Genomic DNA, 144179 nt, shown 5'->3' on the forward strand with positions numbered 1-144179 from the left:
TAGGGTTAATTAGATAAAGTACTATGACTCTGACTTCCTCAGCAAGGAAAGTTCCAGTTAGGACATGACTTCACATTCTTTATGCATTGGAGCCCTGCAGGGACCCAGGGCTTTAATTTGACAGTATATCGTCTCTAGATTGAAGTTGTTGCACTTGGAATTGTGCATCAGAAGAAATGTATGGAAGTGTTTTTCTGCTGTCAGGTCAAGCAGCAGACAAAAGCTCTCAAAATTAATAGGGTTGTATTCTTCTCCCTGCAGAATAAATGAGAAAGGGGCTGCTGATAGAGAAGAAACCCTGAAGCTTTCTCATATATTTTTGTTCTAAAGTTTAACTGTTCTATCATCTGTGGCCAAAGGCATTTATCTGAGTCATAAATCACAACAACCTAGAATTAGATTAGACTTTTTTACTGTATTTATTGATAGTAAAATAAATGATAGACGTTATAGCACTCCATGCCAGTCTGCTGGATTGAAAGCAAATAAGATATTTTCTCGTATTAGAACTGGCATGGCCTTCTATAGAGTCAATACTGCTTTATCTCTTTAAAAAAACACTGTTAGCACCAAATCCTAAATATACTGTTTAATGTTTGAGCAGCAGTTTTTAAAAAGACAGACTGTCCAAATTAGCGATGAGCAAGCTTTCTGAAAAGTTTGGTTCGGCTGGTTAACCAAACTTTTGTAAAAAGTTTGATTTGGTTTAAATGAAACTGGGAGTTCACAAAACCCCTAAAAGTGGTCTATGACACTGTCTAACGCCTCCGTCGCACAAGCGTTTTTGTACAGCATTTAGCGCTGCCTTTTTAGTGCTGTGTTAAACGGTGTACAATGCTCCTATTCATTTCAATGGGGCTTTGACAGCAATGCATGTTCTATCGTTGGACGTTTTCAGTCCTACATCGCCTATTGAAATGAATGGGCAGTGGTTTTAGTGCTGCTGAAAATGTGGCACAACCCGGTACCCCATTTTTGGCAGCGCTAGCTGCTCGACTTTAAAAAAAAAAGGAATACTCACCTGGCTTGCACCTTCGGGGTCCCTGCCGCTGTTCTCCGAAGCTCCACTTGTCAAGCCGACAAAGCATCTATTGCTAGTGACAGGGATTGAAATCCCCGCCTCCCAGCGGAAGATTGCTCTAATTGGTTCAGGAGTGCTAACTCCGCCAATCAAAGCCAGTGCTCAATGCACCAATCACAACCATTCAATGAATGGCTGTGATTGGTGCATCCAGCGCTGGCTGTCATTGGCTGAGCCTGCTGACACTCAGTGAGCTCAGCCAATCAGAGCAATCTCATGCTGGAGGTGGGGTCTTCAAACCCTGTCACTAGCAAAAGATCCTCTGTCAGGGATGACAAGTGCCGGGAGCTCCAGAGAACAGCAACAGGGACCCGGACAGCACCAGCTAGGTGAGTACAGATTTTTTTTCAGCATCCTTGGCTGTATGTTCAGCTGTGTTGAAAACGCAGCCAAAACATTGAAAACACAGCCAAAACCGCAGTAAATGCAGCGTTGAAAAACACTGTTTCTGCAAATGCCTGTGTGAGGGAGGCCTAAGGGTCATGAAACCCTGTGCAACACTCTGAGAATATATTACAAGGCTTTTATGGCTCTTGGACAGTGATATACAGAGGTATTCAGGACTAGTGTTGAGTGAACCGAACTAGTAGAACGTTGTCTTGGGTAGAACTTTGCTAAAAGCTCAGTTTGAGTTTGTGCTGCACCAAACTTTTAACAAAGATCAACTCGAAACAAGGTTCTACTGATTCATTTTATTTAACATTAATTGTTAAGGACTAGTGTTGAGAGAACCAAACTAGTAGAACCCCATTTCAGGTAGAACTTTCCCAAAAGCTTGCGTCGGGTTCATGCCAAACCAAACTTTTAGCAAAGTTCAACCCAAACAGGGCACTACTGGTTCAGTTCGATTAACACTAGTTAGGGCAAGTTAGAATTTGCTCCTACAGGAATGGATAATGGCAGAGAGTGTGGATAAGCTTAAGAAACTGGTTAACCTGTCGCTTGGGAAACACAATGTATTGGGTTACTGATATATGGTATGCAGCAAGCCTGTCTGTGCTTACATAGAATTAGCCTGCATTTAACTGAGTAGTTTGACAAGATCTGCTTTTGTCTTAGAATCAGTGCCACCCTTGTCGATAGGCTATGTCTAGAGTTACATTCCTAAAAGACCCTCCATTTTAATGTAATTTTAGAAAAATATTATTAAAGGGATTGTCCACTTTGGGCAGCCTCTCTTTATATGCTGTATAAGGGTAAATGGAGCTAATAGGAGAGCAGTTTCCTCAAAATATCCTCTATCTATTGCTAAGAGTGGTTTTGTGTTACTGTCACAGCTAAGGATCCCCTAATCCCCCTCCTCCTCATGTGAGTTTCTGCACGTTCAGATTCCCCTAGTATGGCAGATGCCACATTATCCTCCCTGCTGTCAGTGCCACCTACATGGTGTGAGTGTGTGACTGGCCCACCTCCTAAAGGGCTGGCGTCCTCACCCAACTTTCCCATCCCCAGCCAATCCAGATGTTTTTCTGACTATTTAAGGCACTCTCCCCCACTAGAGGATGCCTGAACAATAGGTTCTGGTTGTTTCTGAAAAGAGGTTTCTGACTTCTGTCTGCTTTCTCATTCACCTAGCTTTCCCATCTTCTCCAGTCCTGACCTCGGCTTGTACTTTGACCACGATATATCCTTTGATGGCTATTCCAACATTCTGCTTATCTCACCATTATGCAAGAACTTCACCTGCCCTGATTATGCCCTGAATGTTGACTACATCTCTGCCTATCCCTCTGGTACCACTCTGCAGTGCTTCTGAGCTGTCCGTGTCAGCTGCCACTGAACCGAGACTGCTCTTGGGGTAACATCCTAGAGGTTGCTATATCTGAAGACCTGATCCTGATGTGTCTAAATGGGGCTTTAAGCAGGTCATTTGGGGAAATAAATGCATAGTCATTATCTAGTGCAGCTTTTCAAAGGGTTGTTCACTTTGTAAGAAAGTCCCCCCAAACATGAGCTGATGAAATATTGTCTCCCAGTACATAGCTATAAAATGTTCAATTTCCTTACAGCACCACCACAGGTGAAACTAATCATTACCTAGGGTCCTCCAGGGCAAGAGACCCTCTTTGCAGCCTTTGTTTTGGTTAATGGGTGAGAGTGCTAAATAGAGAACCCTTCTATCAATGCAGAATTCTCTAATTCTTTAAAATGTATTTGCCAAGCCAGACATCCCCATTTAAGTACCCCCAGAAGGTCATGTCATCCATCTATCCCACATAGGGAACATTTATGGCAGTTTTTTCTGCAGTGACACTACCATAATAAAATCTCTATGAGGTAGCAGATGTAATGTCACAACATCTGTAGAGCCAGAAGGTGGAGACCACTGATTCAAGTCTGTCATTAGTATTATCAGGGCCCCATACAGAAAAATAATTAAAGCCCTTGTGTTTTCTCCTCCAGTCCTCTGTCTTGTACTACGCTCTTCACTTTTTGGTGGAGATATAGGTGTTATGTCTGTGCAGTGCTTAACAAGCATGGCCTACACAGATGTAAATATAATGTTCTAACAGGACGGATATACACACAATATACTAACGCAGAGAACAAAAAAATATTTATAAAAGGAAACCCAAAAAGGATATGAGAATCTGACCCTAAACCTCTGACATGAAGGATCCCTGCCTAAAAGCAGAGCAATCGCTTTGACAAGGGCGACCCTAAGTCAGAAGCCTGGGGCAGCCCTGACTTTTGACAAGGAATTCTGGCAAAGGATAGATGACACTATAATATGTGAATGACCACTAAACCTCAGGGCAGCATAGTGTTAATCAGCTTTACAGGCATTAAAGTGAATGTGCAGCAAACTTAGCTTGGCTGGAGATTCAAATCAGGTAAGGAAACACAGACTGGACAAGAGCACTTCCAGACATACGTCTACGAACCAGACCAGAAATACCTTCAGATGTGTGTCTTCACAGTATAACTGGGGTTTCTGAGATGAGGATCCAGAATAAATGTACACAGACGAATGTTCATTGCCTGGCTTAGTTGTTTCGCCAGCCAGCCCACCAATTAGTCTACACTCCAGCAGAGATGTGCTCCTATTGGTACCAAGTGCCAAAGTCACAGTAAGCATACACCAGAAAGAAGGTTACATGGACTGAGACTGACTCTGTGATGTCACCCCCATCCTATTCCACCACCGGTATCAGCCCATGACAGCGTGAGCTTTATATAACTCCCCTCTAGAGTAAAAGCTACATTGTAGTTTCCATACACATTTGGAGGATCCATGCCACATATTTGGTGGGTTCTTTGTGCAATGTCACTTACATGACATGAAAGGGTCCCGTTTTTTCACATACATTACTGGGTCGTTGTACAGGTCCCATGGGATGACTATGGTACTAGGCAGCAACTGAGAGTTGAGGGTGGACCTCTTATTCGACCACATGTACCGCCCTTATGGCAGCTCTGCTATGGCCTATAGTAGCCAATGTTCTTCCACAGAGTTCTGCTGATCTACTAAGTGTGCACCGTTCCATTGTTACCTGTAGTAGACACGGTAAAGTAAGTAACAATAGACCTTTACTGCGGTGTCAGTTTGTAGTGTATTTAGTTCTTAAACAAGTATTTCTCGTATCACTAATTCCTGCTTTTATATGTGGGAATCATGCGGTAAATCCCACTTGTTCATCTCACACGGTTAGCATTGCAATTTGCAAAGTGTTCTTTACACTCCAGCGGGTAACTCAATCCCTCATCCGTTGAGTCATATTTGTCCTGACAATTGAGGTTTGCAATGTTCTTTTCTTCCAGCTACTTTACAGTTTATTTCCGTGTATTACACGACCATGGGAGTTTACAATTTGGAAAACAAAGAACGAAGCATTCCAACCTTTCAGATTCCATTACTGGAATTGCACAACATAAAATGTTTTGAAAGGCCGAAGAGTTACGTTGTGCAATCGGAGGTAAGTATTGAGGAGCGCTATATGAATACTGTTACCATGGAAAACGGAAAGAATGCTGCGCTTTGGTTGCAGTGTTCAAGAGAAGTTGAGTGCCGCCGGATTGGGTTTGTAGAGCTCAAGGCGATTTCAAATGATATTTTTTAAGCAAAGCGAAATGGTGATTTTTTTTTTAATTTTTTTTTTCCATTTTGAAAGTTATAATTTTGTATTTTCCCCTAGATGTATCAATATGGGCGTTTGTGGTTCTTTTTTTTTTTTTGTGGGGCGGAAAATAACAGCAATTCTACTTTACTTTCATGTCGTTCAACGAAAGGTGTAACTGACGATGACTTTATTCTTTGATTCGTTTCAATTATGGTGATGCAAAACTCATATAGTCCTATTTTATGTTTTTTTGACTTTTGCATTATACAAACGCTTATTTTAGAAAAACATTTACGAAAAATTGCCAAAAATGAAAAACGCTTGCCGAGGGATGCTGGTGCTCAGCCAACTCAGAGAGGACTCTGTGCTTAAAGTCTGTTGACTGTAGTCATTGGCCAAAGGAAGTTGGGAACTCAGTGCTCCAGGGCTGAACTGTGGAAAAGGGCACTGGTTAGAGGTCAGGCGCTGTTTGTAGAATGGTGCATGTCATTGTGCCTCCCTACACTGGAAAGGTGCCAGCAGCATAGCACGTTGGTACCTGAACTACTCTGCTCTGTGACTATCTGCTACTCACACATCTTTTGAGGAATGGGGACCAGTCTATGGTGGCAGCTGGAAGAGAAACATGTGGTAGTATGCCTTGTGTGCAGCATGTGCTATCTCTTGATTGGAGCTTGGAACACCCCTGTAGGTGCTACCGGTGCCAATGTGAAGCCACAGCCACTAAATGTCACTATCCTGTTTTTGAACCTGTTACCATGGAAAACAGAAAGAATGTTTAGTTTTGGATGCAGTGTTCAATATAAGTTGAGTGCCACCGGATTGAAAATGGATGTTTTGGGTGGCCATGGGCCTTTACAGACGTCAGGTTCCAGGTAGCCACTGAAACTGCTTATATTATAATCAACTATCATATGTAAACCTATGTGTCTCCATGGTTCTGCAGTCACATACCCTTCCATCCATCTTCTACTTCTAGCATGCATGCATTCAGTAAACTAGCAAGATGTAGGAAAAGAATGGAAGAAAGCATGGCTATAGAGAATTTATTTGTAGCCTGTAACTATGAAGATGCATAGGGCTGCATAGGAGCTGCATACACAAAACAGTAGGATATTTTTAATCAAGACTATTTGTAAAGTTGCTTCATTTTTAGATGCAATTTAATAATAAAGACGAGTTTCAAAAGAGAGGCTTGAAGATCTACAGCAATGACATTATAGACATCATTGACGTTAACTCTGTGTTAAGGGTGCTTAAGGTATCACTGTCAGGGCTTATCGGGAAGAATCCCAACCTATGGAGAAAAATAGAAGCCACACCTTCGAAAATGGAATAAGCTGGAATAAGGGTGAATTTGGGGACCCATGGAAGTAGAAAGCTCCACAGCTTCCATTATCACCATGCTGCCACTACACCATCTCTCTCTTTAACTGTCAATACATTGAATCTGCCATGGATTGATATTATTTTCTTAACAGTCGAGCTCTAATGTGGACCCATTGCTGTTTTTATCATTAAAGTTTTAGAAAACTAATAAACAAGTCTTCTAAGAGAAGGACATGTTCCACATTTGTAAGATGATTATTTGACCACAATAAGTTCTTAAAGCCAAGAGTTATGCAATGAAAAATAAATATTTGTACCTCCTGATTTCAATAGAATGTGGAAATTTATTTCAAGTTTTTAATATAATTACCAGCTTCTCTTAGGGAAGCAAAGTAGTACAACCTCCCATGTCTTCCCCCTCTCTCCTATTGTCATAGAATCATAGAATGGTAGAGTCGGAAGTGACTTCCAGGGTGCATATTTGGTATTTCAGCCGCACTTCAGTAGCGGTGAGCGATTCCAGCAACCTGATTGGTTGTTGGGTACACACCCCCCCTTTGGAGATGTGCACGAGTGGCCGGCCCGTTAAATAAGCAGCAGCAGGGCTGTAGGAGGGTCGGCAACTAAGCCCAACCCTAAACCCTAACCCTAAACCCAAACCCTAACCCTAAATCCTAACCCTAAACCCAAACCCTAAACCCTAACCCTAAACCTAACCCTAAACCCAACCCTAAACTTAACTCTAAACCTAACCCTAAACCCTAAGCCTAACCCTAAGCCTAACCCTAAACCTAACCCTAAACCCTAACCCCCCGCTGGTCTCGTGAAGTGGCACTCGTGCACATCTCCAAAGGGGGGGGGGGGGGGTGTACCCAACAACCAATCAGGTCGCTGGAATCGCTCACCACTACTGAAGTGCGGCTGAAATACTAAATATGCCTCCAGGGTCATCTGATCCAACCCCCTACTCAGTGCAGGATTCACTAAATCATCCCAGACAAGATATTTGTCCAGCTTTTGAAGACTTGCATTGAAGGAGAACTCACCACCTTCCGTGGCATTGTATCCTTCCATTGTATCTTGTAACTGCTTTTTTCTTGTATTTACCATTTTACCTTTCTCCACCAATATCATGCTCCACAAACCCATAATCTTGGCTGCCACTGAACCACAGAACAGTCCCTGTCTGTCAATGGCTTTGAATTTTCTCCACCATGAAGCCACTCATTATTTCTTAGGCCCACCAACTCAGATTCGCTGCTCCTGCAACACCTCTAGTAGAGATGAGCGAACGTACTCGGTAAGGGCGATTTCGCAATCGAGCACTGCGATTTTCGAGTACTTCACTACTCGGGTGAAAAGTACTGGGGTGCGCCGGGGGGCAGGGGGGGCGTGGGGGGTAGCAGCGGGGAACAGGGGGGAGCCCTCTCTCTCTCCCTCTCCCCCCCCCCCCCACTCCCCTCTGCAACCCCCTGCTCACCCCCGGCGCACCCAGGTACTTTTCACCCGAGTAGTGAAGTACTCGAAAATCGCGGTGCTCGATTGTGAAATCGCCCTTACCGAGTACGTTCGCTCATCTCTAACCTCTACCAACTGCAATTAGGTCTTTTTCACTGTGGTCAAGGGTTAGTTGACACAACCTTGAATAATGAAACAATAAAGCATTATAGTCGGGGCCCTGTTACAGATTTTGCATTGGGGTTCCGGAAGTTTCAAGTTACGCCTCTTCCCTCGAGGAATCCCCACGAAGCAACACCTCTATACCTTACATTGTCTCCATTGGCCCCTCTATCACATAAGAACACACCAGTATTCTAAATGACACATAGTATGTGAGGGTCCCTATTACAGATTTACAGAGGGGACCACAAACTACAAGTCATTCCTCTGCTGCCCTTCATGGTAAGGATATTCCAGGATTGTACGATGACGTTGCATGAAAGTACCGATAAGCCTCCTTTACACCTATTTCCTCTGCCGTTCCTTGCATTTAGTTTGTAGGTCACAACATCTGAGGCAGAAAGCTGTAAAGAGCTCTAACTGGCACCTTGTCATCTGTTCTCAGGCTATTGTCTCCTTGCGTGAATATACAGTATGAACTAATACAAAGAAAGACTTGCTCTTCTGTAACATTGATCTTCAACTAGTTATGGCATTTCTTTCCCTCAAGTAGTATGTATGTATCTAAAGGCTTCTTACAAAAACATTCTTATCTGCAAACAGCACAGCGTGTTCTTAAGAATTAGTTGACCTCAGTCACAACGCTGTGGGCATAGACACAGCTGAATGAACTAGAGTAGCCGTCCTTTAACCACTTAGTGATCAGTCAATTTTTGTTTTTTCCTCCTCGCTTTCAAAAAAATCTGAGCTTTTTATTTTTCGTCGCCCGAGCCATATGAGGACTTGCTTCTTGTAGGATGTGTTGTATTTTTCATTGGTAGCGTTTAATGTACCATAAAAGGCATTGCAAAGCTTTTTAAAATTTCGAAGTGTGGGGAATTGTCAAATTGAAGAAAAAAACACAATTGTACAATTTTTGGAGCTTGTTTTATGGTGTACATGGTGCAGTAAAGAAATTTGAGTCTGGAAGGAAGGGACTCCGCAGGTGGCTAATTAGTAGGAAGCCCCGCATAACACGGGGGGGAGGGGGTCAGATACCCGGGGTGATGTTAGTGAAGGGGTTAAGAGTGAAGGGGGAGGTTAATAAATTAAGAGAATTTGGGTGAAGGATAGATGGGATTGTTGGAGATCAGAGAGGGTGGCTAAGGTGGGGGATAGAGCAGGAGCGCCATCTCGTAGAGAGTCAAGAAGAGGAGTCCCGCCCTCCCGCATAATGGGGAGTATGTTGGGGGGAGCGATTTATTGTCATGGCAGCTTTGACAGGTGGAGGGTCCTTGGAGTGGGTTTCAATTGGTTAGTTCGGTGGGCACAGTCTCACCTGTTAAGACTCCCTTCTTTATGTAATTTGGTTGGTGTCTGGTGCTGTGTGATTTGGCTAATGGGGGAACAGTAAACCCCTTCCGGCTTGAGTTACAGTCAGTAGGCACCCAAGGATGGCTTGGTTGGAGGCAAAAAAGTTATGTTTGTAATAAGTATTGTTGGCATCAGATTTTTGTGGCTCTGAGGACTCCCCCTCGTATGTTAGGTGTGTTTTGGTACGTTGATAATTTTATGCTAAATATGTTTTTAAAAAATGGCTGCTGTGGCCAAAGATAATTGTATATGTCGTTATTGGTGGTGGTGGTGGTGGGGGTGGGGGGGGGGGTTAGCTGCAGCAAAGGGTACTCTGGCCTCCCCGGGTCATGAAATTTGAACTTTATTTAGTGCACCAGTACAATTACAGCAATATCAAATTTATATCGTTTTTCTTTGCATTACTTTACATTTTTTTTAAATTGCCTTCTGTTGTCATCCTTGGATCCTCATAACTTTTTTTAGTTTTTGTTGATGAAGCTGTATAAAGGCTCGTTTCTTGCTGGGCGATCTGTAGTTTCTATTAGTACCATTTTGGTTTGCAAAACAGCTTTTTGATAACTTTTTATTACGGTTTTTTCTTGGAGCCGGGGTGACCAAACGCAACTTCAGAACTGTGTTTTTCATTTCTGACAGCATTCACCAAGGATAATTTATGTTATTTTAAAGGGATTCTGTCATTAGGTTCGTGCTTCTCCCCACCCGCAGCATGGAGACTGACAGCTTTCTCCCTATACACAAGCTGGGAGAGAGCTGTCAATCAAGACACTGCAGGCGGGGAGAAGCGGCCTCTCCCCCTGACTCAGAGCTCAGCTCCAAGTCAAACTTTAAAGTGTGTTTATTCTGAAACATGGTACCAAACCAATTTTTAATTTTTTTTTAAACACTGTGGCGTTTCAGAATAAAACACCCACGAGGCAACAGGCTTTCCTGTCCTGGGTTCTTGTGGTTTTGGGCAGCAAAAACCTAATGACAGAATCCCTGTAATAGATCAACTTTTATGGACATGATGATACCAGATATATTTATTTTTTTGTTTTGATTTCTCACGTTAAAAATGAACATTTGAATTTTTTTATTTTTTGCATTAATTAAAAAAATCTTAATTAAATTTCTTTTTTCTTTTTTTTTTTTAGTCCCTATAGAGTATATTGAACAGCTTGATCACTTGTACAATATACTGTGATACTTCAGTATTGCAGTATATTGTACTTTTACTGGCATTTAGAGATGAGCGAACGTACTCGTCCGAGCTTGATACTCGTTCGAGTATTAGCGTGTTCGAGATGCTCGTTACTCGTGACGAGTACCACGCGATGTTCGAGTTTCTTTCACTTTCATCTCTGAGACGTTAGCGCGCTTTTCTGGCCAATAGAAAGACAGGGAAGGCATTACAACTTCCCCCTGCGATGTTCAAGCCCTATACCACCCCCCTGCAGTGAGTGGCTGGGGAGATCAGATGTCACCCGAGTATAAAAATCGGCCCCTCCCGCGGCTCGCCACAGATGCATTCTGACATAGTTCAGGGACAGTGCTGCTGGTGCCGGAGCTGCTATAGGGAGAGCGTTAGGAGTATTTTAAGCTTCAAGAACCCCAACGGTCCTTCTTAGGGCCACATCTAACTGTGTGCAGTACTGTGGAAGCTGCTTTTTGCAGTGTTGCACATTTTTTTTTTTGTATATCGGCCGTGCAGAGCATTGCGCCCTGCAGTAATTATGCATACTCCAGGGCCAGTAGTGGTGGTGAGGCAGGGACAGAAGACATATATTGTGAGGCAGGGACAGAAGACATATATTTATTGAATATAGGCAGTGGGCCTTTGCAAAAACATTTGGGGAAAAAAATCTATTTGAGCTGCCTGTGACTGTCCTCAGTGTTCTGGGTCTGTGCTGGGTGTAGTTGTCCTCCTAATTCATACGCAGCCAGCTAAGTGTTACAGCAGGCTTGCGCAAAATTATTTCCTGGCGTTTCGTAAGCGAAGTCAGCCTCCAATCACAGGCCAATAAGCGGCACATTTAATTACAGCGTTCTGTTTCTGCACTACTGGTAATACACCATGCTGAGGGGTAGGGGTAGGCCTATAGGACGTGGACGCGGGCGAGGACGCGGAGGCCCAAGTCAGGGTGTGGGCACAGGCCGAGCCAGTGCGGTGGCCCGGGGTAGAGGCAGGGCCAGACCGAATAATCCACCAACTGTTTCCCAAAGCGCCCCCTTGCGCCATGCCACCCTGCCGAGGTCAAGGTGCTCTACGGTGTGGCAGTTTTTCACAGAGACGCCTGACGACCGACGAACAGTGGTGTGCAACCATTGTCGCGCCAAGATCAGCTGGGGAGCCACCACCACCAGCATGCGCAGGCATATGATGGCCAAGCACCCCACAAGGTGGGACGAAGGCCGTTCACCGCCTCCGGTTTGCACCACTGCCTCTCCCCCTGTGCCCCAACCTGCCACTGAGATCCAACCCCCTCTGAGGACACAGGCACTACCGTCTCCTGGCGTGCACCCACACCCTCACCTCCGCTGTCCTCGGCCCCATCCAGCAATGTCTCTCAGCGCAGCGTCCAGACGTCGCTAGCGCCACAGTTTGAGCGCAAGCGCAAGTACGCCGCCACGCACCCGCATGCTCAAGCGTTAAACATGCACATTGCCAAATTGATCAGCCTGGAGATGCTGCCGTATAGGCTTGTGGAAACGGAGGCTTTCAAAAGCATGATGGCGGAGGCGGCCCCGCGCTACTCGGTTCCCAGTTGCCACTACTTTTCCCAATGTGCCGTCCCAGCCCTGCACGACCACGTCTCCCGCAACATTGTACGCGCCCTCACCAACGCGGTTACTGCCAAGGTCCACTTAACAACAGACACGTGGACAAGCACAGGCGGGCAGGGCCACTATATCTCCCTGACGGCACATTGGGTGAATTTAGTGGAGGCTGGGACAGAGTCAGAGCCTGGGACCGCTCACGTCCTACCCACCCCCAGAATTGCGGGCCACAGCTCGGTGGTGGTATCTGCGGCGGTGTAGGCTTCCTCCACTAAACCACCCTCCTCCTCCTCCTCCTACGCAACCTCTGTCTCGCAATCACGATGTGTCAGCAGCAGCACGTCGCCAGCAGTCGGTGTCGCGCGGCACAGCAGCACAGCGGTGGGTAAGCGTCAGCAGGCCGTGCTGAAACTACTCAGCTTAGGAGAGAAGAGGCACACGGCCCACGAACTGCTGCAGGGTCTGACAGAGCAGACCGACCGCTGGCTTGCGCCGCTGAGCCTCCAACCGGGCATGGTCGTGTGTGACAACGGCCGTAACCTGGTGGAGGCTCTGCAGCTCGGCAGCCTCATGCACGTGCCATGCCTGGCCCATGTCTTTAATTTGGTGGTTCAGCGCATTCTGAAAAGCTACCCACACTTGTCATACCTGCTCGGAAAGGTGCACCGGGTCAGCGCACATTTCCGCAACTCCAAGATGGACACTGCCACCCTGCGGACCCTGCAACATCGGTTTAATCTGCCAGTGCACCGATTGCTGTGCGACGTGCCCACACGGTGGAACTCTACGCTCCACATGTTGGCCAGGCTCTATGAGCAGCATAGAGCTATTGTGGAATACCAACTCCAACATGGGCGGCGTAGTGTGAGTCAGCCTCCTCAATTCTTTACAGAAGAGTGGGCCTGGTTGGCAGACATCTGCCAGGTCCTTGGAGACTTTGAGGAGTCTACCCAGATGGTGAGCGGGGATGCTGCAATCATTAGCGTCACCATTCCTCTGCTATGCCTCTTGAGACGTTCCCTGCAAAGCATAAAAGCAGACGCTTTGCACTCGGAAACGGAGGTGTGGGAAGACAGTATGTCGCTGGATAGTCAGAGCACCCTCATGTCTATATCTCAGTGCGTTGAGGAGGAGGAGGAGGGGGAGGAGCATGAGGAGGAGGGGGAAGAGACAGCTTGGCCCACTGCTGAGGGTACACATGCTGCTTGCCTGTCATCCTTTCAGCGTGTATGGCCAGAGGAGGAGGAGGATCCTGAAAGTGATCTTCCTAGTGAGGACAGCCATGTGTTGCGTACAGGTACCCTGGCACACATGGCTGACTTCATGTTAGGATGCCTTTCTCGTGACCCTCGCGTTACACGCATTCTGGCCACTACGGATTACTGGGTGTACACACTGCTCGACCCACGGTATAAGGAGAACCTTTCCATTCTCATTCCCGAAGAGGAAAGGGGTTCCATAATGATGCTATACCACAGGGCGCTGGTGGACAAACTGATGGTAAACTTCCCATCCGACAGCGCTAGTGGCAAAAGGCGCAGTTCCGAGGGCCAGGTAGCAGGGGAGGCGCAGAGATCAGGCAGCATGTACAGCGCAGGCAGGGGACCATTATCCAAGGCCTTTGCCAGCTTTCTGGCTCCCCAGCAAGACTGTGTCACCGCTCCCCAGTGAAGGCTGAGTTGGCGGGAGCACTGTAAAAGGATGGTGAGGGAGTACGTAGCCGATCGCACGACCGTCCTCCATGACGCCTCTGCCCCCTACAACTACTGGGTGTCGAAGCTGGACATGTGGCCTGAACTCGCGCTGTATGCCCTGGAGGTGCTTGCTTGTCCTGCGGCTAGCGTCTTGTCAGAGAGGGTGTTTAGTGCGGCTGGGGGAATCATCACGGATAAGCGTACCCGCCTGTCAACCGACAGTGCCGACAGGCTTACACTCATCAAGATGAACAAAGCCTGGATTTCCCCAGACTTCTCTTCTCCACCAGCGGACAGCAGCGATACCTAAGCAATACGGAGGCTGCACCCGCGGATGGAAGCATCGTTCTCTATCACCATCAAAAACGGGGACATTTTTGCTTCATCAATCTGTGTATAATATTCATCCTCCTCCTCCTGCTCCTCCTCCTGAAACCTCACATAATCACGCCGAACGGGCAATTTTTCTTAGGCCCACAAGGCTCAGTCATATAATTTTTGTAAACAATTTTTATACGTTTCAATGCTCATTAAAGCATTGAAACTTTCACCTGGACCAATTTTTATTTTAACTGGGCTGCCTCCAGGCCTAGTTACCAATTAAGCCACATTAACCAAAGCGATTAATGGGTTTCACCTGCCCTATTGGTTGGGCATGGGCAATTTTTCTGAGGTACATTAGTACTGTTGGTACACCAATTTTTGGGGGCCCTCGCCTACAGTGTAATCCAATTAATTTTTAGCCCACCTGCATTACAGCTGACGTTACATCAGCTGTGTTGGGCACTGCAATGGGATATATTTATGTACCGCCGGTGGGTTCCAGGGAGCCACCCATGCCGTGGGTCCACACGGAGTTGTAACTGCATGTGTCCACTTCTAAAGAACCCCAGTCTGACTGGGGCATGCAGTGTGGCCCAAAGCCCACTTGCATTAAACATGACATTACCTCAGCTGTGATGGGCACTGCAATGGGATACATTAATGTACAGCCGGTGGGTTCCAGGGAGCCACCCATGCTGTGGGTGCACACGGAATTCCCATTGCGGAGTTGTACCTGCCTGTGACTATTTAGAAAAAACCGCAGTCTGACTGGGGCATGCAGACACCTTGACAGAATGAATAGTGTGTGGCACATAGGTTCCCCATTGCTATGCCCATGTGTGCAGCTCCTGATGGCGGTGGCACAGGATTATATTTGTCATTGCTTCTGTACAGCATTGTGGGCTATCGCCCCGCCCCTTTTAAAGAGGGTCGCTGCCTAGCCGTGCCAACCCTCTGCAGTGTGTGCCTGCGGTTCCTCCTCATGGCAGACACACTTATAAATAGACATGAGTGTGGCGTGGCATGAGTGCAGCTGAAGGCTGGGCAGGGACACTTTGGTGTGAGCTGTGGACACTGGGTCGTGGCGGGGGTGGAATTGGCAGCATGTAACCCAGGAGAAGTGGCAGCGGAGTGTCATGCAGGCAGTGATTGTGGTTTGTTGGAGGTAGTGTGGTGCTTAGCTAAGGTATGCATTGCTAATGAGGGCTTTTCAGAAGTAAAAGTTGTTGGGGGGGGCCCACTCTTGCCGCTATTGTGGCTTAATAGTGGGACCTGGGAACTTGAGATGCAGCCCAACATGTAGCCCCTCGCCTGCCCTATCCGTTGCTGTGTTGTTCCCATCACTTTCTTGAATTGCCCCGATTTTCACAAATGGAAACCTTAGCAAGCATCGGCGATATACAAAAATGCTCGGGTCGCCCATTGACTTCAATGGGGTTCGTTACTCGAAACGAACCCTCGAGCATCGCGAAAATTTCGTCCCGAGTAACGAGCACCCGAGCATTTTGGTGCTCGCTCATCTCTACTGGCATTACATAGCAACTGAATGATGCTCAATGACCTTGGTATGGAGGGGCTATTTAAGGAATAGAGGGAGCCCTTTCCCGCTGTCAAACCGTTTAAATGCTGTGATCAGAGCTGACCCCGATATCTAAGGAGTTAATGTTCAGGATTGCCATTATCTGTGATCCCCATCCCTGTGGCCACATATCAGCTATGATTTACAGTCAACACCTGCCATATATAGAGCAGCTTGACTTTTGAACCCACTCCATATAAATCTTGTGCACCTCTGCTGTACTCTTACATTGAATGCCACCAATGGGTCAAAAAAAACGCGTGATCATATTTTTCTGCTGTGAGACCCAATTTTCGTAAAGTCTGTTTTGGGTGATGTACCAACTAACCAATGAAGTGGATCTAATTCAGTATGCTTAAGGAAATCAATACACAGTACTTCCAGATTGAATGATATACCGTGCCTACCATAGAACCAGTCCATGCAGATATAGTGCCCACCAAAAAAGGGGGCTAAAATGAGGCTAGTTTCATCCCTCTTTTCTATTAACTATGTCATCCCCACATCAATATTAACCCTTTCCAATCCACTGTCTGACATCTTCCAACATTCTGATTGAAGCCTGTGCAGCTCCAATGTCGGAAGACGTCCGGCAGGGTATTCTTACTATATATTACTGGCTGCTCTGTTGTCAGAGACCTCTCCGGGATGTCACATACTGCAGTAATGGCTCTAGCCAGCAGATGGTGCCATTGTAAAATGGCAGAAAGAGAAAGCCCCCTAGGAAACCCTGAATCCAAAATGGGATTGCAAAGGGTTAAGTAGATGGACATGAACATCCAAGTTCACGGCATTCTTTTCTTCTACAAGAGGTGGGGAGGGTTTGAACTGTACAGGCACAGGACTCTATCACTTTTTATTTTTAGATGCTTCTACATCTGCTGACACGGTCGTAAAAAATATTTGCAATGGACCCCAGTTAAAAATAACAATGATTTATGAGCAAGTTTACTATGTTTTTTAGCCAGTTTTTATGGTTTGCTTTCTATAGATTATAATTTTCTTAGCCATTTATATTCATTTTCTTCAATAGTACATTTAGCTCTTTGGCCAACCAATCATTCGCAGACATGAATAATGCAGACATATAATGACAGGTATACAATGTTCTGTTTCATTGCTTATTTTGCTTTAATAAAGTATTACAATGCAATTTTGTGCTACTTCTGTGTGCTTTTACTTCAAGCTACAGCATAACATACCTTATATCAATACCACAGTGAAAAAGAAGAGATCTAGGTCTATACAATGTAGTATCTACCACTGGAAATGACTGTACAACCACTAATTACATATTACCTAGAGAATAAATATTATCTGAAGTCTTAAGAATGGGGATTTTTATGGTACATCATGGGCAATGAAAGAGTTAATCTCATCAAGACAACCCATCCCTCTACCCCTTTAGGGCACATGGTTGACATCCATGTGGCCCCTTGCTTGGGTTCCCACTTTAGAAGTCACAGCAAAGAGTCACTAAATAAAAGAACTGCTCCAACTTGGTTAACCCTAAACTGTCCTCATGCTACATGGCCAACCATCCATTTGAGCCAATTGTTTTAATGGAGACCATGTAATACTACATTACGGGGAAAACATACGACTAGGTAAAATTTCTTCAGTTGATGATGGCTGATGTCCAGGGGGTTCGAGACCTAGACCGTCAAGATGGTTGTGTTTAAGGAAGTCTTGTTGACACAACTCCTTTGAAAGGGCTTTTATAGTTTGACATCAATAGAGAACAATTGCTCATCGTAGCTAATATGAACTTCTATGTGGAGAGGACATTGTACAAGAGGCTCTTCGGACATGATTTTCCCATTCTTCTCTATGAAGGTATCCCATTTTTCTCACCCACTTATATTAGCATTTGCGCTGTATGTGAGTACTTTATGTGCTCTGTCATTTAAACCCTCATTAATATCTGGCACTTGACTATACTTCTTTGAAAATAATTGGGATATTACTGATGCTGCAATGCCAAAATGTACCTCTTCATGATGTAGTAGATGAAAGGGGTCCTCTATTACAGTTTTTCCCCTCCAAAATAAGCCCTACCATGAAAATAAGCTCTAGCCTGATTTTTCAGGATTTTCGGGGAGGCTTGAAATATATGCCCTATTCGAAAATAAACCCTAGCTGCATAATATAAAATAAAATAGGAATATGTTACCTAGCAGGCTCAGTCTTGGTCCTTCCCGCTGCTCTCCAGAGCCCTGACACGGTTCCTGCAGTCCTCGGCTGCCCACAAAAGAGTACTTCCTGGATTCATAAATCCCGCCTCCATGAAGCAATGGCTGTGATTAGTTCCTCGAGCGCTGCATTGATTGGCTATGCAGTGTGTGAAGAACCAATCACAGCCATCGCTTCGAGGAGGCAGGATTTATGAATTGGCTGAGCATGCGTAATACCCGGTTAAAAAAAAAAAACGCCTGTGGACACGCACCCTTAGAATTAAGTTTCCCATCTGGGCATAACAGTGGATATATAAATATATGCCACCTTAAGGGTGCGTCCACACGTAGTGGATCTGGTGGATGTCGGACAAAACTAATAGCAGCTCTTACAGTCAGTTAGATCAGGTTACATGGCTCACTGGTGAGGGAGTTTCCGGAGAGCCAAGAAGAAAGTGCTCTATGATGGCCACCTACCTTTCATAAGATTTGGTAGTAGGAGTGTAAGGAGTCTAGAAACTATTCATGCGCAGGCACCTTCTGCTATTTCTGTCCTGTTTTGGACTGGAGTTTCTTGGGTCCATTAAATTTTAAGGGTCCATTTGCTATCTATACAGAACATATGCATGTCCCACCAGAGCAAACATTATCCTGAAGACCCCCCTGCAATCTATATGGAACATGTACAGGTCCACATTTAATTACATTACAAAATTCTGCTTACATTTTAAGACATATCATCAGGTCTCATAGATTTGTGACTCAACCCATAAGAGGTAGACTATAGAAACAAGTCATTGGCTCCAAAGTCAACTTCAAATGGGTTTCTCTTCTGCAATACTTTACCTTTGGGGATCATTATTTTGGCAAAGGACCGGTTGCTTTTTTTATGGAGCAGTCTGCCCTTGTACAGGTTAAAGACCACTGCTATATGCTGATAGTCCCAGAAGGCTAGAATTGGGATATGGAAGAACTTAGTAATATTCGCTTTGTCCTAATTCTGCTTCTCTGTAGAGATTGCAAGGGGGACGGCAGGACAAGCTCTATCTGCAATCAGGCACTATCTCTGAACAAAGGCAAGATCGGGGTGGTGTACATATTAGAGACTAGTTCCTCTTCTTCATTTAAAAAGGTTTGGGATACCTGCCGATTAGCACCATGAAGGAACCACAGCAGATGTGTGAGGAATAAAAGAGATGCGGAACTCACAGCAAGTTGTGAGTCCCAGACGTTGGACATCCACCAAAAAAACGTTGATGGCCCACCTAAGGTAGACCGCCATTGTTAAAGTCCTGGTGAATCCATTAATCCTCTGGGGCATTATGGCAATATAGGACCCCCAACACCTATTATTGAGTGTAAATGTACCATTATATATAAGTATGTATACAATGATTTCACCAGTTGTCTTACTGGAGATATAAATAAAATAAATAAGTATATCCTAGGTTATAAACTGTACAACAATATGAGGTTATCACACTTTCAGGTTACAGTGGGCATGGGGCTGGCTATCCAATGAACTACAGTGTTAGTTTCAATGTATTGAATCAAATTCAATAGAACAAAAGTTCATTCAATGTTCTTGTATCTTCAGGCTCAGCTCTTCCACGGGCCATTGTTGTAGATAATAATTAAAAATTAGTAGCAGCAGTCTTATAAGCCATTATACCCAAGCCTTCACATGATTATTCCATTCCCTCACACAGCTACATAGCCCACCCTCATCATACCACCTCCATCGAACCCCCTTGTACAGAGCTCTGCTGTAAGGCTGGAATAGCATGAAGAGGCGTAGACGTCGGGCAAGACCGCAGTACACAGCCATGGCTAGCACGATGAGAGGAGACATCATAACAAAACCCAGGATGATAAGGGCAGAGGAGCTGTTGTCATCTAGAAGGGTCCTGCAGTAGGAGGCATCAGAATGTAGGACCTGGGTAAAAGACAAAAAAACAAAACTGAAGTTATTCTATGTCTGTTTTCACCTTTTGTATCTGAAGATTATTATTCCTAAAAGTTACCAAAAAAAAGTATGCATTAAAGTAAGTCATTAAAGGGGTTGTCGAGTTGTAAACTATTTATGGCCTATCCTTAGGACAAGCCATCAATAATAGATTGGCAAAGGTCCACCGCCGAGGATCCCCAGCAAATAGTAGTTTGCCAGGTTCTTGTACTCATGCACTGAGCTGATTTCTGCAGGAAGCACACAGCTCCGTTTCCACTAAAGTGGCCAGGATTGGTATTACAAGCAAAGTTACCATTCACATCAATGGGAACTTGGCCTGCAATACCAAACCTGGTCACTGCAATGGGAGCTGTGTGCTTTCTGCAGAAACCAGCTCAGTTCACAAGCACGCTTGCCCAACAAACAATACATAGGTAGGAGTTCTGGGTGGCAGATGCCCACTGATCTACTATTGATGGCTTATCCTGAAGTAGTTTACATCTGGACAACTTCTTTAAAGGGATTGTCCAGGAGGAGAATAAAGGATTTGGGGTTTTTTTTTTTCTAGAAACAGGGTCACACTTGTCCATGGGCCGTATTTGGTATTGTAGCTCAACCTTATTTACTTAAAGGGGTTTTACCATGAAAACCAGTTATACCCTATCCACAGGATAAGGGACAGCTCACTGATTGGTGAGGGTCTAACAGATGGCACTATCATCCCATTCATTTTAATGTGACCACCAGAGATAGCCTAGTTCAAGCACTCGGCTATCTCCAGCAGTCTCATTGACAGCGGCGGTCAAAGTCATTGGGCCCCCACCGATCAGCAGGTTACTGTATCCTCTATAATAGATTTGTAGATAAGGTTTATACAGAACCATGAAGGTGACTTGTGTCTGTGAAGTCGACTTAAGTACAAACTTTGTCCACGTCCCAATAATTACGAGGACTTCTCCTCTTAAAATGACAGGTTAGTATTTCACTGCGCCATTTTACTACCCAAACTACATTTGTAGTGATGGTGTAATGTATTCTGCATTAAATATGGATCCCGCCATAGTCGCAGCATTGATTCAGGAGATTTTCCAAGGTCAGTAGATAAAGGCGATGAATAAAATGGACTCTGCCCGGTCTACAGAGAGGCAGTAAGGGAACACATTCTGTGATCAGCCGTGCGAAAAATTACACAACCTGCAAGGCTTTAATATCGGAGCCTCTAAGTGCTTTTAAAGGTCAATTCCTCTTTGAACTATCACAAACCAACTTCTCTCCCCCACTGCACCTAAGTGACAATTTAGTATCACATTATTTTACAGGCAATTTTTCTTGTTTCCAAACAAAGTGGAAAGAAAAAGAATAAAACATCAGAGCCGTCATGGCTGGATATGTGCAGTATATGCTTCTTGCTGTCATACACCCACATTCTCGGCCCGCTGCAGCGCAGACAGATGGGATTTTTCCAGGACGGCAGATTTTACATTCACTAGAAATCAAGAGAAAAAGTCCTGCAGAGTGATTCAAAAATAGTTTAAACTGTAATCCAAAAATTCAGTTATGGAGACCCTCTGCTCCCGTGGAACGGGGAGATCTTGGGTCTCCATATTATCTGCTAAGGGTGGATTCAGACGACCGTATTTGTGTCATACGTAGAGAATAGAAGCCATTGATTTTAATGGGTTTGTTCTCATGAATTGGACCCATCTTTCTGCGTATTGCACAACCAAGGCTCCCATAGAAGTCTAAGAGAGGTGCACACAATACCTGTACAAGTGCGCAATATGCTGCTCAAGACTGCGGGGAAAACACAGCATCACTTTAGGCTAAATAGCCTTTTAAATCAGGGTGGGGGAATTTTTACGCTTGCATGTGAACATGTGTAGTGCCCCAGAGTTAGACACTGCAAAAGTAATGGGGTCACTTTTATTGAAATATGTGTGTACTACTTTAAGAATGTTAAATATTTGTTTTCCATTCATATGCTGCTTGGTAATTCACTCTGTACCTTATTGGCTATTCTGGTAGCAAGAAAATAGCTTTTCTGTGATTGGAGGATGAGTTCTCCGCACGGGTTGGTTGAGAGAAATCAGGTAAAAGAGAGAGGAGTGGCAGTAGGGAGTGAACTAAGTCAAGAGATGTAGTTGAGTCGTTGAGGAGAGAGGAAGCAAGAAGCAAGAGCAGCAGAGAGAAAAGCCAGTATGGTGAGAAGGAAGGAGTGTGAGTACACAAAAAGTCAGTTATATCAGTTTATGCCATAATAGAAGAAAGTAATGTAAACCGTTTTGGGGAAGGGCAACAGAAGAAGAAAGGAGAGTTATATTTGAAGGAAAAGAGGAAGAGAGCAGCGGAAGGGCAAAGCGGAGTGTACAGTAGCAGTTCCTATAATTTTCATTTTGTCATAGAGCCCAAGCATATAGATGTGGTCCCTGTACTTACCAGCAGTTATCTACCTCAGAGTAAATCCATTATGCAAATAAATCATTTTTACTGTGTAAAGTTCATCCTGACTCCCCTTCTCACCACTTTACCATCTGTACTGAAGAGTACCACACCACATTGTAGGGAAAATGGTTTACTCACCTCTTGGATCACTGACCTCTCTTTCAGGAAATGGGCACCAAACGTGTAGAAACACTCCAGAGACTCGTGTTTCTTTTTATTCTGGTGCCTGATAGTTTTATTCCACAACACAGTAAACGTGTACAGGGTACACAACCCACAGGGTCTCCATCACTAACCCCGCCTGGAATGTATGGAGGGTGTCCTCCTCTATCAGGTAAAGGGCCCAAACTGGTCCGTGCCGGACCTCAGGCTCCCAGTCCTGATGGCTGCTCTTACAGCCTCTCTGGCTAGCAGCCAGCTTTCTTCCCCCTGAGTGTGGCAGGAACTGATTCTTTTATCTCACCTCCTGCCACACCCACAGGTATCTCTCTCTGCAGATATCAGAATGCCTGTCTATCACGCTCCGCAGGCCATTCTGTACACTGTACTCCTATACCAATATTACTTTAAATTTATTCATTTTTATTATTTTGTCTGGAATAGGTTTTTGACCCATATACAAATGGTGTCATGAACTTGACAACTTTATCACCGCCATACCCTGCCCGACTTACAAGTAGCATCATACAAAAGAATAAGACACCAAACTAGAGAACCATTCACACTGTTAGCAACTTACAACCACAGTTTGGGAGGTGGAAGCAGTAGAGCCACTAGTCTCTGTACTGATTGTACTTTTTTTTTTTTAGTGCAACGCAGTCCTAGCTGTATTATAATCTGCCGGTCTACCAAAAGTCCTGACTTTCATTAGCTTGAAGCTTGTAGGCTCTTATGCAAAATCTGCAACAAGACCTTCCACCTATAATGTGTTGTCTATAATCCGGTGTCTTCTTATGCGGCAGAGGGTCTTCAGTGTCCCTCAGCCACCAAGACCCATGTACATCTGGAACCTCTGCACCACCTACAGCTATGCACCTGTACTTTACTATTAAACAGCCCAGCTCTTTATATGTGAAGAACGAGTCTCTGTCATTCAATAATAAGATGCCGGGCACGTTCGTAGTATCAGAGCTCTTACATCATGAAGGCAAGAATAGGCTGTGAACTTAAATACACTCAAGCTTCCCCTGCAGCTATGAATGTGTACAGTGTCTCTAGACAGTGATATTCACTCTCATTCATCTCCACCGCGGGGAATTTCTCTCACTGAGAACATGAAATATAAAAGTTAATTACTTCTCTAATCTGAAAAATGTCATATTTCTGTCATTAATACATATTGTCATGAACGTGTCCACCCATATTGTTATATGAGCGGCAGTGAGTACTTCACGGCCAAGAAAGCAGCAGTAATTAAATTAGCACAAAATGCAAAAAAGCTTATTAATGGAGAAAGACAGAATCAGTGTAAAAATAAACCACATCCATTAAAAATAAAATCTTTTGAATTACTTGTAAGCTTTGCCGTGTAGACTGGGATAATATGGGCAGAGTCATTTCATTATCACTCATTTCAGTGGCCATAAAGTGCATACCGTCTGCTGTATTGTCAATACAGATAAAACAGGAAGGAACCGTATCCACTTTACCAACTGAAAGGTTTTAAAAATAAGGAATATATAGCTACAACATTTTAAAAAGTAAACATGATTTCTCTTCTCGTACATGTTATAAATACTGGTTTATTTTTACACGAAAATCACTGCCAGCGGCCATACTTAATGATATACTGATACAAAGACAGGTATAGACATCACATCCCTGCAGACAGGCAAATTGCTATAAGGAGGAGATTGAACTGGTGTAAAATATTGATGAGCAGCCACTCACATACCTACCACATATTGGTGTGTGTGGGGGGGGGGGGTGGATGCCTAATATTATACTTGCACATAGATAAAGCATATAAAGGGTGCCAGTCCCACTGATATATGAAGTGCACCATGCAGGCTTACAGCCTATTAATGATGGCACATAGGATTCAGCCCGGCAGGTTGCCCTGCACCTCAAAAGTGAACCACACTGGACTTACACCCCAGGCTTCTCCAGCGTTTAAACCCAGATTGCTTGTTGCAAAAATAAAGATAAATATAAGCCCGGGGTGTCAGTCCAGTGATAGCCTCTCTGGCAGGGGCGTAACTATAGAGGATGCAGGGGATGCGGTTGCACCCGGGCCCAGGAGCCTTGAGGGGGCCATAAGGCCTCTCTTCTCCATATAGGGAACCCAATACTATGAGTAAAGCATTATAGTTGGGGGCCCTATTACAAGTTTTGCATTCGGGACCGGGAGCTTCAAGTTACGCCTCTGCTCTTTGGGTATTCCAGTCCTCTCATTCCATGTATTAGTTTAGTTGCCCTTCTTTGAACCCCCTCCAGCACTGCAACATCTTTCCTGAGCACCGGTGACCAGAACTGTGCACAGTATTCCATGTGAGGCCCGACTAGTGCCTTATATAGTGGGAGGATAATGTTCTCCTCCCTCGCCCCTATACCTCTTTTAATGCACCCCAAGACTTTATTTGCTTTTGCAGCAGCTGACTGGCATTGATTGCTCCAAGTAAAGTCTACAGTCCACTAGTACCCCCAGGTCTTTTTCCATATCACTTTCCCTAGTAGTATCCCATCCGTTCCTCCTGCCCATGTGCATAACCTTACATTTATCTACGTCACTTTTATTCCTTGCTTTGCAAGTAAATACTATTTATTTTGGTTACTCCATCTACTACATTGTATCACTGCAACGCTATTCTAGCGATCAGAAAAGGAAAAGTTGGAGTTGAAGAATGAGGAATGACAATCGATAAATGTAGATCAGAATGTAAATGTATGACGGGTCTAGAGTCCCAGCTGTCACCCACATGTCCAGCCATAGTCATATATTCATACAAGTTAATAGATCAATGAGAGGAGTAATCAAACTAGTTTTATCAGAGCAGGAATGAGTTTATCATCTCCCGGGAAAACAAGAGTTTCTTTTCTTCCATTTGATTCCATCACAAAATTGCCTGTAATGGTCCTGAGCCTTACAGATGGCTGGGCTTTGTATTATCCCAGGGACACAAATACCAGCCACACTGTTAGATGATGGAATGGAGGTTTTCTGTTCTCTATTTTAGTCATTACATCTAAAAGCCCAGAAGATGAAAGTGCTAAGAGAGCCGGAGAGCAGTTTGTGCCTGGAACGTGTACAATGACTTCTGAGTCTGATCAGTATCAACAGCGGGGTCAGAGGGTCCTTATTGTGTGACGGATCGTAATAGTGACATTACCCCGTGCTTTCTGATGGCAGTGCCACAATAGCAAGTAAACATTCCTTATATCAGTCATCAATTGCACAAATACACAAGGAACATTCTGGGGAGTCTTTGTAATATTCCGTTCCTAAAACTCCTGTGTATATTGTACCTTGTCGAAGGAAAGTCTCCTATTGTTGAAGTCAGCTTTTATACAAGGCCAGAGAGGGCACATAGGGAACATGCCCTAGGGCCTCCACCACCTTGAGGATCTAATTAGTCTTTACCAACCTGCCCAGACTCTTATGATTCTCCTTTGCCAGGCATTTTGCAGTCATACTGTGGGCATTACTTGTAAGCATAGTGTATGCACTGCTCACCTCTAGGACCCTACCTCTTGGGGAATAGGGGTCTCCTGATGGTTCTTTTCGACAATCCTGATCAGATGAGAATAGATGGAGATATGGCTACGCATGCGTGTTACTCACATTCTTGATATCCAAGTGAGTCTCTAGCTCGATTGTCTCCATGACTCGTATAGAGAGGGCCATGTGCATGTGTGGCCACCTTTCATATATGTGGCTGCAATACGGAGTCAAGTTGGGTCTGTGTCGCAAAGGGGAGATGAGGGGGCACACACAATTTTAATCCAGCACTGCTTATATACATTGAGAACTTTTATGGCATACAAAGAAGGAACCTCATAGCTTTAACCACAGCCTCCATTACTGTATGGTTTTGGTTTATTCAGTACCAATTCTCCTTTATGTGCCCTACTTCCTTCCAATCCCTTGTAGGACAGATGCGACCGGACCCTTGGACTGGTTTTCATCTACATAGTTAACATTGAAGGTCCTACGGAAAAAAGGAGCCCCGCACAGGAGCTTATTTCCCCATGATTATTAGAACCCTTAACAGATGCAGATCCTGCTGGGGCCCCTAACAATTCAGAGACATTGCCCTGGTGCGTCCCTGGATATCGACAGTGGTGGGCGCACATGTACATGACGGCACTCTTCAGTTCATTGGGAACCATCAGAGATAGCCAAGTTCAAGCGTTCAGCAATCTTTGGTGGTACCATTGAAATGAAGGGCTTAGTGTCATGCAGAGATGACCAAGGATGTTAAAGTTTTGGGATACGTTATGGCAATTTCTCTAGACTGATATGGTCCCAATGGTCGGACCCTCTTCAATCAGCAAGTTATCCCCTATTCTATAGAGAGGAGATAACTTGTTGAGATGGAAATACCAGTTTAACATTGTTTAGGTATGGCAGCATAAATACAGCCATTGACTGTCACTTGGGGAATTGAGGAAGGTTTTCATAGGTGGGTCGGTTTTGAAGCTTTTGTTATGGAGTCCATAATTCCTAGCTATGCCTGTACTTCACATGATGTTTCCGTTGGATTAACCAAAGTAATAGTAGGTAGTCTCAACACTGTGGCATGACTGGTCAAGGCTACATGTGACAAGGGCCACCATGTTGCTCTAGCATAAGAACACTATATAATGTGCGTTCCTTGTAGTTTGTTACTTTTTTAGTATTTTTTGTATATACCTTCAATAAATTATTTCATCCTGCTTGTACAAACACTACGACAAGTGATAAAAACCATGAAAAGCCGACGCCTATGGGAAAGGTAAACCCTAAAACGCGTTCTGTAGTAAATGCATTGCCCGCATGTCGCTCCAACTAGCTTTTTGTATTCAACAAGTGTTCCTGTGTTTTCTATTTAGTCAGTAATTGGTTTTGCTGATGCAGATATAACTATAGAACTATCATCACTACTATTATAAAGATCTTCCCTGGGATTAGAGAAAGTCAAGGTTACAACAGCTGCTTCATGCCCCCAGGACTCCTCTTCTAGAAGCAGTCGAGAAAATGTTTATTTGCAGTGTTAATAGGTGATCAGGACCTGCTGATTGCTTGGAGACACTGGGAAGCCCGGCCTAGAAGAAGTTAGTCCTGCTTACAAAGTAATAAAATGTAGATTGTTTTGGGAACTTCCACATGGGACAGAATAGGACGCACAATGCATCGCAAGCCGCGGTAAATTCCGAGAACTGACTGTGGCATTTAAAGGGTTAAAGCTAGTTTCACACGGGCAATCGCGATTTTACCGCAAGAAAATTGCGCCAAAATTGCGTCTTTGTTCCAGCGATCTTTGGGCGTCAGCAATCCTTCTTTTTTAAAAATGATCTCACATCGCATTCCTGCCGCCCGCGATGAAAAAGCACAATTTTTTTTTAGCGCGAAAGTCAATATGAGTTTCCAATGTTAAAATCGCAAAGCAAGTTTGTTGTGTTGCGATGAAATAAAAAGGAGGCTCCATAGGGAAACATAGGAGATTAAAAAAAAATAAAAAAAATCGCACATCGCAGAAAGATAGAGTATGTCGCAATTTTTTTGTGCTCTCAACATCGCATTAGTCAAAACTTCACAGATGGGAAGGAAACCATTGTAAATCATTGGTTTCATAACATGCTTTTTTTACTGACTCTCGCATCACGTGAAAATCACGTGATTTTCTCGCCCGTGTGAAGCCACCCTGACAGCTTTTAGCGCTGATCAAGACTCTTGCTGATTGGTATCGGCCGTTAGAGACAGCTGGCTTCCGATCCAGTTCCATACAAACTCTAATCCTCCATGACGTTGTTGTACACCATGAGCATTAAGGAGTTATAAATATAGGTTTTAATGCTAATTCTGTGTCTGCAGGTGAAAAGAGCCTATAAAAATGACTATTTTCATTATCAGATGTATTCACATGCGGTACCTTCCAACAATCCAGTAAAGAGGCGGGCGTATGTACAATGGGGTGTTACTGTGCAGTTTATTTATTTTAGTAGTTTACAGAAAGCATATATATATATATATATATATATATATATATATATCCTTTTATTGTCTCCATTGGCGCTCACAGCTCTAAGTTCACCTATTAGTATGTTTTAGAGCATCGGAGGAAACCTACAAAAATACAGGCAGAACTTATAGATTTGAACCCAGGACCTCAGTGCTGAAAGATAACAGTGCTAACCACTGAGCAACTATGTTGCCCTAAGTGCTGAAAGTTGGTCAGAGTGCTGTAAACAACATTAAAAAAGCAATACTCACCTCGCTTCTATCAGTGCCTGGTCCCCCTCTACTTTCTACTTCCTGCTGCAGCGAGCCAGCAATGATGTCTACGACACCAGTGATATATAACTGCTGCAGCTAATCACCGCTGCCGCTGTGGTCACATGTCCCTGTGCCGGGATGTCATCGCTGCTGCAGTAGAAGTGGGAGAGCAGCGGGGGAACAGGTACTGGTGGAACAGGAGCCGCGGGGATTCGGGTGAGTTAAGTATGATTTCCCTTATGCTTTTACTGTATTCTGACCTGCTTTGAAAAATGATTACTTATCCGGATAACTACTTTAAATGCAGTGGCGTAACAAGAAAATATTCGCCCACACTTACCATGTTCCATTTATAAAAATGGCATTTGTTCATGTGGCAAAGGGGCCTTTGGGCCCTCTCAGGTAGATAGTTCTGTTAAGGTCTGCTATCTTTGTGCCTCTTATAGCTATACCCCTGCTTAAAAGTCCCATGATTTGGGATTCAAATGAGCAGTGGTGGACTGGGGTGCCTAGAGCCCACCGGTAAAATTCCATTTGGGGGCCCATTAACCGTCTGAGATGCTTTATGCAGCCTATCAATATGTAGCGCAGTGAGTGCACCCCTCCTGTTGTGGGTGAGAGGTTGGGGGACCACTCCTGGCTCAGAGCCCACTTGTTGGTTCACCTGTTCTCCACTGAGCCTGCAAATATATATATATATGGTGAAGGGCATATCTATAGGGGATGCAGAGAAGGTTTCCATTGCACCTGGGCCCTGGAGCCCAAATAGTCCCTTAGTCCTGTAAAGGTAGACCATAAATGAATTATGCGGAGCCCCGTAAAGATTTTGCTGTGTGGTCCAGGAGCTTCAGGTTATTCCTCTGGTTGTTGTATTTATGTTATTTGATGTATAAGACAAATGTTTGACAGTTATTTGCTGAAAAGTGACTTTGCGCCATTAATAAACCTATTACATGGCCTGGAAGTTTAATCCCTTAACACCACAGGACGCAAGTTTACATCCTGGCTGGGGGGCACTTAACACAACAGGACATAAACTTACATCCTGTGGATGGCATGGGTTCAGAAATCAGCCTGCGCCTTCCCGCAGTGGGAGCCGGCTGTGACTGATAGCCAGCCTCTGCTATAACAGCGGGGGTCGATGAGAACAACAATTCACTTTTTTTTAAAATTATTTTATTTTTATTTTTATTGAAGAAATGTTTTTTCTTTCCAAACAATAAACCAATAACGAACAAAAGAGGCACATTTCCAGAACTATGCATACAGTTCAAAATACATAGCAATTATTGAAACATGTGCCATACATGTAGTGGCCCGAAATGCATATATCTGGCACTCCATAATTGTCTTGTCATGTTTTCAGTGTGGATGCTCTGTGCAAATTGTCTTGTCACTAGTTATGTTTATTGCACACCTGCAGCATGGAAGAGGTTAATGTCTGGAAATGTAATCGTTTTCGTGTATCCAATGTTGTCACGTGAGTATGAAGGATATATGTGATTGTAAGGTGCAAGTGGGAGTTCTTCTTGTTCTTGGTCTGGCTTGTCTTCACTAGTCTGGGAGAGGTGTTTGGAGTGTGAGTACCAGCCATATGGGGGGTATCTTCAACCCTCATGTTGGTGAAGAATGGAAGCTGAAGAGAGGCACCCTGGAAGTCCAGGCCAAGGAGCTCTACCCTGAAGAGAGTGGAGAGAAGTAGAGAGAGAGTCCGTCGTGTGGTGTTCAAAGTCTTCAGTAATGAGTGTGTGTTCAGTGGAGTGTTCTTGTCCTCCTCCGGAGTGTGTGTGTGTCCAGGAGCAGAGTCATACAGATAACTTGGACTCTAGGCCCGGTTGCATCCTGTTTTCCTCCCTGACCTCCTCAATTGTTTTCCTGCACTAGTGTGTGAATTTATCTATGGACTGTAATCCCATGTCAAGGTGTCTTCTATCAGTAAAGTTCTGGTTGCTGATCTTTCCCGGCAACTGAGTGGTTTCAAGTTATTCCATGTGTGTGGACTCTATTATTTCATGTCGGATGCACCGCGGAGTAAGGAATGGTGGTGTCACCCGTGACAAAATCTGTAGTTTAGTTACTCAAGTTTATTCAGGTAACCGCTACACCAGCATTGCCTGGAGAGGCCTCTCAGGGCATTGGCAAAGGGTCACACGCGTCCTTCAGAAGAGGAGTTGGTAGTGCCATCGTAACATCCCTAACAGCTACCCCGCCATCTCCTCAGTGGTGTGCCTTGCGCCTCGGTGGCTGCATACACTACATGCAGACTCAGGCAGATTCATGACCGCCCATTTATCATTGTGTCCAGCAGGCCTGGTGCAGGCAACCACCTACTGCCAACAAGGCAACTGACCCCAAAGCATCAACTATATAGGGTTTAATGTAATATAGTCTAGCCATGTTGGGATATCTGGAAAGCATCAGTGACAGATCTATGAGAATAAATTTCTTCCAGATGGAATGTTTGGGTTATGGAGTTTATGACCTCTGAAATTGAGGGAGCCCCCTCAGATCTCCAGTGTCTAGTGATCATCATTAACCAAGATGCCAGGATAATATGTAAAGTGAGAACTGAGTAAAAAGGGGATAGCTTGTTTGTTTGTAAAAAAAACAGAGAGCCCGCTCCGGGTCCAGAGACACAAATTGACGTGTCGCATTATATATAAAGTCAAAGACCATATTCCAGAAGAACGTATAACCAGACACAACCACCACATGGGAAAGTATGTGCCCTCCAGGCCACACACCCTCCAGCACATCTCAGGAATCAATTTATTCATTCTAGCAAGCCTAGCCGGCATCAGGTACCAATGTAGAAATATCTTCTGCGAAGACTCCCGATGTTCAATACTATGAGAGCCTTTCTTAGTCCAGGAGAGCCCCGATTTCCATTCCTCCAGACTGAATTGTTGATTAAAGTCTTGTTCCCACACTGTCATATGAGAAGACTTACTTTGAGAGTCCAGGGAGAAGGAGTCCTCGTAGAATGTGGATATGCCTTTAGATTAGTGTTTCTCAACTCCAGTCCTCAGGAACCACCAAAAGGTCATGTTTTCAGGATTTTCTCAGTATTGCACAGGTGATGTAATTATTGTCAGTGCCTCAGACATTGCCACAGGTGTTCTTACCATAGGATATTCTGAAAATATCACCTGTTGGGGGTTCGTGAGCAGTGGAGTTGAGAAACACTACTTTAGATGAGCTCGTAGGGAGTGAGAAAAAGATGAAAGCTGAGTTAGGAAATATGAGCTTCTGCACATCTCGAGACTGCAGAGCATATCTTAAGCTTAAGTGAGCAAAACTTAACTTACTAGGTAGTTGCAATGCCTGATATAATATGAGAAAATCCATCACAGAATTATCCTTGTATAGGTCTCCAATTTTTTTAATGCCTTGAGTCCCCTAGGACCCGAAATCAAAATCTCCAGGGATGAAAGAAAGGAAACGCAGGAGAAGGACTGAGATTGGAACCAACAGTGATGATGTAGAGACAAATTGCTTCTAACTAGAAACCAAGATTTGGAAGCTTGGATGGGTGTGTGGCAGCAAGGAGGAGGGCTTTGTCCCGAAGAGAGAGATCAGAGAAGCACCTAATGTTGCTGCCTCCATGGAAACCCTTATTCTGTGCAATGTTTGTTTGTTTTTTTTTAAACTACATATTTAGTATCATTGTATCAATAACGACCTGTATAATAAATTGAACATACTATTTATCTTACAAAAAAGAAGGCTGAGAGGAGACTTAAAGGGGTTGTCTCGCGAAACCAAGTGGGGTTATACACTTCTGTATGGCCATATTAATGCACTTTGTAATATACATCGTGCATTAAATATGAGCCATACAGAAGTTATTCACTTACCTGCTCCGTTGCTAGCGTCCTCGTCTCCATGGTTCCGTCTAAATTCGCCGGCAGCTTGCTTTTTTAGACGCGCTTGCGCAGTCCGGTCTTCTCCTTTCAGCACGAGCCGCTTCAGTGTGCTCCCCGCTACAGCTCTTCTGCGCATTCGCAGATGAGCTGTCACTGCTCGGGAGCGCGCTGGAGCGGCCATTCTGTACCATCCTCTGTTAGAGGAAGGTGCAGAGCCGCCCAGCTGTCCGGAGAAGCCGCCCAGCTGTCCTGCCGTCCAGTTGTCCTGCCGTCCAGGTAAGTGATGGGCCGGGGGGGCTGCCGCTGCGCCAGGGGGGGGGGGGCTGTCGCCGCTGTCGCTGCGATGGGGGGGGCTGTCGTCGCTGCGATGGGGGGGCTGTCGCTGCGCCGGGGGGGGGGCTGCCGCTGCGATGGGGGGGCTGTCGCTAGGCCGGGGGGGGGGCTGTCTCTGCGATGGGGGGGCTGTCGCTAGGCCGGGGGGGCTGTCGCTAGGCCGGGGGAACTAGCGCTGGGCCAGGGGGGTAAGTGATGGGTCGGGGGTGATGTTCACTGACAGGTGAAGGCCCCGGAGCCCAGCACTGGGCTCCGGAACCTAGCGCTGGGCTCCGGGGCCTTCACCTGGGCTCCGGAACCTAGCGCTGGGCTCCGGAACCTAGCGCTGGGCTCCGGGGCCTTCACCTGGGCTGAGGGTCTAGCGCTGGGGAGCCGGGAGCGTAGCGCTGGGTAGCCGGGAGCGTAGCGCTGGGGAGCCGGGGGCTAGCGCCGGTTACCTGCTGCCTGGCGGTGGGTGACTGGTCGGCGGCTGCGGGGCGTCTGGTCGGCGGCTGCGGGGCGTCTGGTCGGCGGCTGCGGGGCATCTGGTCGGCGGCTGCGGGGCGTCCGGTTGCCATGGAGACACAGCTGGCAGCGTCTCGGGAGCGCGCACGTCGGGCTGCAGCGAGCGACGGGGAAAGAGCCGGCGGCCATCTTGGGGAAACTTTTATAAGTTGCTGAAACGCTGGAACGGTAAGTACAAACCAGCTAGGAAAGTCATTTACAGGGGTAATTAGTAATGTATGTTTAATTAGGGGGACTGGGCAAAAAAAAAAAATCACTGCTTCCTCGGGACATCTCCTTTAATAGCTGTCAGCAAATATCTGAAGGGCTGTCACAGTGCAGAGGGATCAGCCCTATTCTCATTTGTACAAGAAAAGACCAGAAGCAATGGGATGAAACTGAAAGGGAGGAGACACAGATTAGATATTAGAAAAAAACTTTCTGACAGTGAGGGTGATCAATGAGTGGAACAGGTTACCATGGCAGGTAGTGAGTTCTCCTTCAATGGAAGTGTTCAAACAAAGGCTGGACAGACATCTGTCTGGGATGATTTAGTAAATCCTGCACTGAGCAGGGGGTTGGACCCGATGACCCTGGAGGTCCCTTCCAACTCTACCATTCTATGATTCTGTCCTGTATGGTTAAATCCTTAATTGAGATGAGCGAACGTGCTCGTTTAGGACAATTACTGCCTGCTCGGCCGAAAAGATTTGGGGGGGTCAGGGGGGTAACAGGGGGGAGCTCTCTCTCTCTTCCCCCCCCACTCCTCACCGCAACCCCCACTCACCTCGGCGCCCCCCGAATCTTTTCGCCTGATTAGGCAGTTACTCGAAAAAAGCGATGGTCAATCGAGTAATCGCTCTAAACGAGCACGTTCGCTCATCTCTAATCCTTAAACAAATTAAACTAAAAACCCAAGGTAAAATGCTTATTTTGTTAATTCTGCCTCCCATAAAACTAATTAAAAGTGATCAAAAAAGCCTTATGTACCCCAACATGATACTAATAAAAGCTACAGTTTACCACTAGAGATGAGCGAGCACGCTCGGATAAGGCAGTTATCTGGCAGATCTCTCTCTCCCATACCCCCTTCCACCCCCCCCCCCCCCGAGCCTGCTTGGACAAGAATGCAGTTACTCGAGAAGAGTGATGCTCGCTCAAGTAACTGCCTTATCCGAGCGCTCGCTCATCTCTATTTACCACGCAAAAAAACAAGCCCTCATATGGCCATGTCAATGCAAAAATGTAAAAGTTATGGCTTTTTAAAAGTGGAGATAACCCCCCCACCCCCCCCCACCCCCAAAAAAATCGTTGTGTCCTCATGGCCAAAATAGACCATGTCCTTAAGGGGTTACCCATGTCACTTTTTGAAATATATAGTTGGTATAAAAATTTCTACCACGCTGTACCGGACTGACATTTTGACGGTTATTGTGTAATTATGACAGCTGTTGCTTTAACAAGTGAGCGTGTGATTCCAGTTATAGGACTGCATAGACTGATGTTTTGCTAAGTTTGTATACAAACTTGAAACTTTTACTGAAAACTAAAAAATATGTATCAAAAGGTAAACAAGGTGATGGAAGTGTATCTGAGGGAACAGACAAAAAAAGAGGAAACCTGAATGTTGAAGATGTTCCTTCCACTAGGTAACGCTGCCGCTCCCCCAATGCACCACAAAGCACCTCGGATTGCTTTGAACGCAGCCACAAAAGAGAAGCACACCTCTGATTTTGTTATGACTATGGGGGTGACATGCTGAGACACTGAGGGATTGATGTCACCATGTCTACTGAATATTTACGTGTACAGGAGTAAACTAAGAAGTTTCTTGCTGCTGTTGGAGAGAGAGATGAGATGGGAATCTGGAACATAATTATATATAATTATACAAACAGACAGATACATAGCTAGGGCATATCTACCATAGGGGTGGACCATTTGGCTGCTATGTGGCTTCTGGACAAGGGTGACCCAGCAATTTGCTCAAGGGTCATGGAATGTCATCGGCTTTGAGGTGAAATAGCCACCAATAGCAAAGAAGCAAATTTTGTTCTATGGGTCAAAATAGTATTTGCCGCCTTACATCAGACATATTTTATGACTTGAGGAGGTTTCTGAACCTTTACAATTGCAATCAAAATTATTCATCCCACATTATAAATTAGGATTATTTGCCAAATTTACAATCTTGCGGCTACTTACAAAAAAAAAACAATCAAACAAGAACAATTTAAATAGCTCTAATAACTAATAAAATAAGTGATTTCACCCAAATCAATACAAAATGCCACTTTTAATGACTACTGCAGTCTCACAATTATTATACCCTCTGCACACATTTAAAAATCAAGAGTATTCTTAATCGTACCTGATGCAACTAATCAAGAGCTTTATTAGTTGCACCAAGTGTGTTCGAGATAGAATACATCAAATACCTGCACTTGCTAGGGCTTTGCTGACTGTTGCTTTTGAATGCATGTAAAAAATAGGGCTAAGTAAAGAGAGACCTTTTTGAGAGCCCCATAAGGTAGTGCCTGTCAAACTGATTATAGTGACTTGTCTGCTGTGTGGATCTGTGCAGCAAGTTTGAAAAAAAAAACATTTTATTAGTAGCAGAACATGCATGATGGACTACTTAAAGTAGTCCTAGATATTCAGGTACTGCAGACTAGTCCCATCCACTTGGCCCTCCAGCCATTGATAGACTTCTGTCTGTCTATTACTGTTTACAGAGAGAGCTGACAATCAGTGGCTGGAGGGCGGGGTGGTGTGACTAGGCTGCAGCTCAATAATATGCAGGACTAGTCCTGTGTCTGGCAGCTAATAATAAAATGCAAGTTCCTCCAAAACTACTGCACAGATACATAGAGCACAACAATCATTGTGACAGGCTCTAGCGTACGGTGCTTTCAGTGAGGGCTGCAGAAAGATGGTGATAGATTCCCTTTAAGAGGAGATATTGTTGCCTTGCACATAGAAGGAAAAGGATGCAAAAAGATAAGAAATGCACTGAATGTTGGAGGCATAGCTCAGAAGTTTGAATATAATGGAACACTGGCTACACTACCTGGATGTGCCAGAAAGAGGAAGCTATCACCGGCTGCCACCTGATTCCTGAGGAGACATCATCAACCCCTGAGTGACTGCAATAGACCTGCAGCAAGATTTGGTGGCAGCAGGCACTGAGGTTTCTGCTTGTACAGTAAGGAGTATACTAAATACTGAGGGTCTTCATGCCTCAACTCCAAGATGTTACTTCTACTGACTCCAAAGGACAAGAAAAGTCATCTCCAATATGCTCAAAACCATATAAATAAGCAACAGAAGTTTGGGGTTTCTGTTCTGTGGAGCAATGAAACAAAACTGGAACTTTTCAGGCCTTTGGATTGGCGGTACATTTGGAGTAGGGAGATTGAAGCATACGTGGAAAAGAACCCCCTGCCTACAGTAAAGCATGGCGGTGGCTGGGGATGTTCAGGGGCTGCCTTGCTTCCTCTGGCACTGGAAACCTGCAGCGTGTAGAGGGCAAGATGGATTCAATCAAGTACCAGGAAATCATGCCTTCTGAAGCTTAGGTGTCATTGGACCTTCCATTAGGACAATGATCCCAAGCATACCTCAAAGTCCTCCAAGACTTGATTTCAGAAGAAGTCCTAATAGATTCAGAAGTGTCCATCACAGTCACCTTGGCTTGAACCCCATAGAAAATCTTTGGTGGGATTTGATGAAGACAGTTGCAGAATGCAAACCCAAAAATATTAGTGATGTTAGGGCCATTATCCAGGAGGAACGGGCTAAGAGTCCTCGTGTGCTGTAAGAATCTGGTATCTGGCTATGTATCATGTTTGCAGCAGGTCATAATGTGAGAGGGTGCTCTACTAAGTACTAAACGCATGAATAATTCTGAGACTGCAGTAGCCATTAAAAGTGACATTTTGAGTTAAATTTGGCGAAACCCCTTGTTGTATTAGTTGCGTTGAGCTATTTAAATTGTTCTTGTTTGATTGTTTCTTGCAAAAAGCTGAAAAAGCTGATTTTGGCAAATCAACCTAATTTACAATGGGGGCTGAATAATTTGGATTGCTACAAATAGCCTGCAGACAGGAGAATAGGAACTACAGAATGCTGAGAGGTAGAGTAAGATATTACTTCCCCTTGTTAGGATATGTTACAAGGTGTCATACCTTTACATGTATCACTGAGATGTGCAGAATATGACTGGAATGCTTCAGCAGAACAGTCAGCGAGTGACAGATTGTTGTAAATGATGTTAGATGACGTTTTAACAAGTGCAGAAAATATGACTGAGAGCCAAAAACACATTGGGAACACTGCAAACAATTGTGGACTCTTTATACAGCGTTCTTTGAATCTGTCATACACATCCTCTAAAGGGAACCATGACAGTCAGCACATCAGCACAACTCACTCCCAGGACCCGCCTGCAGGAGATTTGTTCATCTGAATCCTGATGAAGCATCCTGTTTGCTTTCCCTAATGCTGGCAATTGATGGCTCCTAAAATATAACAGTCTATTACTTTTTATGAGCAGCTATGATAATCGTATCCCTTTAGTTCTCATCTATGTAAAGGGCCATTAAACTTCAACATTTTTCTTATTGTTCTATGGAAGAAAGTAACAAAATGCTGAGTTTAACTTTGTGATAACTTTGTAGAGGAACTTTATTTTGTGCCCTTCATGTTACTTTAAACATAGAGCATCTTCTTGCTTCTAAGGAGTCTGGCAGAAGGTCATATTATCACTACCAAAGGGTGACCTAATGAGATGTGCCACCTATGGGTGCCTTCGCACTTGAGCTAAAATTGTCAGATTTCTGCGCAATGTGAGAGTGAGTGAAAACATAGAATTATGAAACCAATGATTTTCAATGCTTTCCTTCGCACCCCCCCCCAACAAAAAAATCGCAGTAAGTCTTATCTTTCTGCATTTTACGATTTTTTTCTAGTCTATGTTTCCCTATGGAGGCTCCTTTTTATCGCATTGCAATGCATGCACTTGTGATTTTCATGCATTGTGATGCATTGTTAACATTATAAACTTCTACTGACTTTCGTGTGATGTTATTGCGCAAGAAAACCGCGGGCAGCAGTGATGTGGTGTGTCATTTTTCACAAGAAAAGCATCGCCGATGCTGAAAAAACACATGAACGCGATTGTGATTTTGCCGCGCGATATCCTGTGAGAAGGAGCCCTAGGGGAGGGTTGTTCTGTAACATGGGTTATCCATAGATGTCCACATGGTAAACATCCTTGGGAACTAACTAGGGCAAGCTTCCTTCACAGTCTGGGTGTCAGGGCTCAAACCTGGGACCTCCTGCACTTTAGTCGTCATCTCTCTCTGCTAAGTCATCCAGCCCTTGGACAGCTCCTCTGCTAATACCTAGCAATGATCCGGTGGTTCCTGTTCTGTTTCCTTGTCCTCAGCCCGCCTCTGTTCCTGATTAGGTTTACTATAAAAGCCACTCCCTCAACGTGTGATTATTGTGCTCCACAGCCTTAGTGAAGCTCCACTATCACCCTTCTCCTCTGCAAACGGCTTGAGACCTTCCGTTATTGACCTCTGGCTTTCCTCCTGACAATGATACCTGCCTGCTCCTTTCTACTGTTACCTGAGACCGCCTGTTGCCGACTCCTGGCTCTCCTAACTACTCTCTGGACCTGGATGGCTACTACACCCGTGGCTCCAACCTAGTGCTGAAAAACACCACAATGGGCTACATAGAAAAGTAGGAGAATACAAACAGTATATCATTACTATTATGATTTTGTATGGCAGTATTTGTGCATTGTATTGCAATATTATTTGAGACTACATGCGCTATTTTTCGGTACAAAAAAACTGAAACCTGATAGAATGGAAGCATTTGCATTTGCTTTCCTTTTTTTTTTTGAAACCCCATTGAAATCTATGGGGACAAAATGGAACAAGTGTTTGGCAAAAATACCGAAATGAACCAAGGGTATCACGGATGTTTACCAATTGACTTATCTGAAGAGTCAACCTGACAGGACAAGTTGTTCCGTAATGTGATGGAAACCTCCAAGATGAAGACAACAACATTGTGGTTATACAGTTGCAGAGGCTGCAGTTTTGACTTTCTTCGAGCAAGATTCAATTTTCTGCAGCAGCCCAACACACCAGTTTTTCCAAAGTCCATAGTGCATCAGATTCTGAAGAGGAACAATCTTCAGAATCTTTCCCAGGACTACAACGGTAACAAGAGGGCATTCGCTACGTCTAGAGGAAAGCAGGTTTCATCACCAACATAGAATAGGGTTCTTTACTGTTACAGCAGTTAGACTGTGGAACTCTCTGCCTGAGGAAGTGGTGATGGCAAAATCCATGGAGTTTAAAAGGGGACTTGATGTCTTTCTGGAGAGGAAGGATATTATAGGTTATAAATCTTAGGTTAATTGTAATCCGGGTTTACAGGCAGGTAGGAACTATTAGGGGTTGATCCAGGGATTAGTCTGATTGCCATTAGGGAGTCGGGAAGGAATTTTTTCCCCCAAAAGGGTTAATTGGCTTCTGCTCTTGGGGTTTTTTGCCTTCCTCTGGATCAACATAGGAGGATAGACAGGCTGGACTAGATGGACATTGTCTTCATTCGGCCTAACGAACTATGTTACTATGCTACTATGTTATCTGTATCATAAAACCCCGCAGCAGCAACTTTATTAACAGTGATTGGCTGTTATGGAAGATGGAACAGGATCTGGATTTTACAGCCTTCATCATGTAGATTGACGAGTCCAAATTCAACTGAGATGGAGAATTCAACATGCATAGTCAACATGTTTGGGCAATGACAGTTCAGCATTACCATCTGGCTAGGCATGTTCGGCCAACAGCTAATCCGTCCGGACAACAATATCTACAGCTCATTGACACCATTATTGAAGAATTAGCCTTGTTGTGGTGCAGAGTGTTAAGACAGCAGAACTATAATCCTAAACTCTCACTCACGACCTGAAGGTTGCAAGTTCAATCCCCGCAAGGTTCAGGTAGCCCGCTCAAGGTTGACTCATCCTTCTGAGCAGGGCCGTAACTATAGAGGGTGCAGGGGATGCAGTTGCACCTGGGCTTAGGAGGCCCATAAGGCCTCTCTCTTTTCCATATAGGGAGCCCAGTACTATGAATAAAGCATTATAGTTGGGGGCCCTGTTACAGGTTTTGCATTGGGGCCCAGAAGCTTCAAGTTATGCCTCTGCTTCTGGGGGTAATAAATAAATTACCTGAAAGTGCTGTGGAATAAGTTGGCGCCTTACAAATAACAAGATTACCCCTTTTACTGTTTCGTAGGGCATACTTTCACGAGCCACAACCCATATGGCCCGCATCACGGGGATGAAACTGCATGATCTGCATGTTCATCACATGTTACTTGAGTTTTGGAGATAGTTTATGCTACACTTGTGAACAAAATCATCACCCTCCGTCAAAGAATAATTGGCGCAGTTGGACAATTGACGCTGGACAAATTAGTAGCTGCTGAGTGCCAATGCGTCCTTCGCACGCGGCTTTGCACTGCAGCAGACGGAGGACATGGCGAGAACCTGTTGACGTAAACTATTTACTCGTCCTGCATTTAAATGATACAATTACAATAAAAGCACATTTTAGGCTTAAACCGCTCTCCATACCTAAAGCTTCCTAGCATTAACCATCAGCTGTACAATGAAGCGGTCCTCATTATTCGCCCTGTCACAACAGTAACTGGGACACCCGGTACTTACGTACTAACAGCGCCCGCGGTGTGAATTAAGCTTGATGTCCTCCCTTTACAATATAGCTCTATTCAGACGCAGACCTACAGTAGATGTCTATTTGTATGCATGAAAGTTCCTTCCAGATAAAAAGTAGTTCTTTTCTCACATGTTGTCAGCCGTGCGGATGTTTGGTGTGAAGAAGCCGAGAAGACGAGTTCTTTTCACAGTTTATTATATGTGAGAGTCGTGACAAATTACAAAGATGATAATGAAGCGTCTGTAGAATATCTTTCTTAATAGCGCAATGTGGGTGATGACACTGATTTGATCCCGCCGCTTTCCACACCATCACTGAGAAATATCATAAACTTGTTCATCCTCAGTCGGCACCAGAGAAACTCGCTGCATACAGATTTAGGCGCCATTCGCACACAGTTTGACACCCATTCCGATATGGATTCTGCACCCAAATTTGTGTCTGAATGGTTTCACATGGGTGAACTTGTGCGCGCAATACGATAGGGAATAAAAGCCATTGTTTTCAATGGGTTCATTCTCATTTTCGTGCGTGCATTCCGCACATGCAAAAAAAGAATGCAGCATACTCTATTTTAGGGCGGTTTCAGACAAACGTATGTGCAAATGAATTTTATGATCTGGATCATATTTGTGCCTAAACAAGGTTAGGAGATGGCAAGAAACAGCCTGATACGTCCGTGCCAGCAGATAGTTCGGTAATTGTTGCGATCGAAATGCCAGTTTACTAGAGATGAGCATTGTCCTTAGCGAGTACCTGCCCGCTCGGAAGAAAAAATTCGGGTGCCGGCTGGGGGCGGGCAGCGGCGGGGAAGAGCTGGGAGGGGAGATCTCTCTCTCTCTCCTCCTCCCCCCCCCCCTCCCCGCTACCCCCTGCTCACTCCCGCAACTCACCGCTCACCCGTGCCGGCACCCGAATCTTTTCTTCCGAGCGGGCAGGTACTCGCCAAGGACAATAATCGCTCGAGTAATTGCCCTTAGTGAGTATGCTTGCTCATCTCTACAGTTCACACATTCACGTGTTATACCCTTCGGCTTATTCACATGAGCGTTTTCACGGATGATATACGTGACTATCTGATGCATTGGGTTCCAAGGCATCAGTTCAGATGGCCAATTTGGGGGTGCGTAAAAATGGTCGGACAGTTAGCACATACGGTGCGCATTCCCGTTGGCTGTTTTTACCCTGGCCAGAAACGATAGTTCTGGACCTATCTTTTAGCATACTAGCTCCCGCCCCGGCCTTCCCTTTGCCAACAGCCGCCAAGGGGGGGAAAAGGGGCAGGAAGGGGGAGGGAGTTTAGAAGAGCTGAACTCTCTCCCCCTATCTGATGGTATCACGGGTTTGGCATATACCTGCCACACCTGGGCTTTCTGAACAGGTGCATAAACCATACATGCGGCCAACCAAAAATCGCAGTGTCCATGTAAAGGATCCCATCCAGTGGAATAGAATGACAATTAAATGCCTAATTAGGACCAACTGTCTTCTTTCCCCTTATTATATGCAGGGTAGCTCCCTTATCCTCTCTTTTTTTAAGATGCCATAGACTTCTATTGTAGCTTTCTGCGTAAGGGGACCTTCACATTTGCGATTGCGATATTGCTGCATTTCTTTTAATGCAAATGTCAAAAAGCTCAAACTTGTGATTTTTGTGCGATGCGTTTTTCACATTAGAAAATCCTATTGACATTAACATTAAAACAATGCAGCGATATCGCGATCGCAAGTGTGAAGGCACCCTAACACGGACAAAGATAGAGCAGGTCCTATCCTTTCTCATACGAAGATTTTGCACAGCAAAAACACGTTTGTTTGAAGGAGTCTATTGAAATCAAAGGCTTCGCTTCGTCGTGTTATACGGGTGAGATCTTCACGTGCAGAAATGCCTGCGCAAATACATTCGTCTGAAACTGCCCTTAGTGCACATGTGCACCTCAATGGCCCCATATTGGTCTATGGGGGAAGTTTACAAATGCGCACACCAGACCAACGTGATTGCGCAATACTCTGCGCAGTTTTGCAGGGGAAAAAAACACTAGGGACTAAATTAGGCTAAGTAGCCTTTTAACTCGGGCCGGATGTGTCCCCGCTCATGTGAATGACCCCTGTCAACACAAAAAGTACAGCAAAATGCGCAGTGCCAAAAAGTCACGTTTTGCACATATGCCCATGTGAATTCTGTGCAGAAAATGCACACGTGGATTAGCCCCATTGAAAAAGGCAAATCCGTACAGAAATCTATAGGAGGCTAATTTATTTATCACTACATATTTCAGAATGTGGGAAAACCTGAAAAAAACCCCAACATACAAACACAGAGAGAAACATCCAAACTTCTTGCTGATGTTGCCTCCAATAAGATTTGAACCTAGAGCCCTGCTGTTGCAAGACAATAGTGCAACCACTTCTGAATGCATCAGAACAATGTAATCAAACTCCAAGAAGCCAATGTTTTACAGTTCTTGTTAATGCAACATCTGAGGGGCATACCTTTACCACCCTAGGCCACCAGGACTGCTGCACAGATGGTTCGCCACCCTAGGCAACCAGGACTGCTGCAGAGACGGTTCGTCACCCTAGGCCACCAGGACTGCTGCAGAGACGGTTCATCACCCTAGGCCACCAGGACTGCTGCACAGGCATTTCGCCACCCTAGGCCACCAGGGCTATTGACAGCAAAACTAATTTTCCCTGCAACTCACCCCAGATTAAAGGGAACCTCTTAAGTCCCCAGACTATCATAAACTAAGTTATGGTACTATTAGGGGGTTGGACAAGGAGTTGGGTAATCCAGCGCTGTCACCCAGTGAAGATCACAGGCGCTTGAAAATCTGACTCTTTTCAGATTACTGTACACGCGCTCTTCTATACAAGTCTATGGGAGAGTGCACGCACGAGAACCTGAAAAAGTCAGATTTTCGAGCGCCTGTAATCTTCACTGGATCACCCGACTCCCTATCCAATCCCCTAACAGTACCATAACTTTGTTCATGGTGCTCTGGGGACATGACAGATTCCCTTTAAGTTCCTGGTGGCTTTTGTCATGTTAGGGGGCTAAAACGTCCTTTTGCAGGAGTTGTAAATTAACTTTAAATAAACTGTCAATTATTAAACCATCCCAAGAGTTCAGAATGTCTAATAATGCCTCAATAAACATATCCAGAGCACGCTAGTTTATCAGAGTTTGCTTTTAGTTGCTTCGACTGAAATAATGACTGCAGACAAAATTTGTATTGCTTGAATTTATTCAATTATCCTCTGTGAACAGCAAACTGTGGCATAAATTAAATTAAATTAGAAAACTTGATATTTTCCCACTAATGAGCCACATACAGCATATATCTAAAATGTCTCCCTGTAATTAAATTACTCCAAGGATCATATATTTCCCTTGAAGGGAAATTAAGATGTAAAATGGGGTTATTATGATGAGCAGACAACCTAATACACAAGAGGTGACATTACTGCAGCTAAAGTGTACACAGTGATAACAGCAAAGATTACTAAGTAATGGTAAGTGGACATTCACATTCTGTATGGGTGGCCATCAGAATCATTTTCTCTGGTGGGTCCAAGGAACCCCAGTTCATCTATCAACCTGTAAGGAGGTGGAGGGAGTGGTGCTCTCTCCCCCCACACATACAAGCAGAGAGGCCGAGCTGCTGTAACAGCGGCTCCATGGGCTGCTGGCTTAAAGGGGTTGTCCCGCGCCGAAACGGGTTTTCTTTTTTTTTGCATAGGCCTCCCCGTTCAGCGCAGGACAAACCCAAGAGATGTGTTGAAATTAAAAGAAAAATTTTACTTACCCGAATCCCCTCTCTGCAACTTCTTCCTTCTTTTCCTCCAAGATGGCCACCGGGATCTTCACCCACGATGCACCGCGGGTCTTTTCCCATGGTGCACCGTGGGCTCTGTGCGGTCCATTGCCGATTCCAGCCTCCTAATTAGCTGGAATCGGCACACATTATGGGGCGGAGCTACGCGATGACGCTTAGAAGGAGCGGAGCCAGAACGCCGCTCGTGCCGACCAGAAGGGAGAAGACCCTTCTGCGCAAGCGCGTCTAATCGGGCGATTAGACGGTGAAATTAGATGGCACCATGGAGACGGGGACGCCAGCGCAGGGAAGGTGAGTATATAACTTCTGTATGGCACATATTTCATGCACGATGTATATTACAAAGTGCATGTATATGGCCATACAGAAGTGTTTAACTTAACTTGTCATCGCGGGACAACCCCTTTAAGCTTTGCCCCCTGATAGCACACCCAGAACAGGCCCCATGCAGTATTTTCTCCAATGTGATGGATGGGATTCAGAGGGAAAGACAGAGGAAAGGCCTATAGTGGCTGCTACAATAGGGGAAGGAGCAGCCAGACCATCGGGACCAAGCTCATTGGAGAAGAGGGAGTCTCCATCCCCACTCTTACCCCGAGGCAAAGATGGAGGACTATGTAAAGGTCTGTGCAGCAGTCACTGCACAGACAAAGACCGGAGCAAACTATGGTTAGCTGAAAGCTGACTGATGGAAGTATTCCCAAGGACTGTTGTAAGTGCACTTTTTCTCCCAGGACCATTAGTTATAAAACCCCTGGCCAGGGTGGTGGTCTTGCACCTGACAGCATACAACCCCGGGTTCTAAAAGGAATTAAAAAATATGATAAACAGACCATTGTTTCTTATATTTAAAGACTCTATAGTGATGGGGCTTGTTCCACTGGATTGGTACATAGCCCATGTGGAGCCAATATTCAAAAAGAGGTCAAAAAGTGAACCTGGAAACTACAGGCCAGTAAGTCTAACTTCTATTGTTTGTAAAATGTTTGAAGGGTTTCTAAGAGATGCTATCCTGGAGGAACTCAAGGAAAATAGCTGTATAACTCCATGTCAGTATGAGTTTATGAGAGATCGCCACTGTCAAACCAGTCTGATCAGCTTCTACGAGGAGGTAAGTTCTAGACTGGACCGGGAAGAGTCATTGGATATTGTATATCTTGATTTTTCCAAAGTGTTTGATACAGTGCCGCATTAAAGGTTGGTATATAATATGAAAATGCTTGGTCTAGGCAAGAATGTCGGTAAGCGGGTATGTAACTGGCTCAGTGATAGAAAGCAGAGGGTGCATATTAATGGTACATACTCTGATTGGCTCACCATTTTTAGTGGGGTACCATAAGAGGCAGTACTGGGCCCTATTCTTTTAAATATATTTATCAATGACCTGGTAGAAGGATTGCACAGAAAAAAAGAAGAATATTTGTAGATTATACAAAATTAAAAGTAATTAACGCAGGAGAGGACAGAATGTGGCTGCAAATGGATTTGGATAAGTTGGGGGCTTGGTCAGAAAAGTGGCCAATGAGGTTTAACACTGATAAATGTACGTTTATGCACATAGGCAGAGGAAATACATGTCACCATTACACACTAAATGGGAAACCACTGGGCAAAACTGACATGGAAAAACTGACTACTAGGGCCACTGTGGGGGTCACTATTACTACTGAGCCTACTGTGGGGGTCACTCTTACTACTGAGGCCACTGTGGGAGTCACTATTACTACTGAAGCCACTGTAGGGGACACTATTACTACTGAGGGCCATTGTGGGGGTCACTATTACTACTGAGGCTACTGTGGGGGGTCACTATTACTACTGAGGCTACTGTGGGGGTCACTATTACTACTGAGCCTACAGTGGGGGTTACTATTACTACTGAGCCTACTGTGGGGGTCACTATTACTACTGAGGCTACAGTGGGGGTCACTATTACTACTGAGGCCACTGTGGGAGTCACTATTACTACTGAAGCCACTGTAGGGGACACTATTACTACTGAGGGCCATTGTGGGGGTCACTATTACTACTGAGCCTACTGTGGGGGTCACTATTACTACTGAGGCTACTGTGGGGGTCACTAATACTACTGAGCCTACAGTGGGGGTTAATATTACTACTGAGCCTACTGTGGGGGTCACTATTACTACTGAGGCTACAGTGGGGGTCACTATTACTACTTAGGCCACTGTTCGGGAACCAAGTGCCAGGGAGAGTTGACTGTGGGAAGCCTACAGGGTAGTTGAGGGGGAGCGCCGCATAGTATGAAATCAGCTGCGGATACGCGGCTGATTTCCAGTCAAAATTTGCAACAATGGTACAGATTTGTACTATTTTTTTGGATGCAGAAATGCTGCAAAATTTGTTCCTCCGTCTTATTTTAGATGGCCCTATACTTTTTATAATGACAGAGGTAAAATCATACATTGTGATAAGCACCGCTTCTGACCATACCTCTCTGTCAGGCTTTGATCCTGGGAAAATCTGGTCACCTTACTTATGTCAACTGATGTGTTATGCTGGAAAGAGTAAGCAATGTTTGGTTACTGTTGCTTTAAGATTACAATAACGATACATAATGTTATGATATAAGGTTAAAGTTTACAAACCCTCCTATGGAGTGATATTATGTAAATAATATTTATGGCTTAGTAAAAGTAAAGATTGCTGCAATAAACTGCCTCTGTTTGTCATGAGTGCGCCATCACATACCATCCTCCTGTTTGAAACCCCAGTTGAAATATAGCAGATTTAGTATTACCATTAGGAGTATATTAAATCTATGTACTCTCATACAGCATAGTGCCAGAATAGCAGTAGTACACGTTGGCCCAATAACTCCAATAGTGCTACCAACCCTGTACAAGTGAACACTATATACTGTACTGTGCCTAAATAACTACCAGCATACTGTCTCCAATAATACCAATATACAGTAACTATATACATAAAAGAATCCAATAAGAGCACTGTACAATGACTAAGTAATAGTACTATACAATTAATATTAGGATTTACGGTGATCTTAAGGTTTGTATGGCAGGCCATCTGTGGACCTCCTCCTTCAGCAGCAGTCATGTAGAAGTTGAAAAAGATAAGGATGGAGGGGTATCCCATAGGGGGTAATAGTTCACTTGCTCCAATGGCAATTGAACATACCCCCTGGTCTAGACAATGGAGAAGGCTCCACCTGTTCTAATTCTCGTAGGCAGCCAAAACCAAGACGGTGGAGCATGGATGGATGTAAAAAGCCCTGTGCATATGCATCTTTCTCCATAAAGGACAAGTCAGGATACCTGGGTTCCACACTGAATGAACTTTATTTGAACCGTTAGTCAATCTGTGGTCTCTGGGAAACCTTGGGTACTGGTGTAGTGGCCCAGAGTGACTTTGTATCTGTTGCTGTGGTGTATTTATGTTTGCCTCATGTCACTGTTCAAAGTTGTGGTCTGTGTAGTGTGATATGTGTTATAGTAATAATATATGTATTGTATTGTTTATATATATTTTCATGTGTGTCTTACATCAGCCTAGGCAAACACGTGTATATATATATATATATATATATATATATATATTATATATATATATATAAAAAAAAAATTGAATGTTTGTCTGCGTGTCTGTCTGTCTGTTTGTCCTTTATGCGCTACTACACCATTCATCCGATCGCCATGAAACTTTGGGAAGTTGTTGAGGACACTCCTGGGAAGATTATAGGCATAGTACAATTATGCTATGCTAAATGGCGCGCGTGCGAGCGTCGTCGACAGTTACGCCCCCCCACGTAGACCGTTTGATTTCCATCACTGCCACTAATTCTCTCACTTCGCGATGTCGTAGAAACATGAAATTTGGCACAAGCACTGATTATGTCATAAATAGGAAAAGGTAATGGGTCCCAGCTCGATTATTCAATTCTAAGCGCCAAAGAATTGGCGTCCAAATTTTACGTACGGAATCTAATTTTCTCGCTTCCCAATGTCATAGAAACTTGAAATTTGGCACGAGCATTGATTATGTCATAAATAGGAAAAGTTAATAGGTCCCAACTCAATTATTCAATTCTGAGCGCAAAAGAATTAGCGTCCAAATTTTACGTACGGAATCTAATTCTCTCACTTCCCAATGTCATAGAAACTTGAAATTTAGGACGAGCATTGATTATGTCATAATTAGGAAAAGATAATGGGTCCCAACTCGATTATTCGATTCTAAGCGAAAAAGAATTAGCGTCCAAATTTATGTTCGGAATCTAATTTTCTCACTTCCTAATGTCATAGGAACATGAAATTTGGCACGAGCATTGATTATGTCATAAATAGCAAACATTTAAGGGTCCCAGCTCGATTATTCAATTCTAAGCGCCAAAGAATTAGCGTCCAAATTTTACGTACGGAATCTAATTTTCTCCCTTTCCAATGTCATAGAAACTTGAAATTTGGTACGAGCATTGATTATGTCATAATTAGGAAAATATAATGGGTCCCAACTCGATTATTCAATTCTAAGCGCAAAAGAATTAGCGTCCAAATTTTACGTACGGAATCTAATTTTCTCACTTCCTAATGTCATAGGATCATGACATTTGGCACGAGCATTGATTATGTCATAAATAGGAAAAGCTAATAGGTCCCAACTCGATTATTCAATTCTAAGCGCAAAAGAATTAGCGTCCAAATTTTACGCACGGAATCTAATTTTCTCACTTCCCAATGTCATAGAAACTTGAAATTTGGCACGAGCATGGATTATGTCATAAATAGGAAAAGCTAATGGGTCCCAACTCGATTATTGAATTCTAAGCGCAAAAGATTTAGCATCCAAATTTTACGTACGGAATCTAATTTTCTCGCTTCCCAATGTCATAGAAACATGAAATTTGGCACGAGCATTGATTATGTCATAAATAGGTAAAGTTAATCGGTCCCAACTCGATTATTCAATTCTAAGCGCCAAAGAATTCGCATACAAATTTTACGTACGGAATCTAATTTTCTCGCTTCCCAATGTCATAGAAACTTGAAATTTGGCACAAGCATTGATTATGTCATAAATAGGAAAAGTTAATGGGTCCCAACTCAATTATTCAATTCTAAGCGCAAAATAATTAGCGTCCAAATTTTATGTACAGAATCTAATTCTCTCACTTCCTGATGTCATCTGTTTATATAAAAAGGAATGTATGTCTGTCTGTCCTTTTTGCGCTACTACACCATTCATCTAATCGCCATGAAACTTTGGGAAGTTATTGAGTACTCTCCTGGGAAGATTCCTGGCTTAGTACAACTATCCTGCGAGCATCGTCGACAGTTATGCCCCCCAGACAAAGATCGTTTGATTTCCATCTCAAGCACAAAAGCAAAAGGCATTACGAGCAACGGGATCCGTGTTCAACTACAAAATGATGCATCCGCCAAATGTTTCGCAAGACAATTGCTGGATATTGAGAATGCTGAGGTAAAATGAAAGCTGTGCTGTGATTGGTTGCAATTTCTTATACTGCTGAGGTAAAATGAAAGCTGTGCTCTGATTAGTTGCTATTTCTTATACTGCTGAGGTAACATGAAAGCTGTGCTGTGATTGGTTGCTATACATTATCCCGCTGAGGTAACATGAAAGCTGTGCTGTGATTGGTTGCTATATATTATACTGCTGAGGTAACATGAAAGCTGCTGTGCTGTGATTGGTTGTTATATATTATACCGCTGAGGTAACTTGAAAGCTGCGCTGTGATTGGTTGTTATCTAGATATATAAAAACGAATGTATGTATGTATGTCTGTCTTCGCGGCAACGCGCGACGGGTACGCTAGTATATATATATATATATATATATATATATATATATATATTTATATCTACCTTCTTAGTGAATAACTAGCCTCTAAATGGTTAACTCGTTCATGTTCTACACTGGTAGGTAGATGCATACTCCCCCATATCCATTCCTGGTTAAAGGGGTTGTCCCGCGGCAGCAAGTGGGTCTATACACTTCTGTATGGCCATATTAATGCACTTTGTAATGTACATTGTGCATTAATTATGAGCCATACAGAAGTTATCAAAAGTTTTTCACTTACCTGCTCCGCTGCTGGCGTCCTCGTCTCCATGGTTGCCGTCTAATTTTCGCCGTCTAAAATGGTCGAATGGCCAAATTAGACGCGCTTGCGCAGTCCGGGTCTTCTGCTTTTCTGAATGGGGCTCCGTGTAGCTCCGTGTAGCTCCGCCCCGTCACGTGCCGATTCCAGCCAATCAGGAGGCTGGAATCGGCAATGGACTGCACAGAAGAGCTGCGGTCCACGGAGGAAGAAGATCCCGGCGGCCATCTTCACCGGTAAGTATGGAAGTCACCGGAGCGTGGGGATTCAGGTAAGCGCTGAGCGGTTTTTTTTTTAAGTCTCTGCATCGGGGTTGTCTCGCGCCGAACGGGGGGGGGGGGGTTGGAAAAAAAAACCCGTTTCGGCGCGGGACAACCCCTTTAAGAACGTCCTGAGATAGTGGGTTCTGACCCCCTGCTTTTGGAGAGGAGCAGTTAGAACAACGAATATAGAATGAGCCTATTCTTCTTAAGTTTCTGTTTCCTAGAAATTACGTATTTAGTAGTAACACACCTCAAGGCATAAAAAAAAAAAGTTAAACCATTAGCACCTAGTGGCAATCATGAGTCCTTATGATTACAGGGGGGGTATGTCTGATAATATGTAATCTAGAGTATATTTGTACCGTGAGAATGTTAATAAAGACAGAAGAGCATCATTGTCGGATGATACTGCCTGTCATGTGTCAGTGATTTGTATACACAACTTCTCATATAATTCGGACGAGACAATGAAACACGTTAAGAAATCTCAGATGATTTCCCTAACATGCGTATTGACTCAGACAGGTTATAAAAGGTGTAATGTCTAGTGTCTGGTGTTATATAATTCGAGTCTGGTTATATCATTCCTAACCTTCTGTGTGTGCACGTGTGATGTGGAGTGAGTCAGGTGATAGGGGAAGTAGTTAGACAGTGGAGGGGTAGTTGGGAGAAAGACGTGAAAGGAAGTGTTAAGAGAGTGGAGATGCAATGGAAAAAAGGAGCTGTGTGAGGAGACAGGAGTCTTGGAGCTTACCCGTGCCGTGTCCCAGGCACCCTCCCGCAGCAATGGAAAGCCTTTCCTTGGGAGAGATCGGGGAGCAGATCCTGTTTTCCTAGAATCAGCGGTGGCATGTACATGGTTTCCCCATACATCTGCTTCACTGAGTGCACGCAAGAGAGACTGAGTAACTGGAGTTGGGGAGTATGGAGTTATTTAAGAAAGGAACTGTACTGAGTTATGTGCCTAGTTCTGCAATGGGAGCACTCCAACAAAGGTCTGTCAAATAACTTGGACTGCGAATGCCTCAAAGTAGAGAGAGTGACTTCTGGATACAAACCTGTGGAGGAAAGAATCGAAGAACAAGTGTTTGCATACTTTTGCTTAAGACTGTTGAAACCCTGTAATGGAACCACACTGTTTGAATTAAAAAGAAAAAGAAAAACCACGTGCCTCCGGTTTTGGAAAAAGTATTCCTTTGTCTGTGGACTTTATTATTTATACTCAACATTGGAAAGGGACACTGGCGTCATGAAGACAAATAGGTATTGAATGGTTCCCTGTGCAGGTGTTATTTACGGGACCTGTGAGCGGTCCCGTAAATAACACCTGCTTTGGGGATTTGAAGGAGAAGATGGTAGAGCCGCTCATGACAAAAGTAAGTGTTCTATCCCGCCATCTTCCCCAGCGCTGAGGATGGTACCGGGCCGGCACACTGGTAATGAATTAGGTTGCAAACAATTAACAAGTAGTCGGTAGTTTGGAAGATGGCTGCTTTTACAAGGCTGCTGGTGCAATAACACAGTTTCAGTCGGGCTCTCCCCGTGAGTCGAGGAAACGCAAGCATACACTGTTTGTACCTCTGGTTGTACAGCAGAGGGAGATGCCAGATCCAGAGTAAGCATGTTTTTGCAGCCGTGGGCTTTGTGAGAGAAACCATAGTGTTTGAACACCATCTTGTTCCCCGCTCCATTTACCTATTAATTGACACACGCATTCAGATATTTTGTTCATAATAGGACAAGCAGAAGATTACAAGGACTGAAGAAAAAAATCTGCAATTGGCCTTCGCTAAGTGTCTACTTAGGGGAAGAGAGCTGATTAAATACGGACTTTGTTTTAGAAATGCACTTTGCTCAGTAAATAGTAAAACAGATAATGAATTTCTTTGGGAAAGTCTATACATATATGTAAACCTTAACTAAGCTCAGGAATACTTATAGATTACCAATTAAGGACCTCAGAGTTAGCAAACAGAATGTGACTAGAGGCGTAACAAGTTATGCATACGGTCAGGTGACCTTTTAGCCTCACATTCAATGTATTTGTCTAAAAGGACTATAAATACTTTGGCTTGTTAACCAATAAACTGAATCGTTTGCGATTTACCTAAATGCTGTGTATGACCTGTGATTCTCTGAGCAGCTCTTACTTAACCCTGATCTGGAACACAAGAATATACCTGTAGCGCTCCATTGGAATGACAGGCTGTATTACAGATGCCAGTGACACCTAAAATGCAGTAACAGGTCCCAATCTACGATAGAACTCACAGGTGGGCTTTGTGTTGGAATATATTTCCAATGGTTTGTTGAGCTGACGGAGTCGCTGCAACAGACCCAAATTTCTCACTGAAGAAGAGGTCAATACTCCTAACGTCAAAAATCATTACTCATCTGAACAGAAAGTTCGTGCTACTTCTGGTTCGCTTCCGCAGCTACTCTCTAGCCCCATTAAAGTGACCCTGGCACAAACAAAAGGATACAGTAAAACCAGTTTGTAAACTAATATGGGAGGGAATATGACACGGGGACAGCTGGCAACTTATGACACCCCATTAGAGTCGCACATCCCCAGAGCTTGATATTGTTGTACCTTGGCCACGCTTACACATGTGATGTTGAGGACAGTGTCCTATGTAGATGGATGAGGTCCTGAATCTACTCTTTACAAGACTATATGTGTCTAATGACATAGCTGGGGGCATAATAGTATGCTTTGTCATTAGAAATAGTGCTGGGGCATTGGTGCGCACATATTCATGGAACTGAAATTTGCCTCAACGTTTTTGGTTCCAATCTAAATTAAAGCTGTCACCATGATGGAGATCTCCCGTTGTGAAATCAACAAAAATGTGACGTCGGACAAAATGTAACATTAGGCGATATGTTTATATAAACCCGACTTTTGAGTAATTGTTTTGCATATTAAATAAACATACTGTCATTAGATGAATATTTCATACAGGGCGTTATACTGCATTAAGACCAAATGTTGATGTTACGATAGGAAGGCTGTCCAATGTCCATGTATTCCCCAGGCAATGGTTTGCCTCAAGTTTCCCAGCTGGAGTTAAGATAGAACTTCATACTTTCAATATTTAGTATGGGAATTTTGGAAAGTTCTTCCAGGTAATAGAGAATGAGATTGAGAAGCAATTAATGATCTCTGCTTGTTGTCAGTGAAGCAAACCAGAAGATGGCCACACACCATGTTTAAAAAGGAACCTGTCACCAGGGTTATGCTGCCTGGACCACGGGCTATAAGAACAAGTACAGTATGTACAGTTCAAGATTTCCTTTCTTCTGTCCTGTCGTAGGATCAGAAAAAGTATAATAATGGTATGCCCGATCCATCATATGACAGACACCAACAGTGACCAACGCACCCAATTGACTATAATGGGTTGCATTGGGTTTCCATCATGGCGTGCAGAAAAAATAGCACTGCATGATATGAAATCTTCTAAAGAACATAGACTAATTCTTTCTTGGAAAATTGGAATCCTGATGGGTTCATTAAAGGTCAGTATAATCTGTTATGGTATGTCATGGTTCTTTTAATAATGGAAACCATGATGCTAGTGTAAACAAACTAAAACTACTGAACCTCATGTATGAATATGAATTAAGACTAAAAGTTGTGCAGTCATCCATTATAACTAAAGATGAGCGAGCATACTTGGTAAGGACAAATACTCGAGCGAGTACTGTCCTTTTCGAGTACCTGCCCGCTCTCCCCACCGCCCTCCGCCAGCACCCGAATCTTTTCTGACGAGCAGGCAGGTACTCGAAAAGGACAATACTCGCACGAGTATTTGTCCTTAACAAGTATGCTCGCTCATCTCTAATTATAATCCTTCAGATTGTAAAGAGGCTGGCCAAATGAACATGACTTCACCTATAGCAGTTGCCTTTCCTGGATACTAACGGTGTCTCTCAATAATGACAATGATAGTCAGATAATGGAGCTGATGGTAATGGAACAGAAATACAACCTGATAAAACCTGACCCTAACACTAGCATTCCCTATGTCTTTCTCTAATCTATCCCTGACACTGGCCCTAACACCAGAGACAACTATCTCTGAGTAATGCTCACGTATACATAATGGCAGTCCTATCTGAAACAGTGACCCTAAAAAAAAAACAAATGATAGGGCATTTAAAATCCAGATACAAGAGAACGAAGATAAACTAGAAGGAAACAGGATACATACAAACTGAGAATAAACAAAGAAGCTTCAGGGCTAGGAGCAAGGACAGGATTAAAAACAACCACAGGAACAAAAATTACTGAAAGGAAAACAAGACTAGTGTACCAGTTACAGGCACTGGAAATGGAGCCTCAAGTGTAGTAGCAACAGGTCAGGAGAGTAGTCAGGGAAAAGCCAGTAGTCAGCAACGGAAGGTCTCAGTTCACAGTATGGATGGAGGAGGCAGGTAATGTAGTCAGAAGGGAAGCCAGGGGTCAGCAACAGGAGGTCTTAGTTGAATAGCAGAGGAGCAGCAGAAGTAGAGCTTGATCAAGGCTTGGAGCACAATAATCACACGCTGGTGCAGTGGCAGTATGAGGCTTTTATAGTGACCCTGAATAGAAGCAGGATGGGGCCAGAACAAAGAGACGGGAAGTGGATTTAACAGGAGCAAGGACAATACTAGGATCAGCAGAGGAGCTTGTCCAGCAGGCTGGATAGCTCACGGGGAAGAGAAACTGCCTGGAGCATAGGAGGTCTCAGGATCGAGTCCTAACAACTAGACTAGGGACAAAATACTACAAGCATACAAAGAATACCAGATTCAAATGCACATAGCTTACACTATCACCAGTGCCACACTGCAGAAGCCAAGGATTTTTAGAGAGAGGGTAGCCAATATGGAACTCCTCTCCAAATGAGTCCAGGCTGAGCAGTGTGGTCACTAATTTACTAATGCATTAATTTTGGTACAATTGCACAGCAACTACCCCAACAACAAACATAGAAGGCAGGGGATGACAACGCATCAGGAAAATTCCTGCCGATTTTATGGTAGACGCCAGTTTTTATTTTGTCGCTCAGATATAAGCAACGATCCGAATGGTTGATGTGGAAAACTGCTCCACTATTTTCATGTAAAGCAACAGAAAAATATCCTTCCTGTCCATAATAGTTCCTTGCAAAACAAATGCATTGAAGCGCTCCACAGCAAGAATCATTATCATCCCCTCGGGACCTACACTAGGAATAACACGGCGTATCAGTTTTGCGTGGAGCGTTCCTTTAAACTTGATTTTTAATAGCCCCCATGGGCAATAAAATACCTGTTCAGTAAAAAGGACACATAAAAGCTGCGATATAATAATATGATTGCTCATTCTAGTATCCTCTGCATTAAATTTACACTTGATACATTGATAAAGAAAATATGTTCAAATAATTCAGTCTTGGGTTTATAACAAGCATTGTGGAGCACGGGGGACTAATTAGAGATTACATTCATACAGCCAATCTGTAAGGATGTGTCTGTACTGATGCCACTATTTGCTAATTTCCATATGCCAGCATCTTATTACTAAACAGCTACATGTTTATATATAACTGGTAGGGGAATGCAACTGGTACTACAGTGCATCCATAGATGCATCAATGTCACCATAACCTGAGAACTTTATAAATGAGCTGGATACATGCAATGTGGACACATATTACATATGAGGCAGGTGTCTTTCTGAACCCAATAATAAGACGTAATTGGCTCAAGAATTTATACAAGGTACTGAAGTGAAGCCCCAAAGCTGTTTTGCATATTGTGATATGGCATTACCCTAATATAATATGGCATTCTCTAATATATTTTTGGCATTCTCTAATATAATGACATTACCATTACTTCATTCACAATCAGGAGTAATAATACTGGTGTCTTCTTATTTTGGACCTTTTTAGCTTCCTCGGGTGCTAGGGCTCTGGTGCGACTTCTACTTCTGCACCTTCTATAGCCAATAGTAGAACACAGGTGCCATTTAATTTTGTAAAGGGTTCAATGCCAGTATATATGGGGCTTTCTCCATGTGCAAAGTTGCAAGAAAAAAATAAGTAAATCCTTTGGAATTACCTGGATTTTTGAATTGATTATTAATAAAATGTGGTCTGATTGTTATCTGCCACATCTGGCCCGACTAGTTAGAACAACCAGAGGTAGTAAGATCTGGGTCCAAACACGTCTGCCACATCTGACCCGACTAGTTAGAACAACCAGAGGTAGTAAGATCTGGGTCAAATCAGTGGGAAGAATGAATGAAGAGGACTTTTGAAACAGTCAAGGAGCTGTGAAAATGACAACCTAGCTTACCAGAACCACCCAAACTGGAACAACCCCTCAAGTAGAGCAGCCACCCCGAAAAGGGCAATCCCACTGTGGGAGAGAAATTGAGAACTAGTCTGAGGTGCACTGCAGACATCTAGCACTACACTTGGTAGAGGCAGGAGGTCTGCATCAGTACTCGGAGTAGGATGTGTCTTAGAAGGCATTGCCCCCTGTAATTTCAATGGGAGTGAAGCCTTGTATAACACGGTACTACCATGGCATGTCTCTAGCGGAAGTATGAGTTGGCAGCCTCAGCTATAGGTAAAGCCCAAGTCACACCCAAAAGCTCCCAAACGCTCCCGATTGGCTGCCGCACACACACCTTCATAGATTCCCGAGTTCTGAGCTGAGCTGATGAGTGATCAGCCCAGAGGCTACAACCACAGCCACCTCCAAGCTCCCGACCGGCTAGCATCCTGAAGATAGGTCATCAATAGTAAATGTGCAGAATACCTCTTTAAGGGCCCATGGCTAGAGTATTGTTCATCATGTGCATTTTATTAACTCACATCAAGAGTATTGTGGCTATAGTGAGTGAGAAAGAGCCCAGGACCTTCAGTGACCAGAAGCTCCGATCACAAGGCCATCCTGGTAGGCCATCTAAACTATGCCCTTAAATAGATTAAGTAGTGGCCTTAAAGAGGTTATTCAGGCAAGAGACATATTTTAAAACAAGATGAGATTGGTGGGAGAACACAAAAGAAGCCATCCTCACCTCACCCACCCAATTCTCCATCACTCCTGTTCCTCAAGTGCCCGGTTCCCTGGTAGCAGAGGTGTAACTTGAAGCTCCTGGGCTCCAATGCAAAACCTGTAACAGGGCCCCCAACTATAATGCTTTACTCATAGTACTGGGTTCCCTATATGGAGAAGAGAGGCCTTATGGGCCCCCTAAGGCTCCTGGGCCCGGGTGCAACCGCATTCCCCTGCATCCCCTATAGTTACGCCAGTGCCTGGTAGCCTCTTCACTGCCTGCTACCGAGCCAGCACCTTCCATATGCCGTATATTTACAGAAATTCTAGAGAACCCATGTATATCATGGGGCGGGAAGGGGTTAAGGAACTGTTATGCAAACAAATGCCTATAATATTCTAAAGAGAAGTGAATGAGCTTCTGAAAACTGAACATTTTTTGCTTCCAGCCAAAATGTACGGCAACATGAATATGCAAATTTTTTCATTAGAATATAAGCCTTCCTGTTTTTTGTATATTTCAGGGAAGGAAAAAAGAAATGGAAATTAGCAAACCATTTAGTTCATTATATGCTTAGATTTACGATAAACCAAATGCGCTCTTCTCCAACTTGACGGTGTCGTCATGCGTTTATTGTAATGCGCCGAATGTACGAGGATTGTTTTGGCTGAGAAACTCTTGTACAAAGAGCATCTCAAAGGCCATTTCCATAGCCGGCTCTTACTCACAGAAGGCGTCCATTACCATTTAATGGGACGCTTAAGAGATGTCCAATTACAGTGAATGGAGCACAAATGCATAGAAACGCTCGCGAACGTTTCTCCAAGGCAACGCAACAATGACTCTGTGACAACATAATGACATTTCTATGGAGACTCTTCACTTTCCTTCCGTCCAGACGATGCTCTTTTTATGAGCCAAAGTCCCAAACATGAAACTTTTTTCCGTTTCCAACCCCTGTGGTTTTATGTGGTCTCCTACTGTACATGCAGCTGGGATTAACCTCAGTGTTCGGGCATTTTCCTATCCAAATAGGTCACTAAGCAGCGTGACATCCCAGAAGGACAATAGGTCTGACCTCATTCGAAAAAGCATCCTGTTATTGATAGATGTATTGGAAAAAGTTTATGTAACCGCCAGGAAGAACTTTCCTTTATGTTTTATGTCCATGTTGCATTTGCGTTCACTGTGGGGTTTTTTTACGTAAAAAAAACGCAAAAAGGCCAAAATCTTGCCAGTTTTGTCACAAGCTACAGAAAACAGGGTGCGCAAAAATCCTGCCGTGAATATAGAAACTAATGTATACTGCGTTGTTTTATGCACCCATTGAAACTCATTCATACGGAGCCCTTGCCTTCGCAATGGCTGCAACAGGGCAGCGTTTAATACGGAGCCCCGCTCTCTGCAGAGAGTGTGGGATTTGGGGGAAAAAAATGTCACATTGCGTATGTCCATGACATCATAATCCCGAGCATGCGCCCTGCCTATCGCAGCCCCTATGCGTACTATGGCGGCCCTTCTGCCGACAGAGCGAATGGGCTGCGATGAGTACAACGCTGCGAGTTTTACAGCATTGTACTCATATGGCCATGAGAATGAGCCCATAGACTGTAGGGCAACTTCAGACAAGCGTATGCGCAAACACGTTCGCCAATATATTTGCGCAGTGAATTATGTTGATTTGCATGCAGTTCTGTGTAAAGAACTGTACTTTTTTGTGTACATGTAACCGGTTCATATACGCTGTCCAGATGTGTTCCACTTTTCACGAAAAAGTGCAGCGTATTGCGGATTAGGCGCTCATTTGTGCACCTCCCATAGACTTTTATGGGACCTTTGCTGCACAAATACGCAGGAAAATAGAGCAAATCCTATTTTATGGAGCGCCCAGGAAATGTATGAACATCAATTAGTTGTATACTCAGCGTATTGCGTGCATATATTTTACGTGCGTAAATATGGTTGTGTGAAGAAGCCCTTAATAGGAGATTTTGGGCTATGCATACGGGCCATAATAAGACATGCTGCAATTTGTTACTACAAGCAACATGGTCCGTAAAACAATGTACATCTGAATAACCTATTTAATTCAATGAGTCCGATATTCTGTCCATATACAGTTAGTGAAAAATACGGAACATGCAGAGAGAATACGCCTGTATGAATGGGCCGTAAGCTTACGTTATTATATACATCATCCCCACATTATATCTTATATAGGGTGTTTAACTTGAAGCGTAACCCTTATTTTGGCTCTTAATTTGTGCGCACGCGATCCAAGGTTTCCCATTGAAAACAATAGGAAAGACTTGCCGATCCTCCGGTGCCGCAAACAGCCATGCCGGAAGATCGCTACTTCCCTAAAGTGATGCAAGGCATTTTTGACACAAAGACGCCTCGCATCCGCGGGAACCTCGCATGTTGACAAGCACGATTTTGGGCCCACTATCGCGCTGGCTTGTGTGAAATGAGCCTTAGGGCGCCTACCCACTGGCGTTGCCCATTTTCGTGCGTGAAAAACGCTGCATTTTCTGCACATTTTTGCCGCGTTTTCCGCTGCATTTTTTGCGCGTTTTTGGCGGCTTGTTTGCCCGTTTTCCGTTAATTTCCATTGACATTCATGGGTGCATTAAGAGAAAAATAAGGACACATATGCAACTGACAGTTCCTATGTGAAAAATTGCAACGGACCGAAAAAAAAAACGCCAGTGGACAGGAACACATTCTATACTAATTGCTCTTGAGAAAAAACGCAAAACGCAAAGGAAAAAAAATCGCCAGTGGGTGGGAACCCTTATGGAGCGGAAATCTGCAGCAGATTTAGCTGTGTCTTTAGGTGTGGATTCCGGAAATATTTCGCTTGTCTGAAAGCACCTTATGACTTCTAATAGACAAAACTGGGGCACAGCGCTCCTTGGGCAGTAAATCAAACCAAGTTTGTCAAATCAGATGAAAATAGGTCTGCTCATCTTCTGTCATTGCATAACAGTCACAACAACCCATATCACATATAACAATCCAGGGTCTGCGCCATTTATTAGACCCCAAGTCGGGCTCAAGTATCTCCGCAGACTTCCAAAACCTGAATGAAAGTATCCAGCAAATTCCCCGCCAGTGGATATGGAACAACTGACTTTTTATGACATGTCACGGAGACGCATCTCAGAGCTGCTTCCTCCGTCCACAGACATCTAAAAACACATGTACACATATCACGGATATTTATGCAAAATGACAACACACTTAATTAGCAACATCTGTCATTTTTGGCTAATTAAGTAGGTTGTGATTTTGCATAAATATCTGTGGTATGCACACATGGGTTTTTATATGTCCGTGGATGGAGGAAAGCAGCTCCGAAACGCATCACCATGACATATGTAATAAAAAGTCAGTTGTTCCATATCCAGTGGTGGAGAAGTTGCTGGGTACTTTCAATAATAATTGGGGACCACATTCTGAGTTTTTGGATGTGTGCAGAGATATACAGTAACAAAGGCCCATTTACACGGAGCAATGATAGCTCAAATGATCGCTTTTTAGTGATTTTTGAGCGATCATCGTTGCGTCTAAACGCGCGGCCATCGTGCACTTTTCGCGCACTGCTAGCTGATCGTTATTTTCAGGCCAAACTAAAAATCGTCCCGCGGTTTTATCAGCAGTTCTCCACGGGTAGTGCTGACAGCATTGTTTCCCGTCGGAGAACAAAGGAGCTGAAAGCAGATAAGAGCCCTTGGGCTATTAACTGCTTTGAGCTAAGGCTTCATTTGCACACTTAATAGCTATTAAGTAGCTGAGTAGTTACTTAATAGTTTATGCAAAATGATCTCTCAAAGCTGTCACTCAAACTATCGCTTGAACGATCTTCGAGCGATCATCTCTCCGTGTAAATGGGCCTTAAGACTGTCCTTGTGCCGGGTTTAGAAGTACTTGGAGGTCAGCGATGGCCACTTACAACATCCTCTGTGATGACAGTGAGCTCACCAAGAACCAAGGTGAGCATTAGTATTGACTCTTGTGAGATATTATCGTTCCGAATTCAAATATTGTGAAATTACTGGGTTGCACTTCCAGTGAAACACCCCATACAACTGTAACACATCCGCCCCTCACTAACATAATCAAGAGAACCAAAAGGTCACTGCTTGCCGCAGGATCAACACACTCTTCTGCTGCCGTCATTACTGTAATGCTTTGATTGGATTTGAATCTCCTTGGCCCTAGTGCAGAATCTGTAATATGGGCCACTCCGAATACTGGAGACTTCTATCTGCACTGAGCAGGGGGTTGGACCCGATGACCCTGCATGTCCCTTCCAACTCTATCATCCTATGATTCTGCAGCAGAGGGATGCTTGGGCTTCCTTTGATACCAAGCCTACGTGAGATTGCTAACTCTACTCCTATAGCGTAAACCTTGGACTATATCAACACAGTTATATTATGGATCCATGCTGTATGGATCCGTAATACACCACAAATGCCTTGCTATATGTTAAAGGGGTTGTCCCGAGGCAGCAAGTGGGTCTATACACTTCTGCATGGCCATAATAATGCACTTTGTAATGTACATTGTGCATTAATTATGAGCCATACAGAAGTTATAAAAAGTTTTATACTTACCTGCTCCGTTGCTGGCGTCCTCGTCTCCATGGTGCCGACTAATTTTCGCCCTCCGATGGCCAAATTAGCCGCGCTTGCGCAGTCCGGGTCTTCTCCTCTTCTCTATGGGGCTCCGTGTAGCTCCGTGTAGCTCCGCCCCGTCACGTGCCGATTCCAGCCAATCAGGAGGCTGGAATCGGCAATGGACCGCACAGAAGCCCTGCGGTCCATGAAGACAGAGGATCCCGGCGGCCATCTTCAGCAGGTGAGTATGAAGACGCCGGACCGCCGGGATTCAGGTAAGCGCTGTGCGGGTGGTTTTTTTAACCCCTGCATCGGGGTTGTCTCGCGCCGAACGGGGGGGGGGGTTTAAAAAAAAAAAAACCCGTTTCGGCGCGGGACATCTCCTTTAACCCTTTCCAATCCAATTTGTATCCTGGTTTTCCTAGGGGTCTTACCAGAGGCGTAACTTGAAGCTCCTGGGACCCAATGCAAAACCTGTAACAGGGCCCCCAACTATAATGCTTTATTCATAGTACTGGGCTCCCTATATGGAGAAGAGAGGCCTTATGGGCCCCCTAAGGCTCCTGGGCCCGGGTGCAACCGCATCCCTTGCATCCCCTATAGTTACGCCAGTGGGTTTTACCCTTTTTCTGCCATCATACAACGGCCTATTTGCTGGCTAAAGCCAGTACTGCATGAGGTGACATGTTGGATAGGCTCCGACAGCAGAGAGGCTGGCAATATACAGTAAAAGAACCCCGACGGATGTCTTTCAACATCGGAGCTGTACAGCCTTAAATCGTAATGTCTTCATAGATCAGACAGTGGATTGGAAAGGGTTAATACTAAACCCTCTACTTTTAAAGAAGGCCTACAGAGGTTTTTAGAGCTAATTGATGTCTGTAAAGTATAATAATAACAATAAAGTTTATAATGCAATTCAAAGTGTAAGGTTCTGTAGTTATGTAAGGCGGCCCCTCAGAATCATCTCCTCTAGTGGTCCCAAGGACGCCCAGTTGGGTAATACAGACAACAACAGACGCTGTTAACATCTCAGACTATATTGTTATAATGCAATTTGTTACTGCGCTCATTCCAGACAATAGAGCTCCATCAGAACATACCGATCCCAGTCGCTTAATTAACGGATAAGTGCCTATTACAATATTTCGAAGAGTAGAAGATTCCCGTAGACTCCATCGGGGGTAGGTCTGAAGTACAAGGCTGTAGGAAACTGTGGCAATTATTAACACTTTACATAAATATTTATCTACTATGAAATCTTCTGGGAAATTTCAGATTCGATTTTGGAGAATTCGAAGAGCACAATGTTATACAGAGTAATTAGTGTAATGAGCACATTGTTCCAGTTTTGTGATCCGCTGTATCTTGATTTCTCTGCTGGAAATGACGTTCTTTAAAATTATATTTTACTAGGAAAAATCGAAATAAAAGGAGTTACTGTAGATGAATCCGCGCTCTGCTGATGGAGGGCGCCGCTGTCAGGGAGCGACAGAAAGTCGGAAAAATAAGCAATTCTAAAAACAAATCAGTGGGATTTATTTTAAAGGGCATCTGTAGGATAAACCAAGGAAAGATGTAAGAAGCTAAACCCTGTGCAACACTCAGGGGACGGAGCTTTCTTTTAATTCTGAGAAATCTTTAGTTTTTTTTTCCCCTTTGCTCCTTTGCGATTGCTAAAAAAAATCCATTTGAGTGAAGATAGTGGAAGGGGAATCACTAGTGGGGTCCAAGGTTTTAGGGTTTCTTCACACAACCGTGTTTGCGCAGGTATTTGTGCCTGGAAATCTTCGCACACTAAACACAGAGAATACAACCCATTGATTTCAATAGGTTCGTTCTCATAAGCACGTTTTGCACACGCGGGAGGTGCGACGTAATGGGAAGGGTGTGACACTGCGCAAAACGCAGGGAAAAGAAGACATCTGGAGCTCAATAGCTATGAAGTCCACAGAAAGGGTGTTGTGGCAAGCTAAGCAAAGCATATGAAAAAACAGTTAAAAAGAGAGGCCCTCGAGCCTGGAGTTTTGACCCCGGAGGGGTAAAAGCGGTGAGAAGGCCAACGGCCTTTATCAGCGGTGGGGGATATGTAGGCGTGCATTGTACAGAGGAGCCTGCAGAGGGGGTTAGACAGGCATTCTGGTAGCATATTAGCCTCTTACTCTGAAGCTCAGTACTATGGAGCAATTCCAGCAACCTCATTGGTTCTGATTCACAATTCCAGCAACCTGATTGGGTGTTTGGGTTGTCTGATTCAACCTGATTGGTTGTTTGGGTTGTCTGATTCAACCTGATTGGTTGTTTGGGTTGTCTGATTCAACCTGATTGCTTGTTACGGCCGAGCTTGAGAGTAATATAGATATATGCATTCTGGTACCTGCAGAAAAAGAGAAAACACCTGGGTGTGGCAGGAAGTAAGATCAGTTCCTGTCACACTCAGGACATAGAAAGCTGGCTACTAGCCAGAGAGGTGGTGAAAGAGCTGCGTTAGGGACTTGGAGCCTGAGGTCCAGTATGGACCAGTTTGGGGAAAGTCACGCCAGTCTAAAAGAGGAGAACACCCTCTTGACGTCCCGGGCGGGGTTAGTGACGGAACCCTGTGGGTTGGTGAACCCAGGACATTTATGATATACTGGATTATATTTGCATTGATGTACTGTGTGCAATAAATACTGGCAGTCTAAAAGGAAATCCTGTCTTTGGAACATCTATCTACATGTGTGATGCCAATAACCGATCAGAGAGGTTGGCAATCAAATAGGCAAGTAGCCCCAGCCTGCCATATTGTCTCACATGTGCATGTGACCTGGCCTTGCATGCATAAAAAAGTACTGTACTCTGTGTAGACACGCATGCAACACTCAGCTTATATACCTCTTCAAACCTCACTCATACGCAAATACATTGCGCTTCGGCGTGCCTATTTGCATATACAGTCAAGTGAAGACACCCTTAGATGCAGCACTAGCAAAGTAATACATATACTAATACATACAAACCTTAGGGAATGTTCACATGTGCATTTTGCACACTTTTTTTTTTTTAAATGCATGTATAAAAAGCAGAAAGTAAACAGAAAAGAATAGATATTATGCTTTTGAGGAGTCTTTTTTGGGCAAATCCTGCGCGCGTGCTGTGAAAGAAAAAAAGATTAAAAACGGATTGTGCATGCATCCCTGCGGCCATGGGGGAATGCTGTGCTCAAGCTGCTTAATAGTCTGTTCTAACAGTGCTGCAGTGCTGCAGTTTTGAGGTCCATTTTCACTCATTTTGGCCATGTAGCGGGGTTCAAGGAGGGTGGCCACTCAGCAATGAGCTGATGTTTTGATGTCGGCTATGCGGCAGTCCTTCTGCAAGCACTGCAGCATGAAAGCACTAATATTCCTCAAAGTGCCTAAGGGTGATGGCCCACATTTCTCGGAGTCAGGCCTGAGAGTGTCTTCCGACTGGTCCCGCCATCCATGTAGAATAGCTAGGATTAGTGATGAATGGAAGGAACGCTGCATAGCCCACTTCCTTGTCTATGGTCCTACATTATCCCCTTAATATTCCGCCTCTTCTATATTTCTCCTATGGATGGGGAAAAGGGTTGGAGAAGACACCCTCCTTTCTTGCCCAAAGCCACACCTCTGCGGTGTTTAAGTTGGAGGATTGGTATCCCTTTCTCCTCCTCCTATGATAACACATCATTGCCCCTGAGGCCCTGTAGAATCTGTTCCAGCAGGCAGACAACAGAGATTGTTATACTGATCAGTGGGTCATCAGAACTGACCATTTTGGTCCCTTCCTCAAAGCAGGCTAAAACAGCACACACATCTTTGATCTGCAGCCTCTCCACAGGCATCAACTGACCAACTTCCATTCAGTGTTTGCTAATGGTATATACCTCTCTGCTGCTGACTTAGCCCCTGCAACATACGCAACATGGAATTCCACCATGTTGACATGTCACAGATGATACGGTTGGGTAGTAGCCCGAATTGTCGCTGCACCTCCACCAGACAAAAGACGGTGTGAATGCCAAGTGTTAGCACCGTTTCCTGGACTTTTTCAGCCCTGGATGTAAACCTGGGTAATTGTTTAGGAAGCGCTGCAGTACAGGATTCATTACATGGGCCGGGCAAGGTATGTGTGTGAGATTGCTGAGGTGAAGGGCTGCTGGCAGGTTGGAGGAAAAAAATGGTTGGGCATCAGTGAATTCAATGTTTTGGTCTTCTCCCTGTGGTTGTTTGGACTGCATGGTTGACATCCATGACACTCAATAATCAAATAGCTCCTCACATTGTTTGATTTGCCAGCACCAGGGCTCAAACGCATCAATCCTCCTTCTATCAGCTTTTTTCGCACTCCAGCTTTCACATCCATACATGGCTATGGGGAAAACGGTGGTTTGCACTATCCTGTGTTTAGTTGCGATATCCATACTTTTCCAGATTTTGTCCATGTTCAGCATCGGGTTTCACCCCAATGCTATCCTACGTTTTATCTCTGGCATAGATTCGCCAACTCGAAGTCTCGCACACATTCTATGACCTCGTTGTCGATTTTTAATTACAGGCATATAAATGTGATGCAGCTTCTCAGTCCTGTGCTCAACTGTGAAATAGCAGCTGGTTATATTGCGCCTGTTATATATGGCTAGGTCACATGATGCAGGCGTTCAATGAAATTGCTACCCATATGCAAGACTGAGGACATATTTGGTGACAGTAAGGCACCCTGGCTGCTGATTGGCTGCAAGCTTACCTCTTCAGCAGGAATTGTGGGAATTTGATTTGATTTCCCCCCCAAATTAGTTCAGGCTAACACCATTCGATTTAGCGAAAATTTGGATGATTTCATTGACCGGCTGATCAAGATTAGTGACCCACTGTGTGTACCAGGCCATACCATCTACTAGCTTCTCTAGTACACCATGACTTCTGGATGAAACACAATGCATACATAACTATGGATCAATACCAAAACTATTTGTAGAAATCTCAGGCTGTGCTGAATAAAAAGCCCACAAGACATGAGAATGTCACAGCTGAAAACCAACAGATTAATTTTCGAATAATTATTTCTATTGGATTGAAATAAAAGGAGGTATAAATAACATTCTCAATCTCCAGGACCGAGTGAACTTATTCTACTTTTTCTTGCAATTGACCCATTGATTATATGCTCTTTTTTAGATCTTGTCCAGTCCCCGAGACATAAACTATGTGAGACAGAGACCAAAGATGTCCATAGCTACATGCGACCTGTGCAGTTACATAGGGCTCTGGCCACCAAGTGAGGGGGCACCAGGTTAATGTAGGCTGTGGGTTCCTTCGGCCAAATGATCTTCTTCCTCTGTTCGGCAACATCTTATGGAGCTACATAAATCACACTCTTCCTTGGCTCTGTCTCCTCTCCTCTGATGTTCTGAAGTGCCGCAGTTAGCCCAATGACATCCGGCAACACAATTGCTTAGTTCTGTTATGAGCTTGGTTCTGGAGCTTAATTTATATTATAAGCTTGGTGTCTATTGTATCTATGTACTGAGGTTGGTTCATGCTGTAATTTGGCTCTGGTGCTGTATTTATGTTATGAGCTTGGTTCTAGTGCTGTGTGTCAAGGCTCAAACCCATGACCCCTTGCATTCCAGTGGGCAGCTCTCTCCACTAGGCTGTTCTGGGCTTGGACAGCTCCCTTGCTAAAAACCTATCATTGTTCTGATTTCCCAGTTACCTAGTTGCTGTCTCCTGGTCCTGACCTTGCCCCTGTTCCTGATTGCACTTCCTATATAAGCCTAGCCCTGCCACTCCTTCAGTGCGTAATTATTGAGCTCCCAGCCTGTAATCAAGCTCCACTGCCACCTGCTCCTCTGCTACTACAACCGTGACCACCTGCTAACGATCCAGTTTCTGAAGCGTCCTGTAAGGTGACTCCAGACACAGGGCATACGTTGAGGAGCTGGGATGGTAGAGTTGTCACTTGTTACAGTGACACTTACGAGGCTCCTTCTCAGTACACAGTGACACTTACGAGGCTCCCTCTCACATGTAGTCTCGGACAGAGCAGTGCTGGGCCTCTTCCAGACACCCCTAGGGGACGGATGCCCAATAAACATGAGAACAGGATACAAGGTTGTCACGGGTGACGCCACAATTTCGTTACCCACCAGAATGAGCCTCAGCAATAAAAAAAAATGAGTCGCAGACTGTGTAATGTACCTCAGGTCCCTGGGAACGGTCAGGGTCTGGCAAAACTTTACTTGGAAAACTTGCTCAGAATACACTTGAGAATACACTGGTGCAGGTAAACAAAAGATTAGAGGTCAGGGAGGAAACACAGGATGACATCGGTCCTGCAGTCGCAGTGACCTGCTAGGAACTGCTCCTGGACAGGGAACTCTCCAGAGGAGGATAGGGGTAGGGTCACTCCACAGACACTCTCACAGAATAGTACCTCTGCACAATAGTTTTGGCTGTCTCTTCTCGCTCACTCTCAATCTCTTTCTCATACTTCTTCTCACTCTCTGTTGACGCCTGGCATCAAGGTACTCAGGAAACCTCTTTTCTTCTTCCACTCTTCACCACATGAGGGTTGAAGGTACCCCCATGTGACTGGCACTCTCTCTCAGGAACCCAGAAGAACAGAAGACTGAAGACGCACTACCACACCCAATTCACTCATACTTATAGACAACATAGATCACGTAACTAAACAAATATTGATACATTGCAGGCATCTCCCAGTCTCATGCAAACATTAACCTCTCACTTGCTGCAGCTGGGCAATACACATAACAAAATGACTAGACAACTTTGCATAGCGCACCTACAAAAGACATGACATGCATGACATTTATGGAGGGGCCAGCAGTATAGACTTCTGGCCACTACACTTCAACTTGACTACGCTTCCTGTCTCATCCTCTGTACTGCAAATGTGACCACCTGCTAACGACCCGGCTTTCTCCCGGCTACTCTCCAGTCCGGCTCGGTTACTACACCTGGGCTCCAATACAGTGCTGGTAAGACCTTACACTGTGTTTAGGTACTAAAGTTGGTTTGTGCTGTATTTATGTAATGAGCCAGGTTCTGGTGTTGTATGTATGTACTGAGCTTGGCTCTGGTGCTGTATTTATCCTATCAGATTGGTTCTGGTACTTGAGAAACCCTAGTCTTTAGCCTTTAACCCTACCAGTTGGGATTGTGGCTTTACTGCAAAGTCTCTAGCCCTACACTAGAAGTGGTCCCAGTTATGTGGCTGCTGGCACAACTACAGACCAAAGTGCGGTACCTAAGTGTGTGAGCAGTGGCATAGTCAGAAAAATCTAGAATCAAGGAAGGCAACATATACTTCAGCATGAGAGACAGTTCAGAGGTCAGGACACACAGAGTTAGTTTAGGACAGTACAAACAGGCCAGGAGTTGGGGCTGGCAGCAGACAAGAGATTGGTTGATATAGCAAGCCGAGGTCAGGAGTGGAGTATGCAGGGTAGTCAGAGTAAAGCCAAAATCAGTAGTCAGGAAATCAGAACTATCGAGAAGCACCTTCAACTGGACAATGAGACCAAAAGCTAAGGCACTTTCGTAAGGGGGAAAATGTCTGATATAATCAAAGGTGCTTTAGGATTGGTGGGGCTGAATTACATGGCATCTACCAGCCCTTTAAGACTGCGGGTGTTTATGAATGCTCCATTTGGGCAGTGGAAAGAGACTGACAGGAGGCCAGCACATACTGTTTGCCACAGACGTGAAGTGAGCATGCGCTATAGCAATGAATGGTGAGGCAAGATGGTGGCTACTGCCATGAACCGTACCACATACCTCCAGTGATCCACATATAAACCGCATAAGATATGTGTAAATTAAGATTTTTCAGAGGGAGAGGGATAAGCAATGTGAGCTAGGAGGCTTGTAGAATTAGTGACCATAACCCGGTTGTAGCTGAAATGTATCTGTAACATGGAAGACAATGATAACAACTTCCTGTTAGTAAATTTGGAAGAAGGAGAGATCTACCAAAAAAATAACTTAGCTTTGAAAGGAACCAAAGGTGATGCAGGTGTAGCAAATGACATAAAGCACTAAGCCTTAAGGTTAGCAAGCCCTAAAGTCCGGCACATATACCCAGAGATGTAACTTGAAGCTTCTGGGCCCCAATGCAAAATCTGTAACAGGGCTCCAATTATAATGCTTTATTCATGGTACTGGCCTCGCGATATGGAGAAGAGAGGCCTTCTGGGCCCCCTAGGGCTCCTTGGCCAGGGGCAACTGCATCCTCTGCACCCTCTATAGTTATGCCCCTGTATACACCCAATGATGTGAGTTCTTTACAGCGAGCCCAAAGGGTTTCCTTGCCATGTGATATTAGTTTTATAAGAGGAAAGTACATGATGCAATGGCATGATGACATATGAACAGTTATAGAATTTGGCTTGAAGGATCTACTTCCCAATACAAATGAGAAATATGTAATACGCTCTATATAATCTCTCATCAGTCGTCATGTAAGATGATAACTGACGTCCTTGGGTGTTATGGGGTGAGTCACCTTCCCCACTATGCTCTGGGACTTCCAACTGTGACACTTAGATATTGTGTCATGTATGTATTTGTGTAGATCCACTATACCACAATAGTTTGACTTAGGGCCAAATCTAGAGTTGATATCTAAGGTTCTCCGGTCTTCATTCTTTAACCCCACCAGTCAGGATGTAGGCTTTGCAGTAGGGTCCTCCAGTGGTTACTCTGGAAGTAGTCCCAGTGATGTGGCAGCTGATACTATTATAGTCCAAGGCATGGTTCCTGAGTGTGTGCACAGAGGCGTAGTTAGACAATCCGGGTCAGGGCAGGCAACGCAACTTCAGCATCCTTTACAAGCTAGAGGTCAAAACACACAGAGCGGGTTCAGCATGATACAACAGGTCAGAGGTTGGGGAAGGGGACAGGTGGCAGACAGAAGCGTGGTCACAAGCCGAGGATAGGAGAATACAAGGAAGTCAGGAACCTGAGAATCAAACACACTTGATAGCACCTTAAGTGGACCAAAAGAGCACAATCTTAGGCACTCTCCATAGAGGGAAGGGTGCCTGATATAGCTAGGGATATCTCATGATTGGAGGTAAGATTTTCCATGGTGCGCGTTGGCCCTTTAAGACCAGACTGACACATCTGGAATAAGTGAGAGGACATACGCTGCAGTAGCCAAGAAAGGAAAGCTGACAGCTGCTACCGCGATCTCTAAGACATATGCAGTGCTTTTCACGACTATATACACTTTACAGCAACATAGTTGCAGTAGATTGTATCCATCTGCAAAGACAATATGTCATGAAACTAATTGTATTGCAACACATGATGAAATTGTATTAAACTCTTGGTAAAAGTTGACTTTAGATTTTGCTTGTTACATGGTCTTCCCATCTGTTGGATGATTAAGTTCTTCTACAAGGATTATGCTTTCTGCAAGTCATTGTGATGCAAATTTACACAGCCGAGCCCCTGTTCTCTAGCAGGGGGTAGTGATTTTACAATGATGGAGAAAAAGATGAAAAGAGCTCTCGCTGTTAGTATTTAGTCTATCAGCCGTACTGACAAGCTCGGGAGAGACACACAAAAGGAAGCCGTCAGCATCACACTCAGACGCACGCATCAGCCTTCCCTTAGTGTACCTGTTGTGTGGAGCAGGTTGTCACAATGTAATTGTTAGGTAGTGATTGCTGTCAGCACGAAGCAGGGGAGTTACTCCTGTAATTAAAGATAACAATTGACAAGGACTCTCAAAAATGCTTTTTCGTGATTTCATCTTTTCATTCATGTTCTTCCCCCTGATTTCCATGGGGATTTATGTCTACCCAAGGAGGAAGAACATGAAGGAAGAAAAACAATTATATGAAAAGACACAACATGTTTCATATCTTGGTTTTCTTAGTAAATGTCCCGAAAAACAAGACTATCATCTGGATTAACAATTCCTTTGTGCGTTCTAAAGCTAAAAACGAATAGACAAGTGGCTCATAACCTTTACAGCCGAGTGTTTGTGATTATAGGACAAATGACAGCCCCTCCGAAAAGATAATGAGCAAAATGAAAGGTCATCAAAAGTGGCCACACACAATGTAGAATCAAGGCATCATAAACATGGAAGCGTACAACCCTGGGCCATATCAGTATAAGGAAAACTCAGGCAGGTGTCGAGCCTTCTGGGCATGGGTGGTCCAGTCTGGGGTGGGATCAACATGGTCCTCGTTCTTTGAAGTCAATCGTCTTAAATTGATTATGACAGAGGCACTGCAGGAAGCCAAACTCTGACTTTTCCGCTGCCAGGTACCTACTCTATCACGCAGGTGGTGTGAGATATCATTATGCCGCCTACATTGTTCTGCATAATCCAAGAGGCTAAGGCAGAGGATTGAGAATGCCGTGGGAATGTGATGAAGGTGAGTGTTACAGATTTTGGTGGGGACCTACTGGGCTAACCAATCAGCCAGGTTTTTGGACCAGACCAGGTGACTGGCAGCTGACTCCAGCAGGAGTACCTACAGATGGGTAACTGGCCCTAAGGTAAGCAGGGAGATGGGAAAGGCCCTGCCTACAAGCAGGGTAATCGCCCTGATAAGGGCAGCCCTGCGCTGGAACCTTTGTACTGACTAGCACTAACAGAAAACACAGATGAGGAACTGAAACACAGAAACGAAGACACTGCACATAACTAACTTACTACAGAGATGAGAATGAAACAGAGACAGAAAGGAAATGGACACAGATAAAAATACAGAGCACAAGGCAAAGGAACAAATGGGATAAGCAGAAAAAAAGGCCAACTAGACTTGAACAGTCAAGACAGGAGACCTAGCAATGAAGTAACCAGAGGAAAACACACCAATACTGATGCGACAAGGAAGTGCATCACCTCAGCTTAAATAGGGAAGTAATTGCCCATTAATCCCACAGCTGAGCTGAGAGCCAGAGGACTGGTTAACCTTCTCAGTGCTAGATGAAAACAGGCAGATAGGGTCCATATGCACAGAAATAGCAGAAAGATGCTTGCTTCTACCTGGAACCATAAGAGGGTAGCAGACCTTGCAGTGAGTTAGTTTATTTTTTTTATTGCTGAAGCACAATGGGGCCTTACTAATTGTTCATGGGGCACAATGGGGCCTATAAATGACTCAGAGCACAGTGAGACCTATAAATTACTAAGGTGGCATAGAAAGGGTGATAAATGGTTAAGGAAGCAAAGCAAAGCCTACAAATTACTAAGGAAATACATATATATTACTAAGGGGGCAGAATGGGGCTATAAATTACTAAAGGGGCAGAACAGGACCTATAAATTACTAAGGGAACAGAGTAGAACCTGTAAATTACTAAGGGTGCCAATTGTGAGTGACTCTGTCACCCAAGAGCCCATGTAAACCTGGAGCTGGCCCTGATGCAATCTACAGTATATGTTAGTGTATAGAGTTCCTATAGCTCTATACTAAGGAGCAGTCTACATGTAAAGTCCAAAATTGCTCAATATTGGTTTCTTTAGTGTCTTTGATGGCGACAATACACATATCAGTCACCTTGTCCTGCTGAAAACAACCAGGACACATATACGTTTTCCGCTTTTATATCTAGGTGGGTGGAGATTTTGACTAAGTGCCCTTGCTCCTTGGTGGAGTTGCTTATTGGTGCAAATCACTGGGCAGAATGATAAAGAAACTGAGTCAGTGAAACGGAAAATCCAGCATGCTCCGTCTGTTCAAGCCTGTGATAGCTTTGATAAAGAACTCGAGGGAGATTTAGTTCAGTGGGAGAGACCCAAGAGAATAAAGTGAAAAAATCCCAGTACGTGTAGATCGCTGGTGTCGCTGTAGGGGCAGGCAACACAGGAACCCGAGTACGATGCCGACACCAGGCTTACCAATATTATAAATATATATTTATGATAACTAATAAACTTGGAGAATAAGTGAGCAATAGAAGTTCATAGGTAAGCAGTATGACGTTATTGGAAAAACAGATGGCCTAAAAACTATAACTAAGGATTTGTGCACAGGATATTATAACAATAAGTCATAAAAATCAGCAATGGGTCATCTCTCCCCAAGGAGAGCACCTAGAAGGGGTGTGAGAAGACACCTGAGAGGTGAATGTCACCTCTCTGCCAGCATTCCTTTAAATCTGGTTTTCTGACTTGGTTTCCTATTCCCAATCATTGTTTTACAGACTTGTTAAAAAGTCGTACATTGATTTGAAGGAATGCTGCCATCCAATAGGTGGCGCTGCATAGGTATTGTTCCATCTTCCTTATTGGCAAAAATCAGCAATACACCTCAGTTATAAAACATGTAGTAGTCCCACCAAACCTAGTAATGCCGGTCGTCCACACATAGTCCGAAAGTGATGCAAATGTTGTCCGCAACTAATGGATGAATATGTATTTTTTGTGTTTGTGACAAAACCCCTTTAAGGGCTCCTTCACAGCCCGATATCGCACTTGCCACCATGTGAAATCCCAGTAATGCGAGGCATTTTCATGTGAAAACAGCCTTGCATCACTACAGGGGTTTCCTTCATCCCCGCCATGGCTGTCACAGCCGCGGCAGAGGATCGCAGAGTTCTCCCATTGCGCTGCTACCACTGGCTACATTGAAAACAATGGGTGATATCGCAGAAAGATAGAATATGCTACAATTCTTTTTCACGCAGCATCGCTTGAGTGAAAGTATCGTAAATGGGAATTAAACCATTGAAAATCATTGGTTTCATAATCATGTGTTTTCACTCCCTCTCGCATCGCACGATTTTATCGCAACTGTGAAGGCACTCTTAGGCCTGCTTCTTCCTACAGGTCCGGGAAACTGTAATGAGGGCAACTTAAAGAGAAGCAGTCACCTTGTAACAGCATCATAAACTAAGTTATGGCACAGTTCAGGGAGGTGATGGGGAGCAGGAGGATGAAGTCCGCATGTGATCTGAAAATCTGACTCTTTTCAGACTGCTGTGCATAGAAGTCTATGCACTCCCATGGACTTCTATGCATGATCTTCAGAGACGCCCTTTGGCCAGGGATTCCATCCTCCTGCTCAGGGGTGTAACTATAGAGGGTGCAGGGGATGCGGTTGCACCGGGGCCCAGGAGCCTTAGGGGGCCCATAAAGCCTCTCTTCTCCATATAGGGAACCCAGTACTATGAATAAAGCATTATAGTTGGGGGCCCTGTTACAGGTTTTGCATTGGAGCCCAGGAGCTTCAAGTTACGCCTCTGTTCCTGCTCCCATGATGAACAGGAAAACAGAATCCATAGAGTAGATATGAACAAGCCTTCAGTCAAAAGGCCGCATTACGAAAAAAAAAAAAGATTTTCCAAGCAACCAATTAGTAGACATGAAGGAACAATGAAAAGATCCAACATCCATTTAAATGTGTTTTTTTTTATTAGGACTAAATTAAAATCCCTTCAGGAAAGACATGAAGATGCGACTCCTCACGTGATCGTAGCTCTTAGTCATAGCAATGATGAGATTTTAATTCAATCCTAATAAAAGCCGTGTTTTAATGATCTTTTCATTGTTCCTCCAATCAATTCCGCGCATCCCTATACAACAGGTGAGCTGGCAAACTCCTTTTATACTACCAAACTGTAAAGTCTCATGTCCACCGCACAAATCAATTTACAAAATCCGCGCAGGTCTCATTTCCATTGTTTCCATTATTATGATTTCTGCTGTGAAGTATGGAGGACACTTCTCTTGCCGTGGCGATATAATCGCTGTTGTGGTCGAGTAACAATTAATTGTACATGTGTAACAGATAAAGCCATCTGTATACTGTAATAGATTTGTTCCTGAAGGTCCCTTTTTTACGGGGCGACTGTCGGGCGCATAAGCTTTAGCTCTACTGAAAACCAGGCGACCCCAACAAGTGAGCGATTTCTCGCTCAGTCCCTGCAGTCGTAGAACAACTATCACCCAAAATCACTCCATGTAAAGGTACTTTTACTATACATTAGTAATGAAGACATATACATCAAAAATGAAGAACTAAACTACTTCCACGCAAATTAGATCACAGCTGGCCAAACATGACTCCTCCGTAAAGGCTCCCTTCTAATGGGCATATTTGCATATGCAAAATGTGAGCACTCAGAGAATAGAATCCATTGATTTCAATGGGTTAGTTCACATGCACGTATTTTTTTCCTGCGCATTTTGGAGGCGCTAAAAAAAACACAGCATGCTCTATTTTCCTTCGCACACCAAAAGTCCCCATAGATATCAATGGAGATGTGCAAATGTGCACAAAATACGCTAGGACATGCATGAAACACAGGGTAATTGCGCAGGAAAAAGAACCCATCTGGAAGTCATTAGACTAATTAGCTATTTCAATCGGTGCATAAAAAAGTACACAAAAAGTAAAGTAAAGTTCACATGACCATTATTAATGCGCCAATGTTAGCGAAATCATGAAATCTCTGCCAAAAATCGCATGAATGGATGATTTTCCGCGAACAAGTCCCGGGCTTCATTAGTGTTTTCTCATCCATTCTCACGGCTGGGTGCGAAGTATTGCCGAAAAAATTTGCTGCTGATCGGAATTCCCTCAGTCGCCAGAAAGCCTCCTAATTAGTTAAATCGAGGCACCAATCATCTTTTCCCAGCGTTGCACACAGCTAAATTTCTTCCTCCTTCCTTTTTTTGCAGCTCCCATGGGAGTCTATGGAGGTTCCAGCATTTTTTGGTCCAAAGAAAGGGCAAGACCTATATTTTTCCACAACAGGAAATTTTGGCCGCTGAATTCAGTCCCTTTTGCGCTATTGTTTTAGGTCCAACTTTTTTTCACTCGGCTAAAAATCCTTCGTCTGAATGATTCCAAAGGAAACCCTCGGCTCTGATGGCCACGATTTTATTGCACGGCTGACTTAGCCGTGCAAAAACGTTTGTGTGAATGAGGCCTAAAATACGCCGATGCACATGCAAAAAAGCATTGTTCATTCCACAAATATGCATACGCTCGTGTAAAAGAAGCTTAATTATACAAGTTTGGAGTTACCAAGTTTGCATGTTTATTTGAACACAGAGAGAAGGGTGAGCCACAGCCCAAACCCATGGTAGTACATAAAGGGGGTGTCCAGGAGTTAAAAAAAACAAAAAACATGACTGCTTTCTTCCAAAAACAGCGCCATACCCGTAAACTGGCTATATGTGGGATTGCAGCTCAACTCCATTGAAGTGAATTGAGTGCAGCTAGAATATCACGCAGAAGTGTGGCACTAAAAAAAAAAGCACATTTTTCTAGTCCTGGACAACCCCTTCACAGCAAACCCTCCTGTTTTTGGAAAAGGAGGGATGAGGGGGTATATTAGCTACTTTTGTTCTTTTTTTCCGCTCCTTCAATCTTTTAGTTTTCGGCCATCCACGATGGCTGGAGCAACTTTCTAACTACCTAATGCACACTGTGCACTGCTCACTGATTGGCCGGTGCTCATTACGTGAGCAGCTCTAGCCAATCAAAAACAGACATAGGGAATTATTAGTCCAACACTACCAATGTACTATGGGGACTATTTTGGACAGCTGAAAACAAGAGCCAGACCCATTGGATTGGACAGCTGGCAGACAAGAAAGATTGCAATTAATATACCCCCTCCACTTCCGGTCCCAAAACCAGGGGGTCACTTTAACCTCTTAGTGACGGAGCTTTTTTGTTTTTTTCCATTTTTGTTTTTTCCTACTCCCTTTTAAAAAATCGTAGCTCCTTTATTTATCCATCGACGTCGCTGTATGAGGCTTGTTTTTTGCGGGATGAGTTGTATTTTTCAATGGCACCATTTATTGTACCATATAATTTACTGAAAAACTTTTAAAAAATTCTTAGCGGAGAGAAATGGAAAAAAAACGACATTCCACCATATTCCGGTGCGTCCTGTTTCTACAGCACACAAATTGCAACAAAAACGACCTAATATTTTTATTCTATGGGTCAGTACGATTGCTACGATACCAAACTTGTATAGTATTTTTTTTGCTGTAGTACTTTTATTTTTTTTTTAAGATATTTAATTTTTTTCAATTATTTTCTGTGGTCATTTTGTGCGCGCAATACCTTTTTTATTTTTTCGTCGACGTAGTTGAGCAAGGGCTCATTTTTTGCAGGATGTCCTGAAGTTTCCGACAGTATCAATTTGGAATACATACGACTTTTTGATCACTTTTTATTGAGTTTTTTCTGGGAGACAGGGTAACTAAAAAAGTCTATTTCTGGCGTTCTTTATTTTTTTTTCAGACGACGTTTACCGTGCGGGAAAAATAATGCACTACTTTGATAGATCGGACTTTTACGGACGCGGCGATATCAAATACATATTTTTATTTTATGATTTTGATTTTTTAATAATGGATATGGCAAAAGGGGGGTGATTTAAAATTTTATAACTTTTTTTTTTTTTAACAATTAAAAAACTTTATTGATTATTTTTTTTACATTACTTTGAAGTCCCCCTGGGGGACTTTAACATGCGATGCTTTGATCGCTCCTGCAGTATGACGTAATGCTATAGCATTACGTCATACTGCTTTTTTACAGGCAGTCTATGAAGCCACCCTGTGTGGATGGCTTGATAGGCAGTCTGCTAAGGCAGCCCTGGGGCCATTCATTAAGCCCCCGGCTGCCATGACACCTGCACGGCTCCCCCAATCTCTTTAAAGGGTTAATAGCCGCGATCGGCCGAACGGCCGAGAGCAGCTATTGCCCGCGGGTGTCAGCTGTAATAAACAGCTGACGCCCGCGCTGTATGGAGGGAGATAGCGGCGCCACCTCCCTCCATACACGTCCTGCAACAGCAGGACGTAGTTTCCCGATGGGGCGGTCGTTAAGGGGGGGTTGTCCCGCACCGAAACGGGGTTTTTTTTTTCAATAGCCCCCCCGTTCGGCGCGAGACAAACCCGATGCAGGGGTTAAAAAAGAAAACGGGATAGTGCTTACCTGAATCCCCGCGCTCTGGTGACTTCTTACTTACCTGGTGAAGATGGCCGCCGGGATCTTCTCCCTTGGTGGACCGCAGGTCTTCTGTGCGGTCCATTGCCGATTCCAGCCTCCTGATTGGCTGGAATCGGCACGTGACGGGGCGGAGCTACAAGGAGCCGCTCTCCGGCACGAGCCGCCCCATTCAGAAAAGGAGAAGACCGGACTGCGCAAGCGCGTCTAATCCGGCGATTAGACGCTGAAAATTAGACGGCACCATGGAGACGAGGATGCTAGCAACGGAACAGGTAAGTGAATAACTTCTGTATGGCTCATAATTAATGCACGATGTACATTACAAAGTGCATTAATATGGCCATACAGAAGTGTATACCCCCACTTGCTTTCGCGGGACAACCCCTTTAAGTATCTAGGACAACATATTAGGGTGCAACATGTAATTTGCACTGCAGCCTTCACCAGGTCCAGCCTTTACATGGAATACTTAGCTGCGAAAATGAGATGTCTACACAGATTAGCTCGGTTTAATTGAGATTAATATTCCTTATGGTGGAAAAAGTAGAACCGTTTTCTACATCTGCAGGTCAGTCTTGCACTGCGCTATCGACAGGAGACCTGGCCTAATCTGTACTGGATCAGTATTAAGCAGCCACAACGAGAACTGACCTTGAAACTGGCACAATAGTGGCTCCACATTTGCATTCTATCCTTCGTGGTTTAATGTGCATCAAGGTTCCTGGAGCCAACTCCCATTCACGTCCATGAGTGCTAGATTTCCAGCTGTAATCATAATCATTACTCTCCTTATTACAGTTTACCACATTACAGCTGCAAGCCCATCTAGCAAAAAACAATTTTGAGACATCATAATTATAGTTATGATGGAGGCATTGCATTATGGAATTAACCGACGACCTCCTGCTCATGCACCAAGTCTAGCGATGGTTTTAATAAACAAACTAATTAAAGCAATCTATTGTGAGGAGTAATCTCATTGGACACTAACAGCAAATATCTGGATTCTGCTAACCTAAATTTTTTATTTAACTTAAAGAGACAGAAGTTCAGTGCTTGCAGTACATAGAGATGATGCAAACCACAGACTCTACTAAGAAATCAAGATCTAGCATTGAAGCTCAGTACTTGTAAACCACAAGGATGAAAGTGTTGAGGATCCAGGCATCACGATACAATGTAGCAGATGGAGTAACCAAAGTATACAATGTTTATTTACATTAGTAAGCATTGGATAATAGTGAGTAAACTGTTGGAGGATGATGAACAGGGGCGTAACTATAGAGGATGCAGGGGATGTGGTTGCACCCGGCCCAGGAGCCTTAGGGGGCCCATAAGGCCTCTCTTCTCTATATAGGGAGCCCAGTACTATGAATAAAGCATTATAGTTGGGGGCCCTGTTACAGGTTTTGCATTGGGGCCCAGGAGCTTCAAGTTACACTTCTGATGATGAAGGTCCAATAAATTAGTAACTCTAATGCACTAATACTCTCTTGTGCAATATTATTAACACTTTAGGCCTCCTGCACACAGGCGGATTTGCATTGCGAAATCTGAAGCGGGATTTCGCCTCCGGATTCTGCAGAAAATCCAGCCCATAGCATGCTAGGAGAAAATGCGATTTCCTGCCCGCGAGCACAAATCGATTACGATTTAAGTCAGTGTAAGCTGTCCGTCCCACCGCCATTCTGCAATCATCATTGCATGGCGTCCTCTGTAGTGCGCATTTGCCGGCTAGTAATATGATAAAAGAGGTTTGGTACTGTGCTAGCCAGTAGAGTAAAGTGTAATTGTTCTCAGTAAGAGAAACCAAGGCTGGCACATTTGCAGCAGAGGAGAAGACGCCGGACAGGTAAGCTGGCCTCACCGGCCGGGCACCGGGTTGAACTCTGCGGTGGGAATCCCGCATACAGGGTCTGACCCGCCCGTGTGTAGGCGGCCTTATTAATATCAATACATTCTTTAAGAGATTCAATTTGCATAACATAACTCGCAATGTCTCTTTTATCTAAAGTTTTCGGCCCTCCTGAGCGCCGTTTATTTTCCCCCTTGCACAAATGGGGCTCTAACAATGAGAATTTACCAACAGTCTGCTTTCCGCAGTGTCATTTTTGCTCCCTGCAGCAGGCCTGCTGGCTAACCTTTTTAACTCTATTGGCGTCTTTGATGAGGCCAGCCTCACTTATGGTTTGATCTGCGGTGTGGTCCAGGATCTGGAGCATTACTCTCCACTCCTTTCCCAGTTTCTTTGGCAGTGCAAATCAGCACTCTCAGCTCAGAGCCGTAGGATCCTTCTCTGCAGCTCTGTTTCCTTACAGTCCGTCTCTTCCTCAACTCTGCTTTCTCTAGTCTCTTCTCTCAGTCTCTGTGCGCCTTCTCTCTGCCTACTATACAGCAAAAAGAGTATTTTATATCAGAGCATCCTTCAATCACATAAAGTCCAGCGAACATGCTGAGTCCAGTTGTACCAAATTTTGGCGCACATTCCAATTTTAGGTACATATCTTTTATATTATACCATTATAGCATTCACACGCAGCAGTGTGCGTCTGTACGCATTAGCGTGGTTCCTTACTAAAGCAAACTACTAAGCCAACCAAAACAAGACTGGACACTACTGTGAATGGGAAATAGCAACATAAAGGTGTATTACCCTCATACTGCCACCTGTATGCAGACACAACTCATTGCCAACTATATTATCTCCCGTCACCAATAGTATACAGCAATTCAAAGACATATTACTGCCATATGTCATTTATATTACTGGTGTCTTCTTAAGTGACAGAGGTGCCTTTGGACCCTCTTGGGCACCAAGGTTCAGCTGACTGCTAAATCTGCACCTTTTATAGCTACACCCCTTTATTCGGGCCCACATTGGGTTGGCTAGTGACTCGTTTAGTATTGAGTAGTATATTGATGCCACCCACTCTTGGTTTAACAAATAGAGTTCAAATGATACAATCACACAGTGCCAAATAATGTCGTGATATGGTAACTAAATAACACGACCTAATCTATGAACTAGGCAATGAAACTACCTTTGCATAGGTTTGATAGTGACCATGGCATTGTAGGTTCAAGTTTTTGTTGATCACCCCATCAGGGCCATTGGTGACCACTTCATCAGTGATAGGCAATGCTCTTCGTATGATGACACATAGGACAAGGCTTGCTGTGTACCATTCTACAGTACATTATGGCTGTGAGGGTGCTTTTCCAGAGCACTTGAAAATAGGGTCTATGCAGGTTGTATTGTCATACTCGTTTCATATAAATTATGGGATGCAATTCCAAATATGCTTCAAAATCTCAATGGGCTCTCAAAAGGAAATGTGAAATTAACAAAAAAAAGAAGTTGCTCCATAGTGCAGAGGGGTTGATTCCATAGGACAATAGTAGACAAAAAGGAGTATTGGAACCTACACAAGACATCTGTCAATAGCAGCAGCCTCCTTCTTGGACCAGCAGAAGCTTCCGAAGACAGCAGTGAAGATATGGGGGTTCTTGGCATGCTGGACAGATGTATAACTCATCGGAATGGATGAGAAAACTTTATTGAAGGCTACATGTTTCAATGCTGGAACGGCATCTTCATCCGGCCTTTAAAGGCATTCCATCATCAGATTCATGCTGCCCGAACCACCTCTGTTTTTCGGAACAGTCAATGGTGAGATCAAGTCCCTACTACCTCATCACTATATTATATTATGGCCTCCCATGGCAGCACAATACTCCATTGACCAACGCTGGCCTGAGACTACCACCTAGGTGGAGTTTGCTAGATAAGTCACAATTGTGCCCCTAAAAGCACAATACAATATAATACTATAACAATAGCAAAGCTACATTTGTATGAATGAATCTGAGGAAACGTTGAGTCAAGTTTTGCAAAAAAACTGTCTAAGAACGATTCAATGTGATAATGCTGTGGAAGCTTAATTCCTGGTCCAACTGGAAGCCCTCCAGGTTTATGTCTTTAATATGCGGTTGTGGGAGTAATACTAAGAGGATATATAGTCAGCTGCAGTGATGTGAGCCAACATTGCTGGAAGTGTGCAGTATAAATAGAAGAACGGCTGGCATTGATTTGGAGAGAAAAGCACAAATTTTAACCAATGTTTTATTGTGTAAAAACTAAATATCTTACTAGATTCTCATAGCGATTTCATGCTCAACCACCCTATGTGTTTAAATGACCGATACCCTAAAAAGAGAAGTTTGCATTGCATGCTACCATGGTATATGTGAGCTGTCCTGTCAACTTTTTGTTACCTCAGGTTAGGCTGTATAGGGTCCATAGAAATAACACATTCATTATCATGGGTGGACACAGAGGAGGGTGGTCCCCCATAGCATAAAATTGGGCCATCTACGTCCAGGTGGTGATCTAAATCACCATACCATCCTCATGTAGCAGAGCAATGTGGGGCTTGTTGATCCTTTTACCTATGTCTCAGAGCAAAAAAGACTTGTGGTCTGTGGGCTGCTTTCTCCTTCTCTTTTTTGGTAATGTGGCCCCTGTGCAGGTTCACACTACCAATATGGGTCAACCCTTCCTTCATGGGCCACATAGCAGCCGCCTTGTCACTACATACACCCTTGATCATGATTGACGAATATGGAGAGGGAAGAGCAAGTAAATGTTTTTGTGTATTGGCTGGCCGGCTGTATTCATTAAAGTAGGAAGAGCAGCTCTGGAGCATAAATAACTGCTCAATATAAGTAAAATACTGTAAAGATTAAGAAAAGGGAACATTATAAGTCAATGGGGAGTTTAAAAGTAACAAAACAAAGTTAAAAGTCAACTTGAAAGTCACTAACATCTGCCCACCCCTTCCGCTGACCAAATATATAGTTCAAAAGTGTAGAAAAACTCATGTACTCCTGATCTCAAACCATGTGTACCCCCACCCCACCCCCACAATCTATGGCTGAAACTTTCCTGTGCTGTATGTTTGAGGGTAACTAAACTTTTTACAAACTGATTGCTAAATGGACAGAAGCACTCATCTGAGCGCCGTGCTTGTTCGGCTGTTTTTGTTTTTGCTCGGAGCAGTGTACAGCCTCCATAGAAAGTCCATGGTGTCTGTACGCTGCTTGCACTGACAGACTAACAACCACAGCACTCAGCCGAGGGCTTCTGACTGTTTGCTTTAGCAATCAGTGGGAGTCTCAGAACCCAAAAATCGACCAATCAAAACTTTCATAGCGACATGTCAGAAGATTGTAAAAAAGTTTGGAGATGAGTCTGTCAGTCTCATAAGTGTCACACTAAGCCACGCCTCCTCTCGCTTGATGAAATCCCGCCCATGCGTCTTCAATGTAGTATCCAGTGCATGCGCAGAGCCCTCTGCTCTCCTCCAACTTCACTGTGTGACTTGGCTTGTGTGATAATGTCAAATGCCGTCTCGGAAGCCTTTACGTGCAGTCACAGAGCGAAGCCAGTAGGGGAGTAGAGAGCTCGAAAACGCAATAAGGCTATTATACTACTTGGAGCACTTACTACTGAAAGGTAATGGTGTTTTATGTGGGTAAATGCTCATGGCATAATAATCTAGTATGTAGAGATGAGCGAGTATACTCGCTAAGGCACATTACTCGAGCGAGTAGTGCCTTAGCCGAGTATCTCCCCGCTCGTCTCTAAAGATTCGGGGGCCGCCGGGGAGCGGCGGGGGAGAGCGGGGAGGAACGGAGGGGAGATCCTCGGCTAAGGCACTACTCGCTCGAGTAATGTGCCTTAGCGAGTATACTCGCTCATCTCTAATAGTATATAAGGCCAAAAAAAAGACATATAGTATGTCCATTCAATTCAGCCTATTACCCCCCAATGTTGATCCAGAGGAAGGCAAAAAAAAAAAAACTCCAATGAGGTAGAAGCCAATTTTCCCCATTTAAGGTAAAAAATTTCTTCCTCACTCCAACTTGGCAATCGGAATAATCCCTGGATTACCAATCCTTTAAATTGATCTCCTCTCATCCATACTACACCGCATCTATACTACACCGCATCCAAGATAATGATCAGCAGCTCATTTACTGGCTCCAAAATTAAATGAACTAAATTTTAACTACCCATTATTATCATTTACATATACGAAATTAACTAAACACCGGTAATAAAGGAGCATCAAATATTAATAGTCATAAAATATTTATGGCCCCTGATTTACAACCCTTCGAACTGTATGAAGAAGAATTCTAGCAACTAACCCCATAGCCAATCACTGCATGGTGCTGCAGGGAATAAAGTGACGGGCTGCTCAGCGTCGTACGCTCATTGTTATTTTACATCTTTAAATATTGATATGCCAGAGGGCTGGAGGTCACTAGCCATCATTAATTAGAATTTGTCAGGAACCTTGATGAAGTTCCATGACGGACAAGCAATAGGAAAGATTGTGCTCTTTATAATTGGATGTGGGGCCAGCTGCTCCCCAGACTAATAAATATTATCATGAGTGCTCCGAAAAAGGTCCATCGGGCAATTCCGGTCAGATTAGCACATTTGTTAGATGAATATATAATCACATTCGCAGGCAGGACGTCGGGACGCTTTACACAGGAGGCAATTTATGCAGCAAGGGGATCAATTGTTTCCATTGTAGCACGCTGCGTGATAAACTGAAGAGATACATCAAAATGAACCATAGTGACCAAATTATAATTGTAGCCACGTAAGGCCTCTGATAGGCCCTCTATATAGGTGAAGGGCGTTTGGGAGCGAAGATAACTTAGTGTTGATGTGTTAGAGTTTTATTATAATCTGATGTGTTAACCCTTTCCAATCCAGTTTGTATCCTAGTTTTCCTAGGGGGCTTACTCTTTTTCTGCCATTATACAACGGCGCTATATGCTGGCTAAAGCCAGTACTGCATGAGGTGACACATTAGATAGGCTCCGACTGCAGAGAGGCTGGCAATATACAGTAAGAGAACCCCAACGGACGTCTTCCAACATCGGAGCTGTACAGCCTTAAATCATAATGTCTTCAGAGGTCAGACAGTGGATTGGAAAGGGTTAAATATGTAAAGTGGCAGCGAGTGTTGCACAGAAATCTTACAAAAGGGGGCTGTCTGATATTTAAAGGGGTATTTCTATCTTGCCTTTTTATGGCTGTTTCCGACCACCTGTTGGAAATGGCCAAACACTTTAGCCCAGAGCTGTATCTGTAGCTCTTGAAGCCAATGAAAGATAGGCTAGCACAGAGCAATATGCTGTTCCCTTGACTCCCATTCGCTTCATTAAGAGCTATGGAAACAGTGCTGGCCTGAAGCACTCAGTTTTTGTGTAGTTACCGGCTGGGTGGCCAGTAACTATGGGTTTTTATAGCCGGGATTGCAATACCCCTTTAAGGGTGGCTTTTCCTGGGCATACGTGTTGTTGCCTACGCCTACGCCTCAGCACAATGTATTTGCTCTATGTACAAGGCTTTTTTTCGCATGTATCTGCTCATTTTACTGTACGTTTTGCACACGCAGGGTACGTTCATTTGTACATGGCAGATAAACATGCTCTGATTTAAATGGCTATTAGTTCCGGAAGTGTTCTCTTTTTCATGGAATTGTGCAGTGTTCCACGCATCCCCTTTGCGCACCTCATATCGACTTCTATGGGGACCTTTGGTGCGCAAATAAGCACAAAAATACTGCAGGTCCTTTTTTTTTTTCTTTTGAGCACCCCAAAAAAAGCAGACAAAAAAGGAAATGAGATCAAATCTATTGAAATCAATGGGATCTATTCTCTACATATTTGGCACGCAAATTTTGCACGTGCAAATATGCGCGCAAATGCGTCCATGTGAAGCCGACCCAAGAAAGTGCTTTTCCACACTGAGAGGAGAAAAGAAGTTGCGAGGATGGCTGAGCGGCGCTGACTCCCATCGTTTAAGCAAAACTGTGTAAATTACTGACAGGGCAGCGTTTGAGGAGAAGGCACTGTGCTAGAGAGGAGAACTAAATCATCGCTGTAAGACAGATACAGGAAGCCTTCCCGACTTCTATGGTAGTTGGAAAGAAAACTGTTTAGAGTGAGATTTTTTTAACGTTTTGGTCCACCAAATCGGTGCATTTTAGGTATGGCAAGAGTCCGCGATACAGAGAGCCTATATAGGTTCAGTGACATGTTGGTTGTTGTAATGCAGCAATTTTTGGATAGGCGCTGAGTGTATCACCTGCAGGCTGCCAAAGGGAGTGTGTCCAAAACTTTGGATCACTAAGAGAGTTGTTAAGGCACAGTGGATAGAGAAGTAGAACGACAGTGAAAGAGGTTTTGGCCGAGAAATCTGGGTTGACCCCCGCCCTACAGAAAGCCCAGATTCAGAAGAGAAACATCAAGCTGGTGTTACTGAATGTTGAATTTTCTGATAGGACTACTGTTGCTTTGCCACTGGACTGTTGCAATCAAAATTAAGATATGGCAGAGAACAATGTTTGTGTCTTCTTATCGACTTGCCCAACCGAAGCCCTCTTGATAATGTTCAAGAACCATAATTTGTACTGACTGTTGTACAAGTAAGGTGTCATTTTTTCCAAACATGTAGTCATTACGGAGATATGCTTGTCCACCAAACATGTTAACCCTAGGTATTATGACCCAATTCAAAAAGACCTACGCTGTTGGACAATAAAATTCAGGCCCAGACTACCCCGGCACCTTTGGCTATTCTCAAGTTTTTCCTCCAACTGCTCCAGTTGGCCTATCTCATGATTCAAGGGAAACCCTTCAGTCACAGCGTGTGGTTTTCACATTGTTGTTCTTTCCACTGCAGAAGAGTCTTTCAAATTAGGAGAGCTCTCCAAACACCTTGCAGAATACTCAAGTCTTTAGGGAAGGTTGCTGGCAGCTGCCACCAGTAGGAGCTTCCTGCATATGTATTTATATTCCTTCCATTCATGTTAATAGGAGCTGTATAAATATGTACATAGACAGTGCCCCCTAGGGGTGGCTGTAGGTAGCTAGAAATTTATTATAGAAATCTATGACTAGGTGGAGGCACTATCATACATCTGTTTCTGAGGGACCACTCAGATGGAAGCACTATTTTATGAGGGCACACTGTTGGCAACAATTATAGAGAGGTAAGATTGATATGCACAGCTTGTACTATATTGCACCAGTTTGCAATATCTAACCTCCAATCTCTTAGGCTCTGTTTACATTACTGACATAAATTCTGATCTTAACATTGCCTTACTAGTATGATTGATTATTTTCCTATATAGGGCAAATGGATCATATGAATTCCATTGACTTATAATAGGGTCCATCAATAATCCATTATAATATAATATTATATACTAATACAATATATATAACTAGCTCATATACTCGGCTTCACCCGAATTAATTTGATACAGGTGTTTACGTGTTGTTTACACGGAAAATTTTATAAAGTCAAGGTTACTTTAGAGGAACCAAGGAATAAAATATGTATACACATTGAGGAGCGTTAAATTCTCCTCAGGCTGCAGGTACCGATGTCCCTCTGAAAAATGTGCCACCCCTCCCATTCTCCTCATTTAGGACCTAAAGAATGCTTGCACCAAATTTTACGCTTGTACGACACCGGGAAGTTACATTACATAGAAGTGCACTTACTTTTGTAATTAGCATTGAATAATCGACTTGTGATCCTTTTACTTTTCCTATTTAGGACCTCATTTATCCTATTTAGGACCTAAAGAATGCTTATGCCAAATATCACGCTTGTACGATACCGGGAAACTACATTACATAGTGATGCACTTACTTTTGCAATTAGTACTGAATAATGGAGTTGTGACCCCGTTACTTTTCTTATTTAGGACCTAAAGAATGCTTGTGCCAAATTTCGCATTTGTACAACACTGGGAAGTTACATTACATAGGGGTGCACTTATGTTTGCAATTAGCATTGAATAATCTAGTTGTGACCCCTTTCCTTTTCCTATTTAGGACCTTAGGTATCCTATTTAGGACCTAAAGAATGCTCGTGCCAAATTTCACACTTGCACGACACCGGGAAGTTAGAGAATTAGTGGCGAGTCAGTCAGTGAGTGAGTCAGTGAGTGAGGGCTTTCACCTTTATATATATATATATATATATATATATATATATATACATATATAGATATACTAATCTTTCCATTAAAAAAAAACAACACAACTGGCAACATAAAAACAAAAATATAGAAAAGTAGGAGGCAGACAGTAGAGTGATATATATAGCATGTGGCACAACATGCATGGAGATTAAGGGAAATACAAGATAATACACTGGAAGCTCCGTTAATAATCCCCATCTGCAGCACACTCATTTATTTAATTAAGCACATTAGTTACACTAATTTCCCGCTTATTCATGCAGCCATAGCACTAACAAGATATTGTTAGTGACACTAATCCAATCAGAGTCTTGTTTTTCAAAGCCCCCAATTATAGTAATACCGGTAATCGTTTATCCTTTGTGCAAAGACTGATTTAGCCCATTCTATTTATAATTTCCAAAAAGAGAACCCAACCAACCCAATCAACTCCATTAATCTCCAGTTATGAAAATGGTGAAGATACAAATATTGTTGGTTATGATGAGAATAACTGTCTTGTTTTCTTAAAATCAATAATAGCTTGTGAGGTCCCATGCACAAGTCTGATTAATAGTCATAGCTGAGAGATAATGGTCCAGTGATCACAGGTGATGTCTTCTGAGTAGAGTCATTCACTTTCCAACTTTCCCTTTTTATACACTGTCTGGGCCCAGACTGCCATGATGACTTCTTCTAGCCATGACTTGTCCCTGAACACAATCATCATCCTACCGCTACCCCAATGAACCTTCCCATAGTAATAGTATGCACTGTTGGGCCTCATACATTCTGGCGCCCATGCACGGTAATAATTCCACCATATTGCTCAGCACAAGAAAGAGTGCCTCCTTTGTGCCCTTAAAAAGTAATAATACACCCTCTGTGCTTTCACAAAGTAATTGTGACCAAAAAAGGAATTGCAATCCCTCTGTGCTCCCAAAATAATAGCGCCCCTACAAAGTAATTTTATCTACTCTGTGCCCATATAAAGTAACTGTACTCCTCCTTGCCCATCTGTGCTTTCAACGTAATACAGTACGAAAATAAGACCCTGTCTTATATTATTCAACTTCCCTGAGCCACCGCATTGATTGGCCAATTCATAAATCTCATCTCCGCAACACAATGGTTGTGATTGTTTTCTCAAGCGCTGCTCAGCCAATCACAGCCATCATATTGGTTCATGCAGAACTGCATTGATTGGCTGAGCAGTGCTTGAGAACTAACTACACCCATCGCTTCCTAGAGGCGGGATTAATGAATGCTGTAACCAGGAAGCGATCTACTGTCGGCGGCCAAGGACTGCAGGAAGCATGCAGGAAGAGCAGCGGGAGGGATGTGGAATGAGCCTGCTAGGTAATGTATTGCTTTTTTTAATGTAATGCAGCTAAGGCTTATTTTCAGGGTAGGGCTTATATTTCAATCCTCTACAAAAATCCACAAAAATCAGGGTAGGGTTTATTTTTGAGGTAGGTCTTATTTTCAGGGAAAGGGGTTAGTTTTACACTATGTTCCCCAAAGTAACAGTGCCCCCTCTCTACCTCAAAGTTACAGTGTGCATACACCTCTTTACTCCTCTGTACTCCTTAAAGTATTTGCACCCCTCTAATTAATAGCACCCATTTTGGGCCCCTCCAAGCTCCAATAAAAAAAGAGAGCCACTTGTTTCCCTCCATGAAATCATGCCCCAACAAAGAAACTGTGCCAGGGCTGTTGTCACTTTGCTCACCACTGGACTGCAGTTCGGACAAACTTGATTATGCACACTGCTGCTGAATTTCCCTACATATATATAGTTGATTCCTGGAGGTTCAAGCATTAGGACTTTAAAGAAGTTTTTAAATGAAGTCACTTTTCTAAAAAAGTTTCTTTGGAAGGAGCTTCTGATGGTTTTATTAGTAGAGAACAAGTTAAATAATGAAAGCCAACGTAAACTGCCAAGTGCAGTGTTTAGTCTGAAGTATTATTTGTCTTGGTAGATGAAGAAAAATTGATTTTTCTCTAACTGTATTGACCTACACACACTGAACTTCAGACTTTGATGATAAACTCACATTAATTCTACAGGGAAGACTTCAAAGCACTTCTCTCATATTACATTGCCAACATTGATAGAAAAAGAAAATGAAATATGCCTATAATGTTGTGGGTTTTTTTTCAAGACTACTTTGTATCGTCTTTTAGGTGTCAAAAATGCTTAAAAGAGCATAGTCATTTTCTTAGTTGGAGTGGATGCCAATTTGAGTTAAGGATTTTAGCCTGTCAATGTACATTGGTTGCATACATGGTTGACTTACAGAAACATTGGTTACTGAACCACATGGCTGGTCAAATTGGATTGTCTTAGGCTTTCCCAAGGTGCTGACTTTCAATGCATAAGTAGATGAGTGGTCGGTACTGGTGTATCTTGTCTCCGCCAAACTTATGGGTGGAGACATGGGCTGGCCTGCGGGACATACAGGGTACACCCACAGCTCTGGATTGGATGCCGGCTACACACCTTCCCCAAGTTGACGATATTTTGATAAGGTGCTTTTCTGGGTCCCGCTCTGCTAACCTCTGGCAAGTAGGGTATGTTCCTCCTTCTCCTCCTGGGCCCACTGGACTATTTAGTCCAAAACACTTTCCACATGCTGTCCACCAATGGTGTTCGTCTGGACCCCGCTGTTGGGACACCGACTGCCTACCACCGCTCCCCGCTGTGTCCAAGTTAGGACCACTGCTAGGCATGGGGTGACGAGGAGATGTCACAGCCAGCGGGGGACAGGAAGAGAGAGACAGCACGAGGTCGCCTTCAGCGGCGGAGTACTATCCCCAGCATGCATTTCAGCTTATATGGCATTTCACGGGGGTCACTATCAGCGCAGGAGCCGGGAGGGGAGAATGGAGAGTGGCTGCGGGGGTGAGTGTCAGCACAGGAGCCTTGAGGGGAGAAGGTAGACTGGCTGCCAGAGTGACAGTAGCCGGGAGGGGAAAGGATTGCAGAGGGATAAATTTATAGAGGACATCCAGACAGACCATTAGCCAATCGGAAGCTAGAGCTGTGACACAGGGTGTCAACTCCATCTAAGGCCAGTCAGCCTCAAGCTTCCAGTGTCGACAAGATACACTAGTACCTGAGTGGTTTTCAGCAGAATCCATAAACATAATTTAGGCACAACTCACTCACTATATTTGACTCAGATGCAGGCAATAACAGACAAAAGTTTCCAGCAACAAGTACAAGCCCAGGAGTTAAGATAAAGCAGACTGAGGTGAAGAAGAATTAACACGATATCAGTAAGCATTATAAGGAGAAAAATGGTTGAGGAAATAAGGGTGGCTGGAACCTTAGGAGGCAGTGATCATGGGATCCTTGAATTTTAAAGGGCTCAGAAAGAGGGTAGGCTGGATCCAATAACTGGGTGTTCAAGAAGGTTGGGGAAGTTTGCAAAATGAGATTCTCAAAGCGCAATCATTAAAAATCCCTAAAACAGGGAAAAATGGGAAACTGGGAAGCATTTAGAGAGACCAGGATGGGTGAACACGAACTTACATACATTTTCAAAAAATAAGAAAAATACATTAAATATGTCTATCAAATAGAGTGTGGAATATCTAAAGAATATAATGCAATCTGCAGAAACTGTAAAGCTAATAATGAATTGAGGATAGCAAGAGAGGACAAAAGTAATAAAAAAAAGGATTTGGGGGGGTTGTCAAAAGCAAAAGAAAAGTCAAAGATGCTATAAAATATTTACACAATGAAAATGAGAAAGGCGAACTTTTAAATTCCTATTTTGTATCTGTTTTCTCTCAGAAAGTAGATGTAATAACAACTGATCCACTCTGTGCTACTATTCTCAGTCATTGTTACAAGGCTTGTATAAAGAGTCTAACTTTGGCTTGAAGGAATGCTGCCTTCCAATAGCCATACAAAAAATGCAGGCTATCTATAAACACAGAGATGACGAGGGAACACTTAACTAACTTACATGAATCTCAGTCTCCAGGTTCAGATGAATTACATTCTAGGATACTGAATAAAGCTGCAGAGGTAATTGCTAAACCACTCACTGTAATCTTTGAAAATTCCTGCAAAACAGGAGAAGTCCCAGAAGATTGGAGAAGGACAAATGTTGTCCCTATCTTTAAAAAAGGGAAGAAGGTGGATCCAGGAAACTATAGGCCTGTGAGCCTGACTTCCATACCGGGAAAGATCTTTGAACAAATTATTAAACAGCATCCTTTTTGAAAAAATTGCCAAATATCAGATAGGCAAGGTAACAGTTAGGTGGATTCACAACTGGCTGAGTCATCATACTCAAAGAGTGGTCATAAATGGCTGCGCATCCAATTGGAAGAATGTCCCAAGTGGGGTACCATACCTCAGTGAGCTGCTGAAGCTCGTAAATCATGTGCAGCTCATATGCAAAAGCAAAAAACAAACATGTCACTTCAGTGAGCTGATGAAGTTTGTAAATCACATGCAGCTCATATGCGAAAGCAACGAGCCAACATGTCTCCTCTGTGAGCTGCTGAAGTTCATAAATTACATGCAGAGCATGGTAATAGTTTGACCAACTCCAATCCCCTTCACTATATTATATTAGTTAGTGGCGCATTGCGCCACCAGAAACACTGGTACTAATATATTCTTATGGTCCATGTGTCTGCTGTAAAGCATATTTGTGAATGTTGTTAACAGTAGCTCAGGCAAATCCTGAGCCCTCACAGTTATGTACAGAAAATAAAATTAAAAAATTTACAATCTGAAAAAAGGTTTAAAAAAATTATATTTTTTCTAGAAAATAAGAATAAATATAAAATATAATTATTTTTAATTTTAAAAAATTATAGGTGATACATTGCCTTTAGAGCGTCCCTCTGATTTCGGGACAAAATTCTGTCCTGGACAAGAAGAGGATGTATTACCTGCAGTTGTTCTTCACTGCTATCTCTTCGATCTGCAGATTCCGGGGTCTGTTTTTGGCCGTCTTAGATGGCCACAACACTCTTCTAACTAGCTAATGCGCATTGTGCACTGCTGACCATATGGTGTCTAGGATATTGGTAGTCTAACACTATACTGCACTGTGGGGATTAGGTAGGGATCGGAGGGATGGCAGGGAGGAACAACCATAGATAAAATACTCCTTTGTTCCCAGGATGGCCGTTTTAACTATATGTAGTTTTTTTTCAGGCACTTAATTAGCAATAGCAAATACGAGGATAAATCTCTTGTACAGCGTGTTCTCCTACAACAGCCACTTACATAGAAGAGGCTACTTTGTGCCAAAAGAAGAATATGTACTTATTGACCCTGCAGCAAGAAAATGATGATTGCATCTCTATACATTACCTTATTCCTAAGGTAACAATAGCTCGTAGATCAGCTACAAGTATAGTAAATGACTAAATTAAAAGTAGCAGATATATTCAGATTACTGAAGGTCAATAAAAGCATGAATGATGCTGTAAAGAATGAATTAACAGTGAGGGAAGGACATTTGTTCAGTTCACTGCACATAACGACAGCAGATAGCAAGAGAAAGGGTCATGAAGCTTTGCCATTGAATTCAGCTACGTGTCCTGAATTAGGAACATGCATTAAACAAAATGGGTTGAAATAACTACAAAAATGGTAAATCCATGAGATCAGAACTTAGAAAAGCAAGTAGTGGCTTTGAGAGAGGAAGTCATTTGTTAGCCAATGGCATAGCAGATTGTCACTTAATGCCCATCTATACTGGCACTTAATGCCCATCCACACAAAAGCACAACACTTTTTTCTCCTTTAAGACATTTGACCACAAAAACGTATACGTTGAGCACATGGAAACGTACAGCCATATGTTTTCAATTGCCTGGAATGTAAAAAAAAAGTATACTTTTTTGAATTTTTTTGTTACAGGACAGAAAAACATAGTAGGACAGAAACATATGCCTTGCTAAACATGGTCAAACATATGAATGGTTTGATTACTTTTCACCCACTATAGCCTATAGGTCTGTTAAACAGTACATTTTCACCATTATGGTCTCATGAATGACCATATGATAGTGTGGAAGAGCCCTTAAAGGAGTCGTTCTGGTGCAAAGCAAGGCATGTTAAAACAATAAAAGCAGGGATACTTACCCGTCCTCTGCCCGGGCGATACAGTGCTGCAGTCCTCCTGGTCTTTACTTTGGAACGGCCACCACCTAACCTCTACAGCCCATCAGAGTATCATTCTTATGGCATCATGGCTCCCAATATCTGAGCGGTGATGCAGGAGAACAGCACCTGCTCACTGCAACTTCTGATTGGCTTTAGCAGTCAGATAGTGGCTGTTCCAAAACAAAGACCAGGAGGACTGTAGTACTGGATTGCCATTGCAGAGGACTGGTCCAATTAAAAAAAATTGCTTTGCACTAGAACAACCCCTTAAAGGGCCCTTCCACTGTCATATGGTCATCCATGAGACGCAAGCATTTTTTTTTTTATTGCCTCGCACCTGGACAACCCCTTTAAGCTGCATTTACATAATCTAATTGTTTAAGACCAATATCTAGTGCTATAACATAGAAGCAAAGCAAAGATCTGCAATGGGACCTTGGTGATTGATTCAGAAGCAAACTATCCCCTACTACTGTAATAATACATATAAGTAAGTGCTCACATATAGTAACACAGCCATCATAATGTCATAGAAAATAAAAATAACAGCAACATATAGTGCCCACATAGTGACATAGTATGTTAGGCTGAAAGAAGACAATGTCCATCTAGTTCAGCCTATTTCCACCCCCCTTGTTGGAACCATGGAGTGACAAACATGGCACCCAAGTAATATCCGGCTGCAATGACATACAGACATAATATCCCCATAATGTGCCCATATAATAGTGACATACAGCTTCCATATTGTACTACCATACAATGTAATGCCATGTCCAAAGAGCGTTATTGTCAACAAAATGATACGAAAACAGATAAGAAGACCCCGTGGCGGGTGATCCTGAAAAGAAAAAGCCCTCAATAAAAACTGCATGGTGTGAACCGGGCACCAATAGTTTAAAACAACTGTAAGCAGTGATATGAAAAGTTATTCTTCTCCTTGGATGCGATGTAAAAGATGATTATATACAGCCAGTTAGTAAGGCAACCAAATAATCAGTGAGACGTGCGGCACATAATGCTTCATCTGACGTACTGTGAATATTCATTTAGTTACCGCACAACTGACTCCACAATTTATCTGTTTGCCTCAGTGATGATGACAGAAGAACCTTCTATTATACTTTACGTTAAGAAGCCGAGGAGCATTTAACAAGCACAGCAGTCCGGGTACAACAGGATCATGAGGGATGGAGGAGATCACATACTGGGCTATTAGTGAGCTCACATTACTTTTCTTATGACTGAACGGCAGGCTGTTTCCAGGTGAATTTACTGCATATTATCTGCCTTCTGAAGCTATAGATTAAAAAGTTGTCACCTTTGTGGGATGAGAGTTTATGGCGAGGTCCCACAGAGCTGGCTTCAGTGAAGTGTGCAATCAGTTAGCAGGTAAAGCATACTTCCCGTGAAAAATAAAAGCTTCACAGTGCTGTAAGATGATCATCTACAGAACCCTACGTGAAGTCATTTATGTAGCGGACCTCTCCTGCTTCCTAATTCACTAAAGGGAAGTTATCATTGCCTGCTATGTTATAGATACAATGGAGATGCAACCCGGTCACTGTTTCTGCAAGTGCTAGCTCACATCACACTTGCTACTCTTCCCCACTTGCTTAGTACACTTCTGTACACTGCAAAAAAAAAAACTTCACAGTGTTGTGAGATCCTCATCTGCAGTACCTATGTGAAGCCCTTTTTGCAACAGAAGTTGTTATCATTTGCAATGTCACAGTTACAGTAGAGCTGCGACCCGGTCACTATCACCGTTTCTCACCTTACATTTACCATTTCTCCCCTCTACCCTAACACACTTCTGTACAGTGCTTGAACAAGTGCCGATGCTGCTGTGATCACAGGACTTTTTAAGCAAATGTCTTCTACAGACAGCATGGAATTCCACTTGGATAAGCTATTCAAATTGTTTTAGCTACCTACATTACATTTGCCATTTCTCCCCTCTACCTTAACACACTTCTTGAACAGTGCTTGAACAAGTGCCGAGGCTGCTGTGATCACAGGACTTTATTAGCAAATGTCTTCTACAGACAGCATGGAATTCCACTTGGATAAGCTATTCAAATTGTTTTAGCTACCTACATTACATTTGCCATTTCTCCCCTCTACCTTAACACACTTCTGTACAGTGCTTGAACAAGTCCCGATGCTGCTGTGATCACAGGACTTTATTAGCAAATGTCTTCTACAGACAGCATGGAATTCCACTTGGATAAGTTATTCAAATTGTTTTAGCTACCTACATTACATTTGCCATTTCTCTCTTCTACCTTAACACACTTCTGTACAGTGCTTGAACAAGTCCCAATGCTGCTGTGATCACAGGACTTTATTAGAAATGTCTTCTACAGACAGCATGGAATTCCACTTGGATAAGCTATTCAAATTGTTTTATCTACCGACATTACATTTGCCATTTCTCCCTTCTACCCTAACACACTTCTGTACAGTGCTTGAACAAGTGCCTATGCTGCTGTGATCACAGGACTTTATTAGCAAATGTCTTCTACAGACAGCATGGAATTCCACTTGGATAAGCTATTCAAATTGTTTTAGCTTCCTATATTACATTTGCCATTTCTCCCCTCTACCTTAACACACTTCTGTACAGTGCTTGAACAAGTGCCTATGCTGCTGTGATCACAGGACTTTATTAGCAAATGTCTTCTACAGACAGCATGGAATTCCACTTCGATAAGCTATTCAAATTGTTTTAGCTACCTAGATTACATTTGCCATTTCTCTCTTCTACCTTAGCATACTTCTGTACAGTGCTTGAACAAGTCCCGAGGCTGCTGTGATCACAGGACTTTATTAGCAAATGTCTTCTACAGACCGCATGGAATTCCACTTGGATAGGCTATTCAAATTGTTTTAGCTTCCTATATTACATTTGAATTTTCTCTCCTCTACCTTAACACACTTCTGTTCAGTGCTTGAACAAGTCCCTAAGCTGCTGTGATCACAGGACTTTATTAGTTAGCAAATTTCCTCTACAGACAGCATGTAATTCCACTTGGGTAATATATTTAAGTTTTTTCGCTACCTACTTATAGCTGTTTAATTTCAGTCAACAAGTAGATTGAATAACTTAATACCTTTACATATTTCAAAACTTTCATACCCTACATTTTCAATTTGTGGTACCCGCATGTCACTTGAGGATACGCTTACTGTCTTCCTGAAAAGCCTTGATTGGATTTTCCAGACTTTTACTATTGATGACCTATTTTTAGGCTCAAAGTCGGAATAGGTGGCTTTGCTCCCGTTGATTTCAACGTGAGTGAAGCGGCCTAGTACACAACCAGCTCCAACCCCAATGATGATGTCTGGCCCTTATACTGAAAGCAGGCCAGGTGATCAGCTGATCGACAGGGATACCGATTGCGTATCCTCGCCAATCAACTATTGATGAGCTATGCTGAGAATAGGTCATCAGTAGTAAAAGGGGTTCTTTGATGTCATTTACTTAAGTATGGCTACTTGGCTTTGAAACACTCATAAAATGAACATAACAAAAAAAAAATGTATATGTATTATCATTAATTGTAAACGTAAACTCAATTGTACATGTAATATAGTTCTAAAGGACAACAACTTGTGAAACTAAATTTTTCATTCTGTGCATTTTAATTGGCCAATTGATATTACATTGGAACCACTGGTGTAAAGGCCCATTTACATTGGACGAGTGTCGGGCAAACAATACCCGACACTCGTCCCTGTATCCCCGCACTCCCATAGAGCTAGCACAGCTGGCTCGCACACGGAACGGCCAGCAGGGGGGGCGGAGCAGTGCAGGAGATTTCTCCCCTTTCACTACCCCGCCCCTCTCCATTCACATAACACAGGCGCCGTTCGCTATGGAACGGCGGCTGTTTAAACTGCACTATGAGCGATGATCGTCATTGCTCATCTTTTGGGCTGCTAAAAGATGAGCGATGACGATCATCGCTCGTAGAGCAGTTTAAACAGCCGCCGTTCCATAGCGAACGGCGCCTGTGTTATGTGAATGGAGAGGGGCGGGGAAGCGAGAGAAGATAAATCTCCTGCACTGCCCGGCCCCCCTGCTGGCCGCTCCGTGTGCGAGCCAGCTGTGCTAGCTCCCGTGTAGGATCACAGGACAGCGGGGATACAGGGACGAGGGTCGAGCATCGTTTGCCAGACACTCACCCAATGTAAATGGGCCTTAACTATAGGGGATGCAGGGGATGCGGTTGCACCCGGGCCCAGGAGCCTTAGGGGGCCCATACGGCCTGTCTTCTTCATATAGGGAGCCCAGTACTATGAATAAAGCATTATAGTTGGGGGCCCCGTTACAGGTTTTGCATTGGCACTGTATGTTGGTATTATTTAAGTATATTTGGCACTGTTAGTTCATCCTACGGATCATTGTTACTTTTTATCTTTGAATGGATAACAGTCACTCATATAAATGTAGTCACTAAATACATAATTATTGTTTTCCCCGGCCCCTTTTGCCTATTCAATGCTCCATATATTCTGTTGAAAATTACCCCTCTATAATGTTATTTTCAATCCAGATTTTTGCACAATTGCAAAATCTGACAGTAATGATATCTAATTATGGCAATAAAAAGATGGCAGGGAGCAAACAAACATCCAAGTAAACCTCTTGATACTGTCAATGTTCTGTACTACACAGGTAATTCATCATGTAGCTCTTAATAAACTGCATGTAGCACAAACAACCTAATTAATTCTCTTATCAAGCAGCCCAAAAACACCCACCTTCCAAACAACCAGGACTCCTCTAGAGAGTCGGGGACTAGTAATATATCTAATTCAATAGCATCCTTTCCAATTAAAAGTTATTTTATATTTAGGGTTAGGGGGGCATTCTTGCAATGCCTTCTGCCAGGCTCACTTGCAGTGGCGTAGCTATAGGGGTCGCAGCGGTTGCATTTGCAACCGAGCCCCTAGGCCAGGGGGGTCCACATGTCCTCCTCACCATAATAATGTTGCTCTCGTCCTCTCCTGCTCTACCCAATGTGCTTTAAGTAGTCCCTCACCTGCAAGGCGGTAATGCTTCGTGTGAGGCAGTCGGACATGGATAGGTAGGGCTATATTCTGCCCTATGTACGGGCCTGACATTGGTTGGCTTTCCCCCTTACTGACACCTGTGCTTGCAGCAGTCTAAGCCGCTGGGCAGCAAGCTAAGAAAAGACATGGCTGTAGCATCATCATGCCCACCCCAAGGGCAACCGGCAACACCCGCCTGCATAACACCAGAAAGAAGCGTGTGGGAGCCGAGGAGGATATACTGTAGAACTGAGGAGGGTCGTAACTAAAGGCTCATGTGCCCGGGTGCAAAAGTTTATCTTGGGGCCACCCAACTTCTCTTAACACCTTAATGCAGAGGCTTAACTTGAAGCTCCTGGGCCCCAATGCAAAACCTGTAACAGGGACCCCAACCATAATGCTTTACTCATAGTACTGGGCTCCCTACATGGAGAAGAGAGGCCTTATGGGCCCCAGCTCTCAGGGAGGCCCTGGGAAAGCCCTTTAGCCCCGCCCCCTATCTCGTCAAATATGGGGACATAGGTAAGAGATCCCATATAGCTCTGCCGCCTCTCTCCTCACTATGGGGAATTCCAAGGCTCTTTCCTGATCTTCTCCCATGGAATTTAACGAGGCCGGTGCTGCTGCCATAATTGGTTTCAAAATCATGCGTTTTCACTCACTCTCGCATCGCAGGAAAATCTATGGCCAGTGTGTAAGTGCCCTGGCAGTAGCATTTTAGTACCATCCCCTGACAACCCCATCAACAAGACTGTTGTATTGTTATAACTTGATTTACAGCGTTTTAATACATTGTAGTTATCATACCGCATTAAATGTCAAGTTAACATTTATGACATTTGCATGCAAAAATAAATACAATCAATTACAACTAAAAACTGGAGGACTTCTTTCAATTTCTGGTTTCCTGACCTTTATGCCAGCTTTCACAAAATTCTACTGACAATTATATAGATTGAATGAGTCATCAAAAAATGTTTTTGTACTATTAAAACGTATTTAAGAATTGTTGTAGATTTTCATTTTTTTCCCATGTCGTTATCAATATATATACAGTATATATATATATATATATATATATATATATATATATATATATATATATAAATAAATCCTGAAATCTTGCAGTTTTCACTCTGAGCACTGAACAACATAATAGACTGACATTTCCGGTTCAATGGAGTTTACTACCCAACATTTCTTCTCATTATCATCACAAACAGGATTAGAATGAAAGTTGACATCTATATATACAGAACACAGGATCCGCCATTCACAATAGCTGATGGTTACAGCTCACCTCCTCCCCCTCCTTACACAATGACCTATGCACATGTCACAGAGTATGCCCACAACACTCTCCCATAGATATCAGTGAGCATCTCTGGACTATAGATTCCTATGCTCCATGTGGCTGCTGTAAAGCATATCTCAGGCAAAATGGTTTTTACCCGAATCATGTATGGGTAATAAAATACAAAATAATGAGAAAATAAAAACCAAAAAAGAATATTAACAGTATCGGGTTTTATTTGATTTCATATTCCCTTAAAAGCCGCACATTTCATTTAATTCCCTTTACTGTGGTCACTCTACACATTCAATGATATTATGAGGGTTACTACATTAACAGTAGGCCAAAGGACATTATATAATATGAAGGTCTTCAGACTGTCCAATTGATCAGGAGTTTAGAGACGAATTAATCCATTCTGTCATTAGATGGGATGAGATGATAGGATTCATAGTCCTTAGGGTGCATTCCCATGAACGTATATCGGCTCGGTTTTCACGCCGAGCCGATATACGTTGTCCTCGTGCGCAGGGGGGGGGGGGAGGATGGAAGAGCCAGGAGCAGGAACTGAGCTCCTGCCCCCTCTCTGCCTACTCTCTGCACTATTTGCAATGGGGAGAGGTGGGCCGGGGCGGGGCTAATTCTCGAAACTTAGCTGCCCGGCATATTGTCGGAAGTAAACGTGCTGCATTTTGCCACAGTATGACGCATCTGCGACAGAACCTCCAAGGTTGCAGAGCGGACGTGAACCCGGCTTAGACCTTGTTTAATTGGCAACATTGTTATCTTAAAGAATTCCTATAGAATTTTATTCACAGAGCTTTCACAAAAGGAAAACATTACAAATTAGTAATAACAGGGATTTGCGCTATTTAATGCTTCCATTATAATGACATGAATATAACAAGAACGAATTGTGAATATAAATCCCATTAAAAGCATTAAATACTTTGAAGTCAATACAATACAGTCAGTTCTTCCAGCTACATACAACCCTATTGTCGGGTCTGCAGAGACCTACACTCTGTGTAATACCATTAAATACATTTGTAATCTACGTGTTAATTATGGCAATAAACCTCAAGGCAGAGATGTAGGAAGAGGAGGCCATAACTTTTCCTGGCAAGAGCTCAGAAAGTTCCCATAAACCAAGTTTAGTGCACAGCGGGACAAATTTATTTTCTGTCTCTTTTTATAAACTTGTTGTACTCTTCAGGTATTCCGTGCATGCCGGCATGTCCGTGCCCTTTGTCAGAAATGTAACGCCAGGTCTGACCTTGCATACATTTTTTGCATAATTTTTGACAGTTTCTAAAGTCTGGTTTACACGGGCCGATGATTGCTCACAGATCGCTCAAACGACAGTTTGAGTGACAGCTTTGACCGATCATTTTGCATAAACTATAAAGTGGCTACTCAGCTACTTAGTAGCAATTAAGTGTGCAAATGAAGCCTTCCCTGAATGCAGTTAATAGCCCCAGGGCTATTATCTGCGCTCAGATCCTTTGTTCTCCACAGGGAAACAATGCTATCCGCACTCCCCGTGGAGAACTGCTGATAAGACTGACTGACGATTTTTAGGTTGGACTAAATTTAACAATCAGCTAGCAGTGCCCGAAAAGCGCATGATGGGCACACATTTAAACGCACCAACTATCGCCGATTAGCGATTTTTTAGCGATCATCGGCTGGTGTAAATGGGCCTTTAGGGAAAATTATAGATAAATCTATCGGTTTGGGGCAGCCATGTCCCCTCCTGACAGGTCCTGTCCACTTTTTTGAAAATAAAGTTAGAAAAGCCAGAAATGTTTGCACAACTACCGGCTTGCGCAGAAATGTGCAACTTTTTTACTCCAGAAACTGCTCTAAAATCTTTTGTGCCCCAATGTGTTTAGTCAATCTCCTCTATTGTGTTCATTCATATACAAAACCGAAGAAAGGTTGTTTAGATCACTTTAGTGACTTTTCGAAAACTATTTTCTAGGTGGAAAACACTACATAAAAGCAATTTAGCAAATATAATTGTTTTTAGTAGTTAAACTGTTCCTTGCTTTAATCATGTGTAACATTCTATATAGAGTTAAGTGAACCTAAACAGTAGAACCCTGTTTTAAGCTAAACTTTGCTAAAGGTTCGGTTCAGCAAGAACCCGAACCTCAGGTGGTTTGTCTTGGCCGAACCCAGTAAAAGAAAAAGAAAGAGAAGAAGGAAATAAAAGGAGAAGAAGGAAGAAGGCCGGGCTCACACGAACAGATCGGATTCCGCATGCAGATATCCGCAGTGGAAGACCTGTATTTGATCGTGGAAGCGAACTGTGTATAGTCACGTATGCGTTTGGTTTTCCGTGCGGATGTACATTTAAGGACAACATGTCATCAGTGCGGAAAAACAAATGTAAGTAGGGAATTACGTCAGAAAGTTGCCCAACTCTCTGGAAACATCCTTCTATCACTCAGGCAACCACCCAGACGACATTCTCCTGTGGTGTTGTGGTGAGACATGTTCTGAGAGCCTTCAGGACAGGATACCACTCTCTTGGCTTGGTTGGTTTATACTACATTTTTAGGTAGTAGTATAAAACACTTTTAAAAAAATCACTTGTTCTTGTGGAGGAAGAGCCCAGAAAATAAGCGGAGGTTGCAGACAACAGTCTGGATCAGGGTGCAGCATCCGATGAGCGGGCCCACAGCCAAGGAGATGGTGGGGTAGATAAGGATTTCTGTGACGGTGGCTCTACCATATTCTCCCCTGCGAGTAGTTTGGGACACATCCAAGTTACTGCTGGGGGAGAGAAAGAGAAAGGGTAACTAGCCGTTACCTTACAGTTTTTTGTCACTCGTGATGCCACCGTTCATTCTTCTGCAGTGAAGCTTGAGATGGAAATAAAGTAATCCACGCACAGGGATAACTTTCTGAGCAAACCGGGAATGGTCGGTAATGCCTATTTACTTAAGTCCAACAAAGTTCCAACTAAACAGTAACAGTCCAGAAAAAGAACACTTTACACGCTCAAAAGGTAGTGGGACAGGGAGGACTCTCAGGGTAATCCAGACAATCCACAGTCCCAGTTATCTGTGTGATCCTGCTCCCGGCAAGCTCTCTCTCCTTTTCTTACTCTCTACCGGTCATCACTCGCTCTTCTGGTGACCTTCTTCTTTTCTCTCTGACTCTCAGTGCTTAGAGGTAGCACTGGCACATCCTGGGTAGTGCAGGCCCAGGACAGGCTTCAGACCATCGCTTGGCCTCTTCCATTCTGGACCACACAGACCAGACAGTGTCTGTGTGGCTCACTTACTTGCAGCCTCTCTCTTGCAAGACTTCTGCTGACTCCCTTGCAAAAACACATATACATAGAACGATCACATGACTTACAACATGATACATTTCTCAGACATAACCCAGACGTTAACCCATTCAGTGTTGCAGAGGTAGAATACACATAAAATGCATACATATAGAAGACACTAACAATATCATTGCACAAGACAAACACATTCAGCATTATGGAGGGGCCCGTTAACTCTGGGCCACTACAGGGGTGTTGCTCCCCAGACTCTGACCTGCATTGTCTGCCCACAAATCCCGGCTTTCTTTATCCCATTTGTTATTTGATCTCTTAGCAACTTGTGAATCCACATCTATACACAACGCAAAATAGAGATCAATGGAGCTCATACTTGCGGAAGCCACGGTAAAATAGAGCATGCTGCAATTTTTCTTCTACTCTCAGAATCCGCAATTGCTACCTGCAAGTGTGAGTGAACCACTGAAAGTCAATGCATTTCAATACCCACGTATCATACTAGCTGACAGCAATCACAGAATCACAAATCTGCTCATGTGAGACCAGCCTCAGTCACATTCTGCAGTCCTTCCACAATTCGCTACTTAAAGAGACACTGTCACCCTGCTGTTTAGGGAAGTGATAAGGAACCGAGGGATGTAATGTTTGTACTCACCCAATCACCCATTCCTGCGCTGTCTGTCGGGGAAGTCTGTACATAGTCTGTAAATCTGACTCTTTTCAGATTACTTTCATAGACGTCTATGGGAGATAATGTGCACAGCCGTTTGAGGAAAATAAAGGTCGTGTAATACCATTTACTTCAAGGGAAGAGTGTGGATGCACTACTTAACCCCCCACCCCCCTAGTGAGATTTGGGATAATACTTCAAAAATCCCACAGGGTACAAATGCTCCAGAGACTATGCAAATGTCCAATGCATCATATCTGGAAAATCTGTACCCCATTTTTTGAAGTATTATCCTGGATTGCCCCAGGATGGTTTGGAGTAGTCAATCCACATTCCTCCAATGAAGTAAGTGTCATTACACCTTCTTATATTTTCTTTGCTCAGGATTTTCGGTACCTTTTTTTCCTGAGTGCTACCATTTCTTTTTTGTTTTCGGTGTGTTGCATCTATACCAAGACCCATTGACCACCCTCGTGTCGATGATGACGATCTCCATGGCCTTTGTCCTGGATTGTGGAATATCTGTGCTACTTTGATGGTAAAAGAGCAGAATGTGCTGCTTTGCTTTACTAGCACTAAGGACCTGTTGAAGGGATGGGGAGGTCCATATACCATCTTGGGCTTGCTGTGCGCCACTTTCTGAGATCTATGGCAGGTAAAAACTGCTGGGGATTTGTGCTATAATATACACCATTTTTGCATAAATTATAGTGAATTTGGCAGGCTGTGGTCATCCTCGTCCCCTCCCATCAAGTCCCAACCACTTTTTCTAAAAAGTGTCGAACGGTATAAAAAGCAGAAGAGTTACAAATTTTTGCACAAGTAGGACTTTTTAACATCAGAATCCCTATGTAAACGCTTTTATGAATTCTCCCCCCCCCCCCCCCCATATATCAGGGCACTGGTATTGTTAATCTCCAGAGGGTATATACTTTATAGGTATTCATATGTTGAGGTCTACGAATACGGCAATGCAAAAAACTCAGATAAACACACTGAAGGATGTGCACAAGAATATTGGATACATAAGCCTTCCATCATTCAGCAGGATGCTTGTGGCACTTTTGCCTTCACATGTGATAATTGTAGTTGTCACAGTGTCCCTATGCATTGACTTACTGTCAGTAGAATCATGCACTGGAATCATGGAAATTGCAGGGAAATGTCATCCGTATTCAGACAAGATAAAGGAAAAACTATTTAAAGGAACACCTCATCATTACTGCAGCTGATGCATGCTGAGCTAAACCAGGGGACAAGACTTTAATAACATAGACTTAAAGGAGAACGGCATCATAAGGAGAAAGGAAGGAACATGGAGAGAAAGTGGGAGCTAAATTACTGATTACTGAAGATAATCTAAACCCTACTGCACTCACTAAATCAAACTCTTCGCCTTCCTGACTTGCATCCATGACTGTAAGTTATGGTATATTTCTATGATATACCATCAATTCCTGAATGGTGAGAGCCTGAGAGCTAGGACCTCCACAAATCTCAGAATGAAGGGCCTTCAGAGCTAGTTAAAGACAACATATAAAGGGTATGCAAACCTTTGTGCATGAAAAATCAATATACCCATCTTACTAAGTCCCTACAGAAAATAATATGCTGTGCTTATCTGAGCTTTTTTGCATTGAGTTTTCCTTTTCTTGGATTTAGAAAGCCTTGTACTTTCTTTGCAGGCTCTCAAGTTTCAGGTTGGGGGTTGTTCCCAGAACCAGCTGAAGGAACACAAGCTCAGCTTCCCCTCCCCTCTCTTCTTTTAGAGGCTGTGTAGCATAACCACACCCACTTAAAACAACACAGCTATCTCTCATCTTCTTAGTAGCTACTGGTCCATTGACAAGAGCAGAAAATTCACTTGGAATGGGAATTATTCATTATGTCCAGGGTGCCAGAATTTTGATGTCCAAAAGTCGCGTCAAAATTGTGACTTGTCTAGCACAATTGGGCAGAGCCACCAGGCCCATCCCATTTACTAAAATCTATGCTAGAAACTTCTTCAGAGATATGCCTTTTAGGGCCCATTCACACCTGCCTTAGGACTTTCAATCACAATTCCATCTCTGTGTTCTGTTTTCGCACAAGAAAAATGGAATTAAAGGGGTTGTCCCGCGCCGAAACGGGTTTTTTTTTTCAACCCCCCCCCCCCCCCCCCCCCCGTTCGCCGCGAGACAACCCCGATGCAGGGGTTAAAAAAGAACACCGGAGAGCGCTTACCTGAATCCTTGCGCTCCGGTGACTTCTTACTTACCTGATGAAGATGGCCGCGGGGATCTTCTCACTCGGTGGACCGCAGGGCTTCTGTGCGGTCCATTGCCGATTCCAGCCTCCTGATTGGCTGGAATCGGCACGTGACGGGGCGGAGCTACACGGAGCCGGCATCCAGCACGAGCAGCCCCATTGAAAAAAGAAGAAGACCGGGACTGCGCAAGCGCGGCTAATTTGGCCATTAGACGGCGAAAATTAGTAGGCTCCATGGGAACGAGGACGCTAGCAACGGAGCAGGTAAGTGAAAAATTTCTTATAACTTCTGTATGGCTCATAATTAATGCACAATGTACATTACAAAGTGCATTAATATGGCCATACAGAAGTGTATAGACCCACTTGCTGCCGCGGGACAACCCCTTTAAGTGTTTAGGTTTTTCCTCCATTGACTTGAATGGGTTCTCAGAAAAGTGGAATGCTGTCATTTTGCTATTGTTCCATTATGTTTCTGCTTTTTTACAGAACAAATAGCGCAGTCTGTAGTGCTAAATGAATGGAACAGCACCATGAATGTGTGGCCAGCTCTCCATTGAAAGTGATATAACTCAGGTTGGAGCTGTGCTGCAGAGGCGAACGGAAGTGAGGCAAATGGACTCCCCATTCTCAGGATCAATGTGGGTCCCAGTGGTCGGACCCCCACCAATCAGTTTGTTATCCCCTATTCTTTGGATAGGGGATAATTTCATTTTACCAGAATACCCATTTAAGGATGCTGCAAGTAAAAGACTTAGAATAAGCAAAATAAACATCAAATGTATAAATCCCAAGAGCCAAGCGTTCATTCCAGGTGGTATGAGGGAAGCATTATTCACATGCCTGTAATGGGCAAAGTATCATTTCCTCATTAATGGTCAATCAGTGTTGATCAAGTATATTTAGGAACACTACACCTGGTGTCCAACTAAGGCTGGTTCCACGTGGCCATCATGAGGGCACATTTTAGGTCTACATTATGTCCCTGCAGTAATGTCCCTAATGTCTACTTAGCTGGACCCAGATTACCCTTGAACCTAATGGTGATCCAGGCTTGGTTCAGTATATCCACAAGGGTCTTTGATACAGATGCTAAAATTCATCCATAATACAACTATATATTCAGCCTCATCTCCATGCCGAATGCAATCTACTATTCCGTGTATAGTATGGAAGGGCAAAGACCTACTTGTGAAAAAGTTGCTTCATGCATGTGATGAGTTTTCTCGGATTCTTTGGTTTCCATGTACGGTACCAGAAGCTTTTCTACTAGAGATGAGCGAACGTACTCGTTTAGGGAAATTACTCGATCGAGCATCGCTTTTTTCGAGTAACTGCCTACTCGGGTGAAAAGATTCAGGGGGCGGCGGGGTGGAGTGGGGCGTAGCAGTGGGGAACAGGGGGGGGAGCTCTCTATCTCCCAACCCCCCACTCCCCCCTGCAACCCCCCGCTCACCCCCGGCGCCCCCCGAATCTTTTCGCCCGATTAAGCAGTTACTCGAAAAAAGCGATGCTCGATCGAGTAATTGCCCCAAACGAGTACATTCGCTCATCTCTATTTCCTATCATACACTAAATTGGAAACCACTAGGCAAAACTCACATCATCAAAATTGGGGTTATTTCGTTTAGAAAAAAGATGGCTGAAGGGCAACTTAATAACTATGTATAAATATATCAGGGGACAATACAGAGATCACTCCCACAATCAGTTTATACCCAGGACAGTGACTGTAACAAGGGGGCGCCCTCTACGTCTAGAGGAAAGAAGGTTTCTACACCAACATAGAAGGGGATTCTTTACTGTAAGAGCAGTGAGACTATAGAACGTTGCCTGAAGACATGATGATGGCAAACTCAATAAAAGAGTAGAAGAGGGGCCTGGTTGCTTTTCTTGAACATTACAATATTACATGTTATAGTCACTAATTACTTCAGAAGGGTTGTTGATCCGGGAATTATTCCGATTGGAGTCAGGAAGGATTTTTTCCCTAAAATGGGAAAAATTGGCTTCTACTTCATTGTTTTTTTTTTCCTTCCTTTAGATCAACAATGGGAGGTAAGAGTTTTAATAGGTTGAAACATAAACGTCCTAAGGACAGTATAGAGAGAATGTATATGAACAATACGGTACCCCTCATCCCAGTTAGGACATTTCTCTTATGCGTGGACCATGTAAAGGAAGCACTGCTCCCACTTGCTGGAATGGTTAGTGTTAATAACTGATAATACCATTGGACATAATGCATTGCCCTGTACTGTAGCTATTGATTTCCTGGCCAAGTAAGCTGTTAACCCTCCCCTCCCTGAACTAGATAGCATATGCACTATTTTTTCACACCCTAATATTCTGTTAAATCTATCCTTCTCAGCTTAGGTCATAAAAACACAAGTCACAAAATCTTTAATGTACTTACCCTTGAATGGCATTTAAATCCGAAATAAACCACTACGATGGTTGGAGTCAAAACGATGGTGAATATGATAGCCAGGATGATGGAGTTGACTAGAAAAGCCAAAAAGTTAGCTCCAGAAACAAATATAGTCCACATCCAGCACCCCCACCGGCTCCGAGACTCCATGGGCAAGAGCTGGTCTTCCATATTATAAGGGGGGAGCCCCGGGATCATTCTTGAGGTGTCCGACATGCTGTCCACATCAAAGTCATCAATCTCTTGGTCAGACATTTTCAGCTGTAATATACTCTGAGATTACCGAAATTATTCCGAAAGTAATGTGTTATTTCAATGTGGTCACACTTGGCTTTTCACACTTTAGCCTATACCATGTGCAAAGTGCAAAGGCACTGACCTGGACTGGAATCTTGCTTCTTCTTCTTCTTCTTCTAAATCTATGAATTACCAATAAACTTGGTTAAATGTTCTTCTCCTTATAAGCAAAAAGACTTCACTGCTAGATCCATGGATAAGATGCTTGGCTCAGCTAAGGAGAAGGCTTCCTCTGGCCAAGTTGTCATAATGGTCTTCCTCTTGGCACTGAGATGACTTTTACTCACATTCGACACAGTAGTAGAAGTGATGCTTTGCAGAGTGAGAAGCTGCTCTGTTCGCAGCCTGTTTTTCAGGCTCGATGTTTCCCTGTTCACCGCCTCAGCTTTGTGAGCTTGCTTCAAAGAAGTCTCTACTGCTAGTAGCCAATCGGCTGCAAACTGAGCCACACAATCTGTCTCTCTGCTTAGTATTCATGCAGCTCGCTCATCTGCACCTAGACCCGTTCTATCAATTCGGCTTATTTCAGGTGGAAACTAATGTCATTATTCTGCAGACCAATGCTGACTTTGTCACACTTCCCGGTTGGGGGTAATGAGGCAGTTTGTATCAATCTCTGAAGCTTAGATGTCTCCGCTAGGTTCAGATGTGTGTGTCACTTTGTATCTGCCACATGTAGATCCGAATCAATGATGAATGGTCTTCAATGAATCCGATGCATACATGTAAGATACATGCGGCTAAAATGCTACCGATACTGAAAGTTCAGTTATACGATGGAACAAACAACTATCCAACACTTAGAGAGTATTATGGTTCGGTACGAGCCGTGAGTTGCACAGGGCTGTAATACGGCACTCACAGAAATGTATAGGGTTCTTCTGCAGTGCTATATAGTTGCAAAAATAAGTAAGTGAACCCTTTGGAATTAAGTGAATTTCTGCATTGATTACTAAGTCACAATCATAAACTTATTTAGCAGGATACCTCTGTATTCTTCCTACTTTTTGAGTTTATACTTATTACTGTTGCTCTTTGCTGTTACACTAAGAAAAAAAAATGTTACTGTTTCTTTAGGAACATTTGTATGGGACAGAGCCAAGGCCATGCTCTCTTGCAAAGTCATAAAATGGAGATATAAGGAGGAGCTTGATTTTCTTTTGCCAATGAGTGTAAATAGGAAGGTGTCCATTCACTGACAGCAAGCAGTGTTCTTGAAAAGAAAATCTATTGCTCTGAAATACTGAAAGTCCTTACTAAGCAGGTTTACCAGGATAGCAGACTAGTATAGTGCTTTACAATGACTTCTGAGAAGTTGATTCACACAAATCTGAATATTCTCACCCTTTCCCTTGACTAAAGGCTATGAACACTTCTCGGGGTATATTTTTTTTCCCCTTAAATGCATGTATTTTGGGCTAACAATCATTTTTGCAATTGTTTAGTTAAATTTAGTCTTGCACTCTTTGTCTTTTGCAGCTTCTACATATCCCTGTAAATGGAAACTGCAGTCTCTGCCTGGTTTCAGATGAACATATTGTCTGCAGTCACCCCTCCCCCAATCTTGGGTTGAGTTGAGTGGCTGCACATTAGTCTGCACATGAATATTTAGCTCCCTCATATTGCAATCTGGCTTTCTGCATGCCAGTAGGGTATATGGTGAGCCAGCCATGTAGTTTATCAGGTGGTGCGTATTTGGCTTCTTTTTCTGTGAGTTATGTCTTTGTACATTTTTTCTCTCACCTCTGTGACTTTATTTAGCTATTAGTGAGATAGCGTAGGTTCTGACGTACGCATAGTGGCCTTGCCGCGGCCCGTCAGCTTACATGTTTTGGCCAAAATGCAAACTAACACTTACATTTAGCAGTGTGGGTTTTTTTTGCATGCAGTGTGTTATAGATGCTGGAGGAGCCCAAGATGTCATGCCAGTGTGGTGCACTTTGGTGATACAGGGCAATCCACTGCTTTACAGTAGGGGTTGCATTTCTGTATGGTGGCACACACTTATCTATGGCTGGCACCCTTGATATCGATTCATATATGCAGACTACATTTGTCAGCAGTCACCCCTCCCCTAATCTAGGGTTGAGTGGCTGCACATTAGTCTGCACATGAACATTTAGCCAGCCTTCATCTCTGTAGGAGATCCGTCAGTGAGGCTGGGCTGACAGCTTAATTTCCCCCTGCACTCTCCTTTCCTGCACCTTCTTGTCAGTGAATTTATGACCAGCATTTTTAATCAAACCATATTGGAAAAACGATTGTCATCCCAAAATATGTGTATTTTAGTGACACCCCCCCCCCCTCCTAATAGATGGCCATAGCCTTTACCTAATAATTAGAATTCTTAAAGAGCTACGAGTATAAAAATCAATTAGAAAATGTCAGCAGAGATACAACTTTAGCTTCTGGGCCCCAGTGACAAAATCTTTTATAGAGCCCCCACCTTTAATGCATTATTTACAATACTGGTGTCTTCCTTTGCGGCCGAGGGACCTTTTCACTCCCTCAAGTACCAAGCCCGGGTGTGACTGGTACCTCTGCACCCCTTATAGCTACACCACTACCAGCCAGGTAGGGGAGGGATGCTACAACTGTACGCTGCATCCTTTGCAGCTCTGATGGCATGCTCTGGAGGCCCTGACTATTACAAATAAATGAAGGTGTAATTCCCATTATTCTTTCCGCTCCGCTGATCTCTCATCATGCACAAAAATGTTTGGGGGCAAATTGTAAACATGGATTTCCTTGTCAAAGTGACAGCTGTCTGCTGATGAGGCGTCTTCATTGAAGCGTTGAGATCATCAAGCTCATCAATTATCACCGGTTACACAGATAATTATCACTTTTCCTCTTGAAAGGAGGGGAGGCTGCAAACCACAAGACATCTCAAACAATACAATTCTCGTTCTTATAGTATTCTGCTTAGTATTCTTAGTGGATGGCAAGAGACGTCTTGTTCTGCATTCATTAAAGCTAAGGTATTCACATCATGATGCTGTTAGGGCGGCCTATGAATGGAAGGGGCACAGCTCAGGGAAGTAGCACCTCTACAATGGGTGCTATGACTTTTTCCAGGTCTCTTAGCTATTGGGAGTGCAGAATTTAGAGCTGCACCTGGGCCTGCCACATAAGAGGACAACAGTACTATGAATGGAAAGTAACTATTATGGAACCGTCATACAAATTGCGCATTGAAATTCTGGATTTTCCATAGTCTATGTCAGTGATTCCCAACCCGGGTGCCATGACACCCCGGTGTGCTGCGAGAACGCGCCGGGGATGCCCCCAGTCTGGGAATCACTCAGTTGATATTAAATGGGTTTCCCAGGCAGTGCCCGCCGGGATACACCAGAGTTAGAGTGGAAGAGCTGCTCCAACCCCTGTGTATCGGCCGATGTCCTTAATTGCAGGTGCAGCACTCATTGAAATCAATGGGAGCTGCGCCTGCAATTACGAGTGCCAGCCAATATACAGGGTTAAGAGCAGTGGTGGGCATTGCCTGGAAAACCCCTTTAGGCTGGGTGCAGCATCCCAAAGGGTAACTCAGGACACAAGGCATACGCTGAGGAGCTGTGAGGGTAGAGTGGTCACTTGTCACGGTGGCACCTACCAGGCTTTCCCCCTTGAGGCACACATGTAGCTTCGGCCAGAGCAGGGCTGGGCCTCTTCCAGACACCCCTAGAAGAGGGATGGCCAATATAGATGGAACAGGAATACATTTTTGTCACACGTGATGCCACCGTTCCTATTACCCACCAGTATGACCGTTGGCGGTAATAAAGAGAATTCACACACAATGTAAGATTGAAGTGCTTCAGTCACTGGGAATGGTCAGGGCCTGGCAAAAATTTACATGGAACACACTAGTGCAGGTAAGAACAGACGGTTGAAGGTCAGGGAGGAAACTCAGGATGACAACGGTCCTGCAGGCCTGGGTTATCTGTAGGTACCACTCCTGGAAGGAGAACTCTCCAGAGGAGGATAGGGGTAGGGTCACTCCACAGACACTCTTGTAACACAATACCTCTGCCCGGTGGTCTTCGCCTTCTTTTATCACGCTCTCTCTCAGTCTCTCTTTCTCCTCACTCTCTATTGGCTCCTGGCATTGGAGTCTTCCTCTCCTTTTCCTCCATCCCTTCACCACATGAGGGTTGAAGGTACCCCCATGTGGCCTGCACTTCACTCCACTACTGACCATTGAAGAGGATGGACTCCAGACAGACTCTTAACTCTCTTCAATATTTATAATTTCTCGCAAACAGCATGACAGGACAAACATTGATACATTTGCAGACATTTCTCAGCTTCATGAGATTGCAATAATAGAGGTCCTGCACATGGCTGCATTATGGACCCTCGTACACATACACATCTATATATATAAAGACGAAAGCCCTCACTGACTCACTGACTGACTCACTCGCCAAAAGTTCTCCAACTTCCCGCTGTCATAGAAACATGAAATTTGGCACAAGCATAGATTATCTCCAAAATAGGAAAAGTAATTGGGTCCCAACTCGATTATTCAATTCTAGCGCAAAAGAATTGGCGTCGAAATTTTGCGTACGGAATCTAAATCTCTCCCTTCCCAATGTCATAGAAACTTAAAATTTGGCACGAGCATTGATTATGTCATACATAGGAAAAGTTAATGGATCCCAACTCGATTATTCAATTCTATATGCCAAAGAATTAGCGTCCAAATTTTACGTACGGAATCTAATTCTCTCACTTCCCAATGTCATAGAAACGTGAAATTTGGCACGAGCATTGATTATGTCATAAATAGGAAAAGCTAATGGGTCCCAACTCGATTATTCAATTGTATGCGCAAAAGAATTAGGGTCCAAATTTTACGTACGCAATGTAATTTTCTCACATAGAAACATAAAATTTGGCACGGGCATTGAATATGTCAGAAATAGGGAAAGTTAATGGGTCCCAACTCGATTATTCAATTCTATGCACAAAAGAATTAGCGTCCAAATTTTACGTACAGAATCTAATTCTCTCACTTCCCGGTGTCATAGAAACTCGAAATTTGGCAGAAGCATTGATTATGTCATAAATAGGAAAAGCTAATGAGTCCCAACTCCATTATTCAATTCTATGCGCAAAAGAATTAGCGTCCAAATTTTACGTACGGAATGTAATTTTCTCACTTTCCGGTGTCATAGAAACGTGAAATTTGGCACGAGCATTGATTATGTCATAAATAAGAAAAGCTAATGGGTCCCAACTCAATTATTGAATTCTATGCGCAAAAGAATTAGCGTCCAAATTTTACGTACGGAATCTAATTCTCTCACTTCCCGGTGTCATAGAAACTCGAAATTTGGCAGGAGCATTGATTATGTCATAAATAGGAAAAACTAATGGGTCCCAACTCGATTATTCAATTCTATGCGCAAAAGAATTAGCATCCAAATTTTACGTACGGAATCTAATTCTTTCACTTCCCCGTGTCATAGAAACGTGAAATTTGGCACGAGCATTTATTATGTCATAAATAGGAAAAGCTAATTAGTCCCAACTCGATTATTCAATTCCATGCGCAAAAGAATTAGCATCCAAATTTTACGTACGGAATCTAATTCTCTCACTTTCCGGTGTCATAGAAACGTGAAATTTGGCACGAGCATTAATTCTGTCATGAATAGGAAAAGCTAATGGGTCCCAACTCGATTATTCAATTCTAAGCACAAAAGAATTAGCGTCCAAATTTTACGTATGAAATCTAATTCTCTCACTTCCTGATGTCATTTTATATAAAGGAAACGTCGCATGGTTACCTCCACGTGGTGTTTCCTGGGTAACGCAAAGAACCATGCAAGATGGTGAACATATGTTTTTCCGGTATCTCTAAAGTAACCACGACTTCATAAGATTTTCCGTTTGAACATCAGATAAACACCAGTACCAAATTAACTCGGGCGAAGCCGGGTATATCAGCTAGTCTATAATATAATGTCCATAAACTGCAGTAAGGGGGAAGTACTGCTCGTGCCCCCTTTACAAGTGGCTCTGAGCCCCGCCCCCTGCAGAAAAGTTTTATACCCACCAACTTTTCCATCTATGGTCACATGACTGTGATATCACCAAAGATTCTATAGTGACTAACATTTACATCAATAGTCACATGACAATGACCTCACCAAAGATCTAGGAGTTTCTTGAACTGCATAAAAAGCACTGCAGCTGTGTCACAGGATGCAGTGAACTGCAGCAGCTCAGAAATCAGGAAGAGTGAAGCAGCAATCAGTGCTGCAGGCCAGTGGAGGATGAAGTTCTGGGACTCTTAAGAAATGGGTGCAATGATTTGCAGGCACCAGAGTGAGAGTCAACCAAAGAAACAGAGCCTGCTACAAAGAGGACCGAGGATTGCTGGAGGTAAGTGAACTTTAGAATTGAAGGGACATCAACAAGAGATCCCAGAAACACTTGTTGCACATCAACCAGAGGTGCTACATGAACAGACTGGAACCAGGAAGGATATTTCAGAGGAACACTTAAGGTCGTAAGTGAGGCTAGCCTCTTTAACAACTGACATTGTGTGTCGCTAACATGGTACATTGTCTAATACACAGTCTGAAATATTGTTATTTCTGGTTATGAATTGCAGCAACGTGCTAGGACTTAGCTAGTTATACTCAGGCTAATACAACAGTACCGCATAAGTGCAGTTGTTTTCTAAACTATTTCTTAAACCAAATAACTTTGTTTTCCTTTAGTTATTTGTTTGAAATAAATTCTCTACTTTTGTAACTCCATTGTCTGCCTCATATCCTGTAACCTGTGTCGCCTACCATCACCTGCGACTGCTATGGGTCCATACTGTACCTTCATGGGCCTTGAATGTCATACTGAGTCACACATGGGGTTTTTTTTGGTCACAGAAGCCATGCAAAAAAACAAAATTTGACGTATTCCAACACATGTCATACTACAGAAGTATGTAATACATTGCAGTACGGAAGCACCATATGGCTGCACACATAAGAAGGAACAATAGGGACTCTCATGGGCTCATTAAAAAAACAATTGCACTCGCATGCTATGCAATTTGCATGCGCGTGTGATGCACATTTTTACCATTGAAAAACTATTGAAAAGCACTTGCAAATGTTTTCACACGTGTAAATTGCAAATACGCAGATGTGATGCAATGCTATGCATTTTTAAAGCAAAAACACACAATTTTACAAGTGCGTTATCGATCCATTACCATTAGGGCTCATTCAGATGAGCGCTGTTTTCACGCATGAGAGGTGCGCACAGAAAGTGCTTCTATAGGAACCAATGGGTTCCTATAAAAGCGTTCACATGAAAGATTTTTAGAAGCTCAAAATCCTCGCACCTGCCAAAGATAGGACATGCGTGGCTACAATGCCGGCATCTAAGGTCCATGCTGTGCAAAAACATAGGACCTGTCCTATCTTTAGTGCGAGCTGCGCAGGAGCTTCCATTGACTCCTATGGGAGCAGGAGTCTATGGAAACTTTTGCACAGGGAAAGAAGATTTCTGCCGATCGAGGGAATACCCTGCTGCTTACAGCAGGGCATTTAAAACCTGCTGCCCAGAAGCACATTTTACATGTCCTGCTGTAAACTCCTGTTAGTCCCAGCTGGGCAATTAGTAGGGGAATCCTTCCACCACTCTCCCCAAGGGGGTGGAGTTACAGGGCATTCCCCGAGGGCTTACCCACAAGCGTAGGTGAGGCGGCGGGGCTAGAGGAAAACACCCCTTGGCCCTAAACCTCTAGCTCCGCCCCTCTATGTTTGCTATGACAAGCCCTGTGAGATGACATGTAGCCCTGCCCCCTCTCTCTAGCCCCACCCACTCCCTCTGCGCTTTGGCGATATCCCTCCCGGATCCCCAGAGCAGGGAGAGACAAAGCGGGGTTATGGGAGATTAACTCATAGCAGGGACAGACAGATCGGGGCTATGGGTTAATACCCATAGCCCGCTCTCTCTCCCTGCTATGGGGAAGTCCCAAAGCCCTGCGAGGTTTCTTCTCTCTCTCCTCCAGTGAACAGCTGCGCATTCATGCGATTTTTAGCGCACTATAGTTGCGATTGTTTTAAACAACCTATACTGCGCTGACACAGCGTTCGTGTGAATGAGGCCTTATAGCCATGATACACTAGATTTAGGTTAGTATATGTGTGATGTAGGGAAGGTACATGGGTATGTATGCATAAGGTTGCTATAGACTTAAAGGGCCACTTCAGTGATTTTTTTTTCCCCCATTTATTATGTAACTAGTTCCCCAGTATATATAAGCCATGTGGTATTACCTGGTTTAGTTATTCATTTCCATATGAAAATCCTTCTCTTCATTTGGGTTATCTCATTGTGACCACCTGTCCCTATCTTATTCCTGCAGAGCAATCTCAGTCAGCAGAACTTCCTGTATGATGAAACTGCATGGACTGTAACACACAGGCTCTTCACAAAGTGGGGGCAGAAACTTCTATCACAGTTACTGCTGATGATTAGAGGCTGCTATCACACGGTTCTAATGAAGGAGATTACAGTTCATCCTCCTGACTGTAGACTTATGTCCTGTAGCTTATTTAGGAAGATATGGAAGGCAATGATAATCATACTGTCCTCCCAGCAGGCAGAGGTGGTACAGGCTCTAGCTGGTCATGCAATGCTAAGGTGATGCATCATGGAATTACTAGCACAACATAGAGTAATAATAGAGAAATCTTAGCATCAAGATGGTGCCTGATAAATATCAGACTGCACTGCATAGAAATGACTGCAGGGTACATAAAAACCATCCAGAGTGTGACAGACAATCAGGTTAGGTGGAAGGGAATGTGTTTTCACTTCAGTGACTTTTTAATGCTTTTTTACATGGACGAGTGTTCGTTTTCCCTATGTAAAAATGCATGCGATCAGCTAATGAATAAGAAAATGTCAGCTGATCGTGTCTTTTATATGAACGCTAGCTGATTACCCGGTGTTGTCCATGTATTTTATTTTTAGATACGAAAAGAATTTAAATATGTGTTTGTATTGATTTAATATATTAGTATATAAGGAGGAAGAGATCATCTGTGTAATATATTAGTATATGAGGAGGAGGTCATCTGTGTAATATATTGGTATATGAGGAGGAAGAGGTCATCTGTGTAATATATTAGTATATGAGGAGGAGGTCATCTGTGTAATATATTGGTATATGAGGTGGGAGAGGTCATCTGTGTAATATCTCACTGCATGAGGAGGAGGTTATCTGCGTAATGTATTAGTATATGAGGAGGAGGAGGTCATCTGTGTAATGTATTAGTATGTGAGGAGGTCATCTGTGTAATATATTGGTATATGAGGAGGAAGAGGTTATCTGTGTAATATATTAGTATACCAGGAGGAGGTTGTCTGTGTAATATATTGGTATAGGAGGAGGAGGTCATCTGTGTAATATCTTACTGCATGAGGAGGAGGTAGTCTGTGTAATATCTTACTGCATGAGGAGGTCATCTGTGTAATATATTGGTATATGAGGAGGAGATCGTCTGTGTAATATCTTACTGCATGAGGGGGAAGTTGTCTTTGTAAGATATTATTATCTGAGGAGCAAGAGGTCTGTGTAATACTGGCATAATTAAAAATCAAAAACTCACCAACTTCCCTTGTAATTTTTGTTGCCAATAGCAACCAATCACAGCTCAGCTTTCACTTGTTATACTGCTGAGGTAAAATAAAAGCTGCGCTGTGATTGATTGCTATGGACAACACAGATTTCCTTTTGGACAGCTTTCATTAGATTGGGTGCTGGGCTCATTTCTGTGTGGTACATAGTGGCTCAGTGCTGGTGGGAAGCTGTGCGGTAGTTGGAGCAGAGGAGGAGGTTGTCTGTCTAAGATATTATCTGAGGAGCAGGAGGTCTGTGTAATATATTAGTATTTGAGATGGAGGAGGTCGTCTGTGTAATAGATCAGTGAATGAGGAGGAGGTCGTCTGTGTAATATAAGACTGTGAAATAAAAACCATCTGCTCAAGTGCAATTCCGTCATTCTCCCTGTCCCCCCAGGGGTAGTGGGGCTGTGTTATCCCCCATAAATTTGTCCCCATGGGATAAGTTATGTATGTACCAAGTTTAGTTGAAATTGCTTCAGGCGTTCATAAGTTATGGTTGCACATACATGCATACATACACACAAATTTACACCCCCTCCTCCCAGGGGTAGTGGGGCTCTGTTATCCCTTCAATTTTTTCCACATGGGATGAGTTATATATGTACTGAGTTTGGTTGAAATTGCTCGAGGCATTCATGAGTTATGGTGGCACATACATACATCCTATTTTATATATATTGATAATAATGCATTCTCATCAGTGGAACATCTCCCCACGTAAACAGGGAGGTGTGCTGCCAATAAATGCATCCTGCATGGGGACATATAATCATAAAACGATTATTCATGCCCATAGCAGGGATCCTCTGCCATGTGTGAGTGTCAGCAATGAGTGCAGATTGACATGTTTTGTTAATCACTGCTTGTTAATAATAGCTGAGAATAGCTTACTGATGATGTGGCGAATCACTGCAAAAGTGTGGGCTAGAGGGGCAACACTGGAGTTCATGTTGCTCTAAATTTGTCCTTGGTGGGACCCTTTAGCTTTGGGACTTCAAGCACTGTCCAATGCTCAAATGTTCACTACACACCTGTTTATGCCATACTGACTTCTTCTGCCTTCTTCAGGATAGGGTTTATATTCCTTTTTTGCCATTCCTTAATGTCTTTTTTTTCAACCATACTATGTTATATATAACATATTTGAACCCTTATTTAGGGAAAGATATATCATGCCAGTCTAAAATCAACATTAACCTCTTCCACACCACATCATGTAAATACATGTAATGTGGCAACAAACAGTGAGTTCAGAAGCTGAATCTGCACCATACCTGGCAGCTGTCAACTGTTTTTGACAGGTGACAGCCACTGGCCCTGTCATGATCAGAGTAAGCGCTGCTTGTGGCTGTTAACTACTTAGATGCTGTGGTCAAAACTTACCATGAATATAAACAGTAAGGCCCCCTTTGATGTTCCATTAGCCGCCCACAGATACAATTACAGGATCAAGTGAAGGCTCTCTAGGCTACAACCAAGGACCCGACCTTCAGCTGAGTGGACAGTGGGGTATACTTTGGCAGACAGGTCACGGTAGCTCTACTGTTTCCCTCTTTCCAAAATGGCCGAAGTGTGGCCCCGCCGCACACTGGGAGAAACTTAAAGGGATGCTAACCTGGTTTTTCTCAACGATGTCCTTGCTTTGTCATCGTGACGCCAGTGCCCCTGAATAAGTGACGAATTCACACACCCAAAATAAAGGGTAGTCCACAAGAAAAAGACTTATTCAGAAACCGGGTGCACACAGTTCTCTTTTACTCACTATTAATGTGGAAATTTGCAAGTACAAAAATAGTTCCCTCTAGCTTGGCAAAATACAGCATTCAGTGCTTTGGAATAAATCTTTCTTTAGCATTTACAATTCCTGTAAAGACACTCTTTTGAAAGTGCAGTTCCTCTCTCAAGGCATACACATCCTTAGCCACAGTTATCTGATGAGGAAGACTCACTTAAGACAACACAACTCTCTTATACATGTTCCTTTCCATGATGAACTTTAGACAGTTTCCTTATGGTCACAGTTCAGTAGGGGAGTGGGTGGTATCACATTCTCACTCCGTCTCCTTCTCTACATGCCCGCCCTTTCTATCCCTGAAGGGGATGAACTTTCCATAAAGGGAGACCTTGTCCGGGCCCCTCTCCAGCAGGAGCAGCCCTTCTCTCCTCCATCTGCATTCTCTCTTCTTCTCCAACCAACTCGCTTCTCTCTCATTCCTCCTACTAACACCTCACCTAATCAAAGGCACATGAACACAATACACGTAACTTGGACCATAATTATGCATTTTTCAGACACCAGACATTAACCCTTTTATGCACTGCTGTGTTAGTACAGTTATAACTGTTCCATTCAGCACCATGTACAGTGACATGAGACATACATAAAAAAAATACAAATTCTTGAGTGCTGGAGGGACCCCAAAACTCTGGGCCATTACACCATGCATGGATGTCTTCATGGGCAACATTGAACACTACTATATACTGCAATACTGAAGTATTGCAGTATTTACAGTGGATATAAAAAGTCTTCATGCCTGTTAAAATGCTATGTTTTTGTCATGTTAAAAAATCAGACGAACATGAATAATTTCAGATTTATTTCTACTTTCAACGTGACCCGTTATCTGTACAATCCCATTGAAAAACAAACTGAAATCTTTTAGGGAGGAAAAAAAACTAAAATAATACAATTTCATAAATATACACACCCTAAAACTAATACTTTGTTGACGTACCATTTGACATCAGTCTTTTTGGGTAGGTGTCTATCAGCATGGCACATTTGACTTGCAATCTTTGCCCCCTCTTCCTTGCAGAAGCGCTCCAAATCTATCAGATCTTGAGTGTACCGCCTTCTTCAGGTCAACCCACAGATTTTAAATGGAATTCAGGTCTGGGCTCTGACTGGTTCATCCAAAATTATGATCTTCTTCTGGCGAAGCCATTCTTTCATTGATTTGGTTATAAAACGGAAACAAATAAAATGCCATGATCAAAGTGCTGAAATCAGTGCTTAAATCCTTAATGGCAAACTTTAAGGTACTCAGGGTTGTAGGTTTCAGAAATCATCAAAGAAACCTCCTCCCCCATTGGTGTCCAGGAATTCCAAAGTGATAAAGATCTTTTCCATCAAAACGAGGCTGAATCCAACATTGTGTAAACTTTAAAGATTTATTAAATGCAAAACAAGATAGGCAGAGTGTTAGTGCAACGCGTTTCAGAGAGTTAGAGCTCCTTTTTCAAGCACAGGAATTATTACAGGCAGGATGTCAAGCATCAATAATATAGTAACATACAGTATCCTTGATTTGGCATTAACGTGGGGGTAGAATTAACATAAAATAAAATAGACATGTAATAAAACAATAAAAACTCTGTGATTTGGGGCCTACGCAATACGACTGTGGAATATAAAATAATTAAAAAATATTTTTAAAAAATAGACTTTGTTTCAAAACGTTGTTTGTTTATTCTGGTCCTAATGACATCTTACATGCAAGCTACTGGCAGCCCAACATGGTTGAGAGCCTTCATGTCCACCTATATGATATCCTGTATCCAAGCTAGAGGCAGCTCAACAGGGTACTAGGCCCTCCATGCCAACCCATATCACATCTTGTATCTAAGCTAGAGGTGGTCCAACAGGGTACTTGAGCTTCCATGTCCGCCCGTATCATAATCTTACATTCAAGCTAGAGGCGGCCCAACAAAGTAGTAGAGCCTACATGCTTGCCCGTATCACATCTTGTATTCAAGCTAGAGGCGGACCAGTAGGGTGCTAGAGCCTCCATGCCCTTCCGTAGCACATCTTACATCAAAGCTAGAGGTGGTACAACAGGGTACTAGAGCCTCCATATCCACCGCTATCACATCATGCATCCAAACTAGAGGTGGTACAACAAGATACTAGAGCCTCCATGCCGTGCTGTATCACATCTCACATCCAAGCTAGAGGCGGTACAACAGGGTACTAGAGCCTCCATGCCGTGCCGTATCACATCTTCTATCCAAGCTAGAGGCGGTACAACTGAGTACTGGAGCCTCCATAAAGAATTAATATAGAAATTAAAAGTGGTGTGAAACGCCTGATATGATTGATGATGTAAAATGTAGATATGGACAGACAGGGAGTAATCATGGAGGAAAATTTTAAGAATATGAATATAAAGTCTATGCATAGGTTTAAAACTATATTAATAAAAATATATTCTAAAAATTATATGAAAAATTATAAATATATAAAAAAAATAATATATTAAAAAAGGAATTGAATAATAATGTTGCAGAAGAATATAGGGAGTAATACTGGGAAAGGATTGTTGGGAAGTGTAAAATAAAAACTGAGATAAGCTTAAAAATGGGCATTGGAAGGATAAAAAGTGAGAGGAGTAAAAATATAAAATTGTGAAATATTACTTGTATTAGATTTTCTCTAGCACTTCCCTCAAGCCATTCGGTACCAGTGTATTGAGCTGAAGTATCTAATACATTTCTTAAGATTTTAGTCTTGAAAAGTGACCTTGTTTTACCTTTTCCAGTGGGGTGATTCACATCAAAGAGGGATCCTTATTGTTCTAACTGGGGAAATGTTGGGATGTGCAGTTTTTCAAATCAATTCAAGATATTGAAACATTGTTTGTTTACTTTGGTCCTAATGGCATTTACAATCTTCCCGATATACTTGGGATCACACTGACATTCTAAAAGATAGATTAAATAGCTTGTACTGCAATTGAGAAATTGTTTCAGATGGACGGGTCTATTCTCGCTCTCTAAAAAATCTCCTTCCTTCTATTATGAATATTAAAACACTTACTATTCAAAATCCCACATTTAAAAGAGCCCTTTAAAATTCAAGATGTGACACTCTTAAGTGGAACAAGAGAGGTCTTTCGACTATGGGGACAAGAAGGGGCAAAATCTTTTTCAAGGTTCTATTTTTTGGAAAATAATTGTACGTTGTTTAGAGATTTCATTGGTGAGAAAAGGGTCACCCCTCAAGGTGTTCCCGTGTCTTGAAATAATGGTTTTTAGTTGTGAATGCTGTGAGTTAAAACGAGTGGCGAATAGAGCTTTTGCATTTTTTTCTTCTTTCCTGGAGGCAGATCTCTGCAGGTATGAGTTCCATCCTTGCTTTAAAACTCGAGAATAGAAAGATTCAACTAATTCTTTGGGATAACTCTTTTCAATAAAACATGGTTTTAAAATATACGATTGTTTAATAAAAACCTCATCAGATGTACAGTTCCTCCTGATTCTCCTGAACTGTCCGTATGGGATGTTAACTTCCCATCTTTTAGCATGACAACTTGAGAAGTTAAGATAACTGTTTTGAGTCAATGTGCTGTCCACACTATGTAATTCCAGGTAGAAGAAGAGAATACTTGTTGGGTCATATGTGCCGGAAAATTCCAACCCCCACTGGTTCTTGATAAGAACATCAACATTTGCTTCACAGTCTGCCATTTTACCATCCCAGATAGTTAAGACATCATCAATAGATCTCTTATAGCAGTAATCGTGCTGATCCAGATAAGAAAGTTATCATGTTACTTTTACCAAATGATGCAAATGATGAACGCTATAAAAACAAAACCTCAAAAGAATGTTGGACTTTCTGGCCATTTTTTTCCAAAAAAATTGAATAAAAGTTATGCAACACATTATATCATCAGCTGATATTCCCTGTGTTATTGAAGGAATAAAAGAATGCAGGTTATCTATAAGCAAAGAGATGGTGAGGGAACACCTAGCTAACTAACATGAATTCAAGTCTCAAGGTCCAGATGAATTACATCCTAGGATACTGAAGGAAGCAGCAGAGGTAATTGCTGAAACACTCACCATAATCTTTGAAAATTCCCAGAATGCAGAAGTCCCTAGAAGATTGGAAAATTACAAATGTTGTCCCTGTCTTCAAAAAAGGGAAGAAGGTGGATTCAGGAAACTACAGGCCTGTGAGCCTGACTTCTATACCAGGAAAGATCTTTGAATAAATTATTAAACAGCATTTATGCAAGTAATTTGATAAAAAATGGGGTAATTAATCAGAGCCAACATGGGTTTGTAACAAACAAGTCATGCCAGATGAATCTAATTTCTTTTTATGACAGAATCACCTACTGGGTTAATCAGAGAAATGCAGTAGATATAGTATATTTTGACTTTAGTAAAGTATTTGACAAAGTATCTTATACCATACCTACTGAAAAAATGACCAAATATGGGATTGACAAGGCAACTGTTAGGTGGATTCACATGCTGTACCGAAAGCGTGGTCAGAAATCGCTGCACATCCAATTGGAAGAATGTCTCAAGTGGTGTAACAGAAAGTTCTTTTCTGGCTGCAGTGTTCTTCAACATTTTTATAAGTAATCTAAATTAGGGCTCCTGCCCACTTGCATTTTTTAACGCTGCGATATTGCTGCGTTTTTTAACGCAAATGTCAATGGGACTTTCTAATATTAAGAATGCATCACAAATTTGTGCTTTACGTTTTTGTGTGATGTGTTTTTAACATTAGAAAGTCCCATTGACATTTGTGTTTAAAAAAATGCTGCAATATCGCAGTGTTAAAAAATGCAAGTGGGCAGGAGCCCTTAGGAATTGAGGGGAAACTGATCAATTTTACAGATGACGCAAATCTGGAAGGGATAGCTAATATTAGAGAAGAGGGAAAATTTTAAAAAGTGTAGACAAGTTTGAACAGTGAGCTGCAGCTAACAAATGAAGCAAAATGAAAAAAGCACATATAGAATGGAAGGAATTGGGCTAAGCAACAGCACATGTGAAAAAGACTGAACATGAGTCAACAGTGTGATGTAGCAGCAAAAAAGGCAAACAGAATTCTGAAATGTATTAATAAACCATAGAGTCTAGATCATGTGAGGTAATTATCCCCCTCTACTTTTCCTTGCTCAGACTTCATTTGGAATACTGTGTCCAGTTCTGGGCACACTAATTTAAAAAAAGAAGCACTCCATCGACAAATAGGAGCAAGTTCAGAGAAGAGTTACCAGAATGTTGAGCGGTCTGCAAACCATGTCCTATGAGGGATGGTTAAATGATCTGGGAATGTTACGCTTGCAAAAAAGAAGGCTGAGAGGAGACCTAATAGCTGTCTACAAATATCTGAAGGGCTGTCACAGTGCAGAGAGATCAGCCCTATTCTCATTTGCACAAGGGAAGACTAGAAGCAATGGGATGAAACTGAAAGGGATGAGACACTGATTAGATATTAGAAAAATATTTCTGACAGTGAGGCTAATCAATGAGTGGAACAGGTTACCATGGGAGGTGGTGAGTTCTCTTTTAGGGGAAGTCTTCAAACAGAACCTAGGCAGACATCTGTCTGGGATTATTTAGTAAATCCTGCATTGAGCAGGGGGTTAAACCTGATGACGCTGAAGGTCCCCTCCAACTCTACCATTCTATGATTCTGATATGTACTCCAGAGTGGTACCACTAAAAGATACAGCTTGTCATAAAAAAAAACAAGCCCTAATATGGCTATGCCAACAAGTTAAGGCTCTTGCAATGCAACAATGAAAATCACTTGGTCTTCAAGGCACAAAATAGGCTAGTCACGAAAAAGTTAAATTATACCATTTTAAAAAAGTATCTTTTCCTGCAAAAAACAAGTTCTCATATAGCTAAGTCAATGAAAAATAAAAGAAGTTCTGGCTATTGGAAGGTGACTCACAAAAAAAACACATTAACAGCTATTCTATGAGTATGAAGCCTATGTTATGTTATTGATAGGCAAAAGCTTTTAGTGTGCATGCAGTTGGCTATAGTGTTTCTATGGGAAATTTACACTAAATGACCACTTTATTGCAGATATCTGCTCTTTCATGATTTCTAGCTTCCCTGTATGAAAATTAGACCCATGACCCCAGAGTGCAGCATAAAATCAAGTGAAAAGTCTTCCATGTATCAGTTTCAGTGTGACTCCACATTATAATAGGAACTCCTGCAATCTGAGCAACTTGCAATGAGGTCTGGTCAACGGTGCTAGATTAGCTCGGGCCAGGACTTGTTCAACAGGATAGAAAATGACTTGGGCAAGGAAAATCATGCAGCGAAAGGGGATCCTGTGGGCACAATCAACTCATTAATGACAGGGGTCAGAGGAGGACGTTGAGAATCATTCTGATGAACATGTGGTGCGCACAGTCAAGCAAATTGTAGCCGAACGCTGGTGCTCCAATTAATGCATCCGAATGGACAACTCACCATGCCTTAGAATAGATGGTCTATAACAGGAGATGATTAATTCCAGTCTGGGATTACTGTCTTAGAGAAGCAAAAAGCCAATAGGCAAAAAGCTCAAAAAGCACAAAAATGGGATCACTGAGCAGTGACAAAAAAATCACCTGGTCAGATGAATCCAGATTTCTGTTGTACCATGCTGATTAGAGGGTCAGAATTTCGCATGAGCATCATGAATTTGTGATCCCTTCCTGTCAAGTGTCAGCAATTCAGGCTGGTGGAGTAATGGTGTGAAGAATATTTTCTTGGCACATTTTGGGTCCTTTGGATACCCGTGGATGGACACCACATTAAATGAATGCAGTTCTGAAGCCCAAAGGAGGTCCAACATGCTACTACTGCAGATGCTGTAATCCACATTACAGGGCCATGCTCTGGCAATAACAGGCCTCAAAGATCTAGCAAAAGAAAACAGCAATTGTAGATGACTTTGGAGCCAATTAATTGCCACTGGGGTCTATTACATATGGGATGACTGATATATAATGTATTAGTCCTTGTTGATGATACAGAATGTAATGTGTGTACAATGATAGCAACAAAAGATTAGAATGTAAGAAAAAGTGAATCTACACATGTTCAGTAGAGATGAGCGAGCGTACTCGTCCGAGCTTGATGCTCGTTCGAGTATTAGGGTACTCGAGATGCTCGTTACTCGAGACGAGCACCACGCGGTGTTCGAGTCACTTCCATTGTCTTCCCAGAAAATTTTGCGCCGTTTTCTGGACAATAGAAACACAGGGAAGGCATTACAACTTCCTCCTGTGAAGTTCCAGCCCTATCCCACCCCCCTGCAGTGAGTGGCTGGGGAGATCAGGTGACACCTGAGTATAGAAACTGGGGCCGGCTGCGGCTCGCCACAGATGCACGCTGAGAGACATTAGGGAAAGTGCCGTCCTGCTGTAGCTGCTATAGGGAGAGTGTTAGGCTGTTATCTTTGTCTTCAAGAGCCCCAACGGTCCTTCTTAGGGCCACATCTGACCGTGTGCAGTACTGTTGAGGCTGCTTTTAGCAGTTTTGCAAATTTGTTTTTTTTGTATATCGGGCGTGCAGACCATAGCGTCCTCAGTTTGCAGTCATTTTACCGAGTATAGGGGCAGTACTGGTGAGGCAGGGACAGTGGTACAGGGAAAGAGATATACTGGCTATATAGGCAGTGGGTTTTTTCAAAAAAATTGGAAAAAAAAATCTTTGGGCTGCCTGTGACTCTGTTCAGTTTACTGCGTGTCTGCTGGGGGTAGTAGTCGCTCATTAATACCCAGCTAGATGTTACTGCAGCCTTGCGCATAATTTTTTCTGGCTGCACTGTGCTTTCAATAACCACAGTCATCCTCCAACAGGGAAATCCATATACAGGCTATATAGGCAGTGGGCTTTTTCCCAAAAATTGGAAAAAATACTGTATTTGGGCTGCCTGTGACCGTCTTCAGTTTACTGCGTGTCTGCTGGGGGTAGTAGTCGCTCATTATTACCCAGCCAAGCCCATGACCATGTACAGTTTACTGCGTGTCTGCTGGGGGTATTAGTCGCTTGTGTGTTCAGTAGACGCTGGGTCGTGTGGGGCAGTTGGGCAGCATGTTACCCAGGAGAAGTGGCAGCGGAGTGTCATGCAGGCAGTGATTGTGCTTTGTTGGAGGTAGTGTGGTGCTACAGAACATGTTTGGCCACCAGCATAGACATATCAAACACGTTGCTGTTCACACCAAACATACAACAGATATTATATATAACAGGAACCCCACCCAAAGCTCACATGCAAACAGATGAAATACCACAGCAAGTCTGTGTCCTCACTCCAGGGGATAGACAGTCAGCCACTGTGCTGACATAGGGGACTGAGTCAGACCTCACCCATCTGACACAAGAACTAGACACAAGACGTCTGGAGGCCGCAGCTGTCAGGAGAAGGGAAGAGTGGGTCTGCATATGCTACAGCCAAGGACTACAGGTGTCCAAATCATCTTTAGGGAAGCAAAGAGACACTAACAGACAGACATGCAAACACAGCTCTGAGTGGGCACAAGACAGTGATATCCAAGCAGTAAAATGACCAGCATCAACTACTGGGAGATGCTGGTTTCTATATGCTGCAGACTAAAGGGGATTGGCTATGAGAATACCACACCCAGCCAGCTCAATTAACGCCTACCTGTGAAGGTGTGCACCAGGAAGCCTGTAGAACAACAGGTCCCAGATGCACAACCTAACACAAATATTTTGTCTTTTGCAATATATTTAGAGCGTTTATTGAGCATTAGCAAAAAGTACAGCTTTTTTCTCCAGAAACAGTGCAACTCTACTTTGGGGACTGGCTGTGTCTAGTATCGCAACTCATCCCTATTCGGGTATATGCAGCTAAGCTGCAATATCGGATGCAACCTTTAGACAAGAGTGGCGTTGTTTCTATAAACTATCTAGACCGTTTTCTCTAGATTAATTTGCAATAAGATAATCAAATACCGTAAACCTTCTTATTCTAATCACTTCTATAATGGCGGGAGCTAAAAACCCAGAGACCTTCAGTTCTATCGAGATGACTGTCAGTCACATCTCACTACGCACTTGTCACAGAGCTAACAGACTTGAAGTCTTCTTCACTGCTGTAAGGAGAGTGTGATCAGGATACCGTGCGTACAGTTGGGTAATCTGCATACAATTAATATGCTGTTAGCATAGCGCTGACTGCGTACACCAGGATTTTGTCCATAAAACAGAATTACATTTGATTGATGAAAACTGCTGGCAAAGTACCAGCCGTAAATAAATAAATAAATAAATGAATTGGCGGATGAAGGTTGAGAAGCGTGTGCCAAAACTGCGATTGATTTGGAGTCAATGCTGATTCTGCTTCAAAGGTGAAGAGGGATTTACTCTGGAGAACAGAACAACAAATTATTAATGATCACTACCTTTATAGTGACCTACAGCACCACTTTACAGTTTAATCTACACAAAAAGTTGGGGAAGTTTGTAAATGCATCTTTCATCTTACTTATCTTGTACTGATCCTGAGTTACAGCTTGTCTTTTACTCCAGAGCTGCATTTACAATTTTCCAAGCTTAAAGTGTACAGTCAGAAGAAAAACTAAGTACACCCTAATGTAATTCTATGGTTTTATGTATCAAGACATAATAAAAAAAAACAAAAACATCTGGTTCTTAGAAGGTTTTAAAATGAGGTAAGTACAACTTCAGGTGACCAACAATACATGATAAACTCCACCATTATGTAAGGGACTGTTTACATCTTGTTATTGGCTCTGCCCAGAGGTCCTATCAAGGTGTATGTTTAAAATCATGAAAACAGAACTTTATAGAAAGTTATAGAAAACTGCTGAAATGGAGAACAATAGGTCTCTGATTTGCCAGGTTTCCGTACATTTGCGCTATTCTGTGTTTGGAAGAAAAGGGTGGTAGACTTCGCTTTTCTTTCCGGCAAGCACAGAAACATAACAAAAGCATGTAGGACACTAGAGGAGTACTGAACAGTGTAAATGTGATTGTATTATCTGTAAATAACTTACTATTTAGCTCCAGCAGTCACAGCTTTGAGAGTCTTTCTCTTCCCTCTTCCTCTTTCCTCCTCCTCTTCATAGACATCTATGAGTAGCACGAGTCATCCTCCTCCAGGTCTTGTGTTCTGTCTTGCTATCTCTGTTACTAGACATAGACTTCACATGATAATATTCCTTGTTGGGTCGATGTCTGCACTAAGCTTTCTCTGATGACTTGTTAATCATTATGCAGTGTGACCATCTATTTTAAGAAAAACTAAAAGGTGGCTCTATACAGCTACTCCTCCCAAACCCTTGATTGTAAAAGCATGTTTGGCTTGGTCAAGTGTGCGTCTGTTTTCTATAAGGAGAGGGTAATAAGCCACTGCCAGACACCTCTGGCAGCAGCTTATCTCCTGTGGGACCAAAGGTTCGGGCTTGATGAAATCCAACTTACTTGATGCTTCTTTACCCCCATACCATGTCAGGAAATAATTAGGACACCTCTATACATATTAGATGGTTGTTCGATCCAACTGAAATCATCAGGTTTTGGTAAGATTCATGTACTCTATATAGCCACTTTAAGTGTGACCCCGTATTATAGGAGCATTTAGAGGTGGTGTCTGTTGACAAGCTTGCTAGTTATAACACCAAATTAGGATGAGTACAAAATAAGTAAATTAAATATATTTAGGAAGTTTCTCAACTTATTTAGGTAGATTTGTTCTATATACAGTATAAAAGTGGTTAGTCAACACCTTTTTAAATGCCCTCTTAGAGCACCCCAAACTATTCTGAGACCCTGCCAATCTCGAGAACAGAGGTCCTGTGTCCCATTCCTCCATACTGGAGGCTAACTGAACCCCCTGCAATGAGGAAATGACTGAATACAGCCGCAACCATGCATGCTCGTGTAGTGGCCCAGAGTTAACGGGGCCTCTCCATAAGTTTGAATGTGCTAGTCCCGTGCAATTATATTGTCAGCGTCTTCTATGTGTATGCATTTAATGTGTATTGCACCTCTGCAGCACTGAATGGGTTAACGTCTGTGTTATGTCTGAGAAATGTATCATGTCCTATGTCATGTGACTGTGTTTTAGATATATGTTGGGTGAGGATGTAAGAGAGAGACACACTTCAGTTTGGAGTCTGCAAGCAAGTCTAGCAGGGGTCTTGCAAAGTGTGCGGTGAGGAGACAGGCTAGTCTGAGCCTGGTGTGAGAGTCTACTCACACACAGACAATACCCTATTGGCTTGTGTGTGGAAGCATGGAAGAGGCTGAGTGATTCCCTGATGTGCGGCACAGGATTACTCTGCCTGGGATGCACCGGTGCTACCACTAAGTACCGGATGAGAAGAGGGATCATTTGTCGTGTTCTGGCACAAGAAGAGTGATTGTGTACCGGTAGGGAGTTGGAGAGAAAGAAAGAGAGTCCCTGGGAGCAGGATCACACAGATAACTGTGACTGTGGATTGTCCAGATTGCCCCGTGTATCCTCCCAATCACACCACCTTCTCTTGCTGTATCTGTGCCAACCCGTTGCTGAACCGTTATGGAAGTTTCAGTAAACGGACATTACCGACCATTCCGGGTTTTGTTCAGAAAAGTCAACCCCGTGTGTGGACTAAGTTATTTCCTAACTTCAAGCTTCACTGCAGATGACCGAATGGTGGCGTCAAGCATGATAAAGGACATGGAGGTAACACCTGGTTACTATTCCCCTGTGACCTCCCCCAGCAGTAACTTGGACGCATCCCGATCTGCTCCCAGGGGAGGAAATAGTAGAGCCACCGTGACAGAAAAAATCTTTGTGTTCCCCATAATCTTCTCATGGGCCCACTCCTTGCACGCTGCACTCGGCCAATGCTCCTTTCATTCTGACATCAGAGAAGCCACCCTACCGTGACAGGCAGATGTCAAGATCGGCGGGGCCTCATTTGAGAGATCCCCACGGATCGTCAAGTTATCCCAATCCTATGGATAAGGAATAACTTGCAATCCAGGTACAACCCCTTTAATAAGACTAAGCTGCAATACCAGATAAAACCTTTGGACAAGTGTAGCGCTGTTTTCTAAAAATATAGCAGACCCCTTTTTCTAATTTCAGAAAAAGTGGAAATATATACATAATAGCAGGTTACATATGATCCTTAGCCAAAAGTGATAGAAAGTACAGCGTGCAAATGGCATATCACAGCTGGAGTAATGTATTTTCTGTAGCAATTTATAGGTACGTAGGCTGAACAAGAAAGAAAATTGATTTCAATGTAAATAGACCACATAATGCCGTCTTTCATTAACCTTTCAACATGAACAGCTTAAACATTCTAAATCAAATAAGACATTAAATATACTTTGTAAAACATGGAAGCTCCCCGGGGAGGTAAGTAATGAAGCATATGTTCTATTGTGCTGCCTGTTAATGCAGGAAAAACATTTTATAAAGGCTTAACCAGAGCATTTTAAGAGCCCTTGTAGGAAAAGCTGACATTTACTATAGTGAACTGGAGCATATATTTCAAGACAGACTCGATAGCTTTTACAGCAATCCAAGGAGAGAGCGCTCTTTATTACATTCACAAATGCGCAAAAGTTTTCATACCTTGACATAAGTTTGAGCAAAAGTGTACACTAAGGAGAGAGGAAAGCCTGTTCTTCCCCTGATGCCAGGACCAGCTTGAAAAAAAATAATGGGTCCCTGGGCAACAAGTAACGTAGGGTTCCCCCTCGCTCCCCATTGGTTGACATTTTTTCTCATAATTTAAAGGGGTTGTCCAGTTGTTGAATTTTTTTTTAAATAAAGCTTTGTTAAAATAACAAAAGCAACTGTATTTACCCCTCCTCTCTCCTGGTGATCCTGTGCTGTAGCCCCGTGGTCCTCCTGGAAAAGCCACCACCAGACCACTGCGGGCAATCAAAGGCATAGCGATCAGGTGCCGTCCTACTAGCACTACGGCTCAGATGTTAAGAGCCATGATGCTAGAAGAATGGCGGCTAATTGCTTTGATCTCTGATTGGCTGCAGCAGTCAGGGGGAAGTCATTCTTGGAAAAAAAAAACGTGAGCGCTGGATCACGAGGGAAGAGGACAGGTTTTGTTATTTTAACGCATTTGCAACTATAGTTTAAAAAAATGACCGACGACTGGACAAGCCCTTTAAGCTGACATCTTACATACATGTGGTGCAGCTAATACCACCCACATAATACCAGCATATGGTGCCCACATAATATGCAGTATCCAAATAATATGCCCTTAAAAATTCCATATAATGCCGCATATAGTGCCCAAATAATAACGCGATTCAATCCGCATATAATACCACAATACACACCATTAAAGGGGTTTTCCTGGACTCAAAAAATATTTTCTATGGCCATGTAACGTTATAAAATAAAGGAATAAGTCATGCTTACCTCTTTAAATGGCCCTTGGGTCAGTGTGGTTCAGTCAGCACCACTATGAGCCTAGAAGAAGCAAGTAGAAGTGATGTACCATTCATTGTGCGTGTGACCATTCAGCCAATCACAGGTTTCCATGGTCCTGTGTCACTGATTGCGCAAGTGAGCACTTCCAGCTTCTCAGGAGTGGCAGTGACTGGGGCTTCTGTGCTGGGCCAGAGGTCATTTAAAGGCATGATTATGGCTGATTTCTTTTTTTTTACAATATTCCATGGCGGTTGAATTTTTTTGAGTCACAGAAAACCGCCTTTAAACAATACCTGTTGGTCTTAACTTGTTGGCATTTCCATCCTTGGAAGACCTGAACAACTGCCTGATCTGCCACCCCGTGAAACCATCCCTGCCCACTGTCTATACCAGCCCATATAATTGCGCATAGCTTTTTGGGAGGAAAGTACAGAATCCAAATGCACTTATCCAAGGGCAGATTTTCAAAATAAGTAATTTAGGGATGGAGTGTATCATACCTGAGCACATCCCTCCTGTAGAGCTTTATATAGTTCGGTACCTTTAGCTTTAGATGTAAGGGAACGGTTTCACTGTTTTGTCAATTTACCAGATTTTTGGTTTGAATATAACAAGAGGATCAATTTGTCTTTTATTATCATATTTACCAGAAGTAAATCTCAACCCTGGAGAATCCTCAGGGATCATAGAAAGAAGAATGATCTAAAATAGACAACCCCTTTAAAAATACGTTTCACTAGTAAATCGCCATGAATATTGCTTCATGGAATGAAGGCTGGAAAAGTGGTGAAAATCACGGCTCTTTTTATGTTTTACTGTATATCTATCCGGAATTCACAGCTAAATAAGGGAGATGGTCAGAACAAGTCAATCCATAGCTAATGTTCTATAATAGCTATAGGTGCCATTTAAGTGACATTTACCTTTCCTGCCCATACTGTTCGTTTGCATGTTGTCAGTTCTGTATGTAAGACTGGTACATTTTGATTGCCTTTGCTTTAGTTGAAATAATCAAAACTTGAGACATGACACACACGACAAATGGGAAGTGGGGGATAGCAATGACTATTACTTTTTAGACCACACAAGGATGCTTTAAGCAACATTTTACCTCCAAGCATTTGTGATGAAATTTAGTCACATCTCATTCATCAATGGGTTTTCCTTAAAAAAATGCTAGGTCTTCATAACAAGTTGGAGTTGTCCGCAAGTCGTAGTAATATCATGGCATTGCCACAACTTTACAAAAAACAGCACACAATAGTCAAGTCCCATTAGCAATGAGGGGATCAATGGTAACCCCTTATTACCTGGGCACCCTTGTACATCCTCATTAGATGTAGGAACCAACTCAGCTGCACTGGAATGGTCAAGATTTCATAGGAATGGGTCACTTTATTGTCACGGCAGTCCAGCCTAGGTTTGCTAACACTGAGTCAGGGCCACATGTTTGAAGCAAACAAGTCTATTTTACTGGAAATTCTACCAATGCAGTAAATACTCTCTCTGAGTGGTAGAGGCAACAACAGACTCACGTAGGCCATGATTCCCTGACTCAGACAGCCTTCTCAGCTTTCAGTCACACTGCCCGCACACTACCATCACACTCAAAAAAATATCTCCACAATGCCTTTGGAGATTCATCTCGGCCCTCAGGACTATGCTCACACAACCCCATCATAAGTCTCGCATCGGCTGCACAACTTTACACAGGAAATAAGTTCTGCACATCACCGTACCCTCTTCAGGTATCATGGACTAAGGGAAGTTGGGGCAAGAGCCAAGATACGATGCAGCAGATGGAGTAAACAGAACATAAAGTGTTTATTGAAAGAACAGGGATCCAAGCAAACAATTGAATATTAATGAGTAAGCAATTGAAATTTCACCTTCGATTATCTAGACACTATATACTATTAACTATAACATAGTAATACCTTCCTAGCAATATCAACAATACTTGACTACTATTCCTATTGTTTAACAGGAATACAGATTAGAGAGCATAACACATAGAATCCCTTTCGACTGATGAATCACACCCTTCTAGGGTCGTCTATATAACTTTGCCTGCTAAGTCTCTCAGTCCTAAAATAAGGAGCTTTCCACTCTCACCACTACACTAGCAACCTTCAGGAGCTCCAGTGGCAGAAAGTGTTCAATTTCTCAACACGACTGTCGTAAAATACAACAGGCCTGCCGACTACTTGTTAGCTCTCCTTTGTAGTGTGCACACCTACAGTCCTCTCAGAGGTCGGCCTTACTTACAGTTTCCTGCACTGGGTGTCTCAGTTTCTCCTGACTGAAGTGAGTCTACAGCTTGATCTATGGTCAGGAGCACTACTTCCCACTCACTCCCTGTGTTACCTGCAATTGGCGTTGCGCCCCCACCAGTTCAGATGTAGTTGTGTTTCTGCTCCTCCCCGGTCTTAGGCAGCACAGAAACAGCTTCCTTAGTTCTTCGTCAACTCAGCTAAGTAAATCTCAACCCTGGTGAACGCAGAGGAAAATTGTTCTTTTTATAGTCAGTGCATCAACCAATCAGTGTCAAGCTTAGTTCCATTGCACCAAATTTAGGCACAATTTCTAGCACATCTTTCCCACTATATCCTATGGCAATATTACATGTTACTGTAGGTCCTTACACAGACACCCCTACACATACATGTCTTCACTCTACCCGATGCCGCTTTAAACTGGTACATGATCTCATACATCATTAAATAAAACCAAAAAGGGTTCAACACGCCCATGTGCACCCTTCCACCCTCACCATTACCCTAGGTGAATCAGGTCCCAATGCTCTTCTAAGCACCATCCATTCCATCCTATGCAGGTGAGGCTTTGAACCATAGGGAATCTGTAGGCCATCATACAAGATCCATGAAGGATCGATCATATCTCTAGCATTTATTAGCCATTTGATTGATGTGCGGCTTTGCAGATAACAGTCATAATATCACAACACGCCTGCCATGAGCTGCTGGAAACTCAGAATACACTTCTAGAGTAATTGCAAAAATAAAATTAACGAATTTCATGAGCATCTAAAAACACTAAATCTAACAAAATGTTCAATTTAAATCATTTTAATACTTAAAAAGTCTATTTAATTTTTTTTTTAAGTCAAGTGTCCACGAAAAGCATCATCCAGACTCAATCCAGCAAATTATCTTTTGCTAGCTGGAGATAGGCTAATCTCCCCAAGCGTCTCTGAATAATACTTCTCAAGACGTAACTTGGCACTAAATGGCGTGTGAGGTTTGAAAAGCGAACATGAAAACGGCTGACTCAATGATACAAACAGCTTTTTCACCTAGTGCCAAATATCATGTTATTATGCATGAAGACCAAAACCCTGCAGTGCGGGCGCAGGACTTAATTTTAAGCAGCTGTTTATTAGAAGCATTCACAATAGATTAATGACACCTTTTCAACAGGCTCTGCAGCGCTTCCATCCCCGCTAATGCATCCAGATAATGACAAACTTAACTGTCCACATAGAGATCTGAAATGGGATCTGCGGTGCTCAGCTTTTATCAGATTAGGAAAGCTAAGCTAAAGGAGCACCACGACCTAAGATGCATACATATGGACGAATTTAAGGGCGGTCTATTTAGTGACAAGTATAAGATCAAATATAAGATCAAATCTTATTAGGGGGAAGCAGGAAAAGTTTTTGTACTTCACTGTAATGGGAACTAGCTTTGTATTTGGTACAAAATACACTCTTCGTTAAAAAAAAATCAAGCACCTACAATGATGAATCCAGGTTTAGATTGGGCACTGACGATGGCCGTGTTCGTGTCAGGAAAACTAGAGGTCAGCGCCTCAATCCTGCCTTTGCTGTGGAGCGGCACACTGCCCCCTGCTGGTGTAATGGTCTTGGGGGGCCATCGGGTATGACAGCCGGTCACCCCTAGTAGTGGTACAAGGGACAATAACAGCTCAGCGATATGTTCAGGACATCCTGCAGCCACATGTGTTCCCCTCATGGCGGCTTCCAAGAGGCAGCAGGATAATGATCAGCCGCACACACAAGGGGGTCATTGTCACACTTCTGTGGCTGCCCGGTCACCAGCTTTATCACCAGTAGAACATGTATGGAACCATCTTCAATGCCAACTTTAAGCTTATGAGTTTGTACAATCTAACATAGTAACATAGTATGTAAGGCTGAATGAAGACAATGTCCATCTAGTCCAGCCTGTCTATCCTCCTGTGTTGATCCAGAGGAAGGCAAAAAACCCCAAGGGCAGAAACCAATTAGCCCTTTTGGGGAAAAAAATCCTTCCCGACTCCCTAATGGCAATAAGATTGTTCCCTGGATCAACCCCTAATAGTTCCTGCCTTCCTATATACCCGGATTGACACTTAACCTAAGATTTATATCCAGTAATATCCTTCTTCTCCAGAAAGCCATCAAGTCCCCTTTTAAACTCCTCTATGGATTTTGCCATCACCACTTCCTCTGGTAGAGAGTTCCGGAGTCTAACTGCTCTAGAGACTCAGTTATAGGAAATGTGCAGGATACCATACGGAATCTGTATGCCTCCATGCCTGCCAATATAACATCTTGTATCCAAGCCAGAGCTGGCCCAACAGGGTACCAGAGCCACCATGCCCGCCTGTATCAAATCTTGTATCCAAGCTAGAGGCGGTACAACAGGGTAGTAGAGCCTCTATGCCTGCCCGTATCACATCCTGTAACCAAGCTAGAGGCAGTCCAACTGGGTACAAGTTAGAGGCGGAAGAACAGGGTAGTAGAGACTGCATGCCTATAGCACATCTTACAACCACGCTATAGGTGGTTCAACACGGTACTAGAGCCTCCATGCTTGCCCTTATCACATCTTGCATCTAAGCTAGAGGTGGTACAACAGGGTACTAGATGTCAGGTCTGTCTCCTGAGATCTGTGGTTCTGCAGGTGCTCTGAAGTTCTCCTGCTGAGGTGTGGGTGATTGTGCTGGCTGGGTGTGTGTCTCCGGTCAGCCAATCACTGTAGGTCTGTACACATAAAAGCTGTCTTCCCAGGTGTGGGTGTGTTCAGCTTTCTTTGTTCTCATTCTCTCTCATTGTGTTGTGTGAGCAGGTTCTATGTGTGGTGGCTGCAAGAAAGATTTGTGTCTTGTTTGGTTATGTTGCTGGACTCCTGGTTAGTGTAGGGATTAGCGGTATTGCCAGGAGCCGTGACGTGGCCCGCTAGCTTCAATATTTTGATCAAAATGTCAACTAATACCTGGCATTTATAGCATTTACATCTGCTACTAATGGTTGCGTGTTTGCTGCTGTATGGTTGCTGCTGTAATGATGGCTCTGTGTGTCTTCTTACTCTGTCCAGTTGTCCATGTCAGTGGTGGCATGTGTAGGTGTCCTATCCAGGGTGCGTGGGCTCCTAGGAGCAGCAAGGGCCCAGATCCGAAGACTGCTTGGCCGCCCTTTATTGAGGCTATGTCCCCGGTCAGGTAGGTTTCTGTCACTTACCCCAGTAAAAGATAGGGAGAGGTGCTAATCTTTGGTAGTTTCACCTGGTGTTCCCTATCATCCATGGTATTGTTAGTGTGGGCCCAGTGCTCACTTGCCCACATGAACGTAACACTATAGCCTCCCTACAAGGGATCAGTTGCAATAAATAGTCCTTTTGCTCTGATATTGTAATCACTTATATCAACGTTACAATCAAACATAGAAAGTTTTATTCGATTTTGACAACTCTTTCTGGGGGAGGTACTTTTTTTTGCAATGAGTATAGTTGAGTGTCACGTGAACACAAATATTGCCAAGTGAATGAAACAGGTCGCAGCAGGTAACGCGGCACTTGACAGACAGAGACAATATTTTCTTCAAAACAAAATAAACCTTAAGAAACTTAACTTATTGTGTTGCTTTACTCCATAGGAAGGCAGATGGTACTTGGACATCATGGTTGCAGCAGAGATGTACTCTTACACTTATAATACTGACATCCCAGACTCAATGCGGTGCAGCAGATTACCTTAGAATGCGAATCATCTACTGTACATTCTGATTAGAATATAACATCATTGCAAGGATGTTATACCTTGTTATACACCATTACAAAACATCTACACATCACATTATTGACTATGAAGTCAATTAACTAATTTAAGGCATTGTTTTCGCTTAACCATTGTGCCAAACAGTCCCTTATGGGGAGGTACTCCCCCAGTCCTCAAACTTCTATTATTGACTCCTTAGTGTGCACATTACATCATTATTGGAGACTGGTCTCTTCCAAATCTCACAGCTTGCTCTTTTTCCCAGTACCTGGCGCTGTGTCAGGGTTTAAACCTGGGAACTCCTGTGCTCCAGATGGTGTCTCTCCATAGTGAGCTGTTTAGCCTGCTGGACAGCTCCTCTGCTTAACTTTGCCCAGTTTCTTGCTCCTGCAATCCAGCCCTGATTAGCTTCAACCCAGACTGATTTAACTTCCTATTAGAGATGAGCGAACGTACTCGTCCGAGCTTGATACTCGTTCGAGTATTAGCGTGTTCGAGATGCTCGTTACTCGAGACGAGTACCACGCGATGTTCGAGTTACTTTCACTTTCATCTCTGAGACGTTAGCACGCTTTTCTGGCCAATAGAAAGACAGGGAAGGCATTACAACTTCCCCCTGCGACGTTCAAGCCCTATACCACCCCCCTGCAGTGAGTGGCTGGCGAGATCAGGTGTCACCCGAGTATATAAATCGGCCCCTCCCGCGGCTTGCCACAGATGTGTTCTGACATAGTTCAGGGAAAGTGCTGTCTTGCTGGAGTTGCTATAGGGAGAGCGTTAGGAGTTATTTTAGGCTTCAAGAACCCCAACGGTCCTTCTTAGGGCCACATCTAACCGTGTGCAGTAGTGTGGAGGCTGCTTTTTGCAGTGTTGCACTTTTTTTTTTTTTGTATATCGGCCGTGCAGAGCATTGCGCCCTGCAGTAATTATACATACTCCAGGGCCAGTAGTGGTGGTGAGGCAGGGACAGAAGACATATTTATTGAATATAGGCAGTGGGCCTTTCCAAAAACATTTGGGAAAAAAAATCTATTTGGGCTGCCTGTGACTGTCCTCAGTGTACTGGGTCTCTGCTGGGGGTAGTTGTCCTAATTCATACACAGCCAGCTAAGTGTTACAGCAGGCTTGCGCAAAATTATTTCCTGGCTCTGTGTTGGCTGTTACATCACCGCTGTATTCCAGTCCACAGTGCAACAGTCTGCAGTTATTTTACATACTCCAGGGCCAGTAGTGGTGAGGCAGGGACAGAAGACATATTTATTGAATATAGGCAGTGGGGCTTTCCAAAAACATTTGGGAAAAAAATCTATTTGGGCTGCCTGTGACTGTCCTCAGTGTACTGGGTCTGTGCTGGGGGTAGTTGTCCTAATTCATACGCAGCCAGCTAAGTGTTACAGCAGGCTTGCGCAAAATTATTTCCTGGCTTTGTGTTGGCTGTTACATCACCGCTGTATTCCAGTCCACAGTGCAACAGTCTGCAGTTATTTTACCTACTCCAGGGCCAGTAGTGGTGAGGCAGGGACAGAAGACATATTTATTGAATATAGGCAGTGGGGCTTTCCAAAAACATTTGGGAAAAAAATCTATTTGGGCTGCCTGTGACTGTCCTCAGTGTACTGGGTCTGTGCTGGGGGTAGTTGTCCTAATTCATACGCAGCCAGCTAAGTGTTACAGCAGGCTTGCGCAAAATTATTTCCTGGCTCTGTGTTGGCTGTTACATCACCGC

The 144179-nt window shown here is 43.3% G+C and overlaps 1 protein-coding gene across 1 annotated transcript; it reads right to left on the minus strand.

Moving 5' to 3' along the window:
* Positions 1-16926: 16926 nt before the first annotated feature.
* Positions 16927-112054, minus strand: TMEM88B (transmembrane protein 88B). The gene is made up of 2 exons (XM_066606800.1): positions 111268-112054; positions 16927-19911 (listed from the first exon to the last, which is right to left on the minus strand). Exons 1-2 carry the CDS (start codon positions 111535-111537, stop codon positions 19642-19644), a joined length of 540 nt encoding a protein of 179 aa, XP_066462897.1. The 5' UTR covers positions 111538-112054; the 3' UTR covers positions 16927-19641.
* Between the last annotated feature and the right edge of the window lie 32125 nt (positions 112055-144179).

Source organism: Eleutherodactylus coqui, chromosome 6 (genome assembly GCF_035609145.1).
Source record: "Eleutherodactylus coqui strain aEleCoq1 chromosome 6, aEleCoq1.hap1, whole genome shotgun sequence".
NCBI classification, from domain to species: Eukaryota; Metazoa; Chordata; class Amphibia; order Anura; family Eleutherodactylidae; genus Eleutherodactylus; species Eleutherodactylus coqui.

What these genes read in the sequence shown, in the direction of transcription:
- TMEM88B (XM_066606800.1), bottom strand. Translation starts at nt 111,537, where the DNA reads ATGTCTGACCAAGAGATTGATGACTTTGATGTGGACAGCATGTCGGAC. An exon ending in GATTTAAATGCCATTCAAGG is followed by an intron (nt 19,912 to 111,267) that starts GTAAGTACATTA and finishes TCTTTTACCCAG; the next exon opens with GTCCTACATTCTGATGCCTC.